At 36.8% G+C, this 121,227-nt stretch overlaps 6 protein-coding genes and 1 long non-coding RNA gene across 9 annotated transcripts; 1 reads left to right on the forward strand and 6 right to left on the reverse strand.

Annotated features, from left to right (window-relative positions):
* Positions 1 to 27,542: 27,542 nt before the first annotated feature.
* LOC126382196 (uncharacterized) lies at positions 27,543 to 34,935 on the reverse strand. The gene is made up of 5 exons (XR_007569040.1): positions 34,893 to 34,935; positions 33,721 to 33,793; positions 33,548 to 33,585; positions 29,801 to 29,847; positions 27,543 to 28,456 (listed from the first exon to the last, which is right to left on the reverse strand). It is a non-coding gene; the product is annotated as an uncharacterized LOC126382196 (long non-coding RNA).
* LOC126379541 (uncharacterized) lies at positions 32,994 to 42,262 on the reverse strand. The gene is made up of 10 exons (XM_050028338.1): positions 42,177 to 42,262; positions 41,267 to 41,317; positions 40,327 to 40,541; positions 37,065 to 37,155; positions 36,052 to 36,092; positions 35,466 to 35,496; positions 34,893 to 34,969; positions 33,721 to 33,793; positions 33,548 to 33,585; positions 32,994 to 33,240 (listed from the first exon to the last, which is right to left on the reverse strand). The coding sequence occupies exons 3-10, from the start codon at positions 40,500 to 40,502 to the stop codon at positions 32,994 to 32,996; spliced, it is 774 nt and encodes a 257-aa protein (XP_049884295.1). The 5' UTR covers positions 40,503 to 40,541; positions 41,267 to 41,317; positions 42,177 to 42,262.
* An 11,033-nt stretch (positions 42,263 to 53,295) lies between these two features.
* LOC126379550 (uncharacterized) lies at positions 53,296 to 54,975 on the reverse strand. Its single transcript, XM_050028350.1, has 2 exons — positions 54,481 to 54,975; positions 53,296 to 54,150 (listed from the first exon to the last, which is right to left on the reverse strand). Exons 1-2 carry the CDS (start codon positions 54,973 to 54,975, stop codon positions 53,296 to 53,298), a joined length of 1,350 nt encoding a protein of 449 aa, XP_049884307.1.
* Positions 54,976 to 57,170: 2,195 nt separating this feature from the next.
* LOC126379559 (uncharacterized) lies at positions 57,171 to 61,828 on the reverse strand. The gene is made up of 7 exons (XM_050028362.1): positions 61,821 to 61,828; positions 60,646 to 60,691; positions 60,238 to 60,305; positions 59,287 to 59,305; positions 58,833 to 58,988; positions 58,215 to 58,322; positions 57,171 to 57,739 (listed from the first exon to the last, which is right to left on the reverse strand). The coding sequence occupies exons 1-7, from the start codon at positions 61,826 to 61,828 to the stop codon at positions 57,716 to 57,718; spliced, it is 429 nt and encodes a 142-aa protein (XP_049884319.1). The 3' UTR covers positions 57,171 to 57,715.
* Positions 61,149 to 83,670, reverse strand: LOC126382166 (uncharacterized). The gene is made up of 11 exons (XM_050031947.1): positions 83,580 to 83,670; positions 69,336 to 69,547; positions 67,863 to 67,929; positions 67,181 to 67,236; positions 65,805 to 65,823; positions 65,225 to 65,364; positions 64,230 to 64,311; positions 63,863 to 63,939; positions 63,225 to 63,243; positions 62,472 to 62,539; positions 61,149 to 61,986 (listed from the first exon to the last, which is right to left on the reverse strand). Exons 5-11 carry the CDS (start codon positions 65,820 to 65,822, stop codon positions 61,935 to 61,937), a joined length of 456 nt encoding a protein of 151 aa, XP_049887904.1. The 5' UTR covers position 65,823; positions 67,181 to 67,236; positions 67,863 to 67,929; positions 69,336 to 69,547; positions 83,580 to 83,670; the 3' UTR covers positions 61,149 to 61,934.
* Positions 83,671 to 87,471: 3,801 nt separating this feature from the next.
* LOC126382127 (uncharacterized) lies at positions 87,472 to 103,349 on the reverse strand. Of its 3 annotated transcripts, none has more exons than XM_050031885.1 (2): positions 103,112 to 103,349; positions 87,472 to 88,802 (listed from the first exon to the last, which is right to left on the reverse strand). In XM_050031885.1, the coding sequence occupies exons 1-2, from the start codon at positions 103,148 to 103,150 to the stop codon at positions 87,750 to 87,752; spliced, it is 1,092 nt and encodes a 363-aa protein (XP_049887842.1). In that variant the 5' UTR covers positions 103,151 to 103,349; the 3' UTR covers positions 87,472 to 87,749. The 3 variants fall into 3 exon arrangements, with proteins under 3 accessions (XP_049887842.1, XP_049887843.1, XP_049887844.1); XM_050031886.1 differs by lacking the exon at positions 103,112 to 103,349 and adding an exon at positions 97,346 to 97,449; XM_050031887.1 differs by lacking the exon at positions 103,112 to 103,349 and adding an exon at positions 93,438 to 93,607.
* Positions 103,350 to 113,062: 9,713 nt separating this feature from the next.
* Positions 113,063 to 113,386, forward strand: LOC126379585 (uncharacterized). The gene has a single exon (XM_050028395.1). It carries the CDS (start codon positions 113,063 to 113,065, stop codon positions 113,384 to 113,386), a length of 324 nt encoding a protein of 107 aa, XP_049884352.1.
* Positions 113,387 to 121,227: the final 7,841 nt, after the last annotated feature.

The raw sequence follows: 121,227 nt of genomic DNA on the forward strand, positions 1-121,227 counted from the left end.
AGTTTTACATAACGGGGTGAATAGAACCTCAATCAATTGGGTCGTATACTAGGTTCACGATAAATTATGAAATTCTGATTACTAAATAAAGACAGATCTAAAAGTAACGAAAAAACATTTCCTTTTTTCTATTTTAACTTATTTATGTAAAATAGGTAAGTAATGTCGACTCAGGCGTCATCAATTCTACGAAGGATAGAAAACTATGTTTTGTTTATCCGCTGACTATTTGCATTCAAAAGTAAACTGTAATATTAAATTAAATTCAATATTTATTTATGTTTTGTATATATTAAATTCAAATATTAATTATTACTTACTTGTTTAATAATTTATTTTCATCTGATTTTACCTGCAAAATAATTTATTGTTGGCCCTACAAAATACAACTACACTTTATAATTATAGACAATGGTGCTAATTGTGGTGGTGGTGGTCGACACAAACTTAATTTAATTTTAGTTTGACAACCCTTAAACTAGTGCCGTTCTTCACTTACAATAAGTACAAGAAAGAGATAGAGCTAGTTTTAGGGATGTCAAATTAAGTCAGTGGTTGTCATAATAGCACCATTGAATAAGAAGCCATTTTGATTTAGCTTCTGTCGTATCGAGATGAAAACTTCTTACTTTTAAAATCTGACACTTGAAGTCTATTCACTTTTTATTATTTGATGCTTTATATCTACACGTTTCAATAAATAGGAATATGAAAATATAAAAGGAAAGGATAATAAAAAAGGCTAATTTTGAGAACCACTGAAATTTGCTTGCAGTTTTTACTTTTATGATCAACAAGTCTCAAGTCTATGGTATGAAAAAATTACCCAGGCGACACAGGGTTAAGTTTGATAAAAAAGGAAATTAATTTTCAAGTAGAAAGTAGTTTAGGTAACTAGAAAAAAACGTCTTTGTTATTACATATTTTACTTGTCAAATTATTATCACCTCCAAATTATTATTACCATGATTGTTATTGTGGTCGAACGCAAAACTTATATCAAATTAAAAAAAAAACCTTAACTGGGACCAATTATTGAAGTATCCTTAAACTTTTTTTCAATCTTGTCAAGTTTCGCTTTCAATTTGTCACGAGGCAAGTTGGTATATGCTTTTTTGATGGTTTCCCATATATCATACCCCTCAACTTGGAAATTAGAAGCTTCGGACTGTAAAAATCCAATTAAATCATTGAATTTAACAGAAGCTAAAGCATCTGCCGAGGCTTCAGGTGCAATTCCAGGGTTAGTGAACCTTTCTACTGGCAGACTGTCACGTCTTACTTTAGAACTTACAATTGTAAAGCGATTTCTGGAAAAAATAATTTATTTAAATTTTAATAGAATTAAAACAGTCAAATAATTACAAAATATTTTTTATTTATTTTTAGTCATAATTTTTATTTATTTGTAAGAAAAAAAAAGATAGTTTATTAATTTAAACATCGTTTTTTACTTTAAAATGAATTCATGTTTAATCAGTTCATTTAGTATAAGGACACAAACAACAAGCCTTTTCAAAAATGAAACTTCCCCCAAAAAGATCCGAGTTTAAAAAGGTACCTATTGCAAGTACTTACTTATTTACAGGATATTTTTGATGTTTAAAGTTGGGTTTATACTGGAAAATCACACTTATTTTTAACGGTATTTATGTAAATAAAAAATATTAACGTAAATACTATGTTATAATTATAAAACGTGTTTCAAATTAATTAATATTTATTTCGTCGTATCGAGATGAAAATTGTAATAATATAGAATAACGCAATAAGAAATAACTAGATATCCGATGGAAAAACAAAAATCTTCTGTTAGAAATAAGCGAAATCGTTTGTCTCTCTATTCCGTCCTCAAGATTAATTAAATTCATAAAAAATCATAGTGACTTACTGAGACACAAATGACCAATCATAATAGAGATGTAAGATATATAAAATGACATATTTTAAGTATAATGTGAGCCAATGAAAGCACGTTGACGTTTCAGTGCGGTCAGCATCGCAACCACGCTGCGCTTTGCATATTATATCAACGGCTTCGACCAATAGCCGTACGACGTTTATCCACGTAGACAGTATTCGCTGTATTCTATTGGTCGCAGCCCTCCGCGATTTGCGCCGCGCGTAGCGCGATTACCGCGTAGTTTGCCGCTGCTTGGTAAAGATGCATTGACGTCCGTTTGGTGACGAAATATGTCTACATCAACTGACGTGGCATAGTTAATTTTCTTAAATATTATATTCAGAATCTTAACACTTCGCGCATCATATCAAATCACATCAATTTATCTCTCCATATCTCTGTAAATGAGGCACAAAGTTGTGTAGAAATTAAAAAGCAAGCATCATGTCTCATCAATATTACCTTGAAAAAAACTAGCGACTTTATCATACATATCGGTGACAAAGTTTTCTGCTGTTTTAAATGCTCCTTCTACTGTATTCACTGCTTTTGTTGAATATTTTTCTATTTCGTTTGCTAATTTTTGTCCATATTCTTTTATTTTGTCTCCAATTCTTAGTTGCATATTTACTGTGTCACCGGATCGCCTGTAAATAAGACCATCAAAATTGCCTTGATTATAAATGCCACACTAAGTTTTCTATAAACAACATCACTCATAAACAACGTCGACTTAATGATATCTTTGTTAAATTGTTTTATTTGTTTATATTAGTCGTGAGCTTATGTATGTGTATAATAATATGTCTTATAAAATTACTGAACTGACGAAACAGTAACTCAATTCACTTCACTTCAATTGAGTAACATCGCGAGGAAACCCACATTCATTGAATGAGTTTTTGGGAGCATCTCACCTAGCCTCTAGGCTAGTTTTCTCTTTGGACTAGAATATCAGATTGGCATTAGCTTTTGTAGCAGACGGGACCTGTTAATAGCTTCCGTCTAGGTAAGAGGACTCCGTGTAAATGGAGCATTAGTAGTGAAAGCGTAATCTGTAATGACAAAATATTCGCAAGACTCTCCAAAGGCCTGATGTATTCCAATAACTAGTGTTTTTGCAAAATTTTATCTTAGTGGGCTCTAGTTTCCGCATTTAGACTCTCCGATAACCTTTATGGGAGTTTAAATATCGTTTAAATTAGTACTTAATTAATTTGGAAATATAAAACAGAATAACATATTAAGAATAACACTTGTATTAAAGATCTTCCTAGAAAAACTCACTATTTGCATATTTTTCAAGCCAGAATTTACCTGAAAGATAAGTACGATATTATTATTTTAATATATAACCAGATGTAAGAGATTGTTTTGAAATGAAATATATAACAATTTCATAAATCAATATAATTTCATATTCTTGGTAATGTTTAAGATCATAAAGGCTAAACTGAATAGAAATTTAGTAAGTAGGTCACACACATCAGCGATGACAATATCATTTTATTATTATTATTATTAGCCTATATGATCCCACTGCTTAGCAAAGGCCTCCCCCATATTTTTCCAAGTATCCCGGTTCTGTGCGAGCTCTATCCTGTCTTTTCGATAACCGTCGAGATCATCGCGCCATCGTTTCCGGGGTCTACCACGTCTACGGTGTCCGTCCTGTGGTACCCAGTGCGTGATGATCTTTGCCCATCGTTCCGGATGCATGCGGCATACGTGTCCAGCCCAGTCCCACTTTAGCCTGGCGGTCTTCCTGCCAACATCAGCTATACCGGTTTTTGAGCGCAGCACAGTGTTTTTAACTCGATCAATTCGTTTTACACCTAGTATGCTGCGCTCCATTGCTCTTTGACAAACCCTGACCTTGGCCTTTTGAGCCTCAGTTAGCGACCACGTTTGGGCACCGTAAGTAAGGATTGGCAGGATCATATACACTGATAATTTAATGAAAAATTCTATACAGTATTCAAAGTTCATTCCAAACATAGCATTAAATGATGGAAGGATAATACTCACGAATGATTTATATTATTTTTCAATTACATTGTGTGCGCTGAAATGAACACGCATGCAAAAAAATATTCGAACGCTATTTTTATTTTAAATTTTCATAAACTTAATTTAGAATTTATGAAAATCCACAACCTTAATATTATACAGAAGTAAATTAATATTAATCACAAAAGCGCTTGATGACCCGATTGTCCGAAAGTAAGATGATCCGTGTTTGGTTTTCGTTGTAAGTACGTAGTCGCCATATGAGTCATGTAGATACCAGGGTTGATGAGGTTGGTATTCTACCTCATACCCTGATAGAAGAAAGTGATAGCATGGTGAAGAGAATACTAATAAATCCATAAAAAGGATAACTCTGGTTGATGCATAGAAATCGCTCGCAGTGAGTTTACGGAACTGCATTTAGGTTTTTCTAGTGGTTGTAGTGTTTATAGAGATAGCAAAGTAAACATCAATAACCAATAATATTACCTATAATAGGATATCAGAATAATTTCAAGAAACACTTTTTTTCAATTGATAAATTTTTATTTATAAATATTATGACAATAAAGATCAGTTTTTATAAAACGTCTCGACTACTTACAAAATACGTACCTAAGAACTTTTAGAGCATAGATATAAATTTTAACCCGACTGCGGCGAAGTAAAAAGGAGGGTTGTGCTTGACGACATGTTTGTGTGTGTGTATGTACGTCTGTTCCCTCTTATTTTCTAAACCACTTATAAGAAATTTACAAATGAGGTTATAAAAGTGTTTCGAATGTTATAAAAGTTACGCTAAAATTCAATGTGGCATTTCAATTTTTTTTTCCAATGGTATTGTGTTAGGTATCAAAATGAAAAGGCTTAATTTGCACATTTAAAGTATGAACATAATGTTCTAACTACTACCTCTTAGCAATTTGTCGTAAGAGTTAGCTTACCAAGACATACGACCACAGGTTTAACCTAAACATCACTTCATACTTTTTAGAGCGCGATATTTCCGTAGTCGGGTTTTAGTTTTAAAACTTATAATATTTCTATTTCCAAAACGGTTGTGCCTCTGCTTCGTCGGATGCTTCAAATAAATCATGAAAGTATTCAACAATAGAGTAATTAAAAAAAGTTGAAATGTCATCTCCTATTTCGGCGCCGTCTTGTTCTATATGTTCAGCTTCATGTTCTATGTCTTCTATTATGCCTCGTCTTTTATCCTTCTGTCTAAAAAGTAGAGCAATATCAGTAACCGTAGCAGAACACTCACGTGATGAACAAATCAAATGAAATAAACCGAAGTCGCGTGCGATATGTGCGTTTTTATTCCAAGCATGTCGTGAAAGATACTTAAGGTTTTAATACCGCCTTATTATAAAACAAAGATTAAAGATAAATACCAGCGCTCGCGGCACGGCAACCGCACGCGGCGAGAATCATATCGAGGGCTTCGGCCAATACTCGCACGACGTCTATCTACGTAGATAGCATATTTATTAATCGCGGCGCGGTTGTCGTACAGACCACGCTAGTTCAAAATGTAGTCAATGCCACGAAATACGTCTACAGATTGAAATGGAACCAATTGACAAGTTATAATAATTCTACGACACTATAGGTAAAGCCGCGGCCGCAGGAGATTGTTCGTGGTGTGAAATACATTTTAAACCTGGTATTCATTTATCTTTTATTCATTTTCTATTATGACATCTTAGAACATCAATAGTGGATGTAATTTACCCTGTAAGTTATATAATGTATTGTACTTACGAATATGATGATAGTATCTTTTTTAGAAGCAGACTTTTACCATCCTGAAATAAAAATATCACTGAAACCTATTCCATTTGTGGACTTATTTTTTTTAACAATCATTATTTGACAAATATTTAATAATGATGGACTTTTAGGTTCTCTTGACTCACAAATGACTTGTGACACAATTTAAAGTCATAACCATTTATTTCTAAAAATAACCAGCTAATGAGAAAAATCAGCTTATAAGTAAGTTACTGTCCCTTATATGAAAATATGTTTTAAAAAATCTTTGAAAACCATGTTATCTATAAAATATTGTACATTACTGTCAGATAATTTTTAATTCGTCCTTGTTGTGCTACTATTTTTCGTCGTATCGAGATGAAAACTGAAAGAATTATGTTTTTAAAAATATTATTATTATAAACAAAACATAAATAGTTATATTAATAATATTATAATTTGTTAAATATATTCTTAAAATAAGATAAAAGAAGAAATAATAATAGCAATCGATCATAGAAAGTGAATCACAGATAGAACCAGACAAAGAATTCCAACTTTATAATACCAGAGCCTTGTAAATTGCCTTATTAAAAAAAAGGGTTGTCTGCGTTAAGAATGCTAGACAAGGTAGCGTTAGATACTAGAGTGAAATAGCAGTTGTAGGAGTATGATCTGGTTGGGTCGTGTTAGCCGAATGAGTGGTTTGAATTGTCATCCAGTAGGTAATGCAGAATGGATACCCAACGAAAATAAAAGCTTAAGAAGATGATTATGATGCGGTATATGTAGATAGTCACACAAAGTATTAAAATAAGATGGTGCGGCGCGGTGGCAACGAAAAAGCAACGGGATATTGAAGGTTAAATTATAACTCTAACACATAACATAGTATCAGCCCTGTATCCTGGAAAAAGTAGGCAGAGATCTTTAGTATATACACCCACTCTTCACCAGTTATGTGTAAGTTCCATGACTTCCCCGAACAGGGCTATTTTAGATCTAATAATAACCTAGGTATTCATATTAAATTCTGGGTACACACGTAATTATTTTAGGCACGCACTTTGAAGTTATATTCCAAATTTACATTTTAAGTTTAAGAAATACTTTTAGTATAATGGTAATAATAAAATAAGTTGTTTGTTAACTTAGAACGTATGTATGTATGAGTAATAAACAAATAGTAATTAAAATATTTCGGCCGCCTACCGCAGGTCGGATCGTATAAAAAAAGTCGTTTCTTAATAAATACAAAATATTTCCTTTAGCATAATTATATTATCTATTTAACCCCATTGAACATCAAAACTAGGTTTATCTGTTTTCTTTCTGTTTTTCTTGCTTCTTTCCTTCATCTTTTATGTTACCTGCTTCATATATTTTGTTTAACAAATCCAACTTTTTTTTATAGTTCTCCACTTTCTTCTTCGCATCCTCTTCTGGTATGTCAATAAACGCATGTTTGTAAGCAAATAATGCTTCAAGGCCTTTGGCCTGGGCTGTGTAGTAAACTGTTTTTAAGTGATTCAAAAAAGATTTAACTTTACTTTTAAGAATTTTATCTGTGTCGTCATCAATAGCGTTGTCAACTTCAAAAAAATCAACTCGTCTCATCGTAGGAAGTAAAATCTTGTTGATGTTCCTAAAATGATAATTAAAAAATAATTACTACACACTACATAAGCTCACAAGTATTTGCCTAATTGAGATCGCCTAGAAGTATAGCTATCGTATGATAAACCAAGTAGCAACTCGCTTTAAATCAACCTTTATTAGACTAAGTCAACTGTGGATGAGCCGTTTCACCGTCTAAAATGTTTGATAGTTCTAATTTAGAGATTACGAAATAAACTTATTGTCCGGTTAATTCGATAGTGCTACTTGGAAAGTTTTCCATGAATTTGGAAAATTTGTGGTTTTTTTTTTAAATATGAGGCGGCAAAATTTAATTTCGGAAAGAACAGGTTAAAGTCTGACTCGATTATTAAGAGAAATTTGCTACCAAGGATTGAACCGGTACTCACCGCTTGAAAGGTAAATCGGTAAACCACAAGATAGCATAGGCAGTTTTAACATTATTTTTATGTAGCGAATACCATCTGACCTTTCAATTTAAGAAAATAAATAACCAGTTTCAGACATATATTTCTCAGACACATGGATTTTCTCAATTAATGATCAAGCAATGTGTTAAAGGATCAAATAATACGGTATATAGGTAAGTGTAACACTGAAACAAAAGACTTACTTAACATTTGTGTTTTGAACACGGCTCTGTAGATATTTAGCCTGGAATAAAAATAAAAATAATCTATTTTATCACATACTACTTTTGCAGTAACTTCTCCCACTTATTCTTATGTCGTATCGAGATGAGGTCTACTTAAAGATATGTTCTGTATGCTAGTTCATTAGACAAAAAAAAATAGGAAATAAAGCCTCAGTTATGCAAAACGCGACGCAGGTACGTAATGAAGCATAATTATGTAGTGTTGTCGATCGATAGCGAACTGTCCATAATATACCTAGTATTGAAGTATCAATAATATAGAAACTATCGATTTAGGCGTATCGATACTGTAACTGATAATTAGGATTCACTATTGAGAGTCAAGCTATCGATAGTTCAACACTAAGCGTCTCACTATATGAATCAAATATGAACGCGGTATATAAATACCACTATTATCTTAGAATTCACTTTTAATTTTTGACGAGACTTAGGCGATTCTCACACTGCCCCGCATCATGCTGCATGTTGCGTGTCGACGCACCTACGCGCATACCTGCGGGAGTGCAGATCTGCATCACCGTGCAGGTTTTTGACGCACTCACGCGCGTGGAGCGTTTTGTAGATTAACGCACGGCGGCTCTCATTTCATTCTAAGCCGTTCCAAAATCACGTGCGGCACGCGGGATTCGGTGTACCATACCTTGCGTCTCGCCCCGGACCTACGCGCGGGGGTGCATGTTTCTCCGCTTGTATGCGCGTTATCCGCATGAATGCGCGTGGATGAATTTTCTGTGTGTTAGACTATGCGTGTTTTCTATACAAACGGAGATACTTACACGCAACGGAAGAACACGCGTCCACGCGCTACACTGCATCATGCGGGGCAGTGTGGGAATCGCCTTATTGTAGAATTGCCGCAGATGGCATTAACTACTGGGCCGGACAGATGGGGGGCACTGAAAGCTCTCACCCAGTACAAAGTTTAAGACAACAGGCCTGAGGGTGCGCAGTTGAGCGCGAATCTCGGCTCATTGCGTCGTGTGAGAGGAAAAAATATTTGAAAGAATTATCGACCCGAGTAGGTCGATAGCGATAAGCGCTTATTGAGGGAAATCGTCGACCATCCCGGCGGGGTCAGTATCAAGGTTCTGAATTGTTTGGTGTCGCGAACTGATTGGCTGCCTCTATAGCTAGAGTAATCGGGTCGTCGGGATCGTATATTATGTACGACATAATAATATGCTTGTCAAGGCCCCGCGTCATTGATAGCCGTCAAAATTTTTAGTGTGAAAGCTATATAGGCATATTATACCAAAAAGGTCATTAAACGTAGACTTAATTTTATCAATTTGTTCGTTGACTGTGTTTTCCACTTTAGCATACATTTTATTCGTTTCTTATTTTTTAATTTTTTCCGCTATCGCTGTTCCTACTTCTGCTATTGTATTTCTCCTCAAACTTTTCTTTTTTAAACCACTTACTATATCGTGGAATAATCTGTAAATAGTAGGCAAAGTTAACATGTAAGTAATTATTAATTCACGAAATATTTTATCCTTATCATGTCCTACAGCCTTTATAGATATGTATATTACATATAGTACTTACAAATATAATGCCAATTTATATTTTCGAAGATGTTTTTTATCATCCTGAAAAAAAGTTTCTTGCAAACATAATCGATATAAGGGGCAAATGGGATATTTTTAAGAGAAGATAAATAAATTGCCTTTTAATCATTTATATAGTTTCATAACATGAAAAACTTCAGATGATTTTTATAATACCTACTTTTGTTGTAAAAAAATATAATATTGTTAATTTTATTTTTGTCGCATCGAGAAGAAATCTTAGCTTAAAATAATATAAGCATTTAATTTTATATTTATGTACTTATATTGAAAGATAAATTCAAATAAATACCGTTTAATAGTGATTTGTTATTATTAAACAGATTCATTGAAAATCCGGTTGAATGTTTAGGGATATTATCTAAGAGAAAACCTTAGTGTGGACAATTTTCTTTCATGTGAAAAGTCACATGAAAGAAAATTGTCCGCACTAACCTAACCTAACCTAAACCTACCTTTACCTTATTGGTAAAGACCAATATTGGTATAAGGTTAGGTTAGGTTAGGTTAGCTTGATTACTGAGCCGCATAAACATGAATAAATATAAGAATATAAAATAATATGCATAATATATTACTCAGCCACCAAATATCCCTGTTGTACATCAAGACATGAGATAAAGCGAAGGGAAGAATAAGGCATTGGGATTGTATGGGCTGTATTTAAATTATAATTATTGCCAATTCATATAAAGAAGCTACAAATTTAAATTTTACATGATTGGGATAAGGTTATGTTTACCCATTCGTAGATATCATAATAACGACTTATATTTTAATCTGATGAAATAAAACTTTTTTAAAATGTAGGTATGAGATTGCTACTTAGCAATAAGGCCGCCTATTGTACTAATTCTATTTCTCTTTTGTTTTGTATTTTGTTTTTTCCTGTTTGTGCAATAAAGTATTTGTTGTGTTATGTATGTTTAAACAGTTCACGTCCATATCTCAAAAACGTACACCAATATTATAATTTTATATATATATATATTTGTATATATTTTAATAGTGATTACGACGTTCAAGATAAAGCCAGGTCTGTTTCGGTTTTACTTTTATTTTTTTTTCTATTCCTTTTTGTCTTTCTTTGTGCCTTTCCTTTTCTGTTTCTTTCTTCTTATTTTTTTCTACTTATTCATGTCGTTTCTTTGCCGCTTCTTTTAGTTTTATGAGCAACTGATCCATGTTATTTATAAATTCTGTACATTTTTCTTCAATTTCATCAAGAAACGTCTGTTTAGAAGCAAATAATACTTCAAGAGATTTATCCTGAGCGGCGAAGATAAACTTTTTTGTAAACGATTTCGTTTTATTTTTATATCTGAAGAAATAAAATCTCGGTGATTTTTCTAAAATTATAAATTGACGTCAAGAAAAAACAAACGGAAATCAATTTTAAGTTTATTTTGAAAAGTAACCATCTTTGGATAAAAAAATTAAAACCTACTCTAAACTTACATAGTGGTATTTGTTGTGACATTACTTTGTAATTTTTAACCTGAAAGAATAGATTGTAATTAATTAGTGACTTATTCATAAATGTTAGATTATTACTTATAATCAAATAATTCTTATGCATAACATAAACAGGTCTCCTCGATTAATATGACAATATTCAATGTCTTTTTCATTCTTTCATTACCAAGAACTCAAACCAAGGCCTTTAATATGTCAGGGATTAATGAAACTTCGTTTTTAGATACTATGAAGACATGGTGCATCACATCGTGTGTAGTAGTCATAAGCGTATAAAAAAAAATATAGTTTGAGATTTGAATTTTGATTGAATTGAGAACATCCTCCTTTTTTGAAGTCGGTAAAAAGCTAACAGGTATCGCAACGCTTCCACGTGCATTTCTGGAGGTTAAAAACGCTACTTTGAAAAAAAATGATTTCAAGAACAATATTGCAACTTGAGATTTAGCTACTATATCATAATTATAAAGTAATTAAAGCACATAATAACGGGTTCTTACCGCGTTTAAATGGTAAGAACCCGTTATTATATGCTTTAATTATGATAATAACCGCGTAAACTTAAAACAATTACAAAGTAAGTGAGTAATGCCATCCAATCTCAAATAGCAATATTGTTTTTTAGACGAATTGCTTCTTATGAATGATGAGGTCTTTTGAGATATGTACAACCTTTTATATATTAATTCAAGGAACCGATCAACAAATACAACAAATTAGAACGATGCTGTGCAAAATATAAAATACATGCGTCATTACCTTTAAAAAAGTTTTTCACTGCAGGCTGGCAGGTTTTCCAGGCAGTCTCTAGTTTTTGCTTAATACTAACAAATTTAGTGATTTCTTTTTTCGCCATTTTCTTTAACTCGTCAGTTATACTATTTTCTAACTCTTTTTGAAATTTTTTTGCCTCAGAGGGTGGTCTGTAATTGAAACCATAAAAAATATTTGCTATCTTGTCAATAAATAATAAATTTATGTCTTTGTGTCTTTGAGTTTATCTATTCTTTTGTTTATTAAAATACTTACTTTTTAGAACTCCCTCTATAAAAGAGTAAAGTTTTACCCATTAGGCGGCACAGGATAGAACCTTTTAATAAACACACTAGTTTCAATCCAGATAAAAAAGTGGTCTTAAATTTTACTAGTACGACTATTTTTTGTACTACTCAGAGGCGGAGAACAGGAGTCCTAGTATGGCTTTGAAATATACTACTCTGGGCGCCATCACACTTGCGTCAGACAGAGTATTGCGGGGCGGAAGGCAAGAGAGAAACCACTGCCCTTTATTTTCTCAAAAAAGTCGCATGAAGAATGCTACACCGACAAGAGCATGGCTCTTAAATTAGTGATGAAATTTTACTCGAAATAAAAATATTTAAAGGAATTGAGGTTATGTCAAAGAAATTCACACCATAATGTGATTTCTCAAAAAGGTGGTCGGTGCTACGTGGTACTTAGGTTACTGAAAGGGGACGATGAAGTGTTGTATCTAACACCATTGCACTTTCAATCAAATAATCTTCGATAGTGTATCGCTGTGGATAATCTATTATTCCACATGAAGTTATTTTCTTATTCATTAAATCCTGCAACATTCGTTGATAGAGGTAATTGAAATTCGCTACCTCAGTACGTTTCACCTATATCAGGTAATTCTCAGACATCTCTGATCCAGCGCTTTGCGCAATATAATTATATATCTTTATGTTTTATGTCTTTTATTTTATTTTTCTTTTGTTTTTAAAACACATTTTAGATTCCCTCTAAAATAGAGTAACTTCTTAATATAAAATTAAATTATTCTATTGTAAGCCCCTAAGGACTAAAGGGAGCGTGCTCTAGCCCGCACTTACCCAATATAATTTATTTCAAGTTTAAATTCTATATATTTAATTGTATTTATAATTTTGTTTGTAAAATCACTTACTTTTTATGTGTCCGTCTAAAAAAAGAGTTAGGTTTTAATATAAAATCAAATTAACTAAAATAAATAAATTATTTTTTACTGACGTTATCAAATTCGGTAGCAAGTAATTTCCCAGCGATTTATGACTATAATGTATGTATGAAGGTAATATAGTAAACTTACAAATATGATGACAGTACATCCTGAAAAAAAAAACTTGCCTAACTTATTTTATTTTGTGCAAGAGAATTTATTGTGTCTTTCAAGCGTTTGAAAGTGATTAAGTGTATATTTGAATTTTGAGAGAATCGCATTATGTTATAACGGGAGATATGGAGAATCATTATATATGTCTCAATGTGGGGAAGACCGTCTGGGCTAAAAGACCGTCTAGTGCCAATAACTTCTGATTTAAAATAACTATGGCGCCTTACGTTTCTGTCGATAAACCAGTCCTTAAAGAGCTAGTCCGAGCTAAAAAGCATAGATGGCGCTAGTATGACTAGTTGGGACAATATCAGCCCTGCATTTTTTTTTAACAATTCGCGCTTCAGTCTGCTGTGGTCAGTGGCGGATTTTTTATCAAAAAAGTAGCAAATCGGAGTTTTTCCAATAATGTAGGCTATTTATTAGTCCATTAATGCATCCGTTTAATATAAGTAATGCAAAAATATAGCTTTCATTTTGAATTTAACCCGTGGAAATTTCAAATTTTAAAATGTTATAGTTGATAAGACATTAAGAGAGGGAAGTTCGTCATAATATGCCGATCTTGCCTCATTCTAAATATAGTCAACTATTACAGCAAAGCTTATCTTATGCAAGATTAGTGAGATAGTATTTTGTATTGCATTCTGTAATTTTTTGTGTTTGTGTGTAACTACAAATCTTACTGATTTAAACCTAATATTAAGTAATATGTGTACCTCTACTGCACATAGTCTACCACTAGACAATCAAGACGCTTCTAGTGACACCTCATTCGTAAATTCTGATAAGCGATTTAGAAGTTAGGAGGGAACAAACGTGTATACACACACATACATACATAGCGCATTACCTTTTCCTTCGTCTCAGTCGGGTAAACAATATGACGAAATGTTTACAACCACTGCCACCAAAGATACGAGGTCTTTCCTTATTTTAAAAAATACTTAGTTATCTGTGTAATGAAAGCCTTATTCACAAATCGGTAAAGTACGTATCAGATTGGCATTGTTGGTTCACCGCCTGAAACTATTTTTATACGTCGAGAACTACGATTTGTGACGAATAATACATTTTTTCTTTTGTGGACGGACTTGCCTCACACTGCATTGGAAGACCGTTTACTTACCAAGTTTAAAAAAAAACGATTGTATATCAAAAGACTATGGAGCTCTCTCTTATATTTAGACTTATAAATATAGCCAAGTATATTATCTATCATACCCGATCATAAGACTTGGTCTACAAATAATATCTTCTTCAATAAAGTAAAGTCAAACTCATATTTAAGAACTGTATGCCGGTCTTCCCCACATTGACCTTATATGATTTATATTCTGTCTAACATTACGGTATTTTATATTAAGCGTTCAGTTAATCACTGTGCACCTGATAAACTATATTAGTGTATCAGTTTAGGATCAAATGTGCTCGCAATTTATCTTATGATAATATGACCCAAAAGCATGAGGATTTCGGAAGTGTTATGTTTATTCAATGTTCCAAGAATAAGTCTTGGAAATGCCTATTTTGTTTTTATATGAATAAATTATTAAAATAATATAATTCATCGTCGTCTTCCTAGCGTATCCCGTTTTTCACAGGGTCCTACCTAATCTGAAGGCATCACAGCTTCGGTTATTTGCGGAAGCAAAGACTTCTTGACATGTCTTACCTTCCAACCTGCGATAGTAGCACCAGCCCAATACAGGTTAGGTCACATACCTCCGAAACGCATTTCTCGCAAATGTAAGTTTCCTCACGATATTTTCAATCACCGTTGAACATATAATAATCGTTTATGACCGAAACAAATGTTAAATTGATTGCCGTGCTGAATTCAAACCTGCAACCACATAGTGAGAGTCCTTATCTGTATTATTGTACATATTTTCCTAGTTTTTATTATTTTTTCATTTTATTCTTTTGTATTGCACCATCCTGCGCTTCAATACATCAACTTCATTCACCCTATTGTTGTCTGGTACATCCTAAGTTTATGTTTTTGTGCAATACAGAATTATTGATTGATTGTTTGAGTCAAATGTTTAATGCCTCAACAATATAATTATGAATAAAAAAATTCTGAATTTTATTTTTAATTTCATATTTATTTTGGATATAGAGGTAGGGGACGACACAAGAAAGTGCGGATTAATTGTGTGAAGAAGGATGTTATTTGCGTGAAAGGTGTTGCTGGTACTGAGAATACGACTAACAGAGATGATGAGAGGAATACAATTGTTGTACCGACCCCACATAGAGTGAGGTAAGGGCTAGAAAATTTCATATATTTCATCATTCATATAACCCTTCTTTTTTTAGAGATCAGCGAAAAATTTCTGAAGGTGCCACTGCTGCAAGTATCTTGTCTAGTTCATCTAATTGTCTGTTAAAATATTTCTTAACATCGCGTACAGTTTCAGATGCATCATGAAATGCCAACCCTGCTTCATTTTTAAGGAAATTCTCAATGTTTGTTAGATAACCACGTTTATTTCTAAGTACACTTACTACTCCATCCGGCAGTCTGAAAATTAAATATAAATTTACAGAATATACTAGATGATAAAAAATAACGGAAAATGACTGTAGACTTGTCAGTCCAAAGTAATATTAGTACTCAATATTCTAGATAGATGGCGTCGCCGTCGGCTTAATGGCGACACATAGATCAAAAGAATCTCGCATAGACAGCTCGTCCCGTCTTGACAAGAGCTGCGGGTTCAAGTTCTGTCCGAGAAAATATTTTTTTGGATTTAATTTTTCTCTTTGTGAGTTTCCCTAAGGCATGGCCCAGGGCTATAAAAACAAAAATCATACTAGATGATGTTTGATACGCTCGCTGGTAAAGCAGCTTCACGTGTGTTGTGTCATATTCCTATAACCTACCTCTAATGGTCACACAAACAAAGAACGCTTTGTATTGCGACCATCTTGTTTTTCCGCCATTTTGATTATACCAATGTATAAAATACGTTTTTTTCTGTAGCCTAATTGATTTCTCACAGCGGAGCAAAGGCCTCTCCCTTCTTTTTCCAACCATCCCTGTCTTGGTGTTCTGGAAGGGGTTTAGCTCATCCTTACATTATCGTCGTGGTCTGCTTCGACGCCAAAAAAAATAATGAAATACGTTAAACGAAAAAAAATTACGGAGTCTCATTGACGTGAAACAGTTTTCGAAGATCTGGAAGAATTCTCATATTCATCGTGACGTCCCTATCAAAGCCTCCATACATAATTTTTACCCCTGATAATCCTTCTGGGAGATTGATAGTGCTACTTGGAAGGTTTTTTTAATTGGTGGATTTTTTTTTAAATATGGGGCGGCGATATGTAATTTCGGAAAGAACAGGTCAAACTCTGACTCGATTATTAATAGTAGGCAGTTTTAACATTATTTTAATGTAGCAAATACCATCTGACCTTTCAAACTAAGAAAATAAATAACCAGTTTCAGTCATATATTTCTCAGACACATGGATTTTCTCAATTAGTTAATGATCAAGCATGTGGGAGAATACTATTTTATTATTTTAAATCATTATTATTTAACATTTTACATTTTAAAAATATATCGAACGGAACGTTGAAACGTTCGACGTGTGGGGTGTTCCCCCACCACTTCCATTCGTGCCACTCCGTCCGTGCACTCGCTGTGACCAGGCAGTCTACGTTTGGTCGCCGGCCGAGCAGGTTGTGTTCACTTCATTGTGTTGTCAGGTATGATGTATAACTTACTATATTTTTAAAACGTAATAGTTGCTTTATAAATTCTACATTATTATTACGTGTAACTGAATTATTTCGTTTTAATGATTTATAAATGTCTAAGCTTTTGCTTTATTGTCAAAATTGTATTTAAAAATTATTCGTATGAGTGATTTTGAAAAATATATAGATATTCAAGATATTTTTTTGGTTTTCCTTTTCCTTTATCTTACAAGCATGTGTTAAAGGATCAAATAATAATAATACGGTATATACGTGTAACACTGAAACAAAAGACTTACTTAGCATTTGTGTTTTGAACACGGCTCTGTAGATATTTAGCCTGGAATAAAAAATATAAATAATTTATTTTATCACATACTACTTTTGCAGTAATTTCTCCCAGTCATTCTTGTGTCCTATCGAGATGAGATATATAAAGATATGTCCTTTATGCTAGTTCATTAGACAAAAAAAAATAGGAAATAAAGCCTCAGTTATGCAATACGCGATGCCGGAACGGTCACCAGCATTAATATGTTTACACTTTGGTAGCATGTCACATTAACTTTTTTGACAAATTGAACTGTAAGTCTCACTAAATGTCCAATATGTAAGTGCGACAGAGTCCTAAAGTGGGTACATTATTTTGTTCATGACTGTACGTCATGAAGCACATTATGTAGTGTTGCCGATCGATAGCGGACTGTCGATGATATACCTAGTTTTAAGTATCAATAATGTCGAAACTATCGATTTAGGCCTATCGATACTATAACTGATAATTGGGATTCACTATTGATAGTCAAGCTATCGATAGTTCAAACACTAATCGTCTCACTATATGAAACAAATATGAACGCGGTACATACCACATTATTTATATATAAATACCACTATTATCTTAAAATTCACTTTTTTTTGACGAGACTTAGGCGATTCTCACACTGCCCCGCATCATGCTGCATGTTGCGTGTCGACACACCTACGCGCATACCTGCGGGAGTGCAGATCTGCATCACCGTGCAGGTTTTTGACGCACTCGCGCGCGTGGCGGCTTTATGTAGATTAAAGCACGGCGGCTCTGATTTCATTCTAAGCCGTTCCAAAATCACGTGCGGCACTGCGGGATTCGGTGTGCCATACCTTGCGTCTCGCTCCGCACCTACTCGCGGGGGTGCATGTTTCTCCGCTTGTATGCGCGTGATCCGCATGAATGCGCGTGGATGAATTTTCTGTGTGTTAGACTATGCGTGTTTTCTATACAAACGGAGACGCTTACAAGCAACGGAAGAACACGCATCCACGCGCTACACTGCATCATGCGGGGCAGTGTGAGAATCGCCTTATTGTAGATTTGCCGCAGATGGCATTAACTACTTGGCCGGACCAAAGGAGAGCGCTGAAGGCTCTCACCCGGTACAAAGTTTAAGACAACAGGCCTGAGGGTGCGCAGTTGGGCGCGAACCTCGGCCCTGAGCGTCATCTGAGAGGAAAAAATATTTGAAAAAATTAATCGACCCGAGTAGGTCGATAGCGATAAGCGCTAATTGGGGGAAATCGTCGACCATCCCGGCGGGGTCGGTATCAGGGTCCTGAATTGTTTGGTGTCGCGAACTGATTGGCTGCCTCTATGGTTAGAGTAATCGGGTCGTCGGGATCGTATATAACGTACGACAGATGCATGTCAAGGCCCCGCGTCTCTTTGGATCAGGCCTAAAGCATTAATAGCGGTCAAAATTTATAGACTGAAAGCTATGTAGACAGAATATGAAAAAATATATATCACGATATTATACCAAAAAGGTCATTAAACGTAGACTTAATTTTATCAATTTGTTCGTTGACTGTGTTTTCCACTTTAGCATACATTTTATCCGTTTCTTCCACGGCCATAGTTGAATATTTTTTAATTTTTTCCGCTATTGCTGTTCCTACTTCTGCTATTGTATTTCTCCTCAAACTTTTCTTTTTTAAACCACTTACTATATCGTGGAATAACCTGTAAATAGTAGGCAAAGTTAACATGTAAATAATTATTAATTCACGAAATATATCTTTATAGATATGTATATTACATATTAGTACTTACAAATATAATGCCAATTTATGTTTTAGACGATGTATTTTATCACCCTGAAAAAAAAAGTATCTTGCCAACATAATCGATATAAGGGGCAAATGGGAGATTTTTAAGGGAAGGTAAACAATTTGCTGTTTTGTCATTTATATAGTTTCATAACATGAAAAACTTCAGATGATTTTTATAATACCTACATTTGTTGTAAAAAAAAAATATTTTTAATTTTATTTTTGTCGCATCGAGAAGAAATCTTACCTTAATAAAATTAATATAAGCAATTACTTTTATATTAATTTATTTAAATTGAAAGATAAATCACAAATAAATACCTTTTAACAGTGATTTGTTATTAAACAGATTCATTGAAAATCCGGTTGAATGTTTAGAGTTATTATCTAAGAGAAAACCTTAGTTTTGACAATTTTCTTTCATGTGACTTTACCAACCGTGGTATACGGTTAGGTTAGTTTAGGTTAGCTTGATTACTGAGCCACTTAAACATGAATAAATATAAAATAATATGTATATATTACTCAGCAACCAAATATCCCTGTTGTAGATCAAGGCATGAGATAAAGCGAAGGAAAGGGGAGATAAAAATAAGGCATTGGGATTGTATGGGCTGTATTTAAATTATAATTATTGCCACTTTATATAAAGAAGCTACAAATTTAAATGTTACGTGATTTGGATAAGGTTATGTTTACCCATTCATAGATACGATGACTAACGTCTGATGAAATAAAACTTTCAAATATAGGTATGTTTAAACAGTTCACGTCCATATATCAAAAACATACATTAAATTACTATAATTTTATATAAAACAAATTAATAGTGATTACGATGTTCAAGATAAGGCCACGTCTGTTTCGGTTTTACTTTTACTTTTATTTTATTTTCTATTCCTTTTTGTCTTTCTTTGTGCCTTTCCTTTTCTGTTTCTTTCTTCTTATTTTTTTCTGCTTATTCGTGTCGTTTCTTTGCCGCTTCTTAGTTTTATGAGCAACTGATCCATGTTATTTATAAATTCTGTACATTTTTCTTCAATATCATCAAGAAACGTCTGTTTAGAAGCAAATAATGCTTGAAGAGATTTATCCTGAGCGGCGAAGATAAACTTTTTTGTAAATGATTATTAATTTATTTTTATATCTGTGGAAATAAAATCTCGGTGATTTTTCTAAAATTATAATGATAAATTGACGTTAAGAAAAAACAAACGGAAATCAATTTTAAGTTTATTTTGAAAAATAATCATCTTTGGATAAAATAATAAAACATACTCTTAACTTACATAGTAGTATTTGTTGTTACATTACTTTGTAATTTTTAGCCTGAAAGAATAGATTGTAATTAATAAGTGACTTATTTATAAATGTAAGATTATTACTTATAATGAAATATTACTTAGGCATCGGTTAAAATGACAATATTCATTGTCTTTTTCATTCTTACATTACCGAGAACTTTTTAATATGTCAGGAATTAATGAAACTTTTATAGCTACTATGAAGACATGGTGCATCACGTCATGTGTAGTAGTCATAAGCGTATAAAAAGCTAACAGGTATCGCAACGCTTCCACGTGCCCTTTAAAACCGCTACTTTGAATAAAATGATTTCAAAAACAATATTGCAACTTGAGATTTAGCTACGATATCGTAATTATAAAGTAAGTGAGCAATACCAATCAATCTTAAATAGCAATATTGTTTTTTAGATGAATTGCTTCTTGTGAATGATGAGGTCTTTTAAGACATGTACATCATTTTATATATTAATTCAAGGAATCGATCAACAAATACGACAAATTAGAACGAAGCCGTGCAAAATATAAAATACATGCGTAATTACCTTTAAAAAAGTTTTTTACTGCATTCCAGGCGTTCTGTAGTTTTTGCCTAATACTAGGAACAACTTTAGTGATTTCTTTTTTCGCCATTTTCTTTAACTCGTCAGCTACACTTTTTTCTAACTCTTTTTGAAATTTTTTTGCCTCAGAGGGCGGTCTGTAATTGAACAATAAAAAAAATATTTGCTATCTTGTCAATAAATAATAAATTAATGTCTTTGTGTCTATCTATTCTTGTGTTTATTAAAATACTTACTTTTTAGAACTCGCTCTATAAAATAGAAACGTTTTACCCATTAGGCAGCACAGGATAGAACCTTTTAATAAACACACTAGTTTCAATCCAGATAAAAAAGTCAATCCAGATAAAGAAGTCAATCCAGATAAAAAAGTGGTCTTAAATTTTACTACTTAGTACTACTATTTTTTGTACTACTCAGAGGCGGAGAACAGGAGTCCTAGTATGGCTTTGTAATAGACTACTCTGGGCGCCATCCCACTTGCGTCAGACAGAGTACTGCGGAGCGGAAGGCAAGAGAGAAACCACTACCCTATATTTTCTCAAAAAAGTCGCACGAAGAATGCTACACCGACAAGAGCATGGATCTTAAATTAGTGATGAAATTTTACACGAAGTAAAAAATATTTAAAGAAATTGAGGTTATGTCAAAGTACTTACCCAATAATAATTATAATTTATTTTAAGTTCTATATTTTTAATTGTATTTATTATTTTGTTTGTAAAATCACTTACTTTTTATGTGTCCGTCTAAAAAAGAGTTAGGTTTTGTAATATAAAATCAAATTAACTAAAATAAATAAATATTTTTTTACTGACGTTATCAAATTCGGTAGCAAGTAATTATCTGGCGATTTATGATTATGCCCTATTATGTATGTATGAAGGTAAATAAACTTACAAATATGATGACAGTACATCCTGAAAAAAAAAAATTTCATAATAATATTCTGCATGTGAATTTATTTTGTCTGTCAAGCATTTAAAAGTTAATGATTAAAATCAAAATAATCGCATTATGTTATAAAGGGAGATATGAAAGAGACAGAATCATATTAAGCGTATGGTATTTTATATGAAGCGTTCTGACAATCACTATGCGCCTGATAAACTATATTGGTTTATTATTTTAGGATCAAATGTGCTCGCAATTTATCTTATGATAATATGACTCAAAACAAAGAGGATAACGGACGTGTTATGTTTATTAAAAATTAATTAAATGCCTTTTATGTTTTTATATGATTAAATTATTTAAATAATATAATTAATCGTCCTTTTCCTAGCGTTATCCCGTTTTTCATAGGGTCCTACCTAACCTGAAGATAAGACAGCTTCGGTTTTTTACGGAAGCGAAGACTTGTTGACATGTCTTACCTTCCAACGTGCGATAGTAGGATCAGCCCAACACAGGTTAGGTCATATACCTCCGAAACGCATTTCTCGCAAATGTAAGTTTCCTCACGATATTTTCAATCACCGTTGAAAATATAATAATCATTTATGACCCAAACATGAGTTCAAAAACAAATGTTAAATTGATTGCCGTGCTAGATTCGAACCTGCAACCACACAGTGAAAGTCCTTATCTGTATTATTGTACATATTTTCCTATTTTTTTATTATTTTTCATTTTATTCTTTTGTATTACACCATCCTGCGCTGCAATAAATCAACTTCATTCACCCTATGGTTGTCTGGCAAAGGTTGATTCTATAGTCTCTGCTTACCCCGGTGGAAAATAGGCGTAATTTATGTATGTATGTGTATGTTGTCTGGCAGAAATTACTGTTTAGCAATAAGGCCGTTTATTGTGTTTATTTTATTCGTTTGTACATCCAAGTTTATGTTTTTGTGCAATACAGAATTATTGATTGATTGATTGATTGATTCAGACAAATGTTTAATGCCTCAACAATATAATTATGAATAAAAATTTTCTGAATTGTATTTTTCATTTCATATATTTCATATTTATTTTGGATAAAGAGGTAGGGGACGACCCAAGAAGGTGCCGATTGATTGTGTGAGGAAGGATGTTATGTGCGTGAAAGGTGTGGGTACTGAGAATACGACAGAGATGATGTAGAGGAATACAATTGTTGTACCGACCCCACATAGAGTGGGATAAGGGCTAGAAAATTTCATATATTTCATCATTCATATATAATCCTTCTTTTTTTAGAGTTCAGCGAAAAATTTCTGAAGGTGCCACTGCTGCAAGTATCTTGTCTAGTTCATCTAGTTGTCTGTTAAAATATTTCTTAACATCGCGTACAGTTTCAGATGCATCATGAAATGCCAACCCTGCTTCATTTTTAAGGAAATCTCCAATGTTTGTTAAATAACCACGTTTATTTCTAAGTACACTTACTTCTCCGTCCGGCAGTCTGAAAATTAAATATAAGTTTACAAAATATTATTATTATTTTCTTGTGAAATTAATATTATCTCAGCTGATGCTGGTATGTGTATGATATTTACGGGCTGGCGCCAAGTAAATAACATGGGTATTAAGGATCTGCAACTGTTGTCGATGTGTCGCATTCATCTGTTTGGAGGAACTTCCTAACTATCCGGCAGGTGTTCAGAATTATTATTATTATTATTAATAGCCCTCAATGTCCCACTGCATGGCAAAGGCCTCTCTTCCCTACAAAATATACTAGATGATAAAAAAAAATACTGAAAATATTTGAATTACTGTAGACTTGTCAGTCTAAAGTAATATTAGTACTCGATATACTACATAGATGGCGCTGGCGTCGACTTAAGGATGATACATAGATCGAGATAATTTTGTGTGAACAGGAGGAGGACCCGGTGGTGTCATTACATTATTTCACGTGTGTTGTGTCATATTCCTATATACCCGCCTACCTCTAATGGTCACACAAATAAAGAACGCTTTGTATTGCGGCCATCTTGTTTTTCCGCCATTTTGATTTTACCGAAGTGTAAAATACGTTTTTTTTGTAGTCTAATTGATTTCTCACTGCTGAGCAAAGGCTTCTCCCTTCTTTTTCCAACCATCCCTCTCTTGGGCATCGTACTGCCAGGTGTTCTAGAAGGAGTCTAGCTCACCCTTCCATTATCGTCGTGGTCTGCCTTGACGTCCAAAAAAAAAACATGGAATACGTTAAACAAAAAAAAAAAATTACGGAGTCTCATTGACGTGAAAAAAATTTCGAAGATCTGGAAGAATTCTCATATTCATCGTGACGTCCCTAACACAGCCTCCATACATCATTTTTACTCCTGATATTCCTTCTGGGAGAACAGCTGTCAGTGGATCTCCAGCTACTTCTATAATATGACAGTGAATGGAATATATAGAAGATAATATATATAATAAAAAGAAGTCCTTTCATCTGTTCCCGTCAATATTCGGCCTACTTTTGACTACTACTGAATGAATGGCAACGCAACTTTTATTTTATTTTATGGTCTGCAATTCTCTAAGAAGGTATACGGCAAAAAATACCAGCGCTCTATAACACCTAATATTTTCACAGAATTAGTGACCTTCTCCACAGTGTAATTCAATATTATATTGATCTATGATATTAGGATTTTATCATTACCAGTAGTATAACGAGTAGATCGTCATATAATAACGAAATATTGAATCGCGTCACACTGTGAGGAAAGTCGTTTGGCGAAATACTTACAAAACAATATAATCTTTCTTTACTTCGTGTTGTTTTTTGTTTTTTCGACCTCTCTGGAAGATAAATGTTTTTTTTTTCAGCTGAAATCCCATTAGATACTATCATGTAAAGCACAAATCACATTTAATCAATTCATATAAAAACCAGTATTGTAATTTGACATTTGCGCATATAAAAGTAATTGATTCAATGTGGCCTTTTTAACCCCTCAGATGATAACATGCAGCCAACCAATTTAAAATTTTGGGTTTTAGGTTTTTGTGATCACTTTGGTTGGAACATTGTTGGCTGATACCCGATTGTCCGAAAGTAAGATGATCCTCACTTCTGAGGGCACGTTAAGCAGTTGGTCCCGACTACGATTTACCTCGCTAAGTAGGTACCTAAATACATGAGGCACGTCAGAGGCTCTTAGCAGCTCAAGAACCCTGGCAACAGTGTTCATGGGGTTTTTCATTGACCTCACAACCCACACGACAGAAGAAGCTTTAAGTTGTATTTGAATGTCTCATAATGCACTGTTTGTAATAGTTCACTGCTGAGTCCCAGCCTGTCAGTGCTGCCAGCGTGGTGGACGTATTCTCCCATTCAGTGCTTATCGCTATTGTCCCACTAGAGTCGATTAATTCTTTCAAATATAATCCTCTCTGACGACGCTCTGAGCCGAGGTTCGCACCCAACTGGTCACCCTCAGGCCTGTTCTCTTATATTTTGGTACCGGGTGAGAGCCCTCATCACTCTACATATGTCCGGCTATGAAGTTAATGCCATTCATGGCAAGATCCCGCCTCCTTCTCGTTGGGGTAGGCAGAGACCATATAATTCCACTTACTACGATCCTGACACGCCACTTTCGCTTCTTTCACGCAAAAAAATCAAATCTACACTAAATCGTGTCAAAACAGAATCTTACAAGTAAGATGATATAATTTTATATTTATGGTTATAATCGGTACCTATTCTATTTTTTATTATCTTCGAATGTTCACAATAGTCATGTCTTCATTAACCACTTACTTGTGCAGGAACCACCCTGAAATTCATCAAACTCATTCATGTATAAAACAATGTGGTAATGGTAACCTGTTATCTTGTATTTCATCATTATAAAGTTACGTCTCCATGGGAACGAAATCGGTACCGACAGAATATTTTGTACGGCGCAGATTTTTCGATCTAGCGCAGTTTTTTTTACTTATGTTCTGGTTACTTACTAGATGGTATTACCTATTTGACCGGACAACAATAGGAAACGCTAAGGGCTCTCAACCATTTCTATAGGAAAACAAGACAGTCTAAGACTTATCACACGACGTAGTCGACCGCGCGATCGTCTGTGCGGTGCGAACACCCCTTGGTGTTCGTATGATAAGAATCGACGCCTTACACGTGCAAGTCAATACTTCCTTGCCGACCGCTTCAACGCCAACCGAGACCTCCTAAAGCTCCGTAGATATTTTGGTCTCACTTCACTCCAGTAAAAATGTATTTAAAAAGCAGGAGCTAACTGGCTGGAATTTTATTTAAACATTTAGTACTATTTTAAATAATTCATTATTTTTATCTTTGGGCAGCGCAAGGTTTTCGAAACGTTTCGTCGAATTTTTTAATTAATTTTACATCAAATATTGCGGATTTTAAATATCTTTTTTTAATGTGGAACAGGGGGGTAGAAAAAAAGCAATATTGCTATTTGACATTTGTTTGCATTGCGCACTTACTTTTATATGCGCAAATGTCAAATTGCAATATTGCTTTTTTAGATGAATTGCTTCGATGTGGCGTTTTTAACCCACCCCCCACCACCCCTCCCCTGTTCTACATTAAAAAAAGATATTTAAAATCCGCAATATTTGATGTAAAATTAATTAAAAAATTCGACAGTTGTCCGTCAGTTATTACCGGCAATAACATTTATTTATTCTCATTCCTAATACTTACGTAGCAAAAACGTTTTTCAGAAGACTATGGTCTGATTTATTTTTCTGAAATAAAATTATTTGATACTAATCTGACTAATTAGTGTTTAGTAATTTGAAATGTTGGAAAAATTACAATGTACAGGAAGTACAAAAACAAGTCAGTTTCATGGAGTTTCATGGATGTTTAACTTATTAATTTATTTATTATGTTTTTATAAATTCAAATTGTGAATAGGTACGTCTTCAAATGTATGTCTTGCAATAAGAAAATACGTTCACCTAACTAAATGAATAAAATACAATAATTATACATGTTTGAACTCTAAGCTACGTCTATCTTGAAGATTATACTTACATAAACAAATAGCCTATATACGTCTCACTGCTGGGCGCAGGTCTCTCCTCCATCAACCGGAGAGTGTATGGAGCATACTCCATCACGCTGCTCCAGGGCGGTTTGGTGGAGGTATTTGGGCTAGTAGCCAGGGACCAACGGCTTAACGTGCCACTTCACAACTTCGTTTTTTCTTGATCTTCGTAATACTTCATGATGCTTATTTTATTTGCGTATTTTGGCAAATATTTGGTAAACATTGTAGTCAATATCTATAGTTTTGTACCTTTATTTATGTTCAACGCACATTGTATATTGAAAAGTACTTATGTTCAATACGCAAATAATAAGCTATATTTATAGTGCACACTCATTTATACAAAATAATAACACTGATAGACATCTGGGTTGGGGTTGTCGGTCATCGACCTAGAAAAGTATACGACACAAAAATACTACTTAGATATATAACTTTATCCCCTGACATTTAAGTAAACTGTGCATTGGCGAAGTACGTTAGGTGTTTGACTTAAATATTTTGTTCACTCTATGTTATGTCAAAAAATAAAGATGGCGTAAAGTACGGAATTTATCTGTCGTATTTAAATAAAAAAACACCTACCTAAAGAAGAAAATTATAGCATTCATTGACATTCGCAGAATTATTTGAAACATGTACGGTCACGAGCATTAATATGTACTTTGGTACCATGTCACATTAACTTTTTTGACGAATTGTCAGTGCGACAGAGTCCTAAAGTGGTAAATACTGTTTTCTGGCAAATAAATTATTCTTATTCTTATTCTTTTTGGGTACATTATATTGCTCATGTTTGTACTCTTTTTTAAATGTATTCGTTAAAACGATGTTACCATGGATTTATTTTTTATGTGATTAAAGCAGTAGGCAGCGTTCTATACCTGGTCGGACAATGTACCTTTAACTGTAGAAACGACAAGATTTTTCAATATGATACTTAATTCAAAATGCAAATATAATATAAATATGTGTGTATAAGAAATGGAAATAGAAATATTTATAAAAAAATATTGTACGAAGTGATATACACATAATAATTTGACTATGAAACTACTTCAATATTTTTGTTCGGATATTCATTTTTGATTTCATCTCGATACGACATTGGGGAGCGTCATAAGGGCTTTCCAGGCTACGTTCACCGAAAACAATATATCTGGCGTAGTACAGCTTTAACATGATAATTTTTTCTTATTACTCTGGTACATAATTATTCCAAAATAAAATGTAATAAAAAGCACGTATAAAAATATTGTTGGTTGATATTTGGATCACATTATGAATAGAATTATGTTGTTTTATTATTTTGATCAAAATAATAATAGATGAAAGATGTAATTGTGCCTGTGTGTACCAAAAACACAGTCAAAAGATAGTGATGAGGTTAAACGAAGAAGAATCCGTACAGTGACATCTCTATTGTGTTCGAGGAACTTAGCCTGGAAATTCCCTCTTCGAATGGTCTTAAAGCTAATTTAATTGCTAGTGGTTGTTAGGCATATTTTCTGAATTCTCTTAAACTATCATTGACACAATCTCTAAATTCTCCGTAAAAGACGTTGAATACACCTTTAAATATATCAACTGTTTCACGCCAAGCTCGATCTGCCTCTTTTCCCATAGTACTTAAAGGAATTGCGTCTTTTAATCTTTTTTTTCTTATACCAGAACTTACGATTTTGTTGGGGAATCTGAAAGTAAATAACAAATTATTGTCATCGTTATGATGGGTGTGTGTTATGTTATTATACACGCCTATTTTTCACAGGGGTAAGTAACGACGAATCGGCAATCGGGGCACTGATGAATGTCGAGGAAGAAACAGATCAGGAGATATCAGGATCGAAGAAAATGGAATTCCGTAGTCTCTATTATCCCGATATTATGTTATCACTTTTACACGTCTGTGAAATCAGCTATTTTACCGACTTCAAAAAAGGAGGAGGTTCTCAATTTGACCGTATATATATTTTTTATGTTTGTTCGGGGATATCTTCGTCGTTTATTTTGTTCGAATGGAGATATTTCCAAGGTGGTCCCATGATAAGGAAGTCAGGGTCTGATGATGGAATACTAGAGAAACCGAGGGGAATTTTCAACAATCGTAGGGGCGACTAGTGTGTTTGTAAGGTCAAATTAGTCGGATCGGTCTCTAGGTCCCGGGAAAACTTCCAGACCTTCGGAAACTGGTCAGAATTAGGGAGACATCCTATGGCCTGGCAAAACTATAAAACCAGGAGCAATTTTAAGCTCTAATGCCTGGTTCACATTACTCTAGTCTAGTGATCTGGGACTTTACTAGAATAAAATGAAAAATCACTGGAATGCACTAGAATGGGCACAGTGTTAGTTTACATTATCCCAGTAGCATTCCAGTTCAGTGACTGGATCACTGGTCAAGTCATGATGAAATCTTGCTCACAATACATTCAAACATCAGCTTTATAACAAAAACACATACTGCTTTATTACAAAACGAAATCACTTTGTGATTTCGAGCTTGGTTAGGACATTGCAAGCTGATCACCTGATTGTCCAAAAGTAAGATGATCCGTGCTTAGGAAGGCATGTTAAGCCGTTGGTCCCGGTTACTATTTACTGATGTAAGTACGTAGTCATTTTATCAGTCACTGCCTTTAGCGGCTCAATAATAGCCGGGTTGATGAGGGTTGATGAGGTTGGTAATCCGCCTTACAACTCGCACTATAGAAGAAGAAGACAAATCGAAGGCCAAAAATAATACCAGGTTTAAAATATAGTCCGTGACCCGGCGCTAGTGTGACAAATCCTGCATAGAATTATTCTGCGTTTACAGCTCTTCTTTAAGTTTGCCTAAAGTCATAAATCTGTAATTTATTGGTAAAAAAATGACTTCTAAATTATTTTCATTAAATACGTCGACTTCTTTCTTGGCGCGAACTGCATTTTAAACCTGGTAATATCTATCTTGTACCTATTGTAATAAAAGCGTTTAGTGTTTGAGGCTTGAGGAGAGCTTGAGTCTAGCAGAGAAAAGTCAGCTAAATGGTACTTACATTTTAATTAGATAAGCTTTCGAATCCGCAGCCGTATCCTTCTTTTTCTGCAAAAGATAATAAATAAACTATCATTGAAATCATAATATAATTAATTACATTATATATAAGGACAACAAGTAGACCAGTGTAGGTTGCTTATATCCTATTGACAATGAAACAAAACAAGTTAATGCATAAAATGGTATATAAAATTTGATAGAAATGGTCTTTTTTGTTACCTATCAACACGTTACTGTGTAAACAGTTCTGACAGTTCGTTTTCATACATTTGTAAGTTTGTTGCTCTGCTTTCTATTTTTGGTTTATGTTAAACAATAGATGCAACATTACGACGAATAATAAATTCCCTAAGTAGTTTAATATTTTAATTATAATATTGTGTGTATTATTGTATGGGCCTTAGTTGCCTGAATTAAATAAATAAATTAAACTGTCTTCGTACTCAGGCTTCGTAATATGTCTGTTTGTTAAAACTCGCGATATAAATAGATAACGTAGCGCGTCGCGCAATGCGTAATTCAGTAACGCATGCAGCAATCTACGAATATGACTTATTGCGTACCTACCTGTATGCTCGTCAAGTGCGTAAAAATCACGAATCGTTTAAGATTAATTCATTAAATAGTTAAGCTCCCTTAACCAAGTCTCTGCTGCATCCGTCACACAATGCAGCTCGGCTATACCACCTGGGAACCGGTGCAGAGGGCACTCGTTCACTATGTGAGATATGGTTTGGTCTGGGTGACCACATTCACAGACTTGGTTAAGGGAGCTTAAGCTGGATATTTGATCCAAGCAGGATATTTGTCTGCCATACGCAATAATAATAATAATTAAATAGTTTATTGGATATCTGATTTAAATTAATATAAATTATTTGATTACATTATATAAATTATAGAAAAAAATTTAGATATTACAATTATTCATTCCTTTCCATTAAAATAAAGAAAAAGAGAGAAGTAAAGTTATAGAGAGAAATTTAGGGTTTAGTGACCATTTCTTTGGATTTCTAACATGGGAATTCGAAGAAGGTACCTATAATATTACATTAAATTAATACGATTAAAATATTACTAAGTACATTGTATAAGCATTAGAATATGTCAGATACTGATTTCATTATGTCATCTCAATATAATGATATATTCAAGTTAGTAATATAAATAAATTGTTATTATTTAAAATTATATTTAAGCAATTCTTTCGGAAATATTATGAAGTTAAACCCATCGAGTACCCAATAAATCCCTTATAGCGACTAAATAATCCCAGTTAAAAATGGTGACCTAAGACTAAAGTATATAATTATAATAATATCTTTATGCACTAAGTGAATTTCAAATGCAACTAAAAGGCAAAATGCCATGACGCAACACACCTAATTGTGACAAAGTGCGATCTAACATGAATATCCCTCGTGTATGCCAATTCAATTCAATTCTTGATTAATGGCTTTTGTGTGATCAGCGGTGTACGTTCTGGGACTTTAGGTCAAGTTGCAAACGATTATGACAATTGACAGCGACAGGGATAAAAATATATGAGTCTGACATGTTACCATGACATGTTACTATGACATGTCAATCTCATACAAAAATACACCGTATACCGGGTGTTAGTGATATCGTAACAAATACTAAGGGGGATGATTCAGACCATGATTCTATTTGTTATCTAGTGGAATTTCCCGTCGCAAAATTCATGATTGTTTGATTTTTTAAATTATTTTCAATTCTATACTTTTGCGATGGATAATTCCACTTGATATTAACTCAAAATAATAAGCACAATCATCCCCTTCGGTATTTGTTTAACATGTCACTTACACCTTGTACAAGTACATATAAGTAGCCATAGAAGTAGATAAGGTGTTAGTGACATCGTAACAAATACTGAGGGGGATGATTCAGACCATGATTCAGACCTGTAAGAAAATTCACGATTTCTTTTTGTGTTTTTTTTATTTATTTTCCGTTCCATTCTTTTGCGACGGAAAATTGTACTTGCTATCTACTCAGAAGCATGGTCTGAACCATCCCTCAAAGTTTTCGTTACGCTGTCACTAGCACCCTGTATAAGTTGCCGGTTTGACTATGCAGATATTACCCGTTCGAGCCAACTTGACACTTCGAGGAAACGGGTCTCTTACCCTTATCTCCGCGCGACGCCCCGGGATACCAGTTTTGTAGTTATGAACTCTTTATCGATAAGCGCGCGCTGCTGTGTATACGAGTCTAACTCACATATTCTAAGATGTTAACTCCAATCTTCCTCAACCAGTCCTCAGTTGAGGCAACCTCAAGGCATTCCTCGAACTCAGCTCAAAATAGGTATTCTTAGCCGTCGCCTCCGACACACCGACAAGAGCGTGGCTCTTAAATTGACAATGAGTCGTCGCCTCAACCTTAACTCGAGTTTTCTCTAGTATGGCATGATGTCGTTATTTTCGTATTACCTAATGTTAATAATGATATATAATGGCCCCGATTCCTGCAGACATCTCTTAATTTTACTTTAAGTTATACCTGTCATTTTCTTATCCGCCGAAAAGGAAAGGGACGGATGATTGACAGCTCTTAATTTTAGGAAGAATGAGTAAATAAATGAATAACCCGGGCGAATTTTTAGACGGTTGTTTTAGATTTGTGCTTAAAATTGACGTGTGTTCCATAAATTTTATGCTTGTCGATTACCCGTCCCTTTCCTTTTCGGCGGATAAGAAAATGACAGATATAACCTAAAATAAAATTAGATGGTATTTACAGGAATTAGCACCAATATAATACTATAAGATAATACTCGACTCCAGTAAATAAATAAGTCCTCATGTCGAGGACGTAAATGTAACTTAAGGGTGTTAGGATCCTATTACGATCCCGGTTCATAATAGATAGTATGACACCTTGGAATCGGAATGTCATTAGACGTTCTGTCCTTGAAAGTGTTAAAATACCAAAATGCTCATTTGACGCCGAGTCGAATGGAGGAAGAGTCGAGTGGTTCTGTCGACGAATAATCCAATGACGAATCGGTCGTAGGAGAACGGTTGTGGAATCCGAGTGGAAACATCCTCAATACGGGTGTAAGACGTCACTCTTCTAGAAATGTCAAGGTGATCGAACGGGTAGCAGGTATGATGCGGCGACACAACGTATCCAAGTGGTACCGCTCAATGACTATTGATATCTTACGGTTTTCGTTGAGTAAACCGCATGTCCTTAGCTTGGGCGTACGTTTCATGGACAAATTTTTTAACTTTCGAATATGCGTTGTCTATAGCTTGTTTCGCTGCTCGACCATTATCTTTAAGGAAATTTATAGTTTTTTTCACTATTGGAACGCCTTCGTCACCTATCTCTCTAAAAAACTTCATGGCTTTGGTGTAGAAACTTCTTTTGTTTCTTAAAATAAAACTTACATCTTGAATTTGTGGTCTGAAAGGAAATTTTAATTAAGATATTAATTTATTATAAAGTATTTGGGCGTGTTATTATGAGAATTAGTGTACCTAGTCAATTATTTACGTCAAACTAATTAATTGTTTGAGATACACAAATATTTACACTCATACATTCTCATTAATTATAATATTATCACTAAAACAGATAATATCGGGTGCTTACCGCGCTAAATCGGGTATACTCCGTTAAAAAGAAAGGTAAAAACCCGGTTTCAATGTGTTTTAGTGAGAATAATACCCGCATACATTTTGAACAACTATACTATTATATAGGTACTCACATAATTTCTTCGGATTGGTATTGTTCTTTGTCTATTTCCTGAAAAAAAAAAACGAAACTTATGATAACAAACAGAACACATAAAATTTAAAAATAAGAACCAATTTGGATTAACCAAATACGAAATTTAAAAGTCGAAAAAAAGGTTTTAATGTATAAATGATTAATAGTTACATTGTCTTCCGTTTGATATAAGTCTTTTAAGTACAGTGGAGAGTTCTGCGGATCTGCTATATACATTATTAATCTGAAAATAATCAAATAACAATCTTATTAAACTCACATTTTTTTCCCAATGGGGGTAGTCATAAACTAAGTATTACATAGCATGATGAACTAAGTATTCGTTTTTCATAACATAACATGCATAAATAGTCTATATACGCCCCACTGCTGGGCACTGGCCTCCCCTTAATCAACCGGAGGGGGTAAGGTGCATACTCCACCACGCTGCTCCACTGCGGGTTGATGGACGTGTTTGTATAAACATACAAGGCTAATAGCTGGGACCAACTGCTTAATGTGCGCTGCGAAGCACGGAATCTTCTTATTTTGACAACCATGTGATTCAAATCTGCAAAGTCCTTACCAAACAAAGGACAGTCTCACAAAGTGATTTCGACAATGTCTGCATCGGGAATCGAACCCGGACCTCCAGATCGTGAGCCTAACGCTCTAACTACTAGATAGCAGAGGTTGTTCACAAAGTTATTTAGACCAACATTATAGGCAATAAAATGAAAATATAACTATTAAAATAAAGACACTCGGAATCAGTTTTTGAGATTTTTTCTTTAAACAAATGCAGATTAGTGGTGCTAAAATTATATTTTTCAAGTGTGAATCAGGAAACTACTTGAGTGGCTTTTAGGCTGCCTGTCCAGTGAAGCGGAGCGAGCTTGCGGAGCGGTGAAACGGATAAATATTAACCAATAGTGTAGCGGACCCAACTAGTTGGCCACCTAGTTCCGCTCACATGCAACAGATGGCGCCACATTCAATAATGCAGTTTTCAAGCAGTCGTGAAACGCGATATCGAAGTTTTCACAGCAAGACGCATATATACAACTTTCAACATAACACCGTAGGATCGTCGATCCCTAGTCACACTACCAACTTGTGGCTAGCGGGGTACTATGCTCTGTTCGGTACCCCGAAAAAAACATCCTTTGGCGGCAGCACACCCTCGCCGCTAAAAATAGGATTAACCAATCTCTGTCCACTGCAGCTAAGCGGAGTTTTTATGCAATCCTATAATATTTATCCGCTTCACCGCTCCGCAAGCTGGCTCCGCTTCAACAGACTGGCAGCCTTGGCAGCCTTAGCTAGATGGCTTAGATACTTACTGAACATCATTCTTTACTGGTTTTTGTATCTTTTTTAATAAATTCAGAACCCTTAATTCAGCATCTTTTTTTCTATTCTGAAAACCAAATTACAATCACAATTACTCATTAATACTCACTAGTATCGCGGACCCCGTGAAAAACGGAATAATGCTAAAGGATGATACATAAGTAGATAAGAATATGAATGAAAGTATTTTATTGCCAGTAATAGATTATTTTTTCTTACATGTACTTACATAATGATTATCATAAGTGTATGATAATCATTATCGAAGTACATGTAAGAAAAAATAATCTATTACTGGCAATAAAATACTTTCATTCATATTCATCACGGGGTCCGCTTACCTAATCTGAAGATTTTGACAGGTCCGGTTTTTACAGAAGCGACTGCCTGTCTGACCTTCCAATCGAAGCGAAGCGAAAGGAAAACCAGCCCAATACAGCTTAGGTCACTAACCTTCGAAAATGCATTTCTCAGGAATGTGGGTTTCTTATCTACTTATGGATATTGACGTATATTATGGTGATTTTATAATTATTAAAGTATAATTACAAAATGCCTCTTACCATATCGAGAGCCAAATTCGCTAAGGTAAATCTGTAAAAAAAACATAATTTACCAATATAATTTAAGAGACAATGAACGAATAATCGTATTTAACCCTTTCACGGGCAGAGACGTTTGGGTCATTGATGGTTCATCATCGATGACACCTTGGAATCGGAACGTCATTAGACGTTCTGTCCTTGAAAGTGTTAAGCAATTTTTAACGTACTTAAGTGCGGAAATAAAGGGTTTGATTATCTAATACGTAATAAGTATAAGTACGGATAAGCGCATATTACATATTAGACTCCGCGGTGGTCCGTATTGCTCTATGATTCAAACTAACAGATTAAAAATAATTGGGTAGTTGCCTAGCTCAAAGATAAATTATGGAATTCTAATTTCTAAATAAAGACAGAAAACTATTTTCTTTTCGCTATTTAACTCTTATGATTTTTTATAGAGAAAACGTCATAATAAGTTCGATAATTTATCACGTTTTTCACTGTGCTATTTCATACAAATTCCAAAGTAATTTCGTGTTTTACGTTTAGTAAAAAGTAACTGATTTGTGTAGTTGGAAACTACCCTATTGGTTCATCTTACCCTGGTCTAGAACTTTCACGTGACGGTTTTGAAGGAGATACCTGTAATTAAAAAAAAAACATAGGATATCACTAAGGTGCTATAGTTCCCCATAGCCCCAGTAGCCCGGTCCACTAACCCCCAGCCCGATTCCCTTTGTTCCCGTACATGAGCCAGGGATTGTCTTTGGGTACACTCTTTATTGTCTTTGGGATAATCGCCGGTTGATTTACCATCACCTTTAGATTCAAATGTTTTAAAGGCATCGAGGTGTAGGCTTCGGCCTCAAGCACGCCCTCCAAAGATCCGGGACTCTATCGATAGTCCCGAAATATGGAAAGAACATTACAAATAATAACAATTCATTCCTAAAAATAATTAATAAATAAATCGATGATGATGACGACCATAAGTTAGAAATATTCTTACCATTTTTTTTATCAATAAATTAATGAAAAATCACTTTATTGCACACACAAACCCAGAACACGTACAAAGAAAAGCTAAAAACCGGCAAAGGGGGTTATTTATAAAATATCCTTAATAGATTTTTTTTTGACGTGACTTATTGTTGATTTTCCGCTAATGGCATTCATTACTCGGCCGGAATTATAATAGCTGATCCCACATTCAATGCACCAATTATGTCATATATTTTTAAATAGGGAAATTGGCTAATAAAATCACAATTACATATCTCCCTAGCATTATCATGTTTTTCACAGGGTCCGCTTACCTAACCTGAAGATTTGACAGGTCCGGTTTTCTATAGAAACGACCGCCTGTCTGACCTTCCAATCCGCGAAGGCAAAACGAGCCCAATACAGGTTAGTTCACATATCTCCGCAAAAGTATTTCTCGGGAATGTGTGTTTCCTCACAATTTTTTTCCTTCACAGAAGACCACGTGATAATCACTTATGATCCAAACATGAATTCGAAAATAAATTCTACAATCATTGGTTTAGGCTTGTGCTGGAATCGAACCTGCCGCCTCAAAAAGGCAAACGTTAGCGTAGTAAAATCAAAACTAACCAAAATATAATCTGCTAACGACCTTCGAGATCCCCCACCGCCACTTCTTCGAAAATCTGTATATTTTACTCGTTCATTCCTTCCATCGTACCTGGAAAAAAATAATGGAAGTTATATCAGAATCAATCAATCAATCAATATTACTTGATTGCACAACAACAAAACAAAGGACATAAACATACGAATAAAACATAAGCACAATAGGCGGCCTTACTGCTAAACAGCAATTTCTGTCAGGCAACCTTAGGGTGAAAGAAGATTATTCATTGGAGCACGGGCTGGTGCAATAAACATATAATGATACCAACATAACAAAAAAAAATAATAATAAATAATATATTATACTTAACTAAAGAAATAATACCAATAATATCAATAACTGCTTTCAGAATAAAATGTTGAATGCCAATACTAAATTGTACCTAATAATTATCAATTTCGAATTTGGATTCATTATGTTCCACAAAATATAATTTCGTACTGTTAGATAGAAAATAATTGATCGACCGAATATCGAATGACACATCACACTATGTTCATAAACGTCACAACAATATCTTACGTATGTTACATATAGCTACCCCTACATAAGCGCTGACCTAATACCACACTTCATGCAACGGATGCATCGACATCGATTTCGACATATTAAGTAAACCGCCGACGCAGCACGGCACGTGGAACTGTCGCCGTGCCACCGAGCTTCCCCTCGAGCCGCACTTCGTCTTCATACTTCGAGCGAGTCGCCTTTTAATTTAATATCTTTAATGTAATTCTTTTATCTAATTAAAATAAGTAAAATAGTTTTTGGTTTTTTTTGGAACCTCCGGTTGTCGCTAACGTAATTGGCGCAGTCGGTAGGATACTTGCGGGTGTCCGTTCGCGTTCTACGTGGAAGATTTCCGAAACGAAAAGCGCAACAGCCGCCCGAGTGGCTTTTAAGTCGCTATCTTCGAGTATCCTGAATCTACGGACCAGCTGCAGCCAGAGGTGAATCCAGACTTCGATTCCAGAGAAAAACCAGAGATGAAACATATTATGATTCCATTGTTCCTGTACTTCCGCCTGACAAGGACCCAGACTCAAGAAATAAGACTTGAGAGTTTAGCTGACGGACCGGGACTACTACCATACAAACTAGGACCTACCAGACTTATTACGCACTATCATACATTCTTACAATACGTTCGACTAAATGACATAAAAGAAAAAATAAGTAACTTACAAAATGAACTACAGACTTATGAATCACGACTATCAAATGACAGCTACTCGCTATATGAGATTCAAATAAAACACCTCAATAGCAAATTAAATAATGTATTAGAACAACTCGCGTCATTTGAGCCTAACCGTAATAGGAGAGGTCTATTCAATGGCCTAGGCTCGGTAATAAAAAGTTTGACCGGTAATTTAGATTATCAGGATGCCGATAGATATAATAATGCTCTTAAAATTCTACAAAATAACCAGAATAAGGTAGTGTCCGAGTTAAATAGACATATTAGTCTAAGTAAGGAATGGCTCTCCCAGCACAATAATGTATTTGAAAAGTTGGTTGAGAACCAGTTAAAAATTAACACTACATTAGAAATAATTTTAAAAAATAAGGCATTTAGCGATAGTAGTTTAATAAAGCACGCACAATTAGCGCAACTTTTGGTCATAACTACTGAAAATGTTGACGACATTTCGGAAGAATTAATTAAATTAGAAAATACGTTAGCTTTTATTCGTGCATCAAGCACCCATCATTCTATGATTAGTATAAATGTTCTAAAAGGTATGTTAGATAAGTTAGTTAAAATATATGATAAAACACACACACACACACACACACATTTTAAATTTACAATTTAGGGAATACTATGATGTAATAAAACCTGGTTACTATTACTTTGAAAATTCTATAGTTATAATATTCAAATTCCCTATTATTTCAATAGATATGTACGATCTTTTCAAATTGGCAACCGTCCCCAATAAGTACCAACAAGTCCTTATTCCTTCACATCCTTACATAGCAACTAATGATAATTCATTTGTATATATAGAGGCAGAATGCCCAAAGTTAAACAAATGGTATCTCTGTGACAAAATTCTCAATCATCAGATAAGGAAAAAGACTGACTGTATTCAAGAACTCCTCACTCATCATGTCCTGAAAGAATCCTGCGAATTTACAAAAGTCACCCTTATGAAACCAGCGATGCAGAAACTTGATGACCAACACTACATCATCTCGTTTCCAAAACCAACTAGAATACATCTCAACTGTGGAATTGAAGACTCTACCTCGATAAATGGAAGCTACCTAACTACCATTCCAGTGAACTGCTACTTGAAAACCTCTGAATTCACCATTAATAACGAAAACGACAGAATAAAAGGACAACCCCTAAAACTGATGAAAATTCAATACGATGCCGAAAAACAAGTCGCAAAATCTCCTCAGCTTAACCTCAACTCCATTGATCTGCAAGGATTACACAGCATCAGAGATAAAGTCACGCTAGAAACACCCATAGAACTAGAGAAACTTCAGCCTAACATGCTATATCATACAACCATACCTTTCTACATCGCACTAATCAGTGCAAGTGCACTCATTATCATCGTATTATGTCAAAGAACCAACCTATGCTACTGCAAGGAAGCTCAAGAAACTGAGAACCCTACATCAGAAGTACACACCTATGACCACCCTAATCAGTCAAATGTGTTCCAGAAGTCCCTATCCAAAGGAAAAGTCCCAGCAACATTTTCATTAAACATTGGAAAATAGTCGCTGTTCTTCAGGAGGGAGGTGTTACATATAGCTACCCCTACATAAGCGCTGACCTAATACCACACTTCATGCAACGGATGCATCGACATCGATTTCGACATATTAAGTAAACCGCCGACGCAGCACGGCACGTGGAACTGTCGCCGTGCCACCGAGCTTCCCCTCGAGCCGCACTTCGTCTTCATACTTCGAGCGAGTCGCCTTTTAATTTAATATCTTTAATGTAATTCTTTTATCTAATTAAAATAAGTAAAAATAGTTTTTGGTTTTTTTTTGGAACCTCCGGTTGTCGCTAACGTAATTCGTACGTAAAATGTTATATTTATTGAAATAATTATAATCGCTTATTGTACTGAACTGGTCGTTCTGTTTAATAGTACATAGAAGTACCTACATCCACCTCAAGATGAACTAAGTACACCTCACCGAGCTTTTTGTTAGACCAACGTAAGCTGTGTTCGTCGTAATACTCACCTAATACCCAAATTATTAATATTCCCGTAGACACCGGCTCCGTTATCCATCTCTCTATGTGGAAACTTGACTGAGGACTTCAGCATACCAAGGGCTGGTCTGATGAGAGTGTGACCAGGGAGGATAGGCTCGGCTGCTGGTAAGTGCATGGGCAAAGATGGCGCGCCGATGATCATGCCGACATCATGAGGGTCGTATTCGAAGTATTTTCGCCTCTGGAAATGAGAACACCTTTCAAATGGCCCCATACATTTATGTGATATATTTAAGGTTTGCTTCTGGCGGCATTGACTACTTGGCCGGACAAATGACGCTGACGGCTCTCACTCGGTACAAAATTTGAGACGACAGGCTTGATTGTGCCCCGTTGGGTGAGAACCTGAACTCATACCCATACCCTGAGTTCAGGTATCAATAATCTTTGAAATATTATAATTAATATTTCAAAGAATTAGACGACCCTAGTGGGCTGACAGGGATATGCATTGAATGAGATAAATCCTTGACCATGCCGGCGGGATTGGTTTCGGTGTGCTAAAGTATTTGTTATTGCTGATTGGCCGCTTCTTTCTGGAATGACAGGCTGGGTTCAAGATTTAATAAACTTATGCAAAGCAGTCTAAGAAAATAAACGTCTAAAGTCTATTTATCTGAAATACACGGCAAATGACGCAGTGATCGGGTGGCCCTCATCCCCATTAGTCCGGCCAAGTAGTTAATGCCATTTGCGGCAAATATGCAAAGAGTCACGTCAAATAAAAAATGTCGCTGCGATCGGACATTAGTGGACAGTAACATTGTTTAAAATCTGGTAACCATAATTGTACCTAGTCCAGAACAATAATTGATGTTTGAAATGTTTGGTAGCAGTGTAAAGTTGGCAGCAATGGCATTTTTTATATTACTGTATTTAATTTATAATTATGATTATGTTACTTACAGTTGGTCCCAAGGCTTCATCGGCAATTCCGAGACTCTCTTTTTGTCGTTTCTGTCATAAATATAAATAATTTCATGTTTCATATAATTTTATATATTCTGCTTACCCCGGTGGGAAATAGGCGTGAGTTTATGTATGTATGTATGTAAAAAGTGGCAATATGTTAGGTCATTTATGTAAATGAGTTTGTTTGACCCAACTAAAAACAACAAAACGTTTGAAAAGTTTTGACGTGTTTGGTATTTAGCTCGTTAGCACTGGCTTAACATTTAAGAGTAGCTACTACCTACACTTACGTTACTTATTTAACTGACACAACTGAAAGTAGCTAATTTGCATGAATATATATTTAAGCTTGTTGCATACAAAGGTACAGCGGTTCACATTTACATAAATTCTATGTAAACGTTTGCAACTCGAACATCACAACGGCCTCCGTGGTCCATTGGTTGAATGTTAGGCTCTGGATCTGGAGGTCCCGGGTTCGAATCCCGGTGAGAAAATATCACAAAAATTACTTTGTGATCCCTAGTTTGGACAACATTTGATTGTCCGAACGTAAGATAATCCGTGCTTCGGTAGACACGTCAAGCCGTTGGTTCCGGTTACTACTTACTGATGTAAGTAAGTAGCCGTTACATTAGTCATGTCAGGGGCCTTTGGCAGCTTTATAGTAACTCTGACACCAGGGTCGATGAGGTTGGTAATCTGCCTTACAACCCACACGGGTAAAGAAGAATCACAAAAAACACTTGAACGTCAGGACCGCCTATGCAGTGTCACATATCTACATAAAAAATAGGCGGTCCTGATGTTCACAAAAAAACGCCTCTTGTGTGTGCCAAGTAAACGGAGTCACCCCGGACAAAACCGCGAGCGGAAAGTTAGTTATAAGTACATAAAATATTACCGCTATGTGATCAAGTTGTTCTTGAATAGAAGCTCCATGCGCGCGCAACACAAGCTGCAAATTAAAAAAAACTTATTTTATGTAAGAACTGGAGGTGGCGCAGCGTTTTGGAGTATGCTCCATACCCCTCCGGTTGATTGAAGGGAGGCCAGTGCCCTGTTTATGTTTATGTATCTCCCTATCCATCCATAGGGAAGGCCCGTGCCCCAGCAGTGGGGACGTTAATGGGCTGGTGATGATGATGATGATGATGATGTTTATGTATGTAACAACTATTCCAATGCATGCACAAGTAACGTCCTTAATCATCAGAAATAAAGGCGTAATTTACGTATTGTAGTTAGGTATTGCTTGTGGCTCTGCTCAGCCCATTAGGGATTGCGAGCGTGAGTTAATGTATTATAGGTTATTATTATGCTCTTACATATATATCGTATTTATCATTGCGAAGAATATAAATGGTTTATCTGGTATAAAAGGACTCCTTCACAAGACAATAACATCATAATTATTAGAAAGTCTCAATCATTCATTAGTTTATATTTCTTATTTAACGCAGTAAGAACCGGATATTGTGTGTTTTGTTTTTAATAAACCATCTTTGATTTTCTGGACCGAATCCAGAACTTAAATCGTGTCATCTCTCTCTCTCTATTTAAGAGCTGCGCTCTTGTCGGTGGAATAACCGCCATTCCTCTCTTCTTCCCGCCAAAACCTTCACCTCCCGATACGACACGACCTGCACCTTCTCTTTTATTTGTTTCATAAATGTTATCCTAGGTCTACCCCTTCCTCTCTTCCCTTCAATTAATCGTGTCATGGAGGTTCTAAATCATTAGTTTACAGAGGTAGAGAAGAACAGGTCTTTATTGACAGAGAAGTGTCAAAAAATAAAATTACTTACATAAAATTATAAAATTAAAAATGGGTAAGTACTTACAATTACAGTAACAAAATATTTTAAAGTATCCATTTCATCCTACGAATATATCAATAGGACAAAATTCTTGGCACCAATAAATAGAACTGTAATTATTTGAAATCGTAAAGTCAGAACTGTGAAATTGAATTTTTGATTTTAAAATTGAAATTGAATTTTAAAATTATTTATTTTGTGAACTGTTTAACCTAACTTCTAGCCGAATAATGTGCGATTGTGATCTTCGACTGTCGAAGAAAACGGGTCACAATAGGTCTATGCCGAAACAAGGCATTATTGTTCCATTTACTAAATGTGGATTTAAAGACTGTATTATAAATAAATAACACAATATAACGCAGCATCACGTTTGTATCCCCGAAGAGGTAGGCAGAGGTGTAATAGTATATACAACCACTGTATTGGTGTACCACAAATACTGGAACGCATGTGATATCAATACTTTATTATATTTAATAGATAAATAAAGTTGTTATATAAAATGAACTGGGAACATAATGTAGGTGGGTCGTTCTTCTTTTTTATCGACAATAAAAAGACATTTTCTCAATTTATCGGATTTAACATCTTTAAAATTACAACGGCATTAAATATTTTAAAACATCATATAAAGATGTGTCTGTAGAGGACAATTTAGTGGTTCTCTTTATCTTGGTAACATACTTTTCTTTTTAGACGCATTCCAAAAAATATTGTGATAGAGTGGTCCTTTTCATCGGAGACAACATTTCAATTTACCACTCTGTCACAGAATTTTGTGAAAAACAATCAAGCTACTTTAAGGACTAATTGAGGAACCGATTAGTATTTTGCTTGTATTTTGAGTATAATAAGATAACTATATTTTTGGACAATGCAAACATAAAACAAAATTCTAAAAGGTAACTTATCAGAAGCAGAACGAAGGACAGATCATTGTCGATAAAAAAGAAGAACGACCCAGGTATGTTTAGACGTAAGACACTGAATGTTATCTAAGAGGCGTATAAGTGAATAAATTATAATTATTATTATCTGTGATCCAAACATGAATTTAAACTTGTACAGTGTTAGTATAAAATGAAGACTAAAAGATAAACTCTCTCTCTCCCTTTATTTAAGAGCTGCGCTCTTGTCGGTGGAGTAATCGCCATTCCTCTCTTCTTCCCGCCAATCCTTCACCTCCTCCTGATACGACACGACCTGCACCTTCTCTTTAGTTTGTTTCATAAATGTTCTCCTACGAAAAAAAATAAACAAACAAAAAAAGAAGAAAAACTAAAAAGAAAAGAAAAGAAAAAAAGAAAAGATAAACTAGGGTCAAAATACTATTCCGTGTCACGAAGGAAGTCCCGCGGCTACTGTCGCAGTTTCTATATAGGATTATTATGACTTCTCAATTAGTTCCATTAAAATCCGTCGACTTCTTTCGTGGCGCGGAAACTTAATTTAAACTTAGTTATAAATTGTTAGAACAATGGTATAAGAAAACCAGGTATGCTCAATCAAAAAAAAGTATGTGTTACCACTGTGTTACCATTAAGTTGGTATCTCCAAATGTACACAAACGTAAATTGTATTTGGGAAAATTAAGTGAATTACTGACTAATGTATTTAATTACTATTACTTGTCACATGATCATCATCAGCCGTACGACGCCCACTGCTGCTGCATAGGCCTCCCCCAAGGATCTCCACGACGATCGGTCCTGCGCTGCCCGCATCCAGCGGCTTCCCGCGACCTTCACCTTCATTTGTCACATACCTCTATATAAAAACTTACTTACAACTGTAAGTAACTCATTTTCTAAATGTTCAAAATTTCCTTGCAAAGTAAGTAAATATAAAAACAATGGTCGTGGGTAATAATTTTTTTATGAAATGGCAATGCAGGGTGGGATGACGTCAGCTGGGCTAACCTTGAAATGTTAGTTGTCACTTTTGAGCATACCTGGTCTTCCATGGTTAGAACAATAAATTGTTTGTTCAATTGTTTGTTGTTGAAACTTAGTTTAGCTTTAGTCTTCGTTTTATAATAACACTGTTAAATTGAAGCTGTACGTACTACTAACTGTACAAAGTGTAGCTAACTGGCATTTCTAGGGCACAGCTTAACTTATAAGTAATGCATTTTCATGTTGCTTTATACGTAGCCACTATGAACGAGGTGCACCGAAAGGAAGTTGGGTGTTTATTTTATAACGTTTCCATTAGGGAAATTGAGGTTGTGTAAAAACGTATAGAGTTCACTGGTGTTTCACACCACGTAAGGAAGACCAAAGAAATCAAATCAAATCAATTTATTTGCCAGAACACATAGAATACAAAAAAAGGTGGTAAAATACTTCAAATAACAATGTTGTGATATGTTCGGTCTGCATGCAGGCGTACAAATATACATAAAAAATAAAAAATAAAGAAATGGTACATTGAAAAGAAAATTATTGAAATTAAACTTATTATTAAAAAAATACAAAATTTAATTATTTTTATGTTCAAAAAATAAGATAAAAATATATTAAAACTATTTTCGAACGCATTATAACTAGCTACGCCGGGCACCAGCTTCCCCTGGTGGCCGTTGAGCGTAGGCTAGGCGGGAATATAATACTGAAAATAGTGTTTACAAAAAGTAAAATCACTTACCAAGGGGTCGCGCGGGAACTAAAATTATCACTCACCACTTTTCGAATGTTTGAAGTGTTATGATGTATTTTTGAGTTGTTGTGTGTACAATAGGTGTGTTTGTGGCACAAGGGGGTTGAATAACGTCAGCGGTTTAAACAAAAACAAAATTGCGGGGTGCGGAGAAGTTAGAAGGCGCGGATTGTAGCCATTTTGAAAATTGGCAACCAAAAGTTAAGTGGCTCGCCAGAGGGCGCTGCAGTAGTGATACCACAGGTAAAAAATAATGCGATAACGTTAAAAATAACTAACGCTAATAATGGGCGTTACTACACACCCCGCCTTGAAAGGGTGAACTTTCAAAGAAAATTAGCGTAAAAAACGCGAATGCGAAAATAAAATAAAAATAAAATAAGAAACACTTATAACTACTATCCTAAACGCAGCATAAGTGTCTGCGGTAATAAAAAATAAACTAAAACTACTGTGTGGGTAAAGGGCACAACCTAACAATCGGCCGTTTGAAACTACCCTTAGAAGTTTTAATTGTAGCAACCCTGATAACATTATCTTTACCAGGATGTACATCGGTAACAATGCCTAACTCCCACTGCAAAGGCGGAACCTTGTTGTCTTGAATGACAAGAACGACAGTACCAAGTTTAATATTGGAAACAGGAAAATTCCATTTCTGTCGCGATTGAAGTGTGTTTAAATATTCTAGGGACCACTTGTCCCAAAAAGACTGAACTAGTTTGTCTAACAGCTGATATCTGTCTAATAGATGCAAAGGCTTGTCGTCGACTGGGGCCGCTGGTAAAAACTTAAGCGGGGTTAGTGTTAAGAAATGCGCGGGAGTTATAGCGAGCGGTTCACTTGGATCTTGTGACAATGTACTACATAGTGGGCGCGAGTTAACAATGTTTTCTATTTGACACAAGACAGTGTTCATTTCCTCTAGAGTGAGGATTTGTGATCCTATCACCCTAAACAGGTGCGTTTTAACCGTTTTAATTAGAGGTTCCCAAGAACCAAAGTGCGGTGAATTCGGTGGAATATTTTTAAATTCGATTTTATAATCGGAAAGTTCGTAAACTAAAGCGCGGCGGTAACTATCTGAAGTTATAAAGTTAAAAAGTTCGGTACAAAATGATTTTGCACCAACAAAATTGGTACCATTGTCCGAATGTAAAACTGAAATGGGACCACGGCGGGAAAGAAAACGTTTGAATGCAGCGATAAAAGTAGCGGTACTTAGATCGGATGCTAATTCTATATGAATCGCGCGGGTGGTCATGCACACAAACAGACAAATGTACGCTTTTTGACTGTGTATACCACGTCCACGCTTTAGCGTAATACTTAGCGGTCCGGCATAGTCACATCCTGTATGTATGAAAGCCTTCGGAACCACCTGAGTGCGGACAGATGGTAAATCGGACATAATAGGAAACGTGGGTTTTGGACGAGTGCGGAAACAAAAGTTACATTTGTCTATCCGTGTACGAATAGTGCGGCGCCCGGTGATAATCCAATACTGCTGTCTAAGTAAACTGTACAACAAGTTCGGGCCGGCGTGACAGTGCTTGCGATGATAATGATCGACAATTAGATCAACTATGTGATCTTTCCGTGGTAATAAAATGGGATGTTGTTGATCGAAAGAAAGGTGCGAGTTTTTCAAGCGGCCTCCGACACGGATAAGGCCGTGTGAAATGAAAGGACTGAGCTTTTGAATTTTCTTTTGACAGCGTTTACTAGCGGTTATGTTTTTAAGTTCGTCTTTAAAATGAGCGGATTGCAAAGCGGATAAAATTTTATTTTCAGCGAAGTTTAAATCCGTTGCGGAAATAAAGTCAGAGCGGGGTAAAACATGTAAAAAGCGGTAAATATAAACAGTCGTTCTTAAAAGTTTAGTCCAAGAGGAACAGCGGGCGGCGAGTTGACACAGCAGTGGAGTTTCATCTACCGCGGTAGTAGATGTGAGAGAAATCACTTTCGTCTCAGGAACGTCGACTGAAGCGTCCGGCTTGAACGGTGTTATGGGCCAGTCCTTCTCGTCCATTGACATCCAAGAAGGGCCCGTAAACCACAGCGAATGATTTATAAGTTGCGAAGGCAACAAGCCGCGAGATAAACAATCACTAGGATTTGTCACTCCCGGTATATGACAAAAGTGTTTCGCGGGTAACAAAGCGATGATTTTAGACACTCTATTCGCGACAAAGGTCTGTAATCTGTGCGGGGATGAATTAATCCAATGCAAGGCAATGGTTGAATCCGAAAACGCGTAAATATTTCTAATATGACAGCGGGTTGAGTAGGTATCAACAACAGATCGGATAAGTTTCGCGAGAAGTAACGCTGCCATCAGCTCAAGTCGCGGCATGGTGACTACATGATTACTTGGGGTCACTTTTGACTTCGCACACACCAAGGTGGTGGAGCGAGTACCATTGTTGTCAACATGTAAATAAACAGAAGCCCCGTACGCCTTCTCACTTGCATCGCTAAATCCTACAATAACCACATCACTATGCGAAAATACATTTAAATGTCGCGGGAAATTAAAATTAGAAAGAAGCGGTAACTCCAGTTGGAAACGATCCCACGCGTGGACTATGTAGTCGGGTGGAGTGTCGTCCCAGTCGAGCTTGAGCGAGCACAACTCCTTTATTAGAATTTTCGCGGTAACAATCACCGGTCCTACAAGACCTAAAATGTCCCATAAGCGGGCGATAGTGGACAACATATTGCGTTTTGTACAAACTCGATCGGACGGAGTGATCGTGAACTTGAATAAATCACTCGCGGGAAACCATTGCATTCCTAATATTTTCAAAGATTCATCCTTATCGAGATCGACAGGGTCTGTTAAGCGGTGCGATTCAGGAACGGCGGATAAAACGTCGCGGGCATTACTCGACCATTTAACCATTTCAAAACAACCAGCGCTGAACATATCAATCAGCTGTTGCGCGGCGGTAACTGCTTCGTCCGTTGTAGCGAACGAGCTAGCTATGTCATCAATATATAAGTCGCGAAACGCGAGAGTCGCTGCGAGAGGAAACCTTTCTTTCTCTTGATGAGCGAGCTCATGAATGGTGCGGATAGCTAAGAAAGGACTCGAGCGGAGTCCAAAACAAACGCGGTTAAAAGCGAAGAAACGTAGAGGTTCGCGGGGGTCGAAACGGTAAATGATTTGTTGATAAGGTTGATCTTGCTCGCGGGTAAGTATTTGTAAATACATTTGACGAATGTCTGCGGTTACAGCGGTACCAAACAGTCTAAAATTCAATAAAATATTAAACAAATCCGATTGTAATGCGGGGCCAGTATGTAGAATGTCATTGAGTGAGGTACCGGAACTGGTTTTCTCACTTGCGTTCAAAACAATGCGAAGTTTTGAAGACGATTTATCTTCGCGAAGTACCCCGTGATGCGGTAAAACAAAACCCTCACTATTGGTTTTGGGTTCGAGTATTTCTAGTAAATAACCCTTGTCTAGGTACTCGCGTATGACCTCGTCATATCTGGCTTTAAAATGCGGGTTTTTTTGAAACTTGCGTTCAAGAGATAAAAAACGATTGCGTGCGGTTTTTAATGAATCGCCTAGTAAATTAGGGTTCTCTTTAAAAGGTAGTCCTACGGTAAAACGTCCAGAGCCGTCACGTAAGGTTGTCGATTGATAAAATGACTCACACTCTCGATCGTCATGAGATAAAACGGGTTTACAAATACAAATACAAAAAATACAAAAAATATTTATTCAAAAAAAGACACGGTATAACAATGCTTATTACACTGCGATATCCACACTAGGCATGCCTGTGTCGTGGGTATCACTTCAGAAAAACTGTTTACTAGGACTATACCTGTCACAGAACTACATACAAATAAATAAACGAAAAGAATAAACAAGAGAGAACAAAAAAAAAAAAAAAAAACTAAATAAATCGTAGACACAAAACTAGAACAAAAAATTGTGTGTGTGTGTGTGTGTGTGTGTGTTTGAGTGTGCGTGTGTGTGTGATTGGTGTTTTGCGCACAGCAGCCAATTATTTATTCAATCCGCGCAAACATGTTTTCCGTCTCGTCGTAACTCAGACATTTTATAATTTCACCTGTTCTTGCTTTAACCTCTGATACCGATCTGTTTCCAAAATCTTCTATTTTCAATATTTTATTATAGAGAAATGGAAACATGTAGGAAGAGAATCGCCTCGCGAAAGCGGTTTTCACCAATGCAACCGGTGCTCTAAAAACTCTGCGTTTACTGAGTGTGTGAAAATCATTCGAGTTCAGTACTTGTTTGTGAGCAGTCACGATTGCTTTAAGTATATATAGGCGTCTAACGCTAAGCACACCCGCCTCGCCATACAGCCTCTCCGTGGGATATTTAAAAGGCTTCCTCAACATGACTTTTAAAAGCGACCGCTGAGCTCTTTCTAAGCCTAGCATATGCGTTTTTGCAGCAGACCCCCACACATCAATGCAGTAGGTGAGTATGGGCTGGCACAATGCAATATAGATTGATCTTAGAAGATCAGCGGGGGCAACATATCTCAATGGTTTTACAACATATATGAGTCTTCTCACCCTCACGGATGCGGCTTTGATGTGTTGTTCAAAGGTAAGTCGGTCATCTAAAATGACCCCTAGATACTTTATGGACTGCGTACGTGAAATTTTGTTACAGCGACAATTAATATTCAAGTAGGATATACACGTGTGGATTACCAGGTCATTGACTAGAGTCTTGGGTGCCGATGCAGCAGTTTTATGAAAACACATGAATTTCGTTTTTATAGTGTTAAGTGTTAGCAGGTTTTCTGAAAGCCATTTACTTACAGTGGACATTCCACGTACCGCATTTGCTAGGCAATTCTCCCAAGAGTCCTTGCTGCTGAAAACAACGGCTGTGTCATCGGCGTAGCAGAACATTTTTGCATTTTCTAATTTAAGGAGAACAAGATCGTTGACATAGATGAGAAAGAGTGAAGGGCCCAAGACACTGCCTTGCGGCACGCCAAAATCGATTTCTTTGGGTTCACTTAGCCAGTCATCTAGCTTTACTTGCTGTTTCCGATTTCTTAAATAGCTTTCGAACCAATTTAGTGCTACGCCCCTGACACCCATACGTTCAAGCTTCCTTAGAAGGATTGGAATCGATACCGTATCGAAAGCTTTAGCTAAATCTAGGAAAACTCCGATACAGCGTTGACCATTGTCCAGATGATAAGCTACAGTCTCGATCAATGCCTTAACAGCGTCTTCGGTTGATCTGACCTTTCGAAAACCATATTGATTATTTGCCAATATTCCTTTGCTCTCCAAGTACCGCATAAGTCTTATGTTAACTATTTTTTCCAATATTTTGGAAAACGCAGAGAGCAAAGAGATTGGTCTAAAGTTTCCAGGAGACGTAGTGTCACCACCCTTATGAATTGGAATGACAACTGCCATTTTAAAATCATCTGGAACGACACCGGTCTCCAAACTTCGGTTAATTATGGTAGTAAGAGGTTCTAAGAAACATTGTTTTATTTTTTTTAAGAGTCGATTTGATATTCCATCTAATCCCGGTGCGCTATCAGTTTTTAAACTGTTTATTACTGTCGTGACTTCCGATATATCTGTCGGTTCCAGGTAGAAGGAGTCAACGGGGGAGTCAAGGGTATTTACTTTGCTTGCCAAATAAGTTTCGGTAACAGCAAGGTCTTGCAAAATCTTACCAGCGAGGGTCTGTCCCACAGTAGCAAAAAAGGTATTGAAAGTTTCTACAGATTCCTGAACAGATTCTCTTATGTTTGTTGTTTTAGTACTTCGGTTTGAGTTGCTCTTTCTATTACTTATCTTGTTAATTGTATGCCAGAGTTTTTTGGAATCCCTTTGATTTACTTTTAGAAGATTACAATCGAATTCATTTTTGTTGTTTCGTAGTAAGCTGATGTAGAAATTTCTGTACCTTGAATAAATAATCCAATTAATGTCATCTTTTGGCACATTTCTGGCTTTTTGGTGCAAAAGGTCTCTTACTAGAGAACATTTTATAAGACCGCGAGTCATCCAGGGTTGGAGAATAGTATGACGACGCCTAACGTTAATGACTTTGGAATTATTATTCATTATGGTTAATACCATAGTCACAAAAATATTGGTCTGTTCTGTAACATTTTGAATGTTATTCAGTTTGGTCCAGTCTACATTATTAAACTCGGCTATAATATCGTCATAGCTGTATTTAATCCCAGTTATGTTCGGCTTCACAGTTTTAGGTTTTTTGGTTGAGATCCCAGCGATAACTATTTCATGATCCGTGACTGAAGAAGTACAAACGACAGACTCTATAGTTGCTTTTCCTCTGAAGAAAATGTGATCCAGACAGGAGTTTTTTCGGGTGTGCTTATCAACCGCAGCCTGCATTCCAAGTTCAGCCATTAAGCATAAGTATTCCGACATTTCTTCAGGGTCACCCGTCGTGCTGCTTATATTAATATTAATATCACCCAATAAAACGAAGTGCGCTTCTTTATCCAGATTTTTTATTACGTCGTTTAGTGACCTAATAAACCTGCCCCGTTTCTTAAAAGAAGGCGATCGATATATGCCGAGAATATTTATTAATCCTTTTATTTTTATCGCTACACATTGTGCATCCTCAAGTTCGGGTTCGCAAAAACGCGGTAACAGCGTATCTCTGACGTACGCTACCACACCTCCTGACTTGTTTACGTACTTCGAGCTATGAAATTCAACATATCCGTCTAGTTGATTAATAAAAGAAGCCTCATGTATCCAGCATTCCGTCAGTATAATTATATCAATTCTTACGCCAAGCCTATTTAGAACAACAGTGAAATCATCAAAATTGCGATTTATGCTGCAAACATTCATCGTTAGTATTTTAATATTGTGTTTACAAAGCAAACCACAACACTCCTCTGGTTTTGATATGGAATGACATTGTATATCATTTATAACGTCAATATCATTTATTATATTATGTATCGCCATCCTTTAGTATTATTGTCATGGAGAAGATCGGTGGTTCATGAGAAAAAGTCATTCCATATTCATATTTGTATTTTTGTATGGAGTGTATGAATTTCCCTAACGTTTGTACGGCTTGAGTGATGGGCGCATATGTGTTTGATGTGTATCTGGGTCGTTTATGTGTAACTTTCGAAGTGTGTGTGTTAGCAATTGTAGATATGTTTAGAGTTTGTGGTGTTTGTATGTCTTGGCGGTGATTACATTGTAATAATAATATGAAATTTAGAAAGATTAATAACGTTACACTTATTTCCGTTAATTTTAGAACACTATTAATTACTTTTATTTTTCTCCACAGCAACACCCACCAGCTTGTCCAGATCTTCTCGGCTTTTAATGAGAATAGCTGGACACTTTCCGTTGTCGCCGTTTTCAGATTTGCGGACGAATATAGAACCGTTCCTAAGCCAGCAATAACGGAATCCATGAAGATTAGCACGGGCTCTTGCCTCACGAAATAAAATTCGGTTCACCTTCGTAAGTCGTTCATTGAGATAAATCTTAGACGCTGGAGTATTTTCAGTAAGGTTTATCTTTTAAGTCCTCTAACTTGAAGAACTTTTCCAGATCGTCATGTATAGATTCGCCGGTAGCGAAGTAAGAAACAGAACTTACGGGTTCCGTATCAACCTGAGCATCGCCCATCACTATATAACCGAGAGTGGTGGAAAAAGCGGACGGACAGTACGGCGGTCCGACTATTTTATCCGGTAATAGAATGTCAACAAACAGTTTAGCACCGATAAGAATCTCAATATCAGAGGGCGAAGAAAAGTTATCATCAGCGAGCGGTATTGTTTTTAAATAGTCACACGATGAAATATTTATCGGGACGGTTGGCAACTTTTCGGTGATTGTATTGAGGACTAGAGTGTCCATCGAGTAGCTTTGCTCAGCGTTTACGCGGCTATGAAAAGTTAAATGTGTTTTTCCGCGAGCGGTACTCGAATGGTCACCTAAACCTTTAATAATAGTTTTGCGGTTTAATTGTTCAATGTTTAACCCTAATTTGCGACAACAAGAAGCGGTAATGAAGTTGTTTTGCGAGCCCGGATCGATAATACAACGACATAGGACGAGATTATCATAACGATCGCGGACGTAAACACAAGCGGTACCTAATACAACAGATGTACTAAGTGGCGGGTTCTGCGAGTTAAAATTCGCGCGCGGATTATCAGCAGACAGATAAGAAACACTGCCTGCGATGGGTACGTCCACCGAGTGTGCGGGAGCGGGAGAAGAGACATGGTTATGCGGCTGAGGTCTTTGCGGGAGAGAGACCGGCATACACGACGTCGTTGCATGTCGATCAGCGTGGTGGGGTGACTCGGCGTCTTGCGGCGTTGATGAGACTTGCTGCGGTTTGTCCACCTGCGGTTTTACGAGAGGAGTACGGGACAACTTTCTATCCTCGTTTACAGAAGCGGTTTTAGATAAATGAATTAAAGTGTGATGTCGATAGCCACAATTGCGACAAGAACTCGTGCTTTTACAAGCGGTCCATTTATGTTTGGAACTGAGACAGTAAGTACAATATTTATTTTCCATAATAAATGTATGTCTGTTTGCGGGGGACATGTCAAGAAATGCTTTACAGTTGTAAATGTGTTCGTGATTTGCATTACACAAAGAACATACAGAGTCAGAATTATTATGAGAAGTCGCGGAAATGTAAGTATGCGTAATTTTAGGAGGGGAAACCATTTTTGGTTTAACAACATCCTTTTGAACAACTTTCGACGAAGTAGCCGTGTTGTTAGTGCGTTGTATAATCTTAACTTGGCCCTTCATGAAGTCGATAAACTGATCATAAGTAGGTATGTCAGTGTCACGAACAAACATTTCAAATGCTTTTGCGGTGTCACGGTCCAAACGTTTCAAAGCGAGATAAATAAAAATATAATCGCTCAGGCCTACAATATTTAATTGTTTTAGCGCGGCGACAGATGCGGCAAACTTATCTATAAACGTTTCCAACTGAGACGCGGTAGCGGGGTTCGGCAAAGCCTTTGAATCAAAAATGTTGTCAAGAAATACATTTGCTAAAAAACGCTTGTCTTGATATTTGGTTACTAATGCGTTCCAAATGCATTCGTAGTTATCAGCGGTGGGACTTATGCCGGAAAATACTAGCTGCGCGGGTCCCTTCAAACGTCCCAACAAGTAATATAACTTCTCAGACTTCGATAGCGACATGTTGGAATGAACAGTGGATTTGAAGGTTTCATAGAATAAACTCCATTGTGCGGGGTTCCCATTGAAATCAGGTATCTCGATGGGAGGTAATTTCGCGTAACACGACCTAGGCTGTTCGTCTTGTTTTACATTACGATTCAATACATTTTTTGTATGTCGAATAGCACAATAAATGTCTTCAAAACCACTCCATGAATTAAAATCAGGAATGAATTCGGGATCTAATTCCATATTCAGTGAATTTATGTCGTTAATGGTGGCCATAAATTCCTTGCGGATGTCGTCAATTGTTTCACATTGTGAAAGAAATAAATCACAAGATTCTACCTTTGAAATAGAAGGACGGCTATCATAAATACGTTGCATACGTGCATAATAAGCATCGCGGCGTGATTCGAGAATGTATATTTTTTTGCGAAAATCTTTCTCAGTGGGTGGCGCCATAGTGACGCAACACACAAGAAAAATGCGGTGGACAAAATTATAAGAAAATATGCGATTATGCCACTTTACACACACAAAAAATATGTAAATTACAGTAGTAATAGTAGTTATAAGGCGGATTATTAAGGTTTAAATTCGAAGAAAGCTGAAATACATAGAAAATAATTTCCAATTTTTTCTAACAAGAAAATGGCGGGTAACACGAGAAAACGCGGTCGACAAAGAATGTTTTGAGGACTAATCCTCACAGGAGGCACCAAATTCTATAGCTACGCCGGGCACCAGCTTCCCCTGGTGGCCGTTGAGCGTAGGCTAGGCGGGAATATAATACTGAAAATAGTGTTTACAAAAAGTAAAATCACTTACCAAGGGGTCGCGCGGGAACTAAAATTATCACTCACCACTTTTCGAATGTTTGAAGTGTTATGATGTATTTTTGAGTTGTTGTGTGTACAATAGGTGTGTTTGTGGCACAAGGGGGTTGAATAACGTCAGCGGTTTAAACAAAAACAAAATTGCGGGGTGCGGAGAAGTTAGAAGGCGCGGATTGTAGCCATTTTGAAAATTGGCAACCAAAAGTTAAGTGGCTCGCCAGAGGGCGCTGCAGTAGTGATACCACAGGTAAAAATAATGCGATAACGTTAAAAATAACTAACGCTAATAATGGGCGTTACTAATAACTTTCTACGTACATTATAATCCTATGGCTGTTCTGTTGTTTAAGCTAGTTTGCATTTGCTTGAAAGAGTAACAGACGTCCATTGTAACCACGATCACGATCCTCGAGCGAGTTGTTGGGGAGTAACCATGGTAACCACCCGTGACGCATCTAGCCCGATGGTCAGGGTAATGTAATAACCGCTTTTCACGGCAAAATGGAGCGACGAATTGACGTGGTATGCGGACTATTTTGCATATTTTTTTGGAAATTTGCCCCTTTTACCCAACACCTTCAATAAGGGGGTGAAGTGTTATGTGGGACTTTTCGTAATTTTCAAGTTAGGAAGCTAAAAATTTGTACATTAGGAATGGGGAACCGTGATAATCCGAATTTAACGCAAGCGAAGAAATAAAATTGTCAATCTTACAATTATATTTTATTCTTCGTGCTTCATTTTGCGAGTTATTATGCCGAGAAGTGATTGGCCACGTTTAAGATGTCAATAAATCCATTAGTCAAAGAATTTTAAAAATGCCATCTCAGTATTACATGCTTATACGTATATATGTATTTACTATGAGCATAATTTCGATTCGAATGTGTATTAAATTCCTAAGGAGATTTAGGAACTTCTGAACCTGACCATTTTGGGCGATTCACCCCACGGTCCGACATGCACGTGGTGTGAAGCGCCCAACAACCCAAACATTGATAAAAATTAAAGGTGCAGTCGATCGGCGCCTTGTCGCCACGTGCAATCTGTTGTTTTAGTAAATAGTTTCCTTTCATAAATACAGTTTGCTTACTGCATTTCTCGTGGCTCGTGGTGGCCACTATCCCGTCGATGGTCATTGATTTCTTATTTGAAAACAGCATTAATGAATTTAAATAATAACGTAAAACGTACATATGTGCGTTACTAGAGGTGGCCCGCGATTTATTATAATTATTATGTTACTCTGCGAAGTTTCTTGAAAAATACTGTTTCGTATTTTTTTGCGTGGGAAAGCTATACATGCATCCCCACGAAATATATTGGTTATCCATTAACCAATGAGCAATGTGACGATGAACAATAAGGCGTCTTTATACCATGATATAAGGCCCTAGCTCAGGCGAGTAGCAAACAGAATATGACATATATAGTGATAAAAAATATGGCCTTGATATGTATTGTCCCCTTATGTCAAATCCATACATTTTTATCAGGACTTTTAGGGATGTTGGTACATATTTTTCTTGTAAACAAAGACACGTAACTTTTTTTAAATATTATAATTATTGTGTGATAGGTTAAAATACGAGAATCGCGTAGGAATATAAAAAGCCGACAACACTGCAGATTTTATTGTAACTTGCTTAAATTAAGGTACTTATAACAGTTGGGTAGGGTACCTAACATAATTACACTACTTACCTAGTCTTTTTTAGATACACATTACACATTATTTAATAGATACACCACACATTCGTAATATTATTATAATTATATAAAATTGCTGTTAGCAAGTAAATTATTATCATTTTTGATACATATATTTATGTACTTATGAAAACACATTTGACGGATCAGATAATTCTGATTTTATTTATTTTCGTTATTTTTTCTTCGTTGTTTGCAATGGTTAGTTTATGTTATCTAAACGGCTTGAAGTCATCCTGAAAAAAAAGTAAGTGTTTATATTTTATTTTCGAGTCACTTTTGAATTTTAAGTATTTACTGGTAATTACCTAACTGTTTAGTTGTATAGTTACATCTTACTGACCACCCTAGGACGGCTGGGAATGACCACAAAGTTGCGTTCAGTGCGTGTCGTAAAAACCAACAAAAGAATTGCGTCCTTTTGAACATTAAAGGGTCGATAGGATGATTGCCTGTTGTTACCATAGGTATAGTTAAAAAAGTGGCTGCGGGGCGGAAGGCAAGAGGGAAACCAAGGCAAGAGAGAAACCATGTTAGCAAGGTTTGCCTGGAGGGTGGTAACCAGCTATATTCGAAGCCTCTCACCAGTAAATGCACGGCTCGCTTAGCACCGAACAAAGTTACGTGTGTTCTCGAGGGTAAGCCAACGGACGTGAGTAACAGCAACAGCCGATGACTTATGAATGTAATAATAGATAATAATAATCTTACTTGATTAAAATACCACCATTTTCGGTTGAAAAACAATTCCGTTCCCGATGGGCCTAAGGAGTTGAACTGAGGTCCGTACGGGTTTATATTCATATGATCACCATCCATCTGTAAAGTTATGTAAGTATCTATGTATTACAAGCAGTTGTAATTTCTTAGGGCCTCAGTCAAGTTGCAAACGATTATGACAATCGACAGTGGCGATGATAAAAATGTATGGGATTGACGCAATGTGACAGATTGACTGTCACATTGCGTCAATCTCATACATTTTTATCACTGTTACTGTCGATTGTAATACTCATTAACAACTTTACTAAGGCCCTGTTCACTATGTTTAAAAACTCAAGAATTGTTTTAGTTGCACCACAGGATTACTATTTATATACTATTTATATAATAAAGTGGAAAGGGCATCCATGATTTATGTGGCGTAAAAATTTCGTTAAGAGTAACGCGATAATAATTGCATTTATGTAACTTTTATGTCGAGTGTTCTATGAGTCCCTCATTGACAACCAATACTTTATCAAAACATGTGATCAATTTTCGAGAATAATTAGTCCATTTCTTTTTTACATTTAGTATTATTGTTTATTCTATAGTGGAGGTACTTACAAAGTGATTCCAAAGCCAGTTCTGTTTATATTTGCCCTTGAACACTGTGTACGGGTTTCCTTTATTCCGTTCTCCGGAACTGGATTCTCCGGTCTTCGAAAAATCATCAGTGCAATTTTTTTTATCATCAACCTTCTCCTGACGTCTGAATTCTCCCTTAAACAAAAAATACAATAATTATACAGATATCTCTATAACACCCCTATCATCATCCATCATCACAGACCAATCTTCATCATAATTCGTCAGCCATCAACTGTCCGTCGTGGATCTCATTTACACAAATACAATGTAATAGAATTATGAATTAGTTAAACTTTCTTGTTAGCATTTTAATCATTTCACTAAACTTAATCTAGTTTTATGCTCATATTACTGAACTTTTGCCATGTTATGATCATATTCCTAGGGTTTAATCTATAAGAAAACCTACTGTGGCATGTATAAAACTTACAGGATCTTCCTCGCTATCACTGTGAAAAAAAAACATACACATTAGAAAACATATTTTTTCTTTAAGCCGTAAAATCTCACCGAAACGCCATGGCCACGCCACGAGCGATGGTCCTCAACAATTTATGTTGGAATGTATGACAGGCATCTAACTCACTTGGCGACGCTTTTGCAACTTGGCAACGATGTGAGCAACATGGTCTTGGCGTCTCGGAGAGTTATAGTCTTGAATGCACATCAACAATATCAATATACGTATGAACTCACGCCTAAGTCTCTAATGGGGTGAGTGTACGCAGAATTATACGTAATGAGACGACAATTTAAGTCAGTTTTGATAACTATAATGTTCGTAAGGATAATGAGCCGTGTGGTGACAGTTGATTGAGGTACCTAGTCCTTGTGGCTTTGTTTTTGATGTGATTTATTGTATTTTGCTGCATTAACTACTTGGCCGGATAAAAATTCCTACCGCCGCGCGTGAGTACATAATTATAATGTGTGAATTTATAAAATATAATGATTTCAATGAACCGATAAATTATTCACAGGTATCGTATCCAATGATAGCCGAATTTGTTTTCGAGTTCATGTTTGGATCCTAAACGATTATAACGTGCTTAGCGGTGAAGGAAAACATCGTAAGGAAACCCATATTCCCGAGAAATGCATTTTCGGAGGTATGTGGCCTAACCTGTATTGGACTGGTTTCCCTCCGCGGGTTTGAAAGTCAGACAGGCAGTCACTTCTGTAAAAAACTAGACCTGTCAAATCTTCAGGTTAGGTAAGCGGATCCTGTCAAAAACGGGATAATGTTGAGGATGAATAATTTCCATATTCAAATTAAACAGTACAAATACGAGTACGAGTATGGAATTCTATAGTCTCTGCTTACCCCGGTGGGAAATAGGCGTGAGTTTATGTATGTATGTATGTAAATACGAGTACTTACAGTTCTTCATTAGCTCTATTGTCATTATCATTTTCATCACTTTTTCCATCATCTCTATACGTTCGCGACTAAAAATGAAAATAAGATATAGTTATAAATTACGCGTCAATTTTGGACTTATCACAAGTCCAGAAAGCCAGACCACTGGTTACCAGCATTTTTTTAATAAGGACACTTTTATATTATAATTATTAGCACGGACCTAAAGATTACAAAATAAACTGAATCAATCTAAAATAGTAGTTTTTCGGAACTTTCATTTTAAATAGTCATCGAATATAGTTAAAGTTTACAATATTGTGCGGTCCATAGTTTAGCTCTCGCAGATTGCCGGTGGTCCACGGGCTACTATTTGAGAACCATTGCAGCAACTGTAGACACTAAAGAGTCATAAAAAAAAATAATTACCAGCGTTTCATCGGTGTTAAGATACTTTTGCAGGGGTCGATAATTTCTGTAGCATAAAAAAAACTGATGAGACGCACATTTTTAAGTTTTTAAATTAAAATGTCGTTGTTGAATATTATCAATAAAAAATATATTTTTTATATATTTTATCTTAAACATTAAGTAATATACGCTATTAAAAACAAAAAAGAAACATTTTATTTATTATTATTATTATTATTAGGTACATACTTACAAGTTTTTTGCTTTCAAATCACTGGGTCCCAGCGCTACCTAAAGAAATAGTTGTTAAAATAGGAAATATGAGAAATAATTATTCAACAAATAACCAAATAAAATAAGTTGAAATTATTTTATTATAATTAAATTTTTAATATTATACTTTATAATAATAAAATACTTACTTTTATTGGCGAGTCTCTGGAAAGAAATACAATAATTGTAACTTTTAAAAAGAAAAACATAAGTAGGTACAAATATTCTATATTATATTTTTTGTCATCAACATTTCCCTAGCGTTAATTATGCCGTTTTTCACGAGTATGTTGACCACTTACTAATTCAATTTATTTTAGATCTGGGAGGCTTAAAACGCACATTGAAGGAATTAATTGCTATTCGACATTTGTTGACATTACGCACTTTGTTTACACGCGCAAATGGCAAATTGAAATATTGCTTTTCAGACGAATGAAAGACTTTCCACGCCACGTTCCCCAAAAAATATATATAGATGGCGCTGTTTATCTTTAACGTGATAATAACCTATTTTCTCATTGCTCGATTAAATCATTATTCAAAAAATTATGATGTGATGACAGAGGGATAATAAATCAATTATTGCTTGATATTTGGAACAGATATTTTAGAATTAAATTGCTACCTATATTGATTGAAACATGCATACATACATAAACTCACGCCTATTTCCCACCGGGGTAAGCAGAGACTATAGAATTCCATTTGCTTCGATCCTGACACACTTCTCTTGCGGCTTATTGTTATCGGAATTATAATGGATGGAAAATGTATTGTGCCTGGGTGTAATAACAAGTGTCATTAGCCAAAAACAAAGATAAAAGATGGATATGTCTGCTAACCACGAAACTATAAGAAGGTTAAACGAAGGTATCCTGCGCCATCTATTTTTTTTTTTGAGAACGTCGCCTGGAAACTCCTTCATTGCTTCGATGTGGCCTTTTTAATCCTTTTGGTCTTTTACAGAATATACTGCCTAGAGAGGAAAGCCTTTCAGGATAATTAAAAAAAAACTTAAATCGCTCTTTTTATTACTTACGATCCATAAAGTTTATTTTTATGCACAGCATTAAGAACTGCTTTCTGAAAAGTATCGTATTATTAGTTAGGTAGTATACCATGGAATGGATTAACGTATTTTTTAAGTTATATTACGCATTTATTCTCAAAGCGCGCATTTTTTCTTTTTTTAATTCAATCAAATTTTAAATAAAAATAATTATTTTTGGAGTTAAATATTACAGTTTAGCAATTATGTTTTAAAATTAAATACCAGAATAATATCTTTGTTGACTCTGTTAAATGAAAACAAAAAACGTGAAAATTTTTATTAGTGGCTACAATACAAAACTTTTTAAATGTATAAACACACAGGAAAAATAACAATTTATAGGCAGGATAAAAAAATACAATAGGTGGCCTTAAGCTAAGCAGAAAATTCTTCCATCCATCTTTAGATAACTTTGATCTTAGCTAAATTCTTACAATTATTGTATTATATTTTATTAGTATGATTTTTTTTATTTGAATATTTTTTTAAATGTAAAAATGTAACTAATAATAATTACCCCGGCAATTTTTTTATTTCTGCTCTGGGATATCTGTCTCTCTCTCTTTCTTTGTATCTGTTATGTCTCTGCAATTATAAAATATACAGGGTTTTAGTAACATCGCAACAAAAATTTTCAGCTTATCATTCTGAATCATCAAAAATATCATGAATTTTGCGATGGAAAATTCCACTTGATATCAACCCAGAATCATAGTCTGAATCATCCATCAAAGTTTTCGTTACGATGTTAGTAACACCCTGTATGTTTTAATAGGTATAAAAATATTTATATAGTCGTTAGGCATGATTGTTATTCGTTTTTGCAGGTAAGTAAAAAATACATATGTCATTTAAAAAAAAAATAACCCGTATTTTGCATGTGCATTAGGATGATAATTATTATGCGATGAGATGATGATTATGCAATCCAAATTGATCATAGCGCGGGCGTTATGGGTACCTTTGTAACTTTGTCTGAAATTTTACACAGGGTGAAGCGCTTCTCATTTGTCCGGACAAGTAGTTTATGCCATCAGCGACAAGTTTAGAATAATTCCATCTTAATAAATCAGAAAGTTTTAATAGACGGTAATTTTTTTTTGCGTAATATTTAAAAATATTTGAAAAAAAGAATGTAAATGTATTGCTTTTTTCCATATTGCATTTCGATCTTAAATTAAATCGTCTTGTTAAGGATTTTCTTCTCTTATGAAGTCGAAGCATTGCTCTTCGAATGGCTCGCAGTCATAACATACATAAGTATACTTACTATTATTGGAAATGTCTGCCTGTAAAATAAATAAAATAAAATAAATAAATAAAATTTAAAATAATTTTAAAATATTTCAATATACAGAATTTAATTTTTTCTTAATATAACATAACATAGCATCACGCCACACTTACTGGTCGCCAGCTATGTTTAAGTCCCGTGTAATAAAGGTCGAGCCTATTACCATTAACCGGCCACAAATCCTAGACACGACGTGCAAACATGAATTCAAACTCATAAATTCGAATTCATTGAATTCAATTAAGAAGTTTACCTACATATTTTATATTATTTACCTAATCACAAATTGTTTCAGATTTACTTAAGCTGTTGGTTTTTTTTTTATATAAATCAGTTTTATGAATAATTGAAACAACGGCGTCGGATTTAAAAAGCGATTGTGATAAAATCACAAAGGAAAAATAGATAATACCATTTTTTGTACTACCTACATCATTTTTTTTTTTTTTTGGAGATCAAGAGCAATATTTTATAAATTGATTTCATGCCTTGCGAAAACAGTAAACAAGAAAAGTATATAAAGTAGAAATTACAAAAAAGTCGCCATCGGACTCTCCTGTTTTCGCAGTATGCGTAAGTTTTAATTTGAGTTCATACATTTTTTCATTACTTACACTGGATCAATATCTAATTGAAGTCCACTTCTTCTTCCTCCCCCTCCGTTGTGTTTGAGGAAACTTAGCACGGCTTCCTGAGTAATATAATTTAATTAGTAGTATAGCAAAAAAAAAATTCTGCTGCACACCGCCCAAATTTCCTAATAGTTGCCGCGGAATAAATGCCGTTTAAAATCATAATTTTAATTTATTATTGGGAGCCCTTGCCCGCAATTGTTTTATTTTAATAATTTAAGGGGTATTATAATAACTTAGATCTTCCTTTTCTTACTCTACCACTTTCACCCGCTTCATCATAAATCTATTTTTAAAGATTAATTTAATTTGTTATTTTAGTAAGTTCTTTTACGAGCAGAACAGTTACCTCATCAGCGTCATCATCAACATCATCCTGTTTACGTTTCCTGAAATCTGAGTACTTAACTCGCTCGGCTTCTTTACTGTATCTGAAACGAAAAAGAATAAAAGTGTTACCTTTGGGGCTTAAAATGGCCACATCGAAGCAATTCATTTAAGAAAGCAATATTGCTGTTTAACATTTGTTTGCATTGCACACTTACTTTTATATTCGCAAATGTCAAATTGCAATGTTGCTTTTTCAGATGAATCGCTTCGATGTGGCCATTTTAGCCCCCCTTATATTATAATCTCTTCATTACTATTTTTTTTTATATGACTTGAACATTTGCCGCATATAACATTAACTACTTGGCTGGATAAATGAAGAGCGCTGAAGGCTTTCACCCGGTACTAAATTTAAGACAACAGCTGTGTTCTGAGATTTTCCTGTGCTACTTTTCCTCGGTTTTACAGATTGAGAAACTACAATTGTTGTAGGGGCCGAGATAAGAAAAATATTAACATAATTTTAGAAACGAGTAAATCCACATGTGGGTTTCGTGAAGAAACCCATATTCCCAAGAAATGCATTTTCGGAGGTATGTGGCCTAACCTATGTTGAGCTGGTTTTCTTGATATGTCGGAAATTCAGACAGGCAGTCACTTCTGTAAAAAACCGGACCTGTCAAATCTTCAGGTTAGGTAAGCGGACCCCATGAAAAACGGGATAACGCTAGAGAGATTATGATAATGATAAATTTTCGAAACGAGCCAAAATGCAATAAACGTTTATTATTATTATTGTATCTTTTTCATATCTCAGGCCTATGGAGGCCCGGACTTTTGGAAGGCGTGCATGGGGCCGAAGCCAACACGTAGAGGCCCCTTAAGACAGTTTAATCTAAATGTGGTGCCTTTATTATTATTATTATTATGCAACTTTGTTACCTATTGAATAAAGATTTTTCTAATTTTGTCATTTAAAAAAAATAGATGACCCATGGGTGTATGTGCACTTACCGTATACCAATATTGGCAGGATTACCATACACAGCGGCTTCTTCTTCTTTTGCCGGATAGTTTGCTGACGATTTCAGAATATTTCTGCCTGGATCTACAAAAGTACGGCCAGGGTGTTCTCTGGAATATTCTTTATGCCTCTGTAATAAATAGCAAGTATTTAATAAAGACAAATAAAAAGAAGAGTGAGAAAAGAGACTGGGCATTTTTTATGGAAATTGGTCCAAGATACGGATACTTTGTGTTCTATTGTACGTCTTCTGTCCTACTTGTAGAAGTACTGTTCTTTTCTTATGACATTAATTAACAAAGATTTTGTTATTTGTATTGAAGAAGCCCTAATGTATCTTTCTGCAAATGAGCATCAAAATCTGCGCCAGTAGATTCTGAGCAAAGAATCAAAGTCTGAGCAAGCATCTACTTTCGTATTCTACATCTATATTGGTTCTTGCAGGGTTTGCACGACGCTTATCTGCCGTAGATAGTATTTTCTGCATCTTTTTGTGGAAACCTTCGTATACCGTGCCGCGAGGATGGGAACTATTTCGCCCAGTCTCCTTTTATAATAAATAATACGTACTCTTCCGGGACGATACATTCTGTAAGACAATTAACGCAATTAGTCGTTTTTTACCAAAACGAAAACATATAAAAATTAACAAAAAAATACTAGTATATCCAATGGCACTGCTGTACAACATTCTAGTAAGCTTATCTGTTGCCAACCGGAACTAGCATCCAATTATAAATGTACTTATATTAATTAATTATGTTAATGAAACAATACAATAATAATTAACATTGCTCGACTGTATATTATTTGGTAGAAGATGCTTTTTGAATACAGACTACGATGCACTTCAGAGAAGGACTGATGAATAAATAAATAAAATTAATAAGTAATTATAACACGCCTAATGATGCGCCTTCACTTCAGAGCGGAGGAAGCTTAATTATTATTGTAGTGTATGCATAATTGTATGCAATAAATGTATGTTGACTTAGTGGACGGGGCAGCGCTGTCAGTTCAGTATTAGCTTACTGCTCATGCGGGACGGACGTGCGTAACCAAAATACCAATGTGTAATTGTTATTTGTTACCCATTACCATGGCGAGACACCACATTAATTATTTCTTTTTCTGTATTAAATTGTCTTATATAGAAAAGTATTCACTTCATAGGCAAATAAATTCACGTCAGATATCCCATTGTTATTTTTTGCGTAACAATTTGTAAATGGTCAAATATTTTAATGGGTAGATACGTGTTTAAGTATTCATTTTCAACCAAAATTCCGAAAATAAATAGAAGTGAAGTGAGGGTAGTTACACTTACAATACCTTTGCAATGACAACCACGCCCCACGTCAGTCATCCCGTGACACCATCGGTGCAACACGGACGAAACATGCGCGTCGAGAAAACAAAATTATTAAGGTATTTTTTACCTTATTTAACATAATAATCACGTATAGACCCGTTAAAAATAGTTTACTATGTAACAAGTGAGTGAATCTTTAAAAAATACAATTGGTAAATGTTGAAGATTTACATGTTCCGTAGGTACTCGTACACTCCAATGGCGATCACGTGTACCTTCGCGTAGCTTCATCCACTGCTGAACACAGGCAAGTAAGATATGTTTTTTAGTCATTATATGACGTAAAAATCTTCTTAGATAATAGTATTTTATGTAAAGTCGATTATTTTTCCCAGTTGCGCCCACTAAGATTAGAACTTACTTAAGACCATTCAATTCAAACATACATTTACCGTATTGAAAGCGACTTGAAGCGACGATTACGAAAAAAGACAGTGTAATCAAATAAAATAGGATTGGTGTTTGGTGACATACAGTGACAATTTCAATCTACCCCGTTCCCGTTCGCAACTTTGCTAAGGCCACTTTGTCAGACATATCAGCTTCACGATTCTATGCTTGGTTAGGTACTTACAGACTATCTGCATATCGATCTATGAGCTCCGTCTCGATAACTTTCCGTATGGCTTTCTGCAAAAAAGTTTTGTTCGCGTTACAACTCTTTTACTAGTTCTTGGTGTTTCTTATTTAAGCTGGTTTATTGTGGACTTGAAGTCGTTTTCTTCTATTTAATTTAATATTAAATGGCCATCTATGTCCCATTCCAAGGCAAAGGCATCTCTTCTTTTCTTCCACTCCACTACTTATTTCTACGAAATTATCTAGAGTATATTGATATAATATTTTAGACGTATAGCAACGTATTATAAGTCATTTCTGCAAGATGACGGCATTATACAATCCCATCCAGCCGACTAGATCGCGGATATGAATTTCTCGCCCCCGTACTCCACCCGGCGCCCTGCTGTGCCTGTGTGGTGGACCCAACTAGTTGACCAGCTAGTTCCGCGTATAATATCCAGATGGCGTTAAACATTCAACGCAGATGGCCTAGAGCGCGCTAATAAAGTTTACACAGCGTTACGCACGTATACAATTTTCAACCTAACACCGTTGAATCGTCGATCTCTAGTCAAACTTCCAACTTGTGGCTAGCGGAGTACCATGCTCACCCCCAACCCATCCTTTGGCTTTGACAGCAGCATACAATATTCGTGCTTAAAACGTTATTTAGAATAAAATCAAATATAACTTACTAAAATGTGACTATTTGATTCCCTGCGCGAAATTGGAAACTTTCCGCTTTCTGTTCCTTTGATGATACTATAAAAATGTAAATCACTTGAGTAACGTTAGAAATAAACGCATAAAAATAAGAATTCTGACGTTGTACCTAAAGCCTAGACTGAAGATGTTGCGTTTTACCATTGCGGCAGAGCTTGAAGTGAAAAGCTACTACACCGTCACCCATCTAACGACTGACAGCTTCAGAGCCAGACATTTCTAAACGTTGTTGATCGGCGAACAATGAACAAGCGCCACTATTACATTGTTATTTTCTTATTAAGTAAGAATTAGTCTGACTTAGCAAAAATCCTACCTCCTCGGTTTTCTTTTTCATAACATAATACGTCCAACTGCTGGGTACAGGCCTCCTAAATTGAAAAATATTTTATCACAAATATTTATTTATTTTTATATTTTCTTTTACCTTATATTCGCCTAAGCCGAGTGTATATCAGAGTCAACACTTGCATTAGTTTTGTGCGACAGATACGGAATGTGTGGATATTATTATTACTATATTTTTTATATTTTTTTTATTAGATCATTTTATTAACACTGTTATAAATAGCAAAATTGCTGTTACACCGCTTTCGTGTAGCGCAGTGCTGTTGCAGTGAGACATGTTGCGACTGAGCGTTGCAGCAACGCGATTAATTTGAAAGTGGTCCTTGGGGGAGATAAAATTTAAAGACCATGATTCAGTTATAAAATGGTGTACCTAACCCGACTTCGGTTAAAATGATACATATAAGTAAGAAGATTTTCGTTTCTATTTTTAGGAAAATTTACAGCTTAATAATGTATGATATATGTGATAAATGAAGTCACAAAGTAGTTTCTACCTGACAAATACAAAGCTCTAGTTTTAGTAAGTATACAGGATGTTAGTAACATCGTAATGAAAACTTTGACGGATGATTCAGACCATTTCCGACGGAAAATTCCACTTTATATTAACTCAGAATTATGGTCTGAATCATCTTCCTCAGTGTTCGTTACGATGTTACTTATGTCCTGTATAGAGTAGTAGTAGAGTGAATTATTATATATTATGTTAAGTATGTAAAAAAAATAATAGTCTTTATTGCACAAAATAAAATAAATATATAAATTAAAAAAAAAACTAAAGCAGGTTTTGCATCATTTTGGAGTTTGGAGGAATAAGACAGGGGTCTCCAAAATAGGCAATGCCTGAATCTTAGATAACCAGAATAATATTTATGTAAAACTTATGTATAAATGTAAAAAAGTTACAGGTTACCAACGGTATAAAAAGAACAAAGTTAAGAAGTGATGAATAACAAGAAGTCATATCTGCATTATAAAATAAATAATAGAAACTGTAGAATAAGTATTAAATTGTAGAAAAGTTAAGTAAATAATGTGTTAAGAATCTGTGATTGATATTAAAATTGATGTTGGTTGAAAAATCGAATACTTACTCTGGTAAAATCACATCTTGGGTGTTAACTACACTATCGCTGCCTTCATGTATAAAGTCATAATTTTTATTTTTATTACTTTTTTTTTCAAGGGCCTGAGCTCTTACACGAATATGATGAGGATTAGCCGCAACATGGCGGTTACGTTCTTTAGGAGGAATCAGACTTTCTAAGTCAATTTCATGCTTTTGAAACGGGTTGTATCTGTTCCTCTGAAAATATAAAAAATAATGATTAACATCGTGAGGAAACCCACATTCCCGGGAAATGCGTTTTGGAGGTATGTAACCTAACCTGTATTGGGCTGTCGTAGGTTAGAAGGTCGTAGTTCAAAGTCGTTCCAATGAAAAACTGGAACTGTAAGCGGATCTTGTGAAAAACGGGATAATGCTAGAGAGATCATGAATTATGAACACGTGTAGTATTAGACAAATTACTATTAAATAGAATTACTAAACTGGATTCAACAAGTCAAAACGGAACTTTTGGAAGACTTTACAAGGTAATGAAACAAAGGAAATCATTCTGGACTTTGAAACTTCGTCTGTCGGACTTCCGAGGCATACAATGGCGGGCAAATTTAGAGGCACACTATACTGAAATACGTCTATACAATCATGAATTTTTAAAATTTTCTTTGATATTTGATAATAGAAATAGCTGAAAACTAAAATATAGCAGTATATACTAACGGTTCGACACTAACACCATATCAGAATCTGTCATAGACAAAATAAACACCGAGTTCACAACCAAAAAAGTTCGTACAGGGGAATTCTCCAGAAAAACAATTGTTGTAGAATCTGGAACCTGAAAAATTCTGGAGTGAGTAAAAAGCCGATTAAGTGCGAGTCCGACTCGCCGAGAATTTGGTGTGACCCGCTATTAATTACATAACAATTCAGTGAAGTGATCGGTGAAGTATTCAGTACAGTGTACAGTGAAGTGACGGTGACTGCGTAGCTCTGTACAAGAACTATATCGCGAGCGTTGTGAATAAAATTTCGTTCTCTTTTGTACTACGTGTGTTTCCTTCGGAACAATAATAATTTCACCTTCTTTATTTCTATGTAAGTAGGATTTAAAGTTATTGTAATATTTATAGGAATTATTTTCTTCGAAATGAAGTAAGACAGATGAAATGATGATGATGAAATCCATAACTATGTTGTAAGGTAAGTTTTTAAAGTCAAAATCAGCCTCCAAATAACTTTATGTAAGGTTAGCGGACCGTGTTATAAACGGAATTAGCAATTGTTGATTTGCATGACAGTGCAAATTGTAAGTCTTACACATCACATTTTAAGGATGAGGCTTATGGCGTCACAATTTCTAAGTACTCCCTAACGTGACGTTTTAATGATACACTCGGTTTGTTTCAAAGCGAATTTATTGTGTTGTCATTTAAGTTACGTTTGCACTTTGTCAGCGTTTCTACCACTGATATCTAAAACACTGGTTTGGGTTTATTCATGTTTAACGAAATATTTTTTTTTAATTTGCATAAATTTTCTTACAAATAATTATTTTCAAAACATACAATTTTGATAAATAAAACACATATTGTAATAATGAGACATAACAAATATTTGTACTCGTAGTTTTTTCAGTTAATTCATTTTATAAAATGAAACCACGATATTGATATTTTGTATTTCTTTTATGATGATGTAATCGTTACATCGGAGGTCGTTAGCCACGTCAGAGGTCTTTGGCGGCTCAATTATAACCCTGACACCAGGATTGATGAGGCTGGTATTCCACCTCATAACCTACACGATAAGAAGAAAATAAAATGAAAAACCTATTCACAGATTGAACACCTCAGTATCAATTTGTAGTTGTTAAAAAATTAAATGACGAATAGTAATTTTGCGAATTGTTTTTTTTTTGTTTTTTTTTTTTACGAAACAACAGGATCCCATACAATTTTTAAGATGAAAACAATCCAGTAAAATTGTATAAAATATTATGCGTCAACCTTTTCAGTTTTATAGGGTAATGGTTTTCCCTTTTGTTTACGATGCGCTATTGTTCATCTGTTTTGAATTGCTATCGCAGATTCCACGAGAAATTGTATAAAGGAAATTAATTGGTCGTTTTTGGGTCATTCATTTATTTTTTTATTACCTTCACGGATATATCCAGTTACTTAATTTTTTATAGTAAGCAGATATGTTCATGGTACCAAAATTGATTTGTCTTAGTTTAAAGCTATAGTAAAATATTATACATTAATGATTTTAAGTCCATATTATTAAAATATACAATCGATCGAAAAGGTATTTATATAAACTTGTAACCTTCTTTTCACCCGACATTTCAGGCCGGTAATGTGCTTGGATTGTATCTTGTGACAACAGACAGACAGAGTTACGTTTATATTTTATTAAATTAGTACGGCTGGAATGTATTTTTTTGTTCGTAACTAAAACCACGCACCGGACACTTCATACCAAAATCTCATTGTTACCGAGTACCGCCTGACACGTAAGTGTAAGCGTGATAGAAAATATTCGCGGTCCTTCTAACTCCTTAGCGGCTTACGGCCATTTAAAACTAATGTTAGACCCAGAGGGGGTGAAGTAAAAGTAGCTCGGCGCTCGATACGAATTGGCGCGGGGCGGAAAGTTACCATTCTATAAGCAGTATTATTCTTTGTTGTAAGTACCTATGCTCAGACCTTATCAGCTCTTTGTCTAAAATCTTCGTCAACAGTTCGTCGCGTTGGTACTTATATAAATAATTTATTCAACGTAACACTTTCCTTGGCTTCCAGTTTACTAGCGCGAACCGTAATTTGCTTGGTAGATAAAGGGATTTTGTGTTTCAGTACATGAATATTCACTTGCCAAGTCGAGAGTGATAAATGCACTACAGCACGATACTTGGCTCGTGCAGTTTCGGTTGGATAAATAAACACAAACAGTATTGTAAGTAAACAACGGCTGATTCAAACAGACTGATCGGTCACATACAGCCGAAACAGTTGGGAACATAAATATTTGCACGAACGTTCCATAAATAACGAAGAACAAGCGATTTTTGAAAATGCGGGATGCATTTTACAACAAATTGTTAATTTATATTTGTGTGAAGTATACTTCAAATATGACATACAATTTTGATCTTCTCTCGTGTGGTGAGGTAGATTACCAACCTCATCAACCCTGGTGTCAGGGTTACTATTGAGCCGCCAAAGACCCCTGACATAATAAAATTCATGTAACGACTACTTACTCAGTAAGTAGTAACCGGGACCAACGGGTTAACGTGCCTTCCGAAGCACGGATCATCTTACTTTCGGACAATCAGGTGATCAGCCTGTAATGTCCTAACCAAACTAGTGACCACAAAGTATTTTTTGTGATATTTCCCCACCTTGGGAATGTGAGCCTAACGCTCAACCACTGGACCACGGAGGCCACACAATTTTGATGAAAACATTACGAGAGTGTACGTAAGGCAGATTCGGCTAGTGACGGATAACGTGAGCGTCAGAATCCCCGGTCACTAGTATCTGGTCAGCGTCCTTATAGTTGAAATGGTGCTCAATCATTGTTTCTCTATTAATGCTTAGTGCTTATCACATAAATTTGCTTCCAACTTATTTTAGAGACGAAATAACATTTTAGGGTGACCGGCCATCCTGACGTCTTTTTCTTTTGACGTGACTTATTATAGATTTGCCACAGATGGCATTAACTACTTGGCCGGAAAAATTGGGGAGCGCTGAGAGCTCTCACCCGGTACGAAATTGAAGACAACATGGCTGAGGGTCCCCAATTGGGCGCGAACCTCGGCTCAGGGCGTCGTCTGAAAGGAAGAATATTTAAAAAAAATAATCGACCCTAGTTAATCGATAGCGATAAGGTTGAATGAGGAAAATCGTCGACCACGCCGGCGGAGTCGATTTTGGGGTTCTGAAGTGTTCGGTGTCGCGAGCTGATTGGCCGCCTCCTGACGTCAGGATTGCATCAATACGATCGGATCCGAGTTACCGGCCATTGTGACTCTCACCGGATAACTTTTCAGGTAGTGACTTTTAGTCCATACTCAACAACATACATTTTTAGTGTCCTACAAAGCACAGATAAGTCTGGTTAAAAACATGGCATGTTAACTGACCATACTGTTTGTATTTCAGTCCTTGTGGTTCGGAGTATATTTGTACTTATAAAAGTAAAAAGTTCAGATGCAACGTTGAAGTTTCTAGTGGTTCTAACCAAAAATGTCTTCAAACCATTATATTGTTTTTTTTTTTTTTTTAATTAAGATGGGTTTGCTCTTGACTTCGTTCTTCTACAAGAAGAAGAGATCGACGTTGGAATGAGCTTACCCAGAAAAAGCCTATTCACCCGTGATTTAAAGGACCCCAGGTTAAAAGAGTCAGGAAACACCGACGCCGGCAGCCCATTCCTTTCCTTGGCTGTGCGCATTATGAAGGATGAAGCGAAGCGCTTGGTGCGGATTAGTATGTCAACCAAGTAAGGATGGTAACCCGCCGTACGTCTGGATGTCCTGAGATGGAATGGACTTGGTGGAATGAGCCGATGGAGCTCCTGTGCACACTCCCCGAAGTACAATCTGTAAAAAACCGACAGATAGGCGACTTTACGGCGGTGGTCTAGGCTATGCAGTTTGGCTTCCACCAGCTTCCTGTCGCCGATCAACTTCTTAGCACGTCGCTCAACAGAATCCAACGCAGCAAGTTTTTATAAGTAATTATATTTTTATAGAGAGTTACAGGCTAGTGCCGTAGTAGCCCAGTTGGTAGAATCGAACGCAGGACTAAATCAATGATTGTCGAATTTGTAAGATGTTTAAGGTGTTTGAAGGAAAACATCGCGTGGAAACCCACATTCCCGAGAAATGTATTTTCATAGGTATGTGACCTAACCTGTATTGGGCTGGTTTTCCCTAAGCGGGTTGAAAGGTCAGACAGGCAGTCGCTTCTGTAAAACATCTGAATCTGTCTTAAGGTTAGGTAAGCGGACCCTGTGAAAAACGGGATAATGCTAGAGAGATGATGATGGGAGAGTTATAGGCTACTATTTATTTGAGACTGACGTAAACCCCGTAACTATCTCGTCGCTCGATACAAAATAGTGCGGGGCAAAGAATTATCCTTCTATAAGCAATATATTTGTCGGCGTTAGTTATGAATTAAGAAGAGAAATTGATCAAATCGGAAAATAAAATGAAGTTACATCACTTCCGTCATCAAGTTGCAACGCTCCGACGGCAGGTGGCGTATGGCCAGAGCTGGGTGAAGTCGAGGGAGTCACTACAGAGTCGTCGTGTCGAGTGGATGTGCACTGCCGTTCTAGTCGGGCAGTCTACCGCGAACCTTCGTCAGGAACGGACGTGTCGAATAATTACGATCGGAACGTGGAGTGCTATAGTCGCTCACCTATAACTTGTAGGGACGATAAGAAAGTGTGATCGAAAAAGAGCACCCAGCAAGTACGTTCACATGTCCCGATGATTCGGTCCGAATATAGGAACCATGGGTGGTGGACCCTTCGCGCTAACGTCCTTAGGCGCGCTAGATTACGAGAGACTGTGTAACCTTTACGAATACCGTGACGTTGCCATGAGTGTGAACCTTATGCTGTGACTATCTAATCGTGATACAAAAACTATGTGGAAGTAAAAAAAATGATTGTGATACTAATGATGGCCATTATTGTCTTCTAACGCCCACCCTTCTGACACCACTGCTACGACATATTATTATTTATTCCATTACCATACTAAGTATAAGTATGCTACGTATGCAGCCGATAAACAGATGTTCGTCTTCTTGTACTTACATGAAGTTTTCATTAATCTATAATCAATTTAACTTTTGACGTTCAACACACGAGTAATTTTGAATAGGTTTTAATCAACATTTGAATGTGGATCAAAGCGCTAGTATTCTTTTGTACGTGGATATATCCCATCATTATACAATCTATAATGAGATTAAAATTACGAATTAAAAAGAGATTCACTAGTCACTGAAGCGGTGGTTTTTGTTTTTTTTAATACACACAAAAAATATATATTGTAAGTAAAAAAAACCCTTTGAATTACCTACGTATTTAAACGTACATTTGAGCGTAGTTTCCATTGCATTTGAACTTATGTGATTAAATACGTATATATACAGTGTGTCAAAGACTTGTTTACGCATTCGGGTTAAATCAACCTACCCTATTTATTTATCGTTAGTTTGTTCAAATAACATTAAAGTTAACACTGAATAAGCGCGCTTTTCATGCTATATAAGCAGTGAATCAACTTACGATTACGACACAAATACATAGCCTTCTTTTATCGTGCGGGTTATGAGGTGGAGTAACAACCTCATCAACCCTGGTGTCAGGGTTATTATTGAGCCGCCAAAGGCCCCTGACATGACTCGTGTAACGACTACATACTTACATCAATAAGTAGTAACAGGGATCAACTGCTTAACTTGCCTTCCAAAGAAAGGAAACACTGTTGTGTTTCCTTTCTTTGACAACAAACAACAAACACATACTAGGTACTATTAAACGTCTACTTCAGTACAATTAGTGATTAATTACAATAACTTCAATGCGCGGTATGAGTTATAGACTTTAGATCTGTCAAAATACAGAAGCCAGTGTTGTTATATGCAGTCGAGATTATGCTGATCGATTATTTTCTATCCAACAGGATATAAATAAGATTACACACACCTTTTTTGGAGTCAGTAGAGACAACAGAATTCCACATGAACCTGACACATCAGTTTCAGTTCTTCCACTCAATGAAAATCTTTTTAAATCCTCGCCACATTGAAGTACTAGAACTAGCCGGTTTAAAACACCGTTCTCCTCAGACATATAATATTATGTTTCGTTAATCTTGTAAAAGTATAATAAATCATTAGAATGACCTCTGTTCATTTTGTAAAACTTAATAACTATTGTACCCTACCTCAAACATATGACTTCTTTTTTTATATTATATCTTTATCTTATTAACAAAATCAAAAACATTTTTGATTTTTTTTTTAATGAACCCCAATGCAAAAATTGTGACTTCTTGGACTAGTAATTTCTGAAATTTCGTGATGAGGGAGTAAGTCATTCAGTTACCTTTAGATTAGATTATTATGTAGATTAATCAAAAGCGCTCGGATGCATGATGCATCACATTTCCTAAAACAAAACTTACTGTAAGTAAAATTTGATAGTAATATATTCATGGTTACCTACATTACACGTTAAATTACCTAAACTTCACGTGTCAGTAAACTTAAAGGTAAATTCGATTACGTTTGATATGGGCAACAAGGTTGAGTAAGGGATAAATTCACACACATTGACGTTGCATACTCATACTACTATTCAAATAGAGTAACATTTGATAATAATAAATTATATATGTTTGAGTTCGTTTTTAATAAAGAAGTAAAAAAAACCGATTAAAAACTAACATGTAATTAAAACACTGCCGTCATGAAGATACTACGCTCCGACGTCAGGTGGCGTACGGGGCATAGCTGAATGAATTCGAGACAGTCACTACAGAGTCGTCGTGTCGCGCGGACGTGTTCTGTTATTCTAATCGAGCAGTCTACCGCGAACTTTCATCATGAACGGACGTTTCGAGTAGTTAAGATCGGAAAGTGGAGTGCTACAGTCGCTCACATATAACTTGTAGGGACTTCAAGAAATTGTGAACGGAAAAAAGCACCTAGCAAGTACGTTCACATGTTTCAATGATTCAGTCCGAATATAGGAACCATATGAGATATGGGCCGGTCTCTTAAAAATGGCTTTAAACGCGCCAGAGTACGAAACAATTACGATGAATGGCATGTTGCCAAGAGTGAATATACTGTGACATTATCTTTATACAAAATCTATGTAGATGTGATACTTATGATGACAACAAAATCATAGGATGATGAATAAAGCCTAAGTTGCTCGGTATGAATTCCTTACTCTCCCTCACCTTATGACCCAATGTGTTGTGTCAGGATCGTATTAAGTAGGATTCCGTAGTCTCTGCCTATCCCAACGGGAAATAGGCTTGACCTTATATTATTTAAAACATTTAAGAATAAAAACAAACCGATTCTAATTCGACGATGCTAAAGTACATACACACAAGTAAACTCAGCAAGCATGTTAAAGTAAATGCATGAAATTAATTAAAAAAATATATTGTCCACAGCAAAGAAACAAAAGAAAGCAAAAAGAAATATTCACAAACTCCAGAGTTTACCCAGCTCAAACGCTCAACCAATATCTTGCGCGGAATGAAATCAAATTATTTACTCAACGACCGGTTAGAATTTTTTAATCTATTTTCAAGTGCAGGTCCCTTCGTTACTTCATTGGCCACCGCAAATAGCTTTGATACGGATGGTTTTACTTTTTTATTAGTTTTCTTTAAAGTAGATAGGGATGGCAAAAGGAATTGATTACTTATTCGCTTTGATTTCTGTTTGTTTGAAGCTGCTGTTCTGATTTGGGAAGGGAGAGACACTGCGAGTGTCTACGATGCCTGGATAGATAAATAAAATACTTTAATGAGCACAATGGACATACAGAGATAAAGATAACATATACAGAAAAGCACAAAAGCCGGCCTTATTGCTCATGCGTAGAATAAGCTTGACTGACACTCCATACAAAAGTCTCATTCTTACCGATTAAGATTGCCACCTTTATGGTATTTATTCAAATTTACGTTTGTACATAAAAGCTCAAAGTCAAGGTTATTTTTTTTTAATTTACTTTATAAACCTTCTACAGGATGAAACCAATCAACAACCTTGTTTTTACGTTTTAATAAACAACTCCACTCTAAATCTCGCGTCGTGTTGTCGTAAACAAAGAATAATTTGATGCAAGGTGCATTTCTTGCATAAAATCAAATTTGGAATACAAGGTCCTCTTGCGACTACGGCTGCAAGATTGTCATTTTTTTACTTTTTTTAATTTTTAATAAATCAAAAACTGTCATGACCGGAGGTCCGTGGTGCTCAATGTCTTAGGCACACCTAAGAATGTGTAAGACAGCCAGAATGTGTTCTGGCTAATATTGAGAACCATTGAATTGATTTAAATCTCTGTTTGAGAAGACTTTATTAAGAATTAATCCAATCAAAAACATAAATGTGAAATGACAGCCAAGTTCAATACAATGATAAATGCTTGGTTGTTGACTTCAACGACAAAAGAAGTGAGATCTAAATGGGTGCCAAGTACAATGGTCAGTCCTGAATTTATTTATAAGTAACAGTATAACATAAAATATCTTCTTATAACATAAGATAATGTATTGTAGCCTAAGCTCTGTCTTGGCTAGTTTTGATATATGAATTATAGCCTTCGCAAGTTCCAAAACTACAAGTACTTATTTGTCGGTTCTTATTTTATAATTCTGAAAATTCGGATTGTTGGTAGAAACTAACGATCGAACATAATAATTCTTTGGTAGGTTTATAAAAAACTAGCCAAGACAGAGCTTAGGCTACAATACATTATCTTATGTTATAAGAAGATATTTTATGTTATACTGTTACTTATAAATAAATTCAGGACTGACCATTGAACTTGGCACCCATTTAGATCTCACTTCTTTTGTCGTTGAAGTCAACAACCAAGCATTTATCATTGTATTGAACTTGGCTGTCATTTCACATTTATGTTTTTGATTGGATATCATTACTTTTTTTAGGTATTATTTTATCATTATTTATGAGTAGATAATGATTTTACACTATTGATTTGATGTGCGCTAAATATAAAAATAATAATTAATCCCAGTTAATAATATGTAAAACGAGTATAAGTACCTACTCTTAATTGTAAATAAGTAAGTAGGTATACCTAGATACTTACCTACTAAAACGGATATGCCTAAGCTAGGCAACAGTCGGCCGACGATATTCAGTTTTTAAGCTACAGTTGCAGAGAGCTGTCGCATAACGAAAGTTACTCGTAGTAAAATATTGTCCAGAAATATTATAATTGCTCTCATACAACGGAGGAGAAAAATCAAGAAGAGAGTCCGAGAGTATTGGGTGCATCCCATCTACAGTGATAGATTATTAAATGGAAAATTTTACACGATGCATTCAAAATTACTAGACAGTGCCATAATAAAAAGAATGCACGACCTTCCGGCTCCAAAACTCGGAGCGAAGTGAACCATCGGCCGACTAAACAATCGGTCGGTGTGCGCGCTTGTAAGGAGCTCAATACTGATATAGCAGTCGGCCGATAGTTTGCTGATAGTTCAGTTTGAACGCAGTTGAGTAGCCCATCATACTTATTTATCGGCCGATACCAAATCGTTGTAGTATGCAGACTTGCATACATCTTCATACTGATTATAAGCCCGACCAAACTATCGGCCGATAGAAAGTCTGTGGTTCGCGGGGGTTCTTAAATTTACTAAGAAGAGCGGTACCTACCTATATGTACATATATACCAATAGCTACAAAAGTATAATAGGTGCATATTTTGTTGCCTTTAACGTAAAAATTGATGGTAGGTTAACTTCTACTATTTGAGTTACATTCTTCCATTATGACATAAGTTGGGTACCTACTGAAGAAACAGATGACTTTGTTCAATATACTAATTATTAGGGAGCGGGAAAATAAAATGCGTCCTTCGTCGTTACTCCATTTTGTATCTCTATTTATTTGGCGTTGGTTAACAGCGCCATGTGTTGGTTTTTTTAGTTTTTACTTTACAATTTCCTATCATAACAAATATGGACGCAGCCAGCTAGCCACTAAATTGTTACAATAGGTTTGCGCTAGATGGCGCTTGTCTGTGTCTATTTTGTTTTGATAAAACAATTTAGAATAAACTATTAAGCATAAGTAGTAGCACGGAAAGTTCACTCACAATTGCATTTTTATTCCTCGCGTTTCGGCGGCAACAAAATCACTATTTGTTGACAAATAATGCGCAACCATTTATCCATATAGGTAATTCAGGTAGATTATCCGATTGCCCTTTTTCGAATCCTTTATCCATTTTATTAATCGAATAATATTTACTATTATTAGGACGAAAACAACAAAATACTGCGCAAGCTACTACTATAACTGCTGGCGACTTAATACCGACTATGCGGGCCGCGGCCCGCGCGGCGCGTTGTGACGTCACAAGCGATCACGTGACTGTTAGCGGGACTCGGTATTTTTCGAAACTTTGAGTGCCTATAAAATTAAAACTTCTAAGTATTTTTGACTACAACAAAAACCAGTGTATTTGTATACGTACAGACTTTACTGAGACATCATTTCAAGCGATTTGGCATACTTAGTAACATTCTTCATTAGGTATTTTAGTTAAGCGTTCATAATAGAATCTAAATATTAAAAAATTGTCAGTTTTATATTTTTTCCTATGTATTCATCTAACTACCTATCTGCATGCCAAATTTTAACTCTCTAGGTCATCTGGAACTGGGTTAGAATTTTGATCTATAGGTCAGTCAGTCAGTCAGTCAATGATAAAAATTAGGATTTTTGGACATTAATATCTAAATAACCGTTTGAGATAAGCTTATGAAATTTAGAACACATATGTATCTTGTTAGTCTCAATATATAAGCCAAATTTGATACGTTTATGTGAAATAGTTTTTGATTTATGAGGGGGTCAAAAGTGGCTCCAAATGGTTCGTGTAATATTACACACGGTGCGGCTCGCCAGTTCTGTTCCTTGAACTTGGCTTGACACGCGACCGCGTGTCTAGAAATACGGAAGACTATAGTCTTTTCATACGGATCGAGTCTCTAAACATTTTATAATAAACTACCAGCAAGCTGTAAAAAAATGATTTAAGGAATGAATATTTCGAGTATAAAACTTGTCAACACTTGTATTGTATTCTAATTTAAAAACAAAAACTCGACTAGATATCTGCTTAAGATGCGCCTGATTCCATTAAATATTTTTGTCAACAGATCATATTACAAACACACAGACTATCCGCAACTATATCATTATGCATGCAAGATAATTGGAAACCCAAGCCTCCCCACATAATGGGGAGAGCTAACACCAAATCGATTTTATATTAAACTTGTTACCTGTTTCTGCCTACCCACAACAGACGCGGATGCGGATGCGTGCGCGGATGCGGGCTGTGATGCAGTTGCGGATACGGAAATATAAAACTTTGTCCCAACATAAACATTTTCATGTAAACTATTGCCAAGGCGAGATCATATCGATCGCAATATCAAAAAGTTATCAGATCTCATATAGAGCGAAGCTTCTCACTTTACACCGGCTAACTATACAAAGCATAAGTTTACAACCTCTACACGTCAAGCAAAATATGGGGCTTATCCGTTTCGTCTCTAAAAGAACTATATAACAGAATGACAATGAACAGTCAATAAATTTGTTGCACATGGTGACGGCATGAAATAGTATTCACCTTACGCTCATGTGATGGTAGCGAAATGGCCAAGCCAAATATTCCAGTGCACCCAGTCAAGACACTACTATACTCTTCAAGGCAGATTATGTTACTTAACGGTACGGTGACTGATTATCAGCCCATCATCCAAATAGATACTTCATCATTGTTTGGACATTCGGCCATGGATTAAAAAAAATCGCAATGGTATGTCTTCATCACGCTCTTGTCGGTGTAGTATTTTTCGACTTTCTCTTTCCGAAGGCAATGCTTTTGAATTCCTCATAAAACAAGACGTTTGCCTTCTTATTATCTATTCCCATCTATCTTCTCTTCCATGATCTTTATTATAAATTGAGTCATCTTCTTTTCTCATATGGGTTATGAGGTGGATGATCGATCTCAACAAACCTGGTGTCAGGGTTATTACTGAGCCGCCATAGGCCCACTAACCAAAACCTCAGTAAATAGTAACCGGGATCAAAGGCTAAAGTGAAACTTATTGAGTACCCAATTATTTATAAGTTTCGATCTATAAGCACACCCCGGACATTTCACACAAAACATCTCGTTTTGCACCAGATACTACACATTGACGTTATTGTACACGTGCATCTGTGTGACGTCAGACGCCAATACGATTGAAGACTAAAGTAAGACTGAGGGGTGGTGGGGGTTTGAGGTAAACCTAGCTCAGCCGCTGGTTTTATACGACGTATTATTCCTTATTCTATGCTATGAAGAGGCTTTAGAGAATGCCTTCCGCTCCCGCACATATTTATGAATGAGGCCTTAGAAGGGAATTTGCTTAAGAACGGGTACTATTACATGCAGCTTACTTAGTTTAACACTTAACGAGGTCATCTAGGATTACATTATGACACGAGCATCACTATGTGTTTGATAGTTGAAGCTCAGTTATTGCCTATTAAAATGACTCTCTTCTTCTCTCATAAGGGTTGTGAAGTAGATAGGGCTCACCAATATCACCAACCCTTGAGTCAGGGTTATTATTGAGCCATCTAATGCCCCTGATATGGCTTGTGTAACACATTCTAAGATAATCAAAAGTCCAATCTCCTTTATCTTTTTAATATTTTTTCTGTGATTCATAAGAAAATGACAAATTAATTTACACCACCATAAAACACATGAGGATTCGGTGATGCAATTTCTCTTGTATATCTGAAGGTGAATACAAACAGACACATTGCGAGTTATGTGCTTCATGCTCAAGTGCTCCACACGCTGTGTGCCACTTGTTCCGGAACGTGTTTTACGTGCGTAGCACATGCCTCACCACTAATATGAATGTACACACATTGAGAGGCTCGCGGTGCATGGCGCACATGCTTCGAAATGTCTGGATCCGTCTTTAGGTATAATTCACAAGTGTGTGTTAGAGACATCTTAACGAATACTAAGGAGGATGATTCAGACCATGATGTTAATATCAAGTGGAATTTTGTATATTGTAGTTATCAGAATTTTCAGGCCAATCGATGCCTTTGAATTAGCGTTTTCACTTCTTTAAGCATGTCTTAGCTTATAACATTACAACTTCAGTTCTATACATAACAAAAACAGCCTATATACGCCCCACTGCTGGGCACAGGCCTCCCCTCAATCAACCGGAGAGGGTATGGAGCATACTCCACCACGCTGCTCCAATGCGGGTTGGTGGAGATGTTTTTACGGCTAATAGCCAGGACCAACGGCTTAACGTGCCCTCCGGAGCACGGAATCATCTTACTTTTTCGGACAATCAGGTGATCAGTGGTTTTGGTCAGTTCTATAGCCTAACTAAAAAGAAATACTCACTCTTGCTAACGCCACTATTTGCTTAGCAATACTTTTACTTCTATGACGACTGGTGTCTGATTCTCCTGATCCTCCTCCACTTACAAGAGTGACATCAGGTGCCTTTATAAATGAAAGAAAAAATAATTATTATCCTATTTGTGGTCACTATACATCTATACTGGTCTTAAGAATAACCCTTCTGACGTTATTACCTATACATTCCCCATTACTCAATTACATTCCCGATATACACATAATGTAACACCCCAATGTAATAGGCGCAGCCGCAAGTAATCAACAGAAAACACCCAGCCACTTTTGATCAGAAATTCTAAGATATCAATATTCAGTGACAGTGGTGTCTATTCGGGTGGACACAAACTTAACCTAATTTTAGTTTGACAGAATTTAAAATTGTTACCGTCCTATTGCCGTCCTTCACTTAATACGTGCACGAAAGAGATGCAGCTAGTTTTAATCCAGACAAAAGTTTAAATTAAGTTGGTGGTTGCGGGAATCGACACCATTGACTAATATATTCAGTCATCATCATCATCAGCCCATTAACGTCCCCACTGCTGGGGCACGGGCCTTCCCTATGGATGGATAGGGAGATCGGGCCTTAAACCATCACGCAGGCCCAGTGCGGATTGATGGTTATTAACGACTGCTAATGCAGCCGGGACCAACGTCTTAATGTGTCTTCCGAAGCACGGAGGAGCTCGAAATGAAAACTTTTTTTTTTGTTGCTATGACCGGCCTTTGCGATAGTTGCTTAACTTCAACAATCGCAGACCGAACGCGTTTACCGCTGCGCCACCGAGCTCGATATATTCAGTATTTAATGAAAACTATTGAAACTAACAAAACAACTAACTCACCATAAACAAAACACAGAACAATATGAACCAATCCATTGTTTTTTTTTTCACTTTCACTTTTAATTACGACTGCGACTGGCTCATTTTCAAGCCACATTCAATATAACAGCGGTAAAAACTTTTCTCATATAGGATACTGTTTTACGCCGAATAATAGTTTTTGTGCCTACCCTCGACAAAATGTTAACACTTGCTCTATGGGCTTTATATATTAGTTTTTACAACTGAATGTATTAAACTGCACTTGGAATATGTAATTTTATAAATGGATGGTTTATAAATACTATATTAATTTAATCATAAATATATAAAGTGAGTTCCGGAAATGGATTTGAAGGATAGAGTATTAAATTAACTTTTGCTTTTTACGTTTGTAATTTAACTTTCTTGCATTTTACATTTGTAATGGGCGTGAAATTCGTTTTATAATTTGTAGTGTACGTAACTTAAATAATCTAGAGTTGTTATACAACACGATCCAGAACCTTTTTTGGTAGGTACTTAAATATTATAAAACATTGATGTATATTATCTGTTTCGTGTCAAAAAAACAACGTTTTAACTTATGATTGTTATAATTAAATTAGTACTTTATTATCATTTAATTTCGTAGCAATGTGGTCGATTCTGGCAGACAGCACTTAATTTTATTTTAAACTGATATCTATAGAAATGGTGTCATCCTCCACTTACGACGAATGCAAGACAGAGATAAATTTTATTTTGGGAACAGTGCCGACTCCTATACACAACATCTGATTTTATTTTAAATTATACCTGTCATTTTCTTACCCGCTGATATAGAAAGGGCAGGGTAAAGGCACTGAGACACAGGTATAAAATTTATGGAACACGTCAATTTTAGGCAGAAATTTAAAAACCCTTCCATTATTTTATATTGGCCAATAACGCGACAGAATTACATTGACAGCACACGTCAAACGGGTTGCATAAATAATAATAATAATATATTATTCGTCCGGGATATTCATTCTTTTAAAATTAAAATTTATCAATCATCCGTCACTTTCCTTTTCGGCGGATAAAAAAATGATAGGTATACTTAAAATAAATTTAGGATGTGTCTTCAGGAATCGGGGCCATTATTAAGCTTAATAAAAATTCTGCAGGAATCAGCACAATATATTCCTTTTTCACTAATTTACATAATATAAGCTCACGACTATATCCCAATTGGGGTAGTCAGAGGTACATGTAAACTAAGTACTCGGACCTTTCGAGCTTTCTATTACACCATCGCGATATTTAGGTGCGTACGTGGTAGGTTTCCTATGTTTTTAAACACAAAGTAATAAGTACGTATTTTCAATAATATTTATTTTGTAAAGTGTAGTGCAATAAAAACAAATAGAATATGAATCCACCACAGGCTTCGTCTTTGTGTTCGTATGTTGGCTTCGTTGTGTTTTTAAATAGCTAAATGTTCTATTGTATCTTAAGTTATATTGTAGTTATAGTGTAGTTATACTGCTCAGTAATACTGTTTCTATTATGTAGGTAACCAACCATGTCGTTTGTCATGATCATTTACAATGTATCCTTTATTAATTAATCAAGACATGGATAATATAATTAATTAGTATATACAATAACCATTAAGAATGGTGATCTGAATTGCGGTTAATGGGGTTCGAAGGAACGAAACAGTTTTAAGGGCTTCGGATTGTTCCAATAATTTGTGGCTTCACCCATATTCTTAGCATAGCATTACGCCTATATCCCCAAAAGAGTTAGGCAGAGGTGACTATTACACCATCTTCTACAGCTATGTTTAAGTCCCATTAAATATAGGGGGCGAGCCCATTGTCATTAACCGGGCACAAATCCAGGGAATCACGTGATATAAATTATTTATGATCCAAATATGAATTCAAACTCATAAAAAAGAATTCAGTCGTGAGTCGATTCGTACTCGTGAAAGTATAAAGCAATTATTAGCATTTTTTCTTAGCAGTAACTGAGCGTTTAATCACACCTCGGACACAACAACCTCGTTTTACACATACACGATACATATTGACATTGTCATACGATGCTGGTGGGGAGCAGAGAGTTCCTGTTCTATATGTACGTAGTATTATTTCTTATTATATGGTTTGATAGAAATTAGGGTTGTTGAGTTCAATCGTCGACCTTGTATACTACGCCAATAGTATCATTGTTTGTCTGTTTGTCACTTAATAGTGTTGTAATATTAAGCTTGATAATTATCATTTTTTATTTTCATTATTTCAGTAATGAAATAAAATTAATAAAAATCATCAAATAATTAAAAAAAATTGTACATGTTTGTTTACTTGTCATGGATGAAAAATATATATTCTCTGAATAATTTTCTTTCCTAAAAAGTTCACTATTCAATAAAAACTATATATTTATATCATGTGGAATAAAATAGTAACATCCTCATATAGGATTTTCAGCATAAACTTAGTACATTGTCACCTCAATGGTCACTCGATTCACATTAATATGCGATTCTAAAACAGTCACCGCCGTGCCCTATCTCCATCACACTACAGTTCCACTTGTCAATGAACTTTCCTCATCGAAGCCTAAGGACCCTTTACTCCCAGTCTTTTCATGGACACAAATCTCTTGATCTCTATAACTAGTGATATTCTAAGTGAATAATTTAATTACCTACATATATGTGATCACGAGCACTAATATATAATGTACCTATATGTATACATTTTAATACCATGTCACAATAACTTTTTGGCAAATTTAACTATAGATCTCATTAAAAATCAAATTATGTTAACACGACAGAGAGTTCTACAGTGGGTTAAATACATGTCTGGTATAGAATATCACGTCTTCTAAAAACATAAAAATCCACTTATGGTTGAAAGTTTCTGAGACTTCTTTGTCTAATATATATATAATAATATAATATTCATATAATATTAATAATATAAAATTCAAAATATATAATAATATAATGTATTTGGAATTAATTGGCATTTGTAACTTTGGGTAAGAATTGATTAAAAATAAAAACATGATTTCTTACGAATTTAATAGATAATATAATTTGCCCATTTTTACATAATATCTAAGAAAAATGTAAACTGGAATGTTTAAAAAACATATTATAATAATTATCAATGCAATCCTTTGTATTTAAAAAAATAACAATTAATAAAAAAACAACTTTGTTCATAAATATTATAAATCAAGAACCTTAAGAATTACGTTTGTTTGTGAACACTAATATTTTTGGAATGTACAAATCTTTGGTCTATGTAGACTACAGTCAGTGTAATTTATTACTACGTTGTTATTGTTTAGGCGGGCGAACTTTCTTGGCAAAGCTACCAATCATGTTTCCAGGAGGAGAGTAGTTTGCGACGACGTAAACATGTCCTTCTTTTGACCTTGCCATGCCAACGCCGACCTCCTTAGTATCTTCCCAAACTACTTGAGTAAAGTGTCCTGTCCCCAAATTTGTAGGTTCCCTACCAAAAACGTGGTCTTTTATTTCACTATACCATTTGTCAACCGCATCTCTTCCTGATACTGTGAAATTAGGATCAGAAGACCAAGCGTAGAAAATATTTTCTCCGTAGTCATTCTGGTCTCTGTGCTCCATCCTATTCTTTTTTATCAGAGTCTTTGCCCATTCTTCAGCGTATTTGCTGAGTTTTTTATTAAGTTTCAAAGGTGGCACACCATGTTTGTCTCTGTACTCATTATGAGCTCTTAAAAAGTCATCCTCGAAAGATTCTGCCTTGTCACCAGAAATAGACGAGGTCTTGAACTTGCTGACTAAGTCGCTTAGGTTCTTGGTTTTGTTTGGTGATGCAGGAGGTAAATTGTTGTTTGATGATCTTGACTGAGGACTAAATGTTGATTTGAACTGCAGAGCACCGGGTGGGAGTACATTCTTAGAAAACTGTCCACTAAAGTTTCCTGGCGGGTAGTAATTTGCTACGACGTACAACTTTCCAGACTTGCTTTTAGCACAGCCAATGCCCAATTCTTTGGTGCCCTTCCAGATGATTTGTGTGAAATGTCCGCAGGATAGGACTTCTGGTTCCTTTCCAAAGGAGTACTCATTTATTTCACTGTACCATTTGTTGACGCAATCTCTAGCTCTGACTTTGGTGTTAGGATCAGCTGACCAGCCGCAGTATACGCTTTCTCCGTAATCCTGGTTAAGACTGTAAGCCATAGAGTCCTTTTTCGCCAGCTCGTCCGCCCATTTTTGACTGATCTTGCTGATTTCTTTACTTAAGACTAAAGGCGGTACTCCATGTTCTCTTCTGAATTCATTGTGGGCTTCTAACGCTTCGTTCTCGAAGTCACTGGTTTTGGAGCCAAATAGTTTACTCTGGAAAGTAGAAATTGAAAATAATTAAAAATAGGTACTTTTTTTAAAATTCTTATACTAATAGTGCTCGAGATCGAGTCTTTAATTTTTCGTTCAAAATAAATTCCTTAACAATACAATACATAACAAAAACGCTTTATTGAGCATATAAACACATCAATAAAAAACAATTACAAATGTGACAAATCGGCGGCCTTATTGCTAAATAGCAATTTCTAATAAAACAAAAATTTCAAACAATTTCGTTTTTTTAATTTTAACATTGTAGGTTCATATGAAATCAACTCATCTATTTTTCAACTCATCTACTCATGTAGACTTAAACATAGCTGGCGAGGAGCCTACCCCTTCGAAGATACAGGCATGATGCTAAAAATGGACTAAATAAAATCAGTTTACATAAAATTACTATTAAAAATAACTTTGCAACGGTTTTTGTTATCGCGAATCCTATTTCCGCCTTTGAATCCTGATTAGGCGTGATTCATAACATACACATGGTCATAATTTTACTGTAATCTAAATGATGTTAGTTTTACAACGTCTTCTACGTGCTTATAGTAACTTGTGTTGGTATTGTGACTAACTGTTCCGTTTGCACCGCCCTTGGAAGTGGGCTTATCAATTAGCCTTGAATAGGTGACTTTGAATTTTTGTGTTTGTTTCTATTGACAGCGTTGTTTTAGACGTTTTTAACTTCAAAATTATATAATGTGAAAATTACTTACTAACAAATAAATAGCTTACTAACTAGTAAGTTCTTATTTTATCTTAAAAGTTATTCTTTATTTTAATTTCGAAAACTTTGATAAATGATTCAGAGTTGATATCAAGTGGAATTTTCCGTTGAAAAAGTATGTACCTAATGAAAATAATTTAAAACATTAAAAAAAAAACGTGAATTTTGAAACGGAAAATTCCACTAGCTATTAACTTAGAATCATGGTCGGAATCATCCTCCTTAGTATTAGTTATGATGTTAATAACATCCTGTATATAAAGTAAGACCCAGGGGGAATGAGGTCGGCGCCAAATACGAATTGGTGCGGGGCGCAGAGTTACCGTTAAACTTTGTATTTTTCTTTATTCCATATTTCATTCATCTTATTTAAATTGTATCTTCTTCTTCTATCGTGTGGGGTGTGAGGTGGATTACCAACCCCATCAACCTTAGTGTCAGGGTTATTATTGAGCCGCCAAAGGCCCCTGACATGACTCATGTAACGACTACGTACTTACATCATTAAACCAACGGCTCATCTTGCTTTTGGACAATCAGGTGATTAGCCTGTGATGTCCCAACCAAACTAGGGATGACAAAGTTATTTTTGTGATTTGTCCCCACCGGGATTTAAATTTTATTCAAATAATAGTACTACCTATACCATTATTACTATAATTATTACCTATTACTATCATTATTGTTGATCTTTAGGAGTCATATTGTAGGTACAAGATAAAGCAAAGAATTACTAAACAGATAAAGCGATTATCTTTACCTATGATAAAAAGTAATCGACACTTGTAATAGTTGTTACATTTGTCACAATAATACATAACCACACGATTATATTCCAATTGGGGTAGTCAGAACCATCGCAAGATGAACTAATGCTGGTATTAATAAACTAATCTCAGCTGAGACTGCCCTCAAGACCATGCTCAAGTCCCTGTTTTTATATAAGAACTGTCACATTGACATGATCTTGAGCGAGGTCTCAAAGCTGAGATTAGTTTATTAATACCACCCTAAGTGTCCACACCTCACCGAACTTTCTGTTAAACCAACGTGATAATTTTATTGGTATGACTTAGTTCAAAGCTTATGTTATGCAAATTATTGCCACGTGCTCAGCGGTGAAGGAAGACATCGTCATGAAACCCACATTTCCGAGAAATGACTTAACATGTATTGGGCTGGTTTTCCCTTCGCGAGTTTCCGGCCAAGTAGTTAATGCCATCTGCGGTAAATCTACAATAAGTCACGTCAAAAAAAAACCTTCGCGAGTTGGAAGGTCACAGAGGCAGTCGCTGTTGTAAATACCGGACCTGTCAAATCTTCAATTTACGTTAGCGGAACCCGTGAAAACGAGTTAACGCTAGGGAGATGATGATGAGTCAATGTTATTTAGGACTTGCTGTCGCCGGATACGGTTGGGACGACATTATGATGGTGATAGTCTTAAGTCAAATAATTATTGAAGTCGTTTGGTATTCAAAAATAAAACATCAATTGTCATATTCGATAGGTGCCTGTACTAAATTAGATAAAGGATTTACGACACTGAATTCCAATAGCAATCTAATCTTGTTTTAATTCTTTGGAATTGTTTGTCATGAGGATACTTTATTCGGTTATATAATTGCGTTTTAAGGGTTCAGCTTATCATTTCTTATCTTTTTTGTCATGTAAAATTGACGACTAGCCTAACCAGTATGATTCTTTCCCTAGTCTTTCGGAAGAAGTATATTGAAACTTCTTCCCACATTGGTGGGTGCTAGGTATCAATTATTTTTATTATGACTTCTCTTATTATGGAAACAAGACTCCGTTCACAAGTCGGCCGGAGCAAAGAAAACCTGTCCAGGTAGGGTTTCATAGATGAGGCGGAACTTCAGTGCGAGTGTGGAGCTGCTCCGCAGACCATGTCCCACCTAATTGTATGCCCACTGTGCCCTGAAACCTGCACGCGGGAGTATGTGATGAGCGCTTCCGCCCGCGCTATTGCTGTGGCAGCATATTGGGCTGATAAATTATAAGTCACGCTGTTCGACTTGTCATCGACACGAAAGAAGAAGATAGATAGCTCTATCTCAGATGGCACTCACTACTAGGCCGCGAACAAACCGCTGAGGACTCTCTCTATACCAATGACTTTGTCAATATTTGTTCGCGACAGCAAACACTTCATGACCCTAAGAGACTCCCCACACTAGCGTCTTTCGAGTGTCGCCGTCATTTCAGCGTCTGCGCTACGTTTACGCGACGTCGACGCCGCGGGGACGCGACGCCAGCGCTGGCAGGCTGCCGAACGCCGAGCGTCAACGAAGACCGAAGGTCTCTTATACCGATCCTGCCGGCGTGGTCGACGTTTTCGTGTTACTATATCTTCAACGACAGCGCACCGTCAAGCCTGTTGTCTTAAATATTGGTATTGCGTCAGACCCCGCAGCGCTCCCCAATCCAAACCAGTAATTAATGTCATATTTGCCAGTATAATACGCCCCGTCAAAAAAAACAAAACCAAAAGAGGACTCTAACTATTGGACTGGGCTGAACCACAAGTTACCATAGAAAAACAAAAGATATCCACATTTTGATACTCAAACTCAAAATGAACATGAAGAAGCATGTAGGGTATGTTTTCTACGTTCATACTAGACATTATCTTTTGCACAAATTGAGACCAATTAGTGCAATGTCACAAATAGAGCTCTAAAGACGAGACCAGTTTATCTTTAGCTATAAAAATTATTACCAATGTCGATTCACTTCATGTCATAATTTTATTGTTACAACATTGTTGTAAAACAGAATATATTTCAACAAAACATGAACATATGTTGAAAATGTTTGTTGTTTCTGTTAAACCGGTTGATTGAGGGGAGGCCTATGCCCAGCAGTGGGACGTATATACGCTATTTACGTTTTATGTTATGTTAAACAGCCATGGACTAGTTGTTAGAGCATTCGGCTTACGATACGAGGCCTGGATCCGATTTCCGATGAGGACAATTTCTAAAATCACTTTGTGAAACTGGCTTTTGTTTAGTGAAGGACTTAGCATGTTGAACCATCTAAATTAAAAAAAAATATTATTCCGTGCTTCGGAAGGCAGGTTAAGGCATTCGGTTGACGTGACTTCTTCTCACGTGTGAGTTGTGAAGTCAGTAACCTACCTCATCAACCCAGGTGTCAGGGTTACTATTGAACCGCCAAAGACACCTGAAATAATTTATGTAACGACTGCACAATTATATGTTGGGACCGACTGAAGCATGGATCATTTTACTTTCAGACAATCAGGGGATCAACTTGCCAATGTCGTTACCAAACTAGGGGTCACAAAGTGATTTCTGTGATATTTCCCCATCGGGGTTCGAACCCAGGACCTCCGGATCGTGAGCCCAATACAACATGCCCGGGTATATACACAAGTTTTAACATGTCTATGTATGCTTATTAACACAAATGCAGTATTCTAATTATCAAACTTTATGAGGTCAATGCCCTAAGTTTGAAACAATAAAACACAATCATGAATTGAATTTTGTTTGATTGCTCAATTAGGCTATTTATGCTCAGATTGACAATCAGGGTAAATGGAGCCATTATTCAACGGTAGTCCGTAATTTTGATTTTAATTTGTGTACCAATTTAGACAAATTAATAAATGTTACAATTGACGAACGGTTAATTGTTTTACTACCCTGTTATTATGAAGAGAATTAAAAGTCCTTAAAATTCATAATTATTTTCTTTTTAATTCAATTAATTATTTTATTTACCATTTTTGTATTCAAGGATGTTTTTTCTTATAGAAAATGATAACTTATTTTTTTATTATTTAAGTGTCAAATATTACTTAAAAAAAGTTGATTATAAGTTGATAAAATAAATTTCGTGTTATTTACCATCCTTTCTCACGCTCGGATCCAAGGCCAAGAGAAAAAAAAAAAACAAAAAAAATATGGTACAATTCGTCACACGCCCTGCGGTCACTGTATCCTGACCAATTTAAGCGTTCCACTTTTGTCCCCGCTTATTATCCTTACACACAACTCAGAACTACTGATTCATGTGTATAAATCCACTGCTATATTACTGTACAGTTAGCAAATTAATCGCGCATGCTAATAAAGATTACTGATATGCTATCGATGGTAAAAAAAACACAAAAAGACGCGAAAAGAGTGGGAAAAGCATTTGATATCGCGGTCTATAACGAACAAGGATAATGATAAGTGGTATGGTATTATTTTCGGCATTTAGGCTATGCGCGACGTGATCAAATTTTGACACGGTCATTTTATCGATTCTGACGATATAATTATGTCGTTTTGTCGATTGGTGCTAATATATGAACCCCAATAAGACATGTCGCTCTGTCAAAATACGAACAAAATCACGTGGCATGCATGTTAGGGGAAAAAACAAACTTATCGATTTCGACAAAATTGATTGAATCAATCGATAATTTTATCACGTTCCGCATATTAGCCCTGCTAGATGGCCGATTTGCGTGTATGGTGATCATAGGATCTAAAAAGACCACGCTGAAGCAATTAAGTACTATAAATAAATTACATTCATTGCGCACTTTTACATACACATACATACATAAACTCACGCATATTTCCCACCGTACTAAGCAGAGACTGGAATTCCATTTGCTTCGATCCTAACACATTTCTATTGCTTCCTCCACATACATCAATCGTCTATGAAGACGCACGCTGGTTCAGAGTAGATCGTACTCAACTTTTTATAAGGATATCTCCAATTTGGTCACTTACTTTTATTATACGCAAATGTCAAATTTCAATACTGCTTTTTGACCAACATGATAGGTGGTTGCCCGTATCGCATTCTAATGTGATCGAGCCAACTGTATTATTGTAAATTACACTGTTTTTTCTTCTATCCTGTTAGTTGTGAGATAGTTGCTCTTAGCTTCCAAACGTTTTTTCGATTCTGATCCGCACCACCCAAATTCCCTGGTAGTTGCGGCTTCCGAATACATTCCGCTTAGGGACGGTACTGAAAAGTATCGGCGTCCGAAGGACGTAATATACGATCCCTACGACCCGATTACTCTAGCCATAGAGGCAGCCAATCAGCTCGCGACACCAAACACTTCAGGACCCCGATACCGACCTCGCCGGCGTGGTCGACGATTTCCCTCATTCAGCGCTTATCGCTAGGGACCCACTAGGGTCGATTAATTCTTTCAAATATTTTTCCTCTCAGACGACGCCCTGAGACGAGGTTCGCGCCCAACTGGGCACCCTCAGGCCTGTTGTCTTAAACGTTGTACCGGGTGAGAGCGTTCAGCGCTTCCCATTTGTCCGGCCAAGTAGTTAATGCCATCTGCGGCAAATCTACAATAAGTCACGTCAAAAAAAAATTAGAGTTGCTCAACCTTAAAACCCTTTGAACCGTTTTTGTAAATTGTACTAAAGATAAATTACTTAATAAGTCGTTGGTGCGAGTCCAGTAGGAACTGAGTTCGTACCGGGCGGCGCTCTCTGTTTGAGAAGAAGCCGGTTACACACCGAACCACAGTGTATTTTATTTCTAAGTAAAATTCAAGTTTTAAGTTATGTAATTTGGGCTCCTTTTTAATTAACGGATCCATAAATAACATACATAAGTCAAGTTTTTTGCCCCTAATTAAACATTATAAAACTTTCGGGCGACAAAATTCATTTATGTAGTTTTTCTCATTAATTAAAAGTTCGATAAAGTTTGACAATTGTCAACGTTATCGAATTTTTCTCAAGGGAGCAATTATAAATATGAGAATCTTAAAAACTTTTAGTTCAAACCAATTTACGCTTTTGATTTTATAATGAAAAGTCAAGCACCTTAATATTAGACAATAAATCAAGACCAGTGAACATCATAATCACCCTTTTTCATAATGTTATCAGTGTGTAAACAGGGTCCACATAATATCAGCGTGTCGTGGTTCACGCCGCGACTTGTGCTGAGTGAGGCCCTTTTATCTCAGGACGTCCACCACCACCTTATGATCATTTCGACAAACATCTGTCTTGCTTTTTGTAATTGTGTTAGTGGAAATTTGATATGATGTTGTTGTCTTTTTTTGTCTGTGGCGGCCTTTTATAATAAACTATTTATATTCTATTCTATTCTATTCTAAAACGAATATTTCAAAATTAGTAACTCTTCTTTTTGCATCGTCGAAGTCGAGTAATTAGCCAAATCGATTTAGCCGTTCTCGAGTTTAAGGGAGACTAACGAATAACAGCCTAAGATAATTATAATACTGGTCTACCATATTATGTGATCGTAGATAATAATCAGATAATAGTCAGTATGTATGTATGAGAGGAAGGGGAAGACCACGAAGAGTTTACATGAAACAGATTAAAGAAAAGGCTAACGTCGTGTCTTATAGGGAAGTCAAGGAATTGACCTTTGATAGACTGGAATGGAAAATGCTACACCGACAAGAGCGTGGTTCTTAAATTGATGATGATGATGTATATAAATCAAATATCATGGTGTCATACTCGTAGCAGGGTTAAAAAGTTATCGATTCCCTGTCGGGTCAATTTAGAGAACGATCTGGGTGATTCAGCAGGTTATCCAAGGTTAGGTTGTCCGAAAGTAAGATGATTCATGCTTCGGACGGTACGTTAAGCCGTTGGTCCCAGATACTACTTACTGATGTAAGTTTGTAGTCGTTACATGAGCCATATCAGGGGCCTTTGGCGGCTTAATAATAACCCTGATGGCAGGGTGGATGGGGTTGATAATCCACCTCACAACCCACACGATAGGAGGAGTAGCAGGTTATAACATAACTTAGCATCACGCCTATATCCCGTAAGGGGTAGTTAGGGGTGTATGGTATATACCCGCTCGAGGACGAGCCGGACAAATCTAGAAAACCACGTGATATCAATTATGTCAATCTAAACATGAATTCATAATAATAAAGTCGATTTCAGTGGTTCAGACCCCAAGCCACGAATAATTGAATCGAATGGGAAAACATGAGTACAGCGAGAGTTAAATCCTTAACAAAAATAATTAAAAACAAAAAAAAATGCAAAATATCGATACTAAAAAGCGCTGTTTAAAAATGGAAATTTTCTTTGTAATTTCTTTGCTGTCCGTATTGCAATTCCCGTTATCACATTATCTCTACGTCTCTATCAGCTGGATTGTGTTAGAAAGAGAGGGACTGCTGTCGATAGTGTAAAATGAAAGGGTTTTATAAATTGCTGTGAAGGTCAGTGATTACAGAGGTACTGATAAGAAAATGTTTTTTTCAGTGCTCGTTTAGTATTTATAGCTTCTTACTTTTTGTTTTATACACTCATACTTCTCGGGATTCTAACGCACCACTTTACCTTCCAAATTACGATATTGCAAACTGATCACTGATTGACCCCTAGTTTGCCAGAGACCACAAAATTAATTTTATGATATGTCTTATGGTTTCGAACCCGTGCTTCGAAAGACCAGAGAGGTTAAAAAGGCCACATATATGCAATTCATCTGAGAAAACAATATTGCTATTTGACGTTTGTTTGCATTGTGCGCTTACTTTTATGAGCGCCAATGACAAATAGCAATATTGCTTTTTTAGATGAATTGCTTCGATTACATCGGCCTATTTAACCGCCCAGTTAAGCAGTTGGTCCCAGCTACTCTCGCAGAACATCATCTGAGAGACTTATGTTTGAAAGATTTAATCGACTTTACTTAGCGATTTACAGCCTATAGTGGATTTATTTTGTATCGGAACATTTTATTTACATTTTAATAACAACATCTGGTTACATACCTTTAGGCACATTTTTCATAACTTGAAAAATATATTCTTCAAAGACTCAAATTAATTTTAACGTCTTTTTGTATTCCAATTTTGCCACAACTAATGACACAGTAACTAATGACACAGTTCGCAATTGATTGACCGATGATGCGACAGCGCACACAACATGTACTTATAAAGAATCGCACTTAACTGGTCGACTGTTCACAGTTACAAATTGTAACGGTAATTTTTGACGTATTTTAAAACTATGGGAACAAAGTATAATTACAACAAAAAGAAAACAATTCAGTAGTCGCAAAAAACCGGAAACGCCACGGATGTTGATATGACACGTACTATTCGAGCGATATTAATATCGCAGTATTTAAACTACAACTTAGTATAATACAAGTATATGATATAAAACTTCAATTGAAAACCACAGAGGTTGCCTAGAAGAGATCGCTTTTAGGGATAACGCCGTCTTGACTCACCTACGTTTTTTTTTTGTTAAGAAGTCTAAGTGTGTACAATTGAGTGTTATATTATTAATATTAAAAAGAATATAAAAAAAAATCGTATTGACTAAAAAAGTAACTCATTTGACTATGGTGTCAAATACCCTTATAGATTTATTTATAGATTATTTATTACGTATAACTAGCGGCCGCCCGCGACTTCGTCCGCGTGGATTTCGGTTTCAGCGGTAAGAATTTCGATTTTTTTTATTATCAAAGCCTGTGTATTATTCTGATGTATAAGCTACATTATTGTAAAGTTTCATTAAAATCCATTGTATAGTTTTTGCGTGAAAGAGTAACAAACATCCATACTCACAAACTTTCACATTTATAATAATGTATTAGTAAGCTTACCGAAGATATAATTTCATACATATTTTGCTTATTCGATTATACGAGTATTATTATCATTGTGCATTCAACATACATATATAAACTCACGCCTATTTCCCACTAGGGTAAGCAGCTACTATAGAATTCCATTTGCTTCGATCCTGACACACTTCTCTTGCTTCGTCCATATACATCAATCGGTTTATACACGTACGCCGCTTCAGAGTGTATCGTATTGAACCCTTTCTAAAGACGTCTCCAATTTGGTCAATGTACGTCCTTCTTGGTCTTCCTCTGCCAGCCCTACCACCAACCTTCGCTTTATATATTGCTTTCGTAATGGTGCATTCAAATATTATATTAATCTTCTAATCTAAATATATAAAAGGAGAAACTGACTGACTGACATATCAACGCACAGCCTAAACGGCTAAACGTAGGCACTTGAAATTTGGAAGGGGCGTAGATTACGTACCGTAGAGGTGCACTGAGAAACGAATTCCCGGAATTCCCACGGGAATAGGAATTAGCGGGAAAATCCTTTTGTATGAAAAATCTAAACCGCTTAAGTTAGACGCTTGAAATTTGATATGCACTCCCACACACACAAAGATCTCTCTTTTATAACACGCCACGCGGACGAAGTCGCGGGCAAAAGCTAGTTTAATATATAGTAGTAGTCGGTTACATCGATAAACAAGTCACAAAATGCGACAGTTATTTTGCAATACTATAACGTCATAGTGCGAGTAATAAGATACTATATTGCATACTAATGTGACTTTTCTTTAGTCATAGATTGCAAATGTAATTTTTACTTACTACTTGTCTTGTGCTATGTTATATCATGTCCCCGGGTCCGGGTTCAGGTCCCCGATACCGACCCCGCCGGCGTGGTCGACGATTTCCCTCATTCAGCGCTTATCGCTATCGACCCACTAGGGTTGATTAATTCTTTCAAATATTTTTCCTCTCAGACGACGCCCTGAGCCGAGGTTCGCGCCCAACTGGGCATCCTCAGGCCTGTTGTCTTAAACGTTGTACCGGGTGAGAGCCTTCAGCGCTCCTCATTTGTCCGGCCAAGTAGTTAATGCCATCTGCGGCAAATCTACAATAAGTCACGTCAAAAAAAAAAAAAATATGTTATATGATGACAACCCGATTACTTTAGCCATAAAGGCGACCAATCCGGTCCCTGATACTGGCCCTTCTGGTCGACCATTTCCCTCAGCTCTTATCGCTATCTCCCGATAAATTATTTCAATTACTTCTACATGCCCAAGTGGACATCCTCGGGACTTTTGTCTTAAATTTTGCACTAGCTGATTTACGGTAATATAACTCAAGTACATAACATACATAAACAGCCTATATACGTATACGTCCCACTACTGGGCACAGGCATCCCCTCAATCAACGGGAGGGGGTATGGAGCATACTTCACCACGCTGCTCAAATGCGGGTGGTGGAGGTGTTTTTACGGCTGATAGCCGGGACCAACGGCTTAACGTGCCCTCCGAAGCACGGAATTATCTTACTTTTTGGACAATCAGATGATTCAAGCCTAAAAAGTCCTTACCAAACAAAGGATAGTCTCACAAAGTGATTTTGACAATGTCCCCATCGGGAATCGAACCCGGACTTCCAGATCGTGAGCCTATCGCTCTAACCACTAGACCACGGAGGCTGTTGTGAAAAAAAATGTGTTTGAACAATGTGTATATTATCCGAAAATATCGTAAAAACCTTATTCTATGTAACATGCATGACCTCCTGTATTGGTCTGGTTTTCTTTCCGGGTTGGAAGGTCAGACAGGTATTCGCTTTTGTATGAAACACCGGACTTGTCAAATCTTCAGCGGATCGCGTGATAACTGAATAGCGCTAGAGAGATGATGAGGATGATGTACGTAGTTGATTATTAACATTTAAATATTTAGGTATCACCACACAGTGTATAACAAACTGTATATTACTAGTATCAGACTGCAATTATATCCGTTGCATCCGCAGTCAAAACAATGAGAGCAGTTATGTTAATATCCTCATTCAAAGTTGTACATGTGGTCCCTGTGACTTTACATGCTAATTCACTTACTTGTTGCGTGTACGGAATATTCATATCCAGGTATTAACATCTACCATAACAATATAACACAACCGATAGTAACCAGTCGTGAGTCTGTTACAATAGTAACTAGTCGTAAGTCTGTTACGATAGCAACCAGTCGTGAGTCTGTTACAATAGCAACCAGTCGTGAGTCTATTACAATAGTAACTAGTTGTGAGTCTTTTACGATAGTAACCAGTGGTAAGTCTGTTACTATAGTAACCAGTCATGAGTATGTTACGATAGCAACTAGTCGTGAGTCTTTTACGATAGTAACAAGTCGTGAGGCTGGTACAATAGTAACCAGTCGTGAGACTGTTACTATAGTAACCCGTCGTGACTCTGTTACGGAAGCAACCAGACGTGAGCCTGTCGTGGAAGTAACCAGAAGTGAGTCTCTCGCAGGAGTAACCATAATCTGTTACAAGATTAACCAGTCTGTTACGGTGGTAACCAAACTGTTACGATAAAATTCAAAGTCCATGGAGTATAATGATTGTGTGTTATTTTTACAAAACAATTTTATTTGACGTCATCAAATAGTCATTATTTTAATGATCATTATCATCTAATTTATTTATTTACTGTAAGATTAAAAATAATAGAACAGAGAATGGCGTCCAGACAACGGTAAACCCGCAAAAGTTCGTCTCGATTCCTGGTCTTCGCAGTACGTAAATACTTTTTAAAGTAACAGAAGAAAGGATGTAACAGTAATTATACCTACAATACAATTCACAAAAGAAAATAGTCGTTACCTCTAAGCACACTTCTAGCAGCTTCTAACACACACTCATTTAAAATAACTTACTTTTTTGTAAGTAGGTAAGTACTGTAAACAATTACGTGAATCATCGTTCTACGGAACCCATGTTTGAACTAAAGACCCATTACGATGTGTTGTGATGCGTGCGGGCCACTGGCCTCATTCTACCGGACCGAAACGAAAAAAAAAAACATTTTTGTCCGAATTCTGTTGCACTAAACGCATTGAAGTCAAATATGTTACGCATTGCGATAGGTTATATTTTTGTCACGCTAACGCATACGTAATATCAATTCGTTTTAGTTATGCTGTGGAAACTGCTTATGCAACGTTTCGTCTTTCTTTATTTTTTACATCAGCGATATCACATGAAGTTAGTCCACTTTGGTTACATTATCCATTTGTCACAAAAAAAACATTGCAATATTTTTCATAAAGAACCAATAAGGCAAAAATGCAGATCATAAAAATATGAACCATATTATTTTATCGTCATCTTATAGCAAAAACCAAGTAATGTCTATTTAAAAATCTCTCTCTCTCTCTCTCTATTTAAGAGCTGCGCTCTTGTCGGTGGAGTAATCGCCATTCCTCTCTTCTTCCCGTCAAAACCTTCACCTCCCGGTACGACACGACCTGCATCTTCTCTTTTATTTGTTTCATAAATGTTATCCTAGGTCTACCCCTTCCTCTCTTCCCTTCAATTTTTTCCTTCTATAATGTTTGTTATAAATTAATCGTGTATTTAAAAAAATATATACTTATTCGAAATACTCCGATATGATTTTCTTCAACAAAAATTTGATGTCCTTCAATTAATTTCAATATTTACCAAAGATTTGGGTTTTTACCTGTTTAGAAACTAGCGTGTCAATTGCGATATCATAATCATAATAACCACATCCGAAATTGATTTTTAAAAAGACGTTTATGAGATTTTCACTAAAGGCAATTTACAGTCATTAGCAATATAATGTACCCACATAAGGACCCTGTCGCACTAACGTATTTGACATTTAGTGAGACTTACAGTGCACTTTGTCAAAAAAACATCATATGACATGGTACCACAGTGTATGCATATTGATGCCCGTGACCGTACAGTCATTGATGTAAATTGTTACTTCGGTGAACCTAATTGGTATCAGTGGTTCTCAAGTTTAAGCCGAACACGCGTAGGAGAGACTTCATTTTATATTTGTATATTGAATGTATAGCGAAAAACATTTTTATCACGGCTTAGTTGTCAAAAGATTTAGATATACTATGATTATCAGCAACATGAAGTATTGATAGATATGCACTAAAACCTAACTAATATTAGTTAGAGTCAAATTTTTATATCATCAAAAATAGTGAAAAGATAAAATATTATCTCTACTATTCAAGTTCATACTAAACACAGTGATCGCGTATAGGGCATACAGAACAGTTAGGAATATTCAAATTCAAATTCAAAAATATCTTTATTCAGTAGGTAACATAGTTACACTTTGAATCGTCAATTTGTACATAACGAACGTCTCATCCGCCTAAAACTACTGCAGCTTCTCACAACCTGTATAGCCGGGGAAAAGAAACTGCAAGAAAAACCTCGGCACAGAGCCCTAGACGTTCTTTAAAAAAATAAAATAAATCCATGGCATATCGCAGAAGGAATTTGACCGATTCCTTCTGCCACTTTATTACCAGCACCATTACCAGTGCATGTACCTCATCATCATCATGAATTTAAGAGCCACGCTCTTGTCGGTGTAGCATTTTCCATTCCAGTCTATTAAAGGCCAATTCCTTGACTTCCCTATAAGACACGACGTTAACCTTTTCTTTAATCTGTTCCATGTAAGCTCTTAAACCATAAGACCCGTCCCGACCTGTAATTCTGTTGCATGTACCTAGAGATAAGTTTCTCTTATCTGTGTTATTGTTTCTTTTTGGTGCAATAAAGTAAGAATATTTGTGAAGATTAGGTATGAAAAACGTAATACATAAGGAAAGATCACGACGAATTGAGAACCTCCTTTTTTTAAGTCGGTTAAAAATACTTCAATTTAGGTACTTACAATTAGTGAACATCCAGGTATTATACACGGAATCTTCATTTTTCAACGTTTTTATTGAACAAGAACTAAACTATAAATAAACAAAATCTATTATTTTATATTTGTTTTGTTTGATATTTTTGTTCTGTAACTGTTTTGTTTATGGTGTAAATTAAGTTTATTGAATTAAATCTTTATTTTAATCACAATATTCTCCAAAATTGACACTTTCTTAACTTCATTAAAACGTTGCACTCCACCAGATTAGTCTTTATAGTGACCGATATATTAATAAGAGATAAGTGACGGTACGGTGTATGGTGCAAGATAACGGCGAAAAGATTAATCAACAGGGCGTCTTGTCCACTGCCATTGTATTAAGAGCTGTAGTAACCCAGATAGTAAAACGCTTGCCTCTCACTTTAAGGTCACAGGTTCGAATCCAGCACAGGCCTAAACCAATGATTGTCGAATTTGTTTTCAAATACATGTTTGGACCATAAATAATTATCACGTGCTCAGCGGCAAAGGAAAACGTCGTGAGGAAACCCACATTCCCGAGAAATGCATTTTCAGAGGTATGTGACCTAACCTGTATGGAGCTGGTTTTCCCTGGTTGGAAGGTCAGACAGGCAGACCTGATCAAACCAACCAAACTTACCTACTAGACCTGTCAAATCTTCAGGTTAGGTAAGTGGACCCTGTGAATAACGGGATAATGCTAGTGAGTTACCCTCCATACATTTCAATACCTTTTAATTGTTTGGCGACTCGATGAGTTATGGCCTTTACTCCTATTCCAGCAAAGAGGTTTTTGTTTAAATATTTTACTTTTAAAATCGCTGTACTCCTATCTCACAACCCGCATTTAATGCAATAATGTCAAGTATATTTACTTGGGAAGATACGAGCGAGATAAGTGAAATTTATGGCAGAATCCGTAAATATCGTGTTCACAGCACCTGAGCCGAACAGCCTTGACGGCAGGTTGTATCGCAAATATTGCTCAATATTTCTATACTTTATGGCATTTTGGATTAAAAATAGGTCAATTTATTTTTAAATTAATTTTCTTGCCCATATCTTCTGCAATATTGCAACAGATTAACTCTGTTGTGTGTTTACATGAGCTCCTGCCGATGATCGTTTAGCTAATTCTGCAATTTGACTCTGTAATTTGTGGTAAACAGCAGGTTTTATAGTAAGATAGGCAAACGTTGTTTTTTTAATGAAAATGGTGAGAAGTCGCGTTTGAATTTAAATCCGTTTGACTAGTTGTACAACGACGTTCTGTATGCAACGCCTTTCCGAAACGCTGCTCCGTAAAAAAAAACAGTTTTGTATGTAAATGAAATGAAGTGAAATCAAATGAAACGAAACAAAACGAAACGAAATATATTGTTTTAAATGTAGAATCTTTAAATAACCGTTCTGTACCAGATAAAGTAGATGTTTATTTTGAAACATTTGACGCGTAATTAAATGTTAGCACCGCACGAAGCATGTCATCTGAGTTTGCCAAAACGAAAATCGACCTTATCTGTTACCACCTATGTATTCTGCAAAATCAAAAATTCTAACAGCGCGTACGATTCTGAAGAATTCTGATTTGCTTTTAGCTTTGTCAATGTTTCACTCAATTTGTATTAAACCACATACACAGTCCCTTGGGTTCTGCAGTGGTTCTATATAAATACGTATATGCTACGTCACCTTCTATATAATTTTCTCCTACAAACTTTGCAAGCGATGAAACTGATTACTTTTTCAGATAAGACAATCTTATTATGTAGTTGTCTCTCTCTAACACACGTTTGAGAGGGCCCATCTTTCTCTCTCATAGCGTGACAAGACACCATTGATGTTAGAAGCACATGGCCTAGTGATTGAATGAACAACAGACGTGGTTTGCCACGATTTTTCCAAGTATGACGTCAAATTCATAAAATCTAATTAAGTGGCTTGGAGCCCAATCCAGGATTCGAACCCGTGATACTAAGATGATTAATTAATGACCTTTTTTCACGTACCTTTGACTCATCATCATCTCCCTAGCGTTATTCTATTTCTCTTTTGTTTTGTATTGTTTTTTCTTCCTGTTTGTGCAATAAAGTATTTGTTATGTTATGTTATCCCGTTTTCACGGAGTCCGCTAACCTAACATGAAGATTTGACAGGTCCGGTATTTTACATAAGTATCCTATCCGACCTTCCAACCCGCGAAGGGAAAACCAGCCCAATACTGGTTAAGTAACGGCCTCCGTGGTTCAGTGGTTGAGCGTTAGGCTCACAATCCGGAGGTCCCGGGTTCGAATCCCGGTGGGGACATAACACAAAAAATCACTTTATGATTCTTAGTTTGGTTAGGATATTACAGGCTGATCACCTGATTGTCCAAAAGGTAAGATGATCCGTGCTTCGGAAGGCACGTTAAGCCGTTGGTCCCGGTTACTACTTACTGATGTAAGTAAGTAGTCGTTACATGAGCCATGTCAGGGGCCTTTGGCGGTTCAATAATAACTCTGACACCAGGGTTGATGAGGTGGGTAATTCACTTCACAACCCGCACGATAAGAAGAGGACTGGTTGCTCACGATCTGGTGGTCCGGGTTCGATTCCCGATGGGGACATTGTCGAAATCACTTTGTGAGACTATCCTTTGTTTGGTAAGGACTTTTCAGGCTTGAATCACCTGATTGTCCGAAAAAGTAAGATGATTCCGTGCTTCGGAGGGCACGTTAAGCCGTTGGTCCCGGCTATTAGCCGTAAAAATACCTCCACCAACCCGCAGTGGAGCAGCGTGGTGGAGTATGCTCCATACCCCGTCCGGTTGATTGAGGGGAGGCCTGTGCCCAGCAGTGGGACGTATATAGGCAGTTAATGTATGTTATGTATTAAGTAAAGCAAAGTGTTGTTAATTACGGTTAGTATAATTTTAATTACATTTATTACCCACGACGGAACGGAGCAGGTATATGCGTTTAGGGTGAGAGATGTTTGTGTGTGCGTTTGTGCAAAGTAATGTTATCACCTATCTTTTAAACTAATGATCCGATTTTGAGGCGGTTTTCAATAACGGGATTGTGTTTGATGAGTTCATGTTCTTAGACAGGTGTCATGGCTGTAACTCACTAGGGGGTGCCACAATATTAGTGCAAAACAATGTTGCAATATAATCAAAACGAAATGTCCGATTACAATAAATTCTGTTTTCGGCAATGTGTACGTGGTAGCTTATTGCATGTTCCCAAATAATATAAAAATTACGTCTTTCTAGAGGGTGCTACAATATTAGTGAAAAATAGTATTGCAATAATATTAAAACGAATTGTCCAATTTCAATGCGGTTTTCAGCAATGGGTTCGTAGTTGAATGGTGCATGGTCTAAGATAAGTCTTATGATATTAACTCACTAGGAGGCGCTGCTATATTAGTGTGAAACGTTTATATTGCAATATTATTAAAATTAAAACGTATTGTCTGATTTCAATGCGGATTTCAGGAATGAGTTCGTGGGTGATTGAGCCCCCGACGGATATTCCTCGGTTATGTATTATGGTAAAATTATTATCGCTACATTTAAGTATATCTTCGAGAAACAGACACATTAGGAAAAAACTGTAAACATCCATATTCATTGTTTAGGTACTTAAGTATATCTATTACCGATGTCTCGAGATATCAACTCTTTTTTAGAAAGTATTTTTAAGTCTAATATAATATTTCGTTACATAATAATTGGGTTAAGTCGGGGGTTTTGAGTTATTTTATTCTTTTTCGATGATATTTTTACCGTCGTGGGTTTTTCCAAAATTTTTAATTTTGCTTAATTTTTTGGATACAAATTAATTCATGAAATCCCCTTACATATTTTATGGCCCCTCAGAGGTCACAAGGGCCCTTCGGATCGATTCGAGGGTCATTATCACAGCTTTACATCCGTAGGCTGAGTTTGGGCATGGAAGTGAGAGGAAAACACTCCATAAAAAATTTCGTTCTTACCGTGTTCCACCTTAACCGGGTGCGAATGATAAGATCTATATAGGCTGACTATTTCATTCTTTCTTTCATGTTTAAATTTTCTAATTTATTTGCTGCATTAAGCCAAGCGCACTACGAGTTTTTCGCCGCGCAGCAGAAAAACGCAGCGGCATAATGTCGCACTGTAATACTGTACCAAACAATTTTTAATTGTATTTCGCGCACTTGACGGCTGAGCCACCGCAGCGGCGCAGTATTACAGTGCGACATTATGCCGCTGCTCTTTTCTGCCGCGCGGTTCAGGACCACGATACCGACCCCGCCGGTGTGGTCGACGATTTCCCACATTCAGCGCTTATCGCTATCGACCCACTTTTTTTTTTTTTTTTTTTTTTTTTTTTTTTTTTTTTTTTTTTTTTTTTTTTTTTCTTGTACCCCTACCACACAAGATAGGCAGGGACTTTAGTAGGCTACATACATATCTTAGCGTATTTAATTGCTATCCTGCCCGCAATAGGGCCCTACGCTCAGCACGCATCCATTCCGTCCTCTATTACCATACCAGTTCTCGCTTTTATGCCTCTCGCACTTTCATTCATCATCATTCATTCTTTGCATTCCTACATCCTACTCTTTTTCTTAATATTTAGGGTCGGGACAGCAGGGGGTATGTATTCTTTATTTAAAGTTTTTGTTTTTATTCAATATTACAATCTAGCAACAACAATTAGGTACAAATTTAGTTCTTAGTCTATATCTTATGCTAACAATCGCTTACAGTATATTCTTAAATTTAATTGCTTATATCTCTATTTCTTACAATGACTATTATGAGTATATAACAATATACTATATAATCATACTGTTTCTTAATCTAGGAGTTTCTTTGATTTGCTAATTTTACAATTTTAACAATAAAGTTAACAAAGGTTTCGCTATTCTTTTTATCTATTATAATTTGATTTAAGTTGTCTTTTTCGACTCTATATCCGATTTTCTGCTCTAGTTCATATCTGTCCTTGCTGTGAATGGGACAGTCCGCAAGAAGGTGGGGCACAGTCTCAGCTATACTAGGGTCGCAGGCGCACGCTGGGTTCTCTTTGCATTTGAAGCGAGTCAAATACTCAGAGAAACCACCGTGCCCCGTTAGAGCCTGGGTCAACTCCTTGGTGATGCTCAGCTTGCGTATCGTCCTGTACGCCTCAACCGCACTCGGGAAGAACAGCTTGGTGGTGGACGCTGTGTGCCCCGTGCTGTATCTCCGGTTCCATTCGTCAAGCGTATCCAATCGGATAAAGCGCTTGACGAATGATACCGGGTACATATCGTAGTCCGGCTTGCGTTTCGACTTTAGGGCAGCCTCCTTTGCGAGCGAGTCGGCTCTCTCGTTACCCTCCAACCCCGCGTGAGCTTTAATCCAGAACAGGGAGACGCTCTTGTTCTGAATGTTACTGTTGTAAAGGGCGTCTCTGGATTCTACGGCAAGAGGGTGGAGGGCTTCGGGGTTCACGACTGTGAGGAGGGCTGCCATAGAGTCGCTGTATATGGCAAAGCTGGTCTCTCTACGTTTCAGGGCCTCCCGAGTGGCTTCGCAGAGAGCGAGAAGCTCGGCCTGGTAGACGGTGCAGTAGGATGGCAGAGCAAGCTTTCGGGTTTTCGTCTCCGCCGCACCAGTCCAGATGGATAGTGCGGCTCCGACTTTTCCCTCAATCTTGCTGCCATCCGTGAAGATGCGGACTTCGAAGTCGCAATTTTCGCGATAATGTTCCTCGTCTACCAGGTGGCGCAGCTCTATCGCTCTCCGTTCTGCCGGGTGCGGCATCTGGAGTGCCGATGCAACGCGCTCGATCTCCCCACCCGCCAGCGCTGGGTGGCATACTCCCTTTCGGGCCTCATACAACGATGCAGCCTCCTGTATACGCAGGTCCAAGGGGAGTATCCCAGCCAACACCAGTGCCGAGTTTAGGGATACCGTGCGGTATGCACGGCACATCTTCTGGGCGAAGCCTCGCTGAACACTGTTCAGCTTAGACCTCACTCCCAGTTTGTTGGACGCCGGCACCCATGCGCTTGCCGCGTACATGACGATAGGCTCTACCACCCCGGTGTAAATGCTGCGTATCACTTCCGGATGCAGACCCCAGCTCACCCTTGCGGCCCTAGCTAACTGTTTATACACGTTTACGGCTTTGGAGCATACGTTGGCGACATGAGTGTTAAATGTGAGTTTGTTGTCAATGGTGAGACCTAGCAGTTTGATCTGTTTAGACATGGCAATGTCGATCCCGCCCATGCTCAGGCGTGGGGTGTCATGCTTCAGCTTTCGAGTGATCAGCATTGCGCTGGTTTTGTGTGGTGCAAATTTTAGCTTGTTCATGACTCCCCACGCCCGGACATGCTCGAGAGCGGCATTGGCTTGTCTTTCAATGTCCTGCGCTGTGCAACCGTCGAACAGCAGGACAACGTCGTCAGCGAAAGCCTGGCATTTGTGTCCTCGTTTTTCCAGCCCTTTCAGCAGAGGGTCTAGCAGCAGGTTCCATAATATGGGACCACCGATTGACCCCTGTACGCATCCTTTTTCGGTTTTGGTACTGTACTCCGCGCCCCCGTACCTCACATTCACCATTCTTTCACTCAGGTAGCTTTCAACGACCTTCCTCAAGTTTACCGGACACTTTTCCTCAGCCAGTCGTACTTTGATTTTCGGCCACCATGCGCTATCGAAGGCTCCCTCTATATCCAAAGACACGAGGGTTATAATTTTCTTCTCCTCGAGCTTGTTTCTTATGTGCTTGATAAGCGTATAGAGGGAGTCCTCCGTGCTCCTCTGGGGCATAAAGCCGTACTGGCAAGTACTCATCCTCGGCAATAAGTGAAACTTGAGGCGGGCCACGATCATCTTCTCATAGACTTTCCCCATTACAGGCAAAAGCCCAATCGGCCTATAAGATTTGGGGGAGTCATAACATTCTTTCCCGGGTTTGCGTAGCACAATAACCGTCGCCTCCTTCCATGAGCGGGGGAAGTAATGATGCGTCAGGCATTTGTTCAGCAAACGCAGAACAATATCCGGGTCGTTGTCAATTAGGTGGTCCCATATGTCTGCCGTCAGCCCGTCGGAGCCAGGCGCTTTTTTAGGGTTAAATGACTTTATTGTATATAGGTGCTATAAAGAGGCGGAAGCCGATAAGACGGCAACATGGGGAACATTGGGTCCAGCTGAAATAGTAGAAACAGGGAAGAAGAGGTTAGGGGATGAGAGCGACAAAACCGAAACGGCAGGATTAAAGAAAAATGACAGGGAGGCAGAGGATAGGATACTCGAAAAAATTGAACAACAGACGAGGCTACTCCTGGAAAACGGGAGAAAAATTGAAGAGCTCAAAGAGACCATAGAGAGAGCCAAGACAACGGAGGACCTAGAGCGAGTATCCTACGCGAGTGTAGTAGCGAGACCACCTGGAAGCGTGACCAGGGAGCGAACCGCTCTACACTCTGTCATAATCACATCGGCAAATACGGAAGAAACAGGAGAAGAGGTATTAGACAAAGTTAGGAAGGCGGTAAATGCGAAAGAAGGAGGGGTAGAGGTTGAGAAAATACGGAAAGCCAAGGATAGAAAAGTAATACTGGGATGCAGAACAAAAGAGGAACGTCAGAGGGTGAAAAGCCGGATAGAGAGCGCAGGTCAACTTCTCAATGTCGAGGAGGTGAAAAATAAAGACCCGATGCTGATATTCAGAGGCGTCCTCCGCATTCACTCCGATGAGGAAGTGCTGAGGGCGCTGAGAAATCAAAACCGGGATATTTTTCACGGCCTCGACGGAGAGGAAGACCGGATCTCGGTAAAATTCCGAAGAAACGCAAGAAACCCTAGTACAAACAACATAGTAGTCGTCACCTCCCCCAAAATCTGGAACCGGGCAATAAACAAAGGAAGAGTACGTATAGACCTGCAGACCATCTATGTGGAGGACCAATCCCCGCTAGTGCAGTGCACTCGCTGCCTGGGGTATGGGCACGGCAGGCGTTTCTGCAAGGAATCGGAGGATTTGTGCAGCCACTGTGCCGGGCCACACCTCAGAGCAGACTGTCCCCAGCGGGTGGTGGGCGACGCTCCTGAATGCCGAAACTGTGCCAAAGCAGAATTAGAAGATAGAGCCCACAATGCCTTCAGCAATATATGCCCTATCCGGGCTAAATGGGATCGACTGGCACGAGCTTCCGTGGCATATTGCTAAGGTGGTCCCAAAGAAGAACGCGCCGTACAAGATACTCCAGGCGAATCTCCAGAGGAAGAAGTTGGCGACCCAGGAGCTTATGATTGAGGCCGGAAAGCGCAAGGCAGCCGCAGCGCTAATCCAGGAACCCTATGTGGGCGGAGCAACGAAGATGAACGGGTTTAGAGGCGTTAGAGTCTTCCAGAGTACTAGGCCAGGAAGCGGGACTGTAAAGGCGGCGATAGCCATCTTTGACCCGGACCTAAACGTGGTACAGTACCCAGAACTCACCACAGAAAACATCGTCGTGGTGGGGATCCAAACCAGTGCCTGGAAACTCACGCTAGTCTCGTTCTACTTCGAGCCAGACCAGCCACTAGGGCCCTACCTGGATGTCCTCAAAAAGGTTGAAAACAAGACGGGACCTAGCAGGCTCATCCTGGGAGGAGACGCCAACGCCTGGAGTATCTGGTGGGGCAGCAGGGAGACCAATGACAGAGGGGAGGAGGTGCTGGGAACTCTCGACCAGCTTGGACTGCAACTGCTCAACACAGGGGAAACTCCAACCTTCGATGTGATCAGAGGGGGAAGGCGCTATACCAGCTGCGTCGACATCACGGCCTGCACAGCGGACATGTTGGCAGTCACGGAAGGTTGGAGAGTAGTCGACGATCTGACAGGGTCGGACCACAACGGCTTGGAGTTTCACATAAATCTGGAAAAATCAAAGGGTGTGCGTGTGAACAGAACAACAAGAATCTTCAACACTGGAAAAGCGGATTGGGCCCAGTTTCATGTGAAGCTGAGCCAAATCATGCATGAGCAAAACATCACAACAGACGAAATAGACAGTATAAACAACACAAACGGCTATCGACCCACTAGGGTCGATTAATTCTTTCAAATATTTTTCCTCTCAGACGACGCCCTGAGCCAAGGTTCGCGCCCAACTGGGTACCCTCAGGCCTGTTGTCTTAAACGTTGTACCGGGTGATAGCCTTCAGCGCTCCCCATTTGTCCGGCCAAGTAGTTAATGCCATCTGCGGCAAATCTACAATAAGTCACGAAAAAAAAACAATCTGCCGCGCGGCGAAAAACTCGTAGTGCGCGCCTGGCCTTCATTTATTTGCACAAATATGATTCGATACTTTCTTGGGCCGAAAAGAGTCGTATTCAACGTTTGATTTATTATTTTGATTATTTTCCATTCCATACTTTTGCGACGGTAAATTCCACTTGATATTAACTCAGAATCATGGTCTGAATCATCCCCCTCAGTACTCGTTACGATGTCACTAACACTCTGTATACGTGTTTCTTACTAATATTATTATTTATGTACAATAAACGGTAGCTAAGAAATATCTTAACATTGTTTTACGGAGACTGCCGCATTAACGACTTATTACCAGTGATGGAGTATATTCCCGCTTTGGGAACATTCCCGGCAGTAAATTTAACCTAACCTAAGCTTTAGGCAGATACACGACCTTTTTTTTTTTTTTGACGTGACTTATTGTAGATTTTTGGCCGTACAAATGGGGAGCGCTGAAGGCTCTCACCCGGTACAACGTTTAAGACACAACAGGCCTGAGGGTGCCCAGTTGGGCGCGAACCTCGGCTCAGGGCGTTGTCTGAGAGGAAAAATATTTGAGAGAATTAATCGACCCTAGTGGGTCGATAGCGATAAGCGCTGATTGAGGGAAATCGTCGACCACGCCGGCGGGGTCGGTATCGGGGTCCTGAAGTGTTTAGTAGATACACAACCGAAATGCGCATGTTACGCTGGTCAGCGGGAGTCACCTTACTCGACAAAATTCGAAATGAGTACATCCGAGGTAGTTACAAGATTGCCCCAATAGTCGATAAACTTCAAGAAAAACGAATGCGCTGGTACGGCCACGTCATGAGACGCCCAGAAGACCATATAGTCAGAACAGCCCTAAATATCCCGACGTCAAAAAGAGGGCGTGGAAGACCCCCCGCCACATGGTTAACGACGGTCCAAAAGGACCTGAAACAATACCTGGACGCCAAACTGGCCCAAAACCGACCAACCTATAGAAATAGGATAAGGAGAGCCGACCCTGTATAAGCGGTACAAGGCTTAGGAAGAAGAAGAAGCTTTAGGCAGATAACACCAGAGCACAATAACAATTTGAAAAAAAAGCAGCAACAGCAAATTTTCAACGGGGACATTCCTACTTTGGGAACATTCTCGGGAACACCACATCACAGCTTATTATGGAATAATTTTCTTTACTACGAATTCAGCAATAGTTAGTAAGTTCAATATTGAACTTGGAACTTAAGCAGTTTCACAAGTAAATTTTACAAGATATACACAATGTAAACACACCCTAGTAATCTCTGTTAGGGTAAGCAAAGTTTCAGTACTAAGAAAACAATCTCAAATACTAAAGTTATTTTAGACGTTTAGGTATAATTAGAAAGCGAGTTTTCAAACATCGGTGTATACCAAAAGCAAGTGAAAGCGCAGGTGCGGTACATGTTATAATTGGAAACTAACATAATCTATTATATATAAAATATTTATATATCGTCTGCATATACAGGGTGTTAGTGACATCGTAACGAAAACATTGAGGGATGATTCAGACCATGATTCCGAGTTAATATCAAATAGAATTTTCCGTCGCAAAAGTATGGAATTGAGAAAAAATAAAAAGACACTAAACTTGTCATGAATTTTCCGACAGGAAATTTCACATGATATCAACTCAGAATCATGGTCTGAATGACGAAATAGAAGAAAAGGGTTTGAAGGGCCAAGTGAGGGCAAAACGCGCGCCATACAAGTATGAGCAAATAAGGAATACTTCTCACTTCACTTTTTAAGTGGAGTGCAAAGTTGTACTTAAAAAGTTTTACCGTGTACTATTCGTCGATTATTATAGGTAACAGATTAACAATTATAAAAATAGTGCGCAACAAAGCTATGATCAACAAAAAACTTTATTTACACCATAAACAAAACAGTTACAGAACAAAAATATGAAACAAAACAAAAATAAAATTATAATAAAACTAAAACAAATAAATAAAACTCAAAATAAAATAAATTATGTACAATTAACACTTAAACTAAACTATATTAATTAAAAAGCCCGCCTCCAATCGTACCTGGTGCAAATGTACCCATAATGCTGGCTGCGTTTCCGCGTTGAACAGCCAGCGATATGCGTTGCACCAGATACAAAGCTGTGTGTTGAAGCCACCCGACTGTGACAAAACAAAAACAAAACGATTTTTGTTATCTATTCACGCTGTAACCTAGCCGTCAGTAGCGGGTCTCGGGCGAGACACAATCACAAGAATTACTTTGTGATTCTTAGTTGGTCGTAAGATGATCCGTGGATCGGAATGCATGATAAGCAGTCGGTCCCTGCTACTATTTACTTACGTAAATATGTAACAGCATCCGTGGTCTAGTAGTTAGAGTGTTGGGCTCACGATCTGGAGGTCCGGGATCGATTCCCAATGGGGACATTGGCGAAATCACTTTGTGAGACTGGCCTTTGTTTGCTAAGGGCAGTGCAGGCTTGAATCACCTGATTTTCCGAAAAAGTAAGATGATTCCGTGCTTCGGAAGGCACGCTAAGCGGTTGGTCCCGGGCTACTAGCCCAAGACCTCCACCAACCCGCAGTGGAGCAGCATGGTAAAGTATGCTCCATACCCCCTCCGGTTGAATGAGGGGAGGCCTGTGCCCAGCAGTGGAACGTGTATGGGCTGTTTATGTTTTTATGCAACCCTGACAACGGGATTAATGAGGTTGGTCGTTCACGTCACAATCCAGACGAGAGAAGAAGAGACAACAATAAAATAGAAGAATAAGATTGGGGGGAGAGGAAGGGGGCAGGGGACAGGGGGGGGAATTAATAATACTTACCGCGGTAACCGAATTGTATATAAACGAATAATGAATAACAGACGGTAAGGTATATTAAAAATAACCTATTTTTCTTCAGACAAAAAAGCTTTTACCTATCCTCAAGGTAGAGATCATCTTCGACTTCATTTTCACTTGGCCTCCTTTTATAATTGAAAAAAAAATGTAAAGAAACTAGTAAAGCAAGGTTTAATCTCTGTTTGCTACGATATGAAAGACAAAGGTTAATGTTGCTGCTTACATTTTAATATTAGTTTTTTTTTTGTATCTCAGTATCTAGTTGTTAAGCCTGTCGATGTTGCCTAGTAGATACAGGGTTTATCCCGGTATTAACCTGTGGACCCGGATCCAGACGAAAAAAAGTAAATTAAATAGTGATTCAGCTAGTTTGATTAGGTTAGGTTAGAATTCCGATGAGGAAATGATCACAAAATGCACTTAGGTTAGCACATTGCAGGCTGATCACCCGTTCGTCCGAAAGACGATCCATGTTTCGGAAGGCACGTTAAACCATTGGTCCCGGTTGCAACTTACTTTAAGTACAGTCGTTACATGAGCCATGTGAGGGGATTTTAGCGGCTCAATAATAACCCTGGTGGATGAGGTTGGTAACCTCACAACCCACACGAAAGAAGAAGACCGTTTGTAATTGCTGCAGACAACAATACGCATCACCAAAAATGTGACGATTAAAATGTGTACTTTCGAGATGTGGGAAAGTCCGCAATGTTCATCATTTGTTTGGCCAAATGAATGCCATCCGATGCCAAAGATCCAAATCGATCACGCAATAAACTTTTTTGTTATTCGTTGTTTCATTATGGTGCAAGTAAGTTCAATATCTTACATTCTTCACCCTACAGTGAATACTTTTTAAAAATCATATTAGAATAGAATAAGATTCTCTGTCTCATTATTTAAGAGCTGCGCTCTTGTAGGTGGAGTAATCGCCATTCCCCTCTTCCCTCCGTCAAATTCTTCCCCTCCTGATGCGACACGACCTGCACCTTCTTTTTATTTTTTTCACAAATGTTCTCCTAGGCCTACCTTTTCCTGTCTTTCATTCTAATTTTTCCTTTTCTATGATATTCTTTATAAACGAATCGTGTCGTGTCAGGCAGCCAATTATTCCTCTCCGGTTCTCTTAAGTCTCACTTATGGTTCTTTTTTCAATAGAATAAGGTTATGTAATAAAAATCATATTTTTTTTATGATAGCAAAATCACGCAATAGATAAGCTAGTTTTGATCCAGGTACAAAAATGTGGCCTAAATTAAAAAAAATCAATGTAATTGAAATGAATCGAGAGTTTATTGAAGAAAATAGCGTCAGCTGTGTGGTTTTCGCTATGGCGACGGTATAGATAAGAAGATATAAAGAAACGCGAATTTCGTGGCCTCACAATAAGTAACCTTGCGAATTCCGATAGATCGCAACTTTATATCCGTTGCCAAAAACGGAATTCTATGGTAATGAGACTGTCTTTGCGTAAATACAAAATTATGTGTACGGGTAAAGCGTAATCTACGAAATCCAGACGCAAGAATACCAACTCATGGAGGCCTCATCAATTTGTGAAAATAAACTGGTATTTTGCACGTATCTACTCACTAGGTTTGCTTTTTTGACGTGACTTATTGTAGATTTGCCGCAGATGGCATTAACTACTTGGTCGGACAAATGGGAAGCGCTGAAGGCTCTCACCCGGTACAACGTTTAAGACAACAGGCCTGAGGGTGCCCAGTTGGGCGCGAACCTCAGCCCTGGGCGTCATCTGAGAGGAATATTTGAAAGAATTAATCGATCCTAGTGGGTCGATAGCGATAAGCGCTGATTGAGGGAAATCGTCGACCACTCCGGCGGGGTCGGTATCGGGGTCCTGAAGTGTTTGGTGTCGCGAACTGATTGGCGGTCTCTATGGCTGGAGTAATCAGGTCGTCGCGATCGTATATTACGTCCTTCGGACGCCGATACTTTTCAGTACCGTCCCTAAGCGGGATGAATTCGGAAGCCGCAATTATCAGCGGATTTGGGTGGTGTGGAACAGAATCGAAAAATACGTTTTGAAGCTAATTTGAGCCATTGGGCAATGGTTGGCAGACCTAGGCCAATGTGCAGATTTTCATTGCGAAGGAACCACGGAGCTCCCGTGGCTTTCCGCATGAAACGATTTTGTATTACCTGTATACGGTGGATTTGAAGGGACTCGTGTGAGCGAAAACTACTCCTGCATAGGTATAGGAGTGAAAGCGTTGAGGACAGTGAAGTGCCGGTCCCGGAAATGTTTCTAAAGTGGGAACGTTCTCGTTTTAAAAACTCTTTGCTTTTTTTCAAATTGTTCTTTCTTGTCTTATCTGCCTAAAGTTTAGGTTATACAGCTCTTTTTACATAAGATTTGTACTTTTTTTTCCGGAAACATTCCTGATTCCTAGAAAAGGCATATCACTAGTTGAGCAGTACGAGTGGGAATTATATTAAATGAATAGTGTGAAAACGGAAAGTTGTGATGTAAAAGAAAATGTGGTGACGAGAATTGAGAAAGGGGTGCTTAGATGTTTTGGACGTGTATTGTCAAACAAATAATTTATTATGCGGGTATAAGTGGTAGATTCGGAAGAGGTAGGTCTAGGCGAACATACCGCTATTAATATATTGTCGGTTCACAGAGTTTGAGTATTGAAAAAAATAACTTAGTTTTTGTAATTTAACTTTCGCTCCTAAAACAGCATACAAGCTTAAAAAATATACCTATTATTGAAGTAGAAAAAGCAGACTTGCGTGTATCAGATATGTGCGGCAAGAGAAGTGTATCAGGAACGAAGTAAATGGAATAGTCCTTGCTTAACCCGGTAGGAACTAGGCGTGAGTTTATGTATGTATGTGTGTAAAAACCAAACCTGATAATGACCCGTCATGATGGGCTAAACTCAAGATAAATAAGTGTGTTTTGAGGATGGTCTAATTTATTTCTTGATCTTTCAACACGGAGCATAAATGAGACGATAATCTGACCTACATCTCCGAAGCCTCCATTATACGATAAGCCAAAGGGGCATCCAATTACTGCGAATGTTTTCTTCTTTACGCGATGGTATTTCGGATTTCTATTAACGTAATTGGGCCATTATTTAGGCTGATACAGTTCACGAAGGGATAGTATAGGGCGATTTTTGGGTCCTGAGGGGTCTACGCAGGATCGCTTAGGGACGGCACTGAAAAATATTGACGCTCGACACAATATACGGTCCTAATGACTGATTACTCTAGCCGTAGGGATGGCCAATCAGCTTGCAATAGATATTACTTTAGGACGCTGATTATCGTACGGGCGTGATCGATATTTTTCCGCTTTCGGCATATAAAAAAAAATACAAGTGGTAGCCCTGTGCGTACTGTTACAGATTCGAATCCCGCTTCAAACTTCTAAACCACTGAATGCGACTTTGTGAGTGAATTCTCGTTTTTTTTCGTATTTTTTAAATTATTTTCTTTTTTTTTTTGACGTGACTTGTTGTAGATTTGCCGCAGATGGCATTAACTACTTGGCCGGACAAATGGGGAGCGCTGAAGGCTCTCACCCGGTACAACGTTTAAGACAACAGGCCTGAGGGTGCCCAGTTGGCCGCGAACCTCGGCTCAGGGCGTCGTCTGAGAGGAAGAATATTGAAAGGATTAATCGACCCTAGTGGGTCGACAGCGATAAGCGCTGAATGAGGGAAATCGTCGACCACGCCGGCGGGGTCGGTATCGGGGTTCTGAAGTGTTTGGTGTCGCGAGCTGATTGGCTGCCTCTATGGCTAGAGTAATCGGGTCGTCGGGATCGTATATTACGCCCTTTAAATTATTTTCACTTCTGTACTTTTGCGGTGGAAAATTCCACTTTTGATATTAACTCGTTGAACAATGGGGTTTCAATTTCAATCCATCTTACAGTATTCTCGGATTTTTATTTGTCTATTAATTACTCATTAAAGTCGAGCACGCTTCTATCTAAGTATTATAATCACCTATAAATTCTGGCTCTATTGTCATAGGAAGTCATAAACGTCAGTAATAAAGTTACGTTTGGAAGCGGTGACATCAAAAACTTTATTATCTCCTGTTGTTATAATGGAATTACGTTCGTAGAAAGGTCGGAGTGTGCAGTGTTTTCCTGCTAATAGGCACTTGATGTATACACACTTCATGCATATTTAGATTGTATTCTTGAGATTTCAAAAAAAACCTACATACATTATTATAGCCGTGATTATAGCACTGATAGCCTAGTTGGTAGAACGCTTGCCTCTCACTTTGAGGTCGTAGGTTCGAATCCAACACAGGCCCAAACCAATGATAGACGAATTTGTTTTCGAATTTATGTTTGAATCATAAATGATTATCACGTGTTCAGTGGTGAAGGAAAACATCGTGAGGAAACTACGGGAAAGTCCACTTGATATTAACTCAGAGTCATGGTCTGAATCATCCCTCAAAGGTTTCGTTACGATGTCCCTTACACCCTGTATAATTTAGGGATTTTCAAGGCAAGAGTGATAGTGTATTATTTGAATTTGCATGCGCCATCTTAGTCCACATAGGCAGTTAAGACCAGAATGGATTGTGGTTAAACAAAAAATCAATCAATTAGGAATATCACTTCCAACGCACCATGGTTCATCAAAACAATAGAAGTGCACGAAATTCCAAATGTGCCTATGGTCAAAGAAGAAATATGCAATCGTGGAACCCAGTACAAAAAAAGATTACAAATTCACGCAAATCACCTTGCACGGCAACTACCTATTCCAGAAAACATACGTCGTCTAAACAAGAAACGAGACATTTTCGATAAGGACAGTCAGGCCGAATGACTACTTCAAAGAAAGGACTGACTTCGCTGGGAGTAGCGTCCTCCATGCCATATAAACCCAACTCATCTGATTGCAAGATAAAACAAAAAAAAAGGAACATCACTATAGTGAGTACATCCCACATTATTGCACACCTACTGTGCTATTCTGAGACCGAATAGAAAGCAAGAATACGTTCAGCTGCTTCTCTTTCCTGGCATGCCATAAAATCTAAAGACTGATCCTTTATCACCATTAAGTTCATTATTATTATCCATCTTAGGACTGCGGCTGCAAGTTGTCTTTCATCACGTGTGGCTCTGCTTACCCCATTACGGATTACACGCGTGAGTTTATGTATGTATACACTAGATACCTACTTCAAATAAAGCAAATAAATACTAACCTCCGAACCTGTAACCCCGTAAGAACCCGTTATTATGTGTTTTAATTAAAATAAATACTTTTTTGTCGAACTTGCATTTTAATAAGCGCCTGTGTAATACTTCACAGCAAATTCGCGTTTCAGTCGCAGATCGCAAGCGATTTCACGCAGCGTCAGGCGCTTACCAACATAATAAACCCACACAAAACGGTCAACAACTGCTAAAATAAGACTTCGTAATACTTCATAATCAATCACTAGAGCCTTCCGTAGTTTTTGCAGCCGCCTTGCAAAGCTATTTCGCTACCATTGGGCGTGCATACAGCGCCAACACAATACGGGTCGTTAGAAAGCAGTAATGGTCGGAAATTACCTGTGCTGTGATTTATTACTCTGCTTTGTGCAGCTTACATTGTGGACGATGTGACCTGGATAGATAGTGAATCTTTTTCTGCGATACATTCGCTATTTTACCTATGGCGTAGATTAAAGAATTATACTGCGCCATAGTCTGCATTATGATCATTCGTAGGCGGTTATTCACTCACTGTAATTAATATTTAAAAAAATATTACTTACCACAAAAATATATTTTATTTACAACATTTTTTGAAATCATCACACGGTCGCGCTAAAATGGAACAAATTGTGTATCTTATTCCACAAACAAAATGCAACCTCGTATGTTCAAGGAATAGTTGCTATCATCGTAACTATTACAGTAAGTACAGGCAATTTGTCACTGAGAAAGTTCATTTCATACAGTAAGTATATGAATAAAACCGGCCAACAGCGACTTGGAGGCGGA

This window comes from Pectinophora gossypiella, chromosome 3 (assembly GCF_024362695.1).
Source record: "Pectinophora gossypiella chromosome 3, ilPecGoss1.1, whole genome shotgun sequence".
In the NCBI taxonomy this organism is placed as follows: Eukaryota; Metazoa; Arthropoda; class Insecta; order Lepidoptera; family Gelechiidae; genus Pectinophora; species Pectinophora gossypiella.

Coding starts and splice junctions, on each gene's coding strand:
- LOC126379585 (XM_050028395.1), top strand. CDS start 113,063: ATGCGCATGTTACGCTGGTCAGCGGGAGTCACCTTACTCGACAAAATT.
- LOC126379550 (XM_050028350.1), bottom strand. CDS start 54,975: ATGTCGCTATCGAAGTCTGAGAAGTTATATTACTTGTTGGGACGTTTG. Junction 54,151..54,480: donor ATGTTGTTAAACCAAAAATG/GTTTCCCCTCCT, acceptor GTAAAACCGCAG/GTGGACAAACCGCAGCAAGT.
- LOC126379541 (XM_050028338.1), bottom strand. CDS start 40,502: ATGATCATCGGCGCGCCATCTTTGCCCATGCACTTACCAGCAGCCGAG. Junction 33,586..33,720: donor TATATCAAACGGAAGACAAT/GTAACTATTAAT, acceptor TTTTTTTTTCAG/GAAATAGACAAAGAACAATA. Junction 33,241..33,547: donor TACCAATCCGAAGAAATTAT/GTGAGTACCTAT, acceptor ATTTCCTTTCAG/ACCACAAATTCAAGATGTAA.
- LOC126379559 (XM_050028362.1), bottom strand. Junction 58,323..58,832: donor ACTGGCTTTGGAATCACTTT/GTAAGTACCTCC, acceptor ATAACTTTACAG/ATGGATGGTGATCATATGAA. Junction 57,740..58,214: donor AATGGTGGTATTTTAATCAA/GTAAGATTATTA, acceptor CTTTTTTTTCAG/GATGACTTCAAGCCGTTTAG.
- LOC126382127 (XM_050031885.1), bottom strand. CDS start 103,150: ATGAAGATTCCGTGTATAATACCTGGATGTTCACTAATT. Junction 88,803..103,111: donor TACCTGGATGTTCACTAATT/GTAAGTACCTAA, acceptor TCTACTTTCCAG/AGTAAACTATTTGGCTCCAA.
- LOC126382166 (XM_050031947.1), bottom strand. Junction 64,312..65,224: donor CCTGCCAATATTGGTATACG/GTAAGTGCACAT, acceptor TTTTCGTTTCAG/ATACAGTAAAGAAGCCGAGC. Junction 63,940..64,229: donor TTGATGATGACGCTGATGAG/GTAACTGTTCTG, acceptor TATATTACTCAG/GAAGCCGTGCTAAGTTTCCT.